Genomic DNA, 113,825 nt, shown 5'->3' with positions numbered 1-113,825 from the left:
TAAATCCTACAAGTATCCATCTAGTGTGGTGTCCTCCTTACAAATACAGCTTTGGCAAACAGTGCAAAAAACTACAGTGATCAGATATGGAATAACTTGTTTTCCAACTTAAACTCTTCCTACTCAGTAATATTTGGATATTTTATTCCAAGGCCAAAGTATACCATTTGTATGTCTCCTGGGAATAATTTAATTCTTAATTTTTCTAGTCCTTTATCTACTCCTATGAAGAAAAAAATGTTTTAAACCTCATTAAGTTATTTGTTCTCATTACGTATTTCTTAGTTCAATCAAATGTTTTATGAAAAGTAGATCTTCCTGTCAGTTCTGCATGTTTCTTAATATAACTCCATGTTCTTTCTTGCTTTGTGAGATATATTGGAAGGTCCTGATTATCTTTCCTATTTTTATAGTTTTAACTATAATACTTTCACTTGAAAATCCCAGTCATATTAGCATGCTTTCCACAACTATTTATAGCTTATCCGTAGTCATCAGAGCTTTTATTTCTACTGGATTTTAACAAGCATGTCACTTTGTATTTTTGTTAATGAAGTACACAATGAACAGTGAGAATTTACATGAGTTTTACTCACACAGCCCAGCTGACAGAGTTAATCTGGACCACAGGAGGTTGAACTAATGGTTTGTTGTCCCTTCCCCTTTTTCACCATCTCCCTCTCAGTTACCTTCAATTTTTAAAATTTAATTTAATCTCTTATCACATCAGTCTGGTATTTCAGAACCATGGACTGTGTTTACAGTCTCCTCACCTTGACTAAGTGGATTGTGTTTCACAAATTTTGTCACTTTCTTTGCTCACTAATTTTTGTCAAGTTACTGAGAAGCAAATTTTAAAAAATTACTAGATAGCACTTCAGCAACCCACTTCTGAATATCTACCTTAGTTTTCATGTTAGGATGATAATTCATTGTTTAATTCCATGATTTGGTTTCTGTCTCTCAGATGGCTTGGTTTTCTGAATAGTGATGCTATTGTTTCACACCTCAGTGGCTCAAGTAATGATATTCTTTTGTTTCACACCTCAGGGGTTCTTACTAAGGTACTTTTTCTAACAGGCCCAGTAAAAAGTCTATAGAAGTCTAAATCCAAGATGCCATCTCTTCTTATGTAACCTTTGTTACCTTAAAGAGGAACAGCACATTTTCTTGGACCATTTGGAATTGGTAGCATTGCTCCTTCAAAGCATATGTAGGCAGTAGCTTCCAGTATCAGTCAATAGAATGTGCCACGGTAACAAGCTACTAGAGAGGCTGTGCACTTTCTCCTAGTGAAGACACAGCAATTTTAATTATGTGTATACAAAATATTTGCTATCTAAAATGTCCAGTGATGGAACTTAGTTAATATTTGCTCTCAATTAAAGAAAAAAAAAAATCAAAAAAATCAGATATTTAACTTATTCCTTGAATAAAAAAAATTAAACACATGCCAGATATAAAACTAAATATATCCGCGCACACACACACACACACACACACACACAAAACCCACTTTCTTGAGCATCATCTGAAATATCAAATGCCAAGATCAACAAATTATTGGTTACTCTACTGTTACCATTAATTTTGAAAAATGATATATGCTTTAAAATACAGTAGATGAATATAAATTTTTTTTTTCCAGAAAATAAAATTATTTTCCACAAGGATGAAAATGATTGTCCAGTCATTGAAGAACAAAACACTTCATACTGCAAAATGAAACTTTTCAACTGCAGGCACTCTTTAAACCAGCTTGGAGATAGGCTGAAGGGTGAAGAACTTATTTTCATGTAAATTAAGTGCCTGCTTTTCAGGTAGAACCGTGCCTTCCTCCTTGCAATAATAATTTTAAAACTAGATTAAGTAGTTAATCAAAATTAACTCATCAAAGTGCTGTTTTCCAAAGCACTTAGCATTCTAAAATGGAAGTGTTGTCTCAAAGCTAGAAACAAGTACACTGTAAAATTTTTGTTTGGTGAACTTGTGAAGTAACAAGGATAGATACACTCTTCCAAATTTCATCAAGTCATTATTTAGAGAGGCTCAGAGTCACAGCCTATATAAAAACTCTCAAGAGACCCTTCATCTCTTAACTGGTTAGTAGAAATACTCTTTATTGTCACAAAACTCCACACGGCCCATGCCCACTATGCAATTTGCTTTCTTGCAGTCTAATTGGGCACAGAGAATGGTAGAGTTACATCCAGATGATGGTTAGTCAAAAGCGGTGTTCTGCAGGGCTCGGTGTTGGGGCTTGACCTGTTTAATATCGTCATTGACAACCCAGGTGATCAAGCCAACCCTCAGTCACTTTGCACCAAGATGTGCAGAAGTGTTGATCTGCTGGAGAGGAAGAAGGCTCTGCAGAGAGGTCTAGACAGGCTGGATTGATGGACTGAGATCAGTGGGCTGAGGCTCAAAAGGACCAAGTGCTGGATCCTGCCCTTGGATCACAACAACTCCATGCAGTGCTATAGGGTTGTGGAAGAGTCACTGGAAAGCTGCCCAGAGGAGAAGGACCTGAGGGGTGCTGGTCGACAGCAGCTGAACATGAGCCAGGGTGTGCCCAAGTGGCCAAGAAGGCCAATGGCATCCTGGCCTGTATCAGCAGTACTGTGGCCAGCAGGACAGTCTATCCTGTACTGGGCACTGGTGACGCCACACCTCAAATCCTGTGTTCCCTTTGGGCCCTTCTAGAAGGACATTAAGTTGCCGGAGCATGTCCAGAGAAGGACAATGGAGCTGGTGAAGGGTTTGACACACAAGTCTTATGAGGAACAGCTGAGGATGCTGGGGGTGTTTAGCCTGGAGAAAAGGAGGCTCAGGGAGGGGGTCTTACCTCTCTCTACAACCACCTGAAAGGAAGCTGTAGCCATGTGGTGGTCAGTCTCTTCTCCCAGGAAACCAGTGTCAGGACAAGAGGATATAGCCTTAAGCTGTGCCAGGAGAGGTTCAGGTTGGACATCATGAAGACTTTCTTCACTGAAGGGGTGGTTAAGCATTGGAAAAAGCTGCCTAGGAAAGCAGTGGAATCCCAGTCCTTGGAATTGTTCAAAAGGCATGTGACAAGATTTTTTTTGTTACTCATTTGTCACCTCTACTGTTTTACAAACCTCCCCTACACACCATCACAATCCTTTCCTCAAAACAAAGACTTCTTCAAACAGAAGCAGCTACACTTTTGTGAGGGTTGGATGAGTGGACAGTGGGGTGGATTGAGAACTGGGTGACTGACAGATCTCAGAAGGTCATGATCAGTGGCACAGGGTCTAGTTGGAGGCCTGTCATTGGTGTTGTCCCTAAAAACCCAACACTGGGCCCAGTACTGTTTAACTTGTCCATCAATGATTTTGATGAAGGGACAGAGTTAACCTCATCAAGTTAACTGATGACACAAAGCTGGGAGGAGGAGCTGATATCCCAAGGGTGGAGAGAGAGATAGAACCTTCCGAAATTCAACCAAGGTATACACAGGTTCTGGCACAGGAAGAACAACCCCCTGCACCAGGACAAACTGGGGGTCCACCTGCTGAGAAGGACCTGGTGGTCCTGGTGGACAACAAACTGTCCAAGAGCCATCAGTGCTCTTGTGGCCAAGAAAGCCAATAGGATCCTGGGGTACATTAGGAAGAGAGCATCACTAACAGGTCAAGGATGCCCCTCATGAGGCCACAATTTGCCTTCTGTGTCCAGTTCTGGGCTCCTCAGTACAAGATATGGAGCTCCTGCAGTGGATGTAGTGGATGGCAAAAAAGATAATTAAGGGATTGGGACACATCTCTTACAAGGACAGGATATTTGGGCCTGTTCAGCCTCAAGAAGAGACAACTGAGAGATGATCCCATCAGTGTATGCACATAGCTAAAGGGGAGTTCCAAGAGGATGCAGCCAGGCTCTCCTGGGTGCTCCCAAGCAATAGGACAGAAGCAATGGGCAGGAAGTGATACACAGGAAGCTCCACCTGAACATGAGGAAGAACTTTACTGTGCTGGTAACTGTGCACTGGAACAGATCATCCAGAGAGGTTGTGGAGTCTCCCCCACTGGAGACACTCCAGAACCATCTGGGCACGATTCTTTGCTCTGGGATGACCCTGCTTGAGCAGAAATTTGACCAGTTGACCCACTGTGGTCCCTTCTGTGAAAAATGAGATTCACATATTTATTTTTTTTTATAGAATTAAAAAGTTTAATAAACAGACAATCAGGAGAGATTAAAAATAAAGTATACAGATACGGCCAGGTGTCTCTGCATTCAGCCAAGAGAGCACACCTTACTAATAAAGGGTTGTTCCTTAAAAACAGAATCCTACTACATATCCATAAATTCTCATACATATTCAGACATTCTTCTTAGGATTTTTGGTCTTCCTGTTTAGTTTTTCCTTGCCCCCTTTCCCAATAGATCAATCTTCTAGGCATCACTAGGTTTTATGTCCTTCGATAATGGGTGCCATAAAATTTTCCTTTGGAGGGCTTGGAGAACTGCTTGTCTTCATCTGGACAAGATAATCTTAGGATGCAGTGAGGTCTCTGACTATTTTCTTTTTTAGTCTCTAACAAAAAAGTAGTTTGTGTTTTAGTATTACACCACTATTTCTAAGTTTCATCAATAACAGAAATAAAGGAAACTATATTAATACAACAAATTTTTCTAATCTTATACGTATAACATTCATTATAATATTTGCGAAAAGCCAATAATACGATATGCATTCATAACACTTCCAACCTGACCGTTTCTGAGATTCTGTGATTTTGTGAAACAACAGTGTAGGGATCTGGGCTGGCCGCTTCGTTTTAAGGCAGAGGAAACGGGATTTCACACCTCTGCTGTCCGTCCCTGGCCGCTCTCGGGCTGTGGCGGGAACGTGCCCGCCGGTCCCGCTCGCGCCTCGCAGCACGCGCTCCCACGGCCCAGCCCGCCTCTGCGCCTCCTGCGGCGACGATGCCGCTCTCGACCCCGATCCGCTCCTGCCCCACCCGCCGGCGGAAGTGGCGCGAGGCGGAGGGCGACAACTCGTTCCGAGGTCGCGCCGGCGAAGCGGCGTTTTAGCTTCTAGGCCCTCCTCACGCGTCTGCCCGGCGCCGCCCCACACCGCCCCGCATCGCCGGCAGCAGAGTCCCCGCCGCCGCCCCCCCTTCTTTCCCTCCCTCCCTCTTCTTCCGGGCCTCCACGGCGCCTCCTTCCTCGGCTTCCGGGCTGGCTCCGCCTTCTCCTTCCCCGGCCGGGACGTATTTTGCCGGGCGGGGGCGCCGGCGGGCCCGGTAGCAGGAGCCGTCGCTGCCGCCATCGCTGTGGGACGGTTTCTTGTCTCCTCAGCTCCCCAACATGGCAGCGGCGGCGGGAGGCGGCCGCGCACCTCGCAGGCCGGCGCTGCTGACCCCCCGCGGCAACGGGGACCGCACCGTGTTCGTCTTCGACCGGCGCCGGGAGCAGGCGGACCCGAACGAGAAAGTGCTCAGCTACAGCAAGGACAGCTACCGCGCTTTCCGCAGCGCCGTCTGCCAGGTACGCGGCAGGGCGGGCGGCGTCGGACGCGGCGGTGGCGGTGCTCAATGAGTGAGGGTCAGTCCCTGCGGTGGCTGCGGGGCGGGGCGGGGATGTCACAGCCTGCCCGGGGCCCGCCGCCCCCGCCGCCTGTCTCCGAACTTTGTTGCCGGGACGGGTGGGCGGCCATGGAGGAAAGACCGCGGCCGACCCGTCGGCGTCGCCTTTCTTCCGCAGCCCGAGAGGCCGGTGCCGGGCGGCAGCGGGAGCAGCCCCTGGCGGCGGGCGGGAAGACAGCGGGCGCCCCCGAGCGCCCCCTCGCGGGGAGCGGCGGCGGCGGGCGCGGTGCCTCGCTCCGGAGGGTGGCTGTAACGGTGGTTGGTGTTCGGTCACAGCGCCGGCTCGGGGGTCTCAGAGGTCTCTTCTGCCCTAAACGGTTCTGTGGCTCTGTTTGCGCTGTCCAGGGTGTAAGCGCCGTTTCCCGTTCGCAGCCGTGGCTGCCGTTTAAATACCGTGTCTGGCGGCGCCTTTGCCCTGCCGCGTGTCCTTTCGGTTCTTTTTCCTTGTCGTAACGCGAAACGACACTCCGTCTTCACAGCTCGGGGAGGTGGAGATTGTTTTCCGCGTACGGGCTGTTTCCTGTAGTTGGCTGGCGCTACCAGTAGGCATCGCCCGTTTCTGTCATGGTTTCGTTTTCTGAGCGAGTGATTAATGCCATAAATCTGCTGCAGGCTAGCTGCCTGCATGTTTTTCCATGTGAAATGCGTAGGGAAATCACCTCTAAGCGTAAGTGTAATATCAAATCAAGACAAAAAATAAGTGAATTTTTTTTGGTGAATATTTGCTTAACAATGCCTAATAAATAAAGTATAATCAAATTATTTGCAATCAGAGAAAGAATATTAGGAACTTCTGCAAGTTTGTATCAGCAAAACATCATTCTAATAAATGATCAATAGAGGTACTTCTATAATGATTAAATCAGTCTGTCTTGCACTAATTGTATTTTTGTATTTTAAACCCTATGTTTGTTCAGCAATTTTAGCAATTCTGCATAACCAGAAACTAAAAATATTTTAAACATGATATGTGTATGCAAAGCAAGTTTCTCCTTGATTTTTAAAGATGCTGTTGGAAGTACTGTAATATCTGTATAAGATGCAGTAATGCTGTTTTTTCCAAAACTATTACTGTATTTCAGACTTTACAGAAATTCTTACTGATGTTTTGGTGGGAAGAAGGATGCAGTTTGCATACCTTTGTGTACTTACGTAAAGCTGTATGGTGTATCAGTTGATTTGGAAAGCTGACTGGCTTGTAGGTTCCTGGTCAAATTCAAGTGTTGGCAACCCAGTCAGATAGTCCTTAGGATTAATTATCCAGGTGCAATTGTTAGACGTGACCAAATATTTTTTGGTTTTGAAGAGTGGTTTCTAAATTCTTGTTCCTTTAACAAGTGGTGCCATACAAAGTATTTTGATAGGAGAAGCTAGCATGAAGCTAACGTTAAAATTTTGGCTGATAGCTGCACTGAGTATTTGTCATTGTGATTTTAGAGACAGTGGTTTATGATGGTCTTGTGGAAGTTACTGTCTTGACTCAGACTAAGTCTAGTAATGACAGCATACTCTTTGTAGAAGTTCTAGGGTCCCAAGCTTCTTTCTGCTTGCTAAAAGCTGCAAATATTGAAAAGGTGTCTGAGTTAAAGCATTGTTCTGGACAAATATGCTTGTGACGTCTGTAGAGATCTTGTGTCATGCAGTTTGCCTCTTCTTTTTCTCTGTTTTTCCATCAAAATTGGGATAAAACTTCAAGAAACCTCAAAAACCTATTTTATCACTGGATCCTTTGATACATAGCAATGTTCTAAGTGTTTCTGTTAAACTCTCAGTTCACTTCTTAATGACTTTTATTGATTACTTTTTGTAAATATTTAGAAGTGTAAATATTAAGAAGTATATCTTTTAAGTATGACAGAGGAAAAGGACCTTCAAGTTCTGCAAATGTTATCCTCTGTAATTTGTTCTTTAGATGGAGATGGTGCTGTCAATAAAGGATGGCTGGAAAAGACTTTAGAATGTTTATTGTGTTTATTGCTAGTTTTTGTCTGTAGATATTCTCTAAAAACCATTTGACCAGAATATATGGGCTCCTGTGTATTCCTGTATTACCGTAATAGATAAAGTTTTGCTTGAACTCCAAGAAATGCTTAGAAATAATTTCTAGCTTTTTTTTTAAGTTTCAGCTACTTTTCTAGAGACTTTTGGATTCCTCTTTCTATTGGTGTCCAAAGATGTTATATCTAAGTTTGTGTTCAGACATTAGGGAAGCTCATTGGGATTATGATTAGAGATGGCTGTTATCATACTTGCCCTGCTATCACGAGTGCTTAGTCCTAGGTCCTCACTAAGACATCCTCAGCAAGTTGTCTTCATGTCGAGAATTGTCCTAACAGTGGATTGGAAGAGTTTATTTAATTAGCATTCTTATGAGTCATATACAGCTGTTCTCATTTACTTCCGGCAAGGTCTCCACTTGATCTTTTTTTATTTTAGGTTTTGTATTTGCTACTTTTATTAATTACCTTAATATTACATGGCTGTATGAATAATTGATAGAGATGATACAAAAAGCAGTTCTTGGCTTGAAAATCTGTGATTTGAGAAGGAAATTGTTTCCCTTAATTGCATACTATGACTTCGTCCATTTGTTGATGTAAGACGTTTTTCTTTATTTGGACTGATAATTCTTCATTAAGTGGAATAGCTAACTGATAAATGCCTGTCTTTCAGATGGTAATTTGGTAAACAGTATGGGATATTCAGTTATTCACATGCAAAATTGCAGAAGTCTAAGGCTTCTCAGTGTTTGGATGTGGCTCTTAGCTACATTTTTTCAGATTCCTGGACAGGTTTTTGCAAGGGAGCTGCTGGATCAATTTGAAATACTGAGAAAGCTATACTGCTTTTTGCCACGTTGGGTAGCTAAGTAAATAAATATGAAGGATAGCATTGAAAATGGCATTATCAGATTTCTTTATGTTTAACTGATTCAGTTCAGGTTCCCCATTAGAGGTTTGCATTGGCAGTACAGTTCTGGTAGTCAGAAAAAATACTTCTTGGCTATGGAAGATGGCTCCATGGATGTTATGTCTCTGTTATCCTTTGGCTGCATCACCAAGCTCTGAGTCCATTTATTCTCATCATTCTCATGCACTGTCTGCTTGGATTGCTTATGGTAGGAGGATACAGCATTTTAAGGGTACAGAAATTGCATATTGTAGGGAATAACTGTTTGTGTTGGAAAGATACAAATTCCAAGGAGTTAAATATCTTTTCTAGAGATATTGGTAGTTTTGGTTTCACTGTTCTACCTTTATCATGTTGAAAAGTGTTCCATTCCTTCAGTTTTAAATCACCACCAGAAGTTCTTATTTTATGGTAATAGACTGACAGACCAGAGGAAGCAGAAAGGACTCTGTCCTTACAGTATGTTATTTCTCCTTCACTTACCACCTCAAACCTATTCATGTGACTGCAAACTGTGGTGGTACACAAAGTTAAATACTTGCTCGTTGAACACCTTTTCCAAGGCAGATAGTAAATCCAGAGGCAAAATCTATGTTGACTTAATGCTGAGTGTCTCAGTAGCCACTGAAGCATAGTTAGCTCAATAGCCAGGTTGGTCTTGCTGTGCGTGTGCAGATCAAGTAGCAGTAAAAGTTTTGAGCTTTTGTGCTGATATGTGGAAGAGAAAAGAAACAGAGGCTTGTTTGAAGGAGTGTAAACTGCTAAGGCCATCTGCTGGGTTTTCTGTGATTTGAGGGGTTGTGTTTTGTTTTGAGGTTTGTGGGGTTTTTTAGGTTATAAAGAAAACCTGTGACTGAAGCTAGTACATAAACTGAACCTTGCTTCTTGATTCAGATTTAAAGGTTGAAGATATTGCAGTTCATTCACACTTTCATGTGTCATACCTGTAAAGTGCTCTGCTAAAAGCTTCTTGGGCATGTGACCATGTCTCAAACTCCTTTAGTATTATATTAATCTCATGTCATAAATACCTACCAGCAAACTGAGGGCTGATAATAATACTAACTTTATTTATCATGAAGCATAGACAGTGCTCCAGTTTCTAACTGATCCTTCAGTTTATAAAGAAGGCATTTCTCTTGTCTGTACAGGCAGCTCTTCTGCTTCTGTATCATTCCATGGGTTTAAGGACTGATACCCTGCTGTGTGCAAAACAGGTTCAACTCAGGATTTTTGTTTTTCTTTATTTAACTTAGTGCCCATTAACACAAACTTCTGATGATTGAGTGGGGGGGAAAGAAATCACTTAGAGAAATGCCTTTCCTTTTTCTAAAATTTCCCTTTTCCAAACTCAACTTCTGTCATACACCATTCTTTCCCAATTCCTAGTCTAATAGATCCTTGTTCTCCCAATGCACATCACATAATAAATCCCAGTTCCTTTGGATAGGCAAGAGGTGGTGTGAGATATCAGGGCATGTACAGGGCTTTATACTGCTGCTCTTACTGTTTTTATACCTGCTATGATGAATTTGCCATAGGTCACAGCTTCATGGGAGTAGGAGGACAGAGAGGGGAAATTCTGTGCCCTGACATGGGTCCTCCATGGAGCTCAGCACCTTTGGGACCGTACCTTCTCTGGTGTGGAGAATGTCCTTTCAGTTTTTCAATGTCCCTGACAATGTCTCCTGATGCATCTCCTCTCTTGGTTCTCATCTGTCTCTTCTATCTCCTTCCTTGTAAGTTTGAGCAGAAGCACCATGTGCCCTTCTAGTGGAAATTTGGGTGAGGAGTGAGTGTTTCCATGGATTTGAGAACTTTCTGGAACTGGCTGTGGCTGTCTCAATCTCAGTTGATTGGCTCTTCTCACACTCATCACCCCTGCAGCTCTCCAGTGTCAAAGCCCGACATGCTTCCAAGTGTGGTTTAGCGATTAATTCAGTTTTCAGCCAACGGCTGTGGTTGTTTTCCTAGAACATTAAAAATTTGGTTTGTTGACATTATCTATACTTTTCAGGCTTTAGGTGTCATTTTTCTATTCTCTATACACATAACTGTCCATCTTTATACCATTTTAAGTCTTGAATATGCATGTAGCAGTAATATGTAACCAACAGTTTAGGGATCCTTGCCTTTTCACATGTCTGCCTTTTCTAGCTTGTGGATTTATTTGAAGCTTGTCTCTGTTTTTTCCCCAACATCTTTTCTTTCATATACAAAAAGATAGAAGCTTTCCACTTAGTTGTTTGAACACAATAACCTCCAAACATGCTTTCACTGTGAATGTGCAGAGGCATTTCTGAGCACACTGGTTGTACTCTTGGAGATTTTGATGACAAGACAAGCTTCATCATGGTTGTGTGTCTGGGTTATCATAGAATAACTCATATTTATCATATGGATGTGCTTCTGGGTTGTCTCATGAATCTCATGAATCTTGACAAATGGAGTTGTATGCATCTTCAGTAGTTATTTGGAAAAGGGCATGGTGCTGGGCTGAAAAAGACATGGCAGTGAAACCTGAATTTCTTACCAACAAAAGGTATCATGGTATCTCTTACATACACAAATCTTATTGAGAAATTAAACATTTGACCAAACATTGTCAGAACTGAATGAAAATCACCAGCTGTATAAATAAATTGTCCTAGTAGGTTCACTTTAATTCAGGAATGATTAGCTGCTGGAAATCACATCCACATACTGGTGCAGCTGTGCAGCCCCATCGCTGCTACCTGGCATAGTGGGAAGAGACAGGGACTAGGATAACCAAGAATGTAGGACAGAGGGAGGGAGGAAGTAAAAGTAAGGCTTATGTAGAAGCGAAGCATTCAAACTGAGTAATCCCCAAAGTTTACAGAGGATATAGCCTGTTAAACCATGGGATGGACAAAAAAGAACAGTTACCAGCAGTTCAGACTGCCACACTTGGTCTGTGTACTTACCTAGTAGCTTGTGAAGTGGAAAGGACCTGCTGCCAGTGAACACAGAAGTGCTGGTTTCACACAGGAAATTAAAGCATAGCATGCCAGGCTGCTTGGGTTGGTTTAGTTGAGGCTCACCTGTGTGATATGGGGGAGAGGACCAGAAGGATGAGGCTGTCCCTGCTCCCATAGCAGGCTGCTGTCTTGTTGCATGCACTAGCTGTTTCTAACTTCTTGCTGTCTTAAAGTAAATACTGCACTCTTCATAAGGGTTTGAGAGCAGAAGAGCCTTTGGCAGATTGAGAAAATAGGGAAGCTGTAATTATAGCTGGAGGGAAGGATGCTTATCTGTGCTTTCAAATGTAAAACTCTGCAGTTACTCTGTATTAACCACTGACCTCAAATGGCACAGTAGGATGTTAGCTTTCTAAAGTCCATGTATTTTAATGCTTGCTTTTCTTGCTCTGAGCAATTTTGTAGTTTTTTTCCTGCACAGATTTGCTATGTGGAAATTGGTGTAATGTGAGGGGTAAAATTGATCTGAATGTAGAAGTTAAAAACGTATCACTCCAGGTTCTTAAGTGTGAATATCAGTCTCTGTGTCATCTGCATATTTTCAGTTGCACCAAGTGCTATGAGAAATGCAACAATTTTTCTAATTTTGCTGATGGATAATAACTGTAATTTTAATGTGGTCACAGGGAGAAAGTAATTGAAATATGGAAAATAGGCTCCTAATGAAACCATTAGTAGTGTTTAAAAATATTTTCATGAATCTGAGTAATAAGGATGAAAAGAGGGATGTGGGAAATCCTGAGGACAAGCTGCTGCAGAGAATGCTAGAGCTTCCTTCAGGGAGGAATCTGGCTAGAAGTGCATAAAACACCTGTCTGAATTGTTATGCAAGACTGAGTGTGTTAATGGAGTTTGATGAGACCATAGTTGACTTTTACTTGAGTTTCAAAGACCTGGAAAGGCAGGAGAAGATACAGATATTTATTTTATTATTTTGAGAAAGAAATTAGTGTTGGACATCAGGGTGCAAAAATGAGGGTAAAAGTAGAAGCATTGAAATGTATGTAGAAAACAGGATTTATTCTGTCTAAAGGTACAGTAAACACATTCAAAAGAAGGTGTCAAAGTGGCAAAGATTGCTTAGATTCAGAAGAATAAACTTCAGTGTTTTAACAGTAAAGATTATTTCTGAAAGAAATCTTTACTATTTTTTTAGATGTATGATATAATTGAAGAGCAAAAATTTTAATATCCAATGTTAAGAAATATTAGGTTGGTTTGGTGTCTCAAGAGTGTAGTTAAATATGGGACACCCTCTAGATCATAGCTATTGCTGTTGTGGTTTCACAGTCAGAAGTAGAGCTGTTCAGTCTTGTTCCTTTGCCCTCAAGGGGATTACCTGTAAGGCAGTTCTTCCTCCTTAAAATTCCTATTGCTCATTAGAGCATATTTTTATTTTATGCAGGTAAAAAATCAGACCACCCTAGGATGGACAGATTGGGCTAAATTGAGAAAACAAGTTGATCCTAAATTCAGCTGTGTTCTGAGAGATTATGTGATTACTCATCAGTGTCTTGTGACAAAGTAAATAGACTGCATTTTTTTGTTTTAATGTTTCTGAATAGGTTTTGGACTACTTAGTTATTGTAACTAAATAATCTTCAATTTTTGTAGGCATTTGGCATACCCTCTGATGAAACCTTTGTTATCACCACAACAAATAGGAAGGAAATTACAGAAGATAACTTCAGTGAGTATCTTAGATGACAAAATAATTACAGCAATTTCTTATACTGATCATAAAGGTCACACAATAATTGTTTTTGCTCTATGACATGCAATTATTAACTGAAAGTACAAATCCTGTAATAGTTTGCCGAAAACAGTTAAAAAAATTGCTTTCACAAACACATTTTTGATGAGTTAGTATGATGACAGTTATACTAAGTATCTTTCATCACAAATTCTGTAAATTGCAATAAAAAATTATATGTACATAGCTGTCACCTGAGAAAACTTGCATCATTATGTTTGGGAATGTGAAAAGATATTAATTGAAATGTTGTTGTTAAATGGTGAACAGGCAATGCTTAGGAAAATACAGAGATTACCTGTGGCTAAACCCGTACGTGTTTTGAGAGCAGAAGTTGCCTGATGCAGTGCTCTTCAATGTACTTTGTATTTCATCTTCACTGCAGGTGCACTTGTTCATGAGGGAGTTACTTTGTATCTGCTACAGTCAGTTGATCAAATGTTGCTTTTGGCAACCAAGGAACGGATCGACTTTCTGCCCCACTATGATACACTTGTCAAAAGTGGTATGTACGAGTACTACGCCAGCGAGGGCCAAAATCCTTTGCGTAAGTACATGCAAAAGTAATCTTGTGTAAATGATGTTTATATGAATATAATGTGGTTATGAACAATTCAACTTATAATTATAGGTGCTAAAAAAATGGTCTTAACTGTAAAAGAAAAATTAACTATGTTTTTCATACAAATTTTTCTTTTAAAAAATTTTAAAAGTAGCCACCTAAGAATTCAGATTTATAGAGGTACATTCTCAAATACTTGTTCAAGAAGTTTGGGTATTTTAGAACTCAAATAACTTCAGCCTGAATAATCTTGTGCATGTCATTCAGACAGGTCAGCATTTGTCTTATCAGGTTTTTGTCTCCTGTAATAACTGTGGACTTTGTGTTTAAGTTTCATGAACACAAAGTCCACAGTTTTGTGTGGGTTGCTATAGAATTTTGTGTGCCCTCCCAACTGGGGTGCTACAAGGCTTAACTTGCCAACAAGAGCAAGTATTTCTTTAAAAAGATGCTGCTTTAATTAGTTTTTATCTAAGTGGTCCATGAAATAAGTAACTAGCATTTTGTCATGTTTTACTTAATAAATTATTTTCTGTTTATGGCTTCTCTGAAAATTCTGTCTGTGGCTGTGATTACCTTCTAAGTACTATGTACTCCTAGGTAAAGCAGGTTCAAAATTGCACAGAAAAAAAATGCCAAAAAAAATCAAGACTCAAGCATGATATCATTCCCGTTGTTTTAAAACAATATCAAAAATGTCTACAAATAGCAGCTGTATTTTTAAGGACCAGGCTTTCCCCTTTCCTCTTTGTGCACATCATTTGTTCTATGCCCCAGCAAAGGCACTTTTTTGGTTTTGGTTTGGTTGTACTGTGCTCAAAGTGCAGTAGTAGTTGAGTCAGTGGTACATCTATCCCTGTGCACAGGAATTGCTGTGTAAAGCCACACAGAGTGTTCTGTGGAGATTTGTGCTTTGTTCTTGCCAGCAGACATTAGTGGACTGGTTCCTCTTCAGCACAGAGAAACTGACTGGAAAGGCCAAGCTGGGCCAGGTCTGTAGTGACCACACCCTGTTGTAATTCGGTTGAATAGACATAGTGTTAAGTATTGTAAGGGCTCTAAACCGTAAGAAAGGACCTTTCAGTTGTTTAAGGGTGTGGTGGATCAGACACCGGGAACCACCCTTGGGAATAAAGGAGTAGAAGAGTGCTTGCAGTTATTTAAATGACTTTTTAGAGCACAAGAACTATTGATTTCTATGTGGAAGAAATCAGGCATGGAAAACAGAAGACTAGCATGGCTAAGTAAAGACCTTCTGGTCAAACTAAAACACAAGAGGAAATTGCATGTGTGGTGGAAGCAGGGGCATGAATACTGAGAATAATATAGTGATATTCCATGGGAATGTACAGATGAGATCAAGAACACTGAAAGTACAGCTGGAGCAAATTTGGCAAGGGATGTGAGGATGAATAATAAGGGTTTCTACAGATACATTAGAAAAGGATGACAAAAGAAGTTGCACTCTAAATGAAATGCAAGGTGAGGGGGTCTAGTGGCAGCTGATAGAGAAGACTGAAGTACTAAACAAAATTTTGCCTAAGTTTTCACTGGCAGCGAATTGCAGTTTTGAGCCTGTGTAAGTGTAATGCAGCTGTTGCTTCCTATATACAACATCTCTAAGGGCAATGCCTAACCAATTTCGAGTGTTAATGAAGGACCATTGTTCTTTGATATGGGTTGTATGGATCACATAACTAATGCTCAACTACTGTTTACAATGAAGAAAGCTGCAAAAAAATGCACTCTTTTTATACTTCGATAACAGCTTGAGGGAAAACGCCAAATGCTTCAGTGTTGCTGTGTTACTCTAATACTCAAGGGTTTTCTTTCACATATCTGAAGTGTGTGGCCAGTGTAACTTGCACTGAAGCATTCTGAAGAACTGCAAATGGTATGAAATAAGGTTTCCTTTTAGAGAGGCTGAATGGAAATGTCTGTTCACTAAGGCTGGCCAGCCAGATTGAATTAATCTGAACTTGATATGATTTTCAGATTAAATGCAATTTTCCAGGAAACTTAGATAATTTTACGTTAATAAGGCTTTAATAAGGGCTCCAAACATTAATGGTTAGAAACAACACATTTTTACAAACAGTTTACTTGACTATTTCTGCTGTGTATTGCTATGGATCTGAGAGAACTTTGCTTGTATTTATCATTCACTGAAATCCTTCAACCATTTCTACAGTTTTATTTGCTTTTATAAACAATTGACATTGTAGTTTTAAATGTTTCATAAAATGTCAAAGTTTCTTCAGTTAATTCATTCTTCCCTCAATATTTTAACACGTCAAAGTCCGTTTTTTACATACTTTTGACTCTCCTATGAATCACAAAACTTAATTCCTAGTCCTGAAAGGGACAAATCTGCCTTTTGGTGAGGAAGCAGTTAATTTATCATTGTTCTTTCCAATAATTGTGTTCTTACCATTAAGAGATGTGAGACATTCAGGGATGAAACAAATCAAATAAACAAATAAAATACATGTACAAAAGCTATTTTGTTTAAACAACGTGTTATGTGATTTTGATTGTTCTGACAGGGCTTAGGTCTTGTCTATGTTTAGGTAATGGGTTATCCTAAGTGCTTGAAAGAAACTGCTATAAGTGGGTGTCTGTTTTTCTTCAATTTCTTTAGCGTTTGCCCTTGCTGAATTGATTGACAATTCTCTGTCAGCTACATCTCAAAATACTGGTATTCGGAGTATACAGATAAAATTGGTAAGATAGAAAAACTTTAATTTTTTCAGACATAGTTTTCATTATCCTTTTTTTTTTCCTGTTGCTCCTTGTTAATTTATGCTATTTGTTTGTCTTTCCCCAAACAGTTGTTTGATGATTCCCAAGGAAAACCAGCTGTTGCTGTGATTGATAATGGAAGTGGAATGACTTCTAAGCAGCTTAACAATTGGGCTGTATATAGATTGTCAAAGTTTACAAGACAAGGTGACTTTGAAAGGTTAGCAAGTTATAAGTATTTCCACAACAATTAGTAAGCTCTGCAAAGGTCCACAAAATATGCTTTTAAGACATAGCTTTATGCCAACACTTAGCTAAACCCTGTCATTTTATGATTACATAAATAGACCCATACTTATTTCTAAGTAGGAAATAGAGAAACTTCATAACATGAAACTGCTCTTCTGTTATTGTGACACACTGAATACTTTTTTTGTTCTTGGGACCTTTTCTAAACTGTCTTTTGCTTGCCTGCATAGAGTTAGGAGCATGCTGTGTCCTATAGAGGATTTTTGTACTGTGTTCATCTGTTACCTGAAAACCTTTCAGTAGTGCATTAAATGATGTATTCAATATATATTAAGCTACTGGAATAACAGATAAACAGATACATGGTTTTAATTCAAGTTTTCTTTTATTTAATCTTAATCCTGTATAATGTATTACAAATTATACCTGAAGATGTCTAGTTTTTGATGCAGGCTACGTAAAATAAATGCTTCGTATTTAAAGAAGAAAGTGGAGGTTTTATGGTGGGTTTTGCTACTTATATGAATTAACTTCATAGGTTTGAATCTGTTCTCAAGAGATGTTCCACCTGCACAACTAGGCTTAATCCTGGTGTATAAAATTCACAGGATTAGCTGCATACAGTTTTGAGCTTCAGTCACATTTTAAATGTGATTTAAGCCTAGGATTGTAAATGTGAAGATGAGGATTACAGTCTCAGTCATACCTAATTTGTCATATGAGCGGGTAGTGTAAAAAGTAATGGGGCTGTAGGAAGTGATAATATGACTGGGGGAAGTTTTTTTGCATTGAAAGCATCTCCAAATAGAAAGTCAATGTTTAAACAAAGTCCAGTTTAAACATCTGGAGATAAGGGCATAAAAAGTGATTTTGGGTCATTTGTAAAAAAATCCTTTTGCATTTGCTGTAGGTGAGTTTAGTAACAGAAATGCGTAGTATTCCTAAAATGCAGGTATCAGCTGTGGTTTACTACCACTTAATGGGAGCATAGGTGTAAATTATAGCAGGATACCATCTGTGCCTTATTTTCATTTGGGACTGCTGTGATTTAAAAATAAATGTTTGTCCTAAAGTAGATGAGACTGTTCAAGGTGACTTAAAAGACATGGAATTTCACTACTGATAGTATATGTCACCTCTCCAAGTCTGCATTTAGTAGTTGGTTGGCATTATTTCCTGCTTTGACTTAGTTTTATGAAAGGATGCTGTCAGAAAGATCAGGCTTCCTTTGTAAGCCATTTTCATTTGAATAAGATCCGGTTTGTGAGAAGGGACAGAAATATTTTATGACTTAGGAAAATACTTACTCTGTCATCCTTTTAAAAAGAGTACATCAAGAATTTCAGGCACATATATTTTAATGTTACAGTTTTAAAAGATATAAAGTGAAGGATTTTTAAAGAAAATGCCAAGAGGAAGAACTTAACATAAGCTTTAGATCAGAAGTATCTTTGGGTTTTTTTAATTACTTCTATCTTGAAAAAAATTATTAAAGACACTTCTATTCTCAGTGATCATTCAGGATACGTACGCCCTTTGCCAGTGCCTCGTAGTTTAAATAGTGATATCTCATATTTTGGAGTTGGAGGCAAGCAAGCAGTGTTCTTCGTGGGACAATCTGCCAGAGTAAGTCAGTGTCAGACTTTAATTCTATTTTAGAACATTTTGGACACAATCAGATTACTAACTTTTAATCACAGCATTAAAGCATTTTATGATGTTAATTTTGAATCTTATTTTGATTTTAAATGCTGTTTCTTTAATTAAATCAGATGATAAGCAAACCTGCAACATCTCAGGATGTTCATGAACTTGTCCTTTCTAAAGAGGATTTTGAAAAGAAGGAGAAAAACAAAGAAGCAATATATACTGGATTCATTCAAAACAGAAAGGTAAATAGCCTTAAGACTCTTGCATTTGTAATTGAAAGCCTTTCCCAGGTTAATATGATTTAACTATGTAATATTCTTGTAATACTTACCTAGAGATATATTCATCTTTTTGAATCATTTGCACCCTGGAGTGTAAAAGGGAGTAACCAAGAACTAGAAGACACTGTATCATAATGCCTTATTTTTATGCCATGCTTTTTCTTCTTTTCAATTAAGGTTAAATAACAGAAATGCTTTACAGCTTTACATGTCAGGTTAAGAAAAATATTTTAAAATACTTTTCTAAGCATAGCAAATTTTTTTGTTGCATATGAAACAAAAACGAATTTTCTTTGAAGCAGTAAGGAATAAATTAGGGAACCAAATTGTACTTGTTTAGAAATATGTAAGACTAATCTGCATGTGGGAGAAAGTTCCAGCCAGACCAATGAAACCCATTGGTTTTACAAATATTCATTAATTTTGTAAAAGAAATTAACTGTTTAGCTGAAAACTGAACTCAACAGTCCTGATGCTTTTCATGAAGAAAAATAGTCTAAGTAAAAAAAGCTGTAAGATAAGGAAGAAGAATGAAAAGAACTGTTCTTTGGACATTTTTAGGCAAGGAGGGAAAGGCAAAGATTCAGCTAAGGGTACAGATGGGAAGAAAAATGGGTGTTGTGTATGACAAGGTAGTCAGATTTTGAGCCTGTATCTGGTGGGTTATATAAATGTTCTTGGTTTTTTTTTTGTATGGATGAGAAAGGAACAAGGAAGTCAATAAGGTTTTTATCATGTCAGTCTTGGGTCAGTGAGTTGCAACAAAAAATGAATTGCCAGAGTTTTGTTTTTATTCTCTGTACAATATTGTTAAGAAGGTAGACTCATGAAAATAGAAACTGAAAATAAAAGCAGACAAAACCTGCTTTATTGTAAAGGGTACAAATGCTTTCCCTCCGTTTGATGTTAAAGAGAAAGGGTGGATGATATAAAGTAGAAGACAAACTAGCAGGCATAAGCTGGAGGAAGTAGCTGAAAGAGATGCATAGATACTACTAAAGAGTTCAAGAAGGTGGTGCAATCAACTGTTAGAAAAACTGTGGGAACAATACAAAATTAAGGTTAAACTGACACAGTTAAAAATGCAAGTAAGTTGTATTAGAGTTAAAAGATAACTTATAACTATCCAAGAGGGAAGAAATGATGTGAAAAACTCAAGGAATAGAAGTGAAGTGTGAGGATAATAGAGAAATAACTTTCTAGGATATTTTTACAAATCATTGAAATACCTAGGCCAGTTCATTATATTGGTGTGAAATAAAATGTGTGAATTCATCTTGTTAATGACTTGAAAATGTCCGCTCTGCACATACATCAGCAAGAGAATACTGTGGCAGAAGTAGAAGTTGTAAATGGATTACTAGTATGAGAAGAATAATTGAGCCTTTAAGCCATTCAAATGGTAAAGTTACTTTTGCCAAGAAATCAAAATGTAATTAATGTGAAACAAAAGAGAGTCTAGAGCAAGGCCATAACACTGGAGAGAAGTGGCATTAATAGTATCTCTGCTGTTATCTTTCCTTGATGGATAATAGGCACCTGTCTCCACTGCGGTCGTATCTCAGGACTGTTTAATATTTCAAAGAAGTAAATAGTAATTTTGTAGATGAGATAGATGCTAGGAATGTAGGGGAAGGTGCCATGGTAGTTTGTCATCTGTAGTGGGAAAGCCACCAGAGAATGTGGGAGTGAAATTTTGGAGGTTCTTTCACTCTGTAAATTTCTTCTACGCTGTACAGTCATCAGTGCACAGCTTCTGGGTTTGTCAGATCACTACTTGATATTTCATCTGGAATTGAGAATTCACCTTTTTTTCTTTTACAGCAAAAATGTGTTTCTTCTGCTTGAGTTTCTGTTATAGAAAGCAGCCTATCTCTTTAAAAGCCAATAACTTTTTTTGGCTTTGTTTTCTTAAAGAGGAAAATGTCTTGCACACTTAATGCTTCCACTTGATGGATGAGAACATGGATATCACATAGTGCTACATTAAGCTTGATTAAATGCATTTCTAGACTGCACACTTCAAGTGCTGTGATGAAAGTGAGTTGAAAATGAACTGGATCAGTGATGTCACATTCTCAGCTTGTTGACTTTAATTTGGAGACTTTTATTTTAAGCTTTAATCCTTTGTGATACTTAGCATCATGTGTTCTGTATTACTTTTCTGTTATGTCTTTTAATCCCTTTCAAGTTGATGGGAATTCAGAAATTCAGTTTACATCCCTGCTCTTATTATTTTACTCTTTTTGTAGCCATCTGATTCTACTCACATCACAAGTGATGATGAAAGATTTCTTCATAATCTAATATTAGAAGAAAGGGATAAAGAGAGTTTCACAGCAGTTGTCATTACAGGTGTACAACCAGATCACATGCAGTACTTGAAAAACTACTTTCATCTTTGGACAAGGCAGCTGGCGTAAGTTGGTGATTTAAAATATTTGATTTAAAAGCAGGCTACTAACAAAGATAATTATGAACTGATTCCTTTTTGTACTTTGACATTTTCCTTCTTCCTCTTAAGGCTGTTGATACTACAATTAGTCTCCCTATTCTAACCAATTTTACAGGAACTAACACAACTGAATGCTCCCCCCCCAACCAAAGATGTAACTTGATGATTATACATAGTTATCTACTGTAATTTTTAGTACCCTACTCAACTTAATGATGTATTACTAATGTAGTAATTAGTTCATCTAATTACTAATAACTTAATTATTAGCTGTGCTCCTAACCTTGGTATATAGCTTTGTATTTATAGTTATAGGGGATCTTTTGGTTGGTTGACTTTTTTAAACAACCATAAAAGAAAGTACTGCTGCTTCATCCCAGTTTAAGAAGGAGAAGTATATATGACATGGTCTGCTATCTACTGTAATAACATCATCAGTGGGCCTGCAGAGCCTGGAGGTATCTGTGATAGCTGTGAATAGTTTGGCCTTACCTGTTAAAATGATGGATCATCTATCTGTACATGTAAACTGAAATACGAAGTCGTAGACCAATTTTGAAATCTGGCAAACTATAGAAATTTGTTTTCAAACTATGATTTTATTTTTGTGATACCTATAATCTAATAATAATATATATGCTTTAGAAAGGATTAATATAAGAATTAAATAATATTTTAGTATGTGAAATATCATTCAGTGTTGCACATAAAACCTTGTTGCTGAAACCAATTTTTATCTTATGAAAATATAGAGTACATTTGTATGCAGAGAGTAACTTAGGTCCCTCATTAGCTTCCAGGTGCTTGTCAAGTGAACACTCATATTTAAGTGTGTGTCAGCTCTTTCCAGTCATCTCTTGAACTGAAAGAGCTGCCTGAGATCTAACCCGGTGCAATTTTTGAAATATATGCCCTGTAACTGTTACAGTAAAATAAATCATTTAGCCTTCCAGTGCTACAGAGTCCTGTGTCACTCTTCCAGCTGTAATGGCCCTTTTCCCCTCGAACAGCTCCCCATTCCCCTCTGCCGTGCATTTTACCACATGTGCATGATACCAGTTTCATTTCGCTTTAATGTGCTGCAGCACAGCCCTCATCATTTTGGATGGTTTGGAGTGGAGATGGACATCTAAAATAACAACGTCTTAAGGCCAGAAGTCTGTCTTTTGAAGTCTGGAAGAAATGCAGACAAAATTCTGAACAATTTGGACATACCATAAAGTTCTGAGCAATGTGAGATCATGAGGAGCTTTTTTCTGGAAACCAAGATTTCTCTTTGAGGAGCAATTAGTGCAATGGATGTCAGAAGCAAAGCAGTTAAAAATTTGAACGTGCATTTGACTTCTGTTGTGCATTCAGTCCCCTTGACTAGTACAATCCCATTTTTCTACAAACCATCCCCCAGAGGTTTAAGGATTCAGTCTTTGAAGTTGGAAGATCTAACTAGCTTGCTGAAAAGTTGAAGTAAATGGAGTTAAGTTCCTCAGTTTTGTCAAATTGCATATCTCTGTGAAATTATTTAACTGATCTCACCATGTGGATTTTTGAAGTTTCTTAAATGAGGAAAAATGCCAGTTAGAAAGCAATGTTTACAACAGAAAAGTTGCTTCTATTGTGCAGATCACATCCATGACTCCTACCAATACTCATATTTTTGTAAATAATGTAAAGATAGTGATTGTTACATGTTTCTGTTACCATGAGATTGATATAAAACTGGTATCAGAGACAAAGTATGGAAAGATTTGTGGTCCTAGTTCTTTCTGATTTCCAGAGTGCAGAACAATTTACAGTAGTTGTTATCCTTTGATGTTAAGGATCTGCAGCCATGTAACAATTGTATTTTTTTGTTTTCAATTATTTTACTCAAAAATTGGTCCTAATGTGACTGTGCATGACAGAGATGAGAGGAATGAAAAGGAGTCACTCCCTTTAGTAAATCTTTTGTACCAAATGTATGTTGTCAAGGAGTTGATTTATAACAGTGCAACAAACCAATTATATTTTAATAAAAACACAGGCTTATTTAGAATTTTTTTTAATTATAATGTGCAATTTTTTTAATTTAACTTGCTGGTTTTTTGGTTTGTTTTTTTTCTGAAATGTGTTTCAGACATATCTATCACTATTATATCCATGGACCAAAAGGAAATGAAACTAATACTGTAACAAAAGAAATAAGCCCTTTCAACAACATCGACATTCAGGTAAGAGATTTTATACATGTTAATCAAAAGTCCTCTTTGATTGCACCTTATTTCATATTGTGCCCATTTCTCTGTAAACATGATTTCTAAAACACAGCATTCAAGATGTGCATGTAGTTTAATTTTTTGAAGTAATTCTATTTAGCACTGCAGTGTAGGAATTACAGTCAATTGTCAAAGTCCTTGTTACTGTAAGTCTTTTGATCTAAGGAAACTCAACTTGTTTTCCTCTTTTTCCAGATTTCAATGTTTGAAAAGGGAAAAGTACCAAAGATTGTCAATCTGAGGGAGATCAAAGATGACATGCAGACATTGTATATAAATACTGCAGCAGATAGTTTTGAATTTAAGGCGCATGTTGAAGAAGAAGGCATAGTCGAAGGCATCATCCGTTACCATCCCTTCTTGTATGATAAAGAAACGTACCCTGATGACCCATGTTTTCCATCAAGTAAGTGAAAAGTTTTGCTGCTTGATATGATGGTCCTATCGTAGACAGTCCTACTACTCTAAATATTTTAATGAAATAAAAATTAGAAAAATTTTAAGTTGAAGTGCAAATTATTTAGGCTGTGTTTGCAGAAAAGTTTGCAGAAAAGTTTGCATTCTTTTGGATGAGCAGATCCTGTGAATAAATTGGCTGTTGTGGTAACTCATTCCTGTAAATCTGATCTTTGGCATAACACTGTCTGATTTCAAATTATAAACTCTTATGGAATGTAGTCCAGTTGAAACTTTGCACTTTCCTGATTGTGTCTTTGCTCCAACAAAGTAATAAAATATGAGCAGTTAGATTCAAGAGATTCTAATATCGAAATACTGCAAAGGACAACATTTAGTCTGAAGTCTTTAATTTAAAATCTGTTTTATTAAATTGTGGTGAGTTTTCAAATTATAGGTGTTTTAAAATACTTTATGCTAGTTTGTTTGTTTTGGGTTTTTTTTGACAAAATAAATCTTAAATTAATTGGGACAAGATTTTATTATACTAGAAGAACATCAGCTGAAAGTATGGAAAAAGTAACACTCAAATTTGAAATTACCGAATTTTGTAGATTTGGCAATATTTAACTTCTGTTTAGAATTTTTCTTTACCTTTCTCAGTTTTTCTGCTTGGTATTCTAAAACAGGAAAAAAACACTAATGTTGTATGTAATGAGCTTGATATAATGTGCATTGTTACTGTGCTGAGCTTAGTAACAATACTTCTTCATTAAGACTGCTATGGGTCTTGATGTTATATTAGTTTTTAAAGGAAATATATTCAAGGATACTTATCTTTTTTTTAATCAAGGATTAAATGATGATGATGATGACGACTGTTTTATAGTAGAAAAAGGTGCCAGAGGAAAAAGGCCTATTTTTGAATGTTTTTGGAATGGAAGATTAATACCATACACGACTGTGGAAGAGTAAGTGGTAATCTGCTTGTACTGTCTCTTTCTGTAATGTAAACTTCTCTTTATAAAAAAAGGCTTTTAATGACTTTCTTCTTTTAAGTTTTGACTGGTGTGCTCCTCCAAAGAAGAGAGGATTGGCACCAATTGAATGCTACAACAGAATTTCTGGTGCATTGTTTACCAATGATAAGTTCCAGGTCAGCACAAACAAACTCACTTTCATGGATCTGGAGCTGAAGCTAAAGGATAAGAATACCCTGTTCACGAGAATCTTCAATGGACAGGTAGTTACTGCATTTTGTTAAGTGTTTCTTCTTGGTGAAGTTCATGTGATACAGAAACTTTTGCTCACTGGTTATTTGTTCATGTCTCTCTGGTTTAGTGAATAGTAAAGCTGAATCTTTAATTTGAAAAATTAAGACTCAGTATTTTTCCTTTTATTTTCTTAACCAACTACTTCACTTGTTAGATGAAAGCTTTTGTGGAAAGACCCTCTTCCTAGAGAAATATGACTGCTGGGGGGAAGCACTTTTTTTTCACTTGAAGTGTAACTTTACTAGAATTTTTAATGTTTTCAAGCTGAAGAATCCTTTTTTTCTTTCTGTCTTTCTTTTCCTTTTCTGTTTGTTCTTTTGTTCTTTTTTTTTTTTGTGCGTGTGTTTTTGGCTTTTGGCTTTTTTATTTGTTTTGTAAGTATCTTTGTACTCTTAAAATTTTTCAGTCTTCTGATGTGGTCAGATTCAAATTTTATAATACATCGTTAGTATTTCCTTATTTTGTAATCTCATTATAGGAGCAGCGAATGAAAATTGACAGAGAATTTGCTCTGTGGCTCAAAGACTGTCATGAAAAATACGACAAACAGATAAAATTCACAGTCTTTAAAGGAATAACTGTACGTTCTGATATATCATCCAAAAGAATGCAGAGCCCTTGGACAATGTATGCTGCAATAGAGTGGGATGGAAAAACTTACAAAACTGGACAGCTAGTAAGTTAGTTGAACCCTATAAAAGGCAGATACTGTGCATTTGATGCAGGAGTAATGTATTATTGGTGTCTTCTGCTTATAGGTGAAAACTGTTAAGACTCATCCAATATTCTATGGAAGCATTGAGAAATTCTACTTGTATGGGGACCATGATGGGGATATATTTGCCACTGGGGGAGAGGTTCAAATTGCTTTGGTAAGATCAAATATGGAAAGTATTCACACAGCTAGTGTGATATTAAATCTTTAAACTTAATCCCTTGTCCAATTTAGTTAAATTCTCTTTAAATAACAGTTGAAAATTATGTAATTTTTTACAATCAGCAGTCTAGAAATACTCAACTTCAGTTTTAATGTAAATATATTAAAATTATTATTCATTATGAACAGTCTGATTTATTAAAATTTGCCTATGAAATAAAGTATCGTAGTTAGCATCACTAGTATGTTACAAATATACATTTGTAATCCTTGTTATTTCAGCAAATTTTAAAACCATGTCTTGTGGTTTCACCAAGTAGTATTTATTAGCATATTGCATTATGTCTATGTTGACTTGTCTAGTCTCTAGATTGGGAGGTCTTTCTTGTCTGACATAATATAAAGTCTGGCCATTTATAACTGCGCTGAATTGTTATTTCAGGAACCACAGGCATTGTATGCTGAAACAAAAATTATTCCAATCTCAAAACTTGACAGAACAGTGTCTGACAAAGTTGTTAAAAAATACATAGAGGATGAAATGGCAAGGTAAGCACTAAGATATAATTACATAATTGTGGCGTTCCTAATTAAACTTTTTGCATTTAATCAGGAATCAAACAATTTTATTCCCAAATGGGAAAGCAGTCAGCTATTTCAGTAAAAACAAAAAGAAAATATAAACCAAGAAGAAATAGCTTGGGATTTGGTTTTTCTTTCCCTGCTGCAAAAATTGCTTCATGTCTATTTAATAAAGATAAATTTCCTTTTATTTTAACTTACTGAAAAAATGTTCACTTTTTTTTTTTTATTAGACTTCCTGACAAGTTATCAGTAACATGGCCTGAAGGAGATGAGTTGTTACCAAATGAAACAAGATTTGCTGGTACACCAATAGGTATATTTTTTCTTCCAAATACTAAAACATTAAAGGCTAATTTATAAATACATTGTGCACCCTTGCTAAAAAGACAAGCATACAGAAATCTCTGATCACTTTTAATCCACAACATATTTTAAAAGTCTGTAATTTTTCATTTTGAATTCAGGAGCATTAAGAATAGAAATTTTAAATAAAAAAGGAGAAGCAATGCAAAAACTTCCAGGTACAAGCCACGGAGGTTCAAAGAAACTTCTTGTTGAACTCAAGGTTATTCTGCATTGTGAGTATTTCATTATGTTTAATTGTATCTTTATTATTTTTAAAGTGCATAATAGATAATAAGGTATTTAATTGTATAATATATGTACATATCTAAAATACGTATTAGAATTTGATAAATGAATGTGGTAGTTAGACAATACTCCATCAGTACATGTAGCATTTCAAAGCCACTTTCCATGAAAGGTCAACTGTCTCAATGCCATATATTTATTGTCTTAATGCTATATTTTGATTACATCTTCTGTCACAAGTAAGGAGGGCCTATCAATTCTAGCCTGTCTACTTAACATGCATAAGAACATGGGTAAAATGGATAATGTTTCTGTAATTAGCGTAGCAGTTTACATGAGCTGCATAAAAGTAGGGATCAGACTTGTTTAGTATCTAACATAAGTTCACTTCAGAATTTTAAAAAAACAAATTTATTTTGATTTACTGTTTTGTGGTTTCCATTTTGTGGGTGCTTCACTTGATGTTCTCATATTGCATTTTAATAATTGCTTCCAAGGCTGCCACAATCACTCAGTTTAGTTTTGAACACAGGGTTAGAACACTACATTCTCTGAACACTCCAATTCTGCAGATGTCAAATGTATTTGAAACTTGTAGAATCCTAAAATCTTGTTTCTTTCCATACACCACAGGAAAATCCAATTCCTTTGTCTGTTAGGAGCTGCAAAAATACCTTTCTGAAGCACTGAGGTTATTGTATTAATACATGCCAAAGAAACCAAATGGAAGATACTTTAGCTACAGTTTAGTAGACATGTCACAAAGACTACACATGGTATTTTAATGGCAGTTGTTTATGGGAGCTGGCTGCTGTGCATGACCAGCATAAAGTGCTGGGGCATAAAGAGGTTGAAATTGAACAAAAGGTGTTCATTTAATATGGATTATCAAATTGTCTCCTATCAGCATGTGTGACAAACCAGTGTTTTGCAAGCTTAATAAGGTACAGCATCCTGGTGTCAGGAAGCATGGACTTGAGAGAGACCTGGCATTTCTATTGTTTCATTTCTATTGCAATCTTCTATTGCCAGGGTTGTTCCTAGGATCACTGAAAAGTCTGCCTTCAGACCTTTCATGTCTCCTGATGCATTCATTGATAGAAATTTGTACTTTTAACTGTGTCTACTGCTTCCTGTGTTAACTTTTTTCCCTGCTGAATTGAAGAATCAGTAGTGTAATCCTTGTGTTCTTCACCAGAACAATAAGTCATATAAGTGATGATTTAGGCATAAGCCCCTAATTGTATAAATGAGAGAAATATAGTTACACCCATACAAAGGCCAAGAGCAAATATAATGTACAAAAAGTCTCACTTCTCTTTTGAAGACTGGAATACTTGGCAGACTGTAATATGGACTACCAAGAGAGCTGAGCCATGAGAAACCTGATCTGTTACTGGGGAGTCTTACTGTACAAGCTTCGATTCAAAATTAGGGTTTGAAATGGGGTTAAGAGAATGATAAAGTCTAGTTTACTTTAGCTCTTACTTTATCTTATGTATGCCATTTGGTGCAAGGACAGGGGCTTAAAACAGTTTTGTGTAGCTACAGAACAATTTGTATTTCTACTACATTTCTTTTTATTCGGCGTAGTCTTATTACAGTCACATTCTATATTCTGAAGTGTATTTTGGGGGGGAAAAGGTATCAATACCTCTTGATACTTCCAACAATCTTACTACTCTCTATCTTAGGTTATAGAACCAGTCACTAAAACTGCCTCAGAGTTTGTGTGTTCTATTTTTATGTGTCTTAACTCTGCAGAGGTTTATAAAGGTAGATAGAACAATCTGGAGCAAAACAGGGGTGTTCTTTTTTTTTTTTTTTTTTTTTTTTTTAGTTATATGTTCTGTCAATTGAACATTTTTATCTTTATCATTGCTCCCATTTAGGCAATTTTGCTGTGGTCATTTGTCAGGTTGATCCATTGCCAGCATGGAATGCACAGTGCTCATACTTAAAAGGGAACATAAACCAAAGAGCTAATAATATTCAACTTTACAAACCTGCTTTCAGTGTTGCACTTTCAGTGCAATGTGCCTGAGGCTACCAAGTTTTAATTGAAATCAGATTAGAGAGGGAACTAATTTTTTTTAGCTGTGATCAATGTGTTTAGTTGTAAAGCTGAACTGATGTTTATTAGATCCAGAAGTGATAGTAATACTTAATAATAAGTGATACCAATGCTTGAAAAAGTTAAGAATTATGGTGTAAAATTTAAATACATGTAGCTAAGTGTTTGTTTTGCAGCACCTACTGAGAATAAAGAAATCATTTCCCATATCAGTCAGCATGGAGGCAAGTGGCCATACTGGTTTAAAAAAATGGGTAAGTTTGCATATTCAATATCTTCAGTTTATTTATATTTTTTTTCTTCCTAATTGTACTTTTATATCTATTTAGAAAATCTTCAGAAACTTGGCAACTACTCCTTGAAACTGCAAGTAGTACTGAATGAAAGTAATGCAGACACTTACGCTGGAAGGCCTCTGCCATCTAAAGTATTTAAATTTACTATTGTAGGTAAGAATTCCAATTTTTTTCCTACTTTTAGTGTTTCTATTTGATTCATAGTATATCAAAATTTGTCATGTTCTAGTTGAGAGGTCGTTTTCAGCACTGAAAAGTAGCATTTGCATGTAAAATTGAAGCACTTCCAGGAAGAAATGTTTTTTTTGTAGTAGGTTTTGATCTCACACGTAATGTTTTGGCTTTGTGGCAGGCAGTTTTACATAAAAAATACAGTTTTGGTGGAATCTAAAGCTTCCTGATGTTAACTTTCCCAAATGTACTTAAAGAAATAAACTTCGTTAGAAACACCCTTTTTCCTCATGCCAATGGCATAAATATTCTATTCATAAAATATATTTTTTAGGCCAACTTTCATGCATAAACCACAGAAACTCATTAAAAAACAGGTTATACATTTAAAATAAACATTGAGATTAAAGTATTTTTTTAAATTAATTAATTAAGGAAGACTCCTATGCAAAACTAAATCATCATTTGGTGGCAATGTATATATCTCTTTGGATTACCAATCATAAAATACCTACTATGATACTTACTAGAATACTCACTTCAGAAAGGATTAGTGTGAAAGGAGAGGTGGTGGGCCAGCCTGGGAGTTGATGATGGTGCTGGAGCTTGATGATGGTGACAATTAATGTTGAGGGTTTGTAGCTAAGAGAGCAGAGAAGGCCAGTGAGGCAGATACAGTGGGAGTCTGTTACAGTCCACCCAGCCAGAATGCAGAGGCAGATTAAATACAGAAACTGGTGAGAGAAGTGTCACAATCACTAGTCTGTGTTCTTGTACCTTACCAGATGTCTGCTGGAAATATAACAGAGCAGAGAGAAAACTGTATTGGAGGTTCCTGAAATGTGTTGAAGAGAACTCATTGACACAACTGGTGAGGGTGCCAGCTAGGAAGGGAGCTCCATCTCCTTTGTGGTTTTCTCTTTGTGAACAGAGAAGGACTGTTGGGTGGTCAGAGACTGTCTTGAGCACGTTGATCATAAAATTAAAGTTTATTGTGTTTACTGTTCTTGAAGAAAGGAGAAGGGTTAGAAGAACTGCCACATTGGACTTCTAGAGGGCAGAATTTGGCCTGTTTAGGTGAGTGGTTGACAGAGTCCCTTGGGAGGTAGTTCTGAAGGGCAGAGGAATCTAGAAAGGCTGCAAGAGGAGCAAAAAGGAAGCTCACAACATGGACTTCAGGAGAAGACTCTGACCTCTTCAAAGATCTGCCTGGTAGAGTTTTATGGAAAGAGACCCTGGACAGACTGGAGGCCCAAGCAAGTTTGTTAGTATTCACAGGTCACCTCCAAGCTCAAGTCTGGTTCATCCCAATGAATAGGAAGTCAAAACAAAATTTCATGGAGGCCTACATGGATGAACAAGACGCTACTGGCAAAACTCAAAACAAAGAAATATACAGAAGGTGGAAATGGGAACAGGTAACCAGGGAGGCATACAGAGACTCTATTCAAACATGCAGAGGTGGGGTTAGGAAAGCCAAAGTCCAATTGGAATTGAAAATGGAGTCACTAGCAAGTGATATCAAAGTCAACAAGACAGACTTCTTTAAATACATAGGTGACAAAAGGATGGCTGAAATAAACACGGGCCTGCTGTTGAATGAGGCAGGGAACACAGGATGTGGAAAAGACTGAGATACTGAAGTAGTCTGCCTTAGTCTTTACTAGTAAGACAGACCTCAGGAATCCCAGGCCCCAAAGACTGGTGGAAGGTCTGGAGTGAGGAAGATACACCCTTGTTATAAGATGATCATCTTATAACATTAGGCCCGGGAATACCTAAGCAAACTGGTGATACATAAATCCATGGATCATGATGGGATGCACTCAAGAGCCAGAGAGAGCTGGCTGATAGCCTTGTAAGGCTGCTCTCTTGAATAATTGAATTATTCAGTTGAATAATTGAATAATCATGGCAATTGAGAGAACTGCCTGATGTTTTGAGTAAAGCATCATTCCCATCTACAGAAAGCAGAAGGACCACACAGAGCTACAGGCCAGTCACCTTCATCTCAATTCATGGGAAGGTGATGGAGCAACTGATCCTGAAAACCATTTCCAGGTATATGAAGGACAAGATGATCATCAGGAGTAGTTAGCTTGGATTCACCTTCTATAGGTAAAAGGACTAGCTTAGTAGATACCTAGACTTCAACAGGGTTCTCATCTGTAAGAACCCATGAGGTCCTCACATAGAAAGTCATGAAGTTTGGATTGGATGTACACACTGAGGTGAATTTATGAACAGCTGAGCCCAGAGTGGTGATCTGTGGCTCTAAGTCTAGTTGCAGGGCAGCAAGTAGTGGTTACCCCAGGGGTCAATACAGGGTTTGATCCTGCTTATTTTATTCAATAATTATCTGGGTAACAAGACAGAATGTACCTTCAGCAAGTTTTCCTGCTAACACAACACTGGGAAGAGTGGCTGATACATCTGAGAATTTGCCACCATCCAGAGGGACCTCAACAGGCTGCAGAAATGAGCTGTCAGGAACCTTAGGAAATTCAGCATGAAGGGCAAAGTACTGCATCTGCAGAAGGACAACCCCCAACCTGCCACCCAAGTATCTGGAAAGCAGCTTTGCAGAAAAGGACCTGGAAGTTGTGGTGGGCAGCAGGTGAACACAAACCAACAATGTGCCCTCAGCAGCAAGCAGTAACAACCTCTTGGGCTGATCCTTTCTCTCCACTCAGAATTGGTGAGGCTAGCTGGAGTTCTGTGCCCAGAACTGGACACATTACATTACAACAGAGACATGGACATACTTGAGAGAGTCCAGCACAGGCCTTTGAAGATGATGAAGAGATGGGAGGGTGGTGAGGCAGTGCAACAGTTTGCCCAGAGAAGTTGTGGTTGCCCTGTCCCTGGAAGTGTTCAAGGCCAGGTAGGATGGGGCTCTGAGCAACTTTATCTAGTGGAAAGTGTCCCTGTCTAAGGCAGGGAGGGGTTCAAAGTGGATGATGTTTAAGGTCCTTTCCAACTCAAATAATTCTATGATTCCATGACCTCTTACCTGAATGAAGTCTGGGGAACTGCTCTGCCTGGAGAAGAGAAGACTCCTGGGGTTCTTACCAGTGTCTATAAACAACTGAAAGGAGTTGAAAGAACGTGGAGCCAGACACTTTCTAGTGGTGTTCAGTGACAGGACCAGAGCCAATGGGCACGCACTGAAACACAGAAGGTTCTCTCCAAACATTCTCAGGGATTCTCTCAGGAAACAGGTTTTTTTCACTTTAAAGGTGACACAGTGCTGGCACAAGTTGCCCAAGAAGTTGTGGGATTTTCTTTCTTGGGGATCTCAGAAGTTGTCTAAACATGTTCCTGGACAACTGATTCTAGGTGGTCCCACTTGAGCCAGGGGCATTGAGTAAGACGACCTCCAGAAAACCCTACTGACCTCAGCCATTCTGTGAACTTTATCTACAAGGGGGATTGCAAGAGGGAAAGTAAAAAACCACAAATTTATTTGCATTTGATATTAAAATGGGTATTTTGTCACAATTTTGGGAGGTACAGCTAACATCTGTTTTCAGAAGATCAAGGGGGGAAGAAAAAGTCATTGTTTTCTGTAGCTTCCTATTTCTTCCACAGAATGAGAGGTTTTGAATGCAAATTCTTGAGGCAGAAAAGAGTTCTTTGTATGTGGCATATTATTCTAAGAGCTTCTGCTTATTGGTAGAGTAGAAAGATGTATTCTTGTATGATAATAAAGGGAAAAAAGGTTGGCATTACTTGAAAAGAGTACTTACTTAAGCATGCCTGAAAACATGCAGTTGAAGAAAAATATTTCTGCAAACTTGCAAGAAAAGAAAAATCTTGTTCTCGGAAAAAAATTGTCTCCTCTTTTATCTCTTTATCAAAGTGAAAAGAGAAATCTTATTACTTTTCAATAGTAGTGTGGCTTCCCCCAGTATGGCAGCATTCAGTTAAAGATTGCTTCAGATACAACAACTGAAATGAATAAATCTTATTGAAAAAGAATAAAAATTTGAAAAATCTGTGTAGCCAATAGTATGGTACTTTTAACACAAGGGATACTAAAATCAACTTTAGCTATCGCTACTTTTTTATTTAATCAGAAGATAATTTAACATTTTTAACATTGTCAGTTTTTAAAGGTAAGTATTTCAAGTCTTTATTTTTGCAATAGTGTCTTGTGTTTTCTCAAAGACAGCCATAAAGCTTCATGCTTGTTATTCCAAAATATTAACATTTGTGTTACCATTTGTGATATAGATTCTAAAAATCCAGAAAAGAACAGTCTAAACTGAAAAAGCATTTTTGGCTGAGGAATAAATTATTCTATTTCTCTAACACCAGGTTGTCACTGAGTGTTTATAGTTCTTGATAAGCTAAAAAAATCACCATAAATGATGGTTAAAACTAAGCTTCCTAAGTCAGTCTACAAGGTTTGTGGTTTTATTTTAGGGATGTTCTTTTGGTAGTTACTCACTTTAATATTGTGGAAGTTATTTTACTGTTACTTTTTCAAATAATTTTACAATTTTGTCATTCACTTGTCATTATAAAGTTGTAGACACTGTAAGGTTGAGGTCTTCCTCTTGTTATAACCAGTAACTAACTTTGGCCAATACAAGTTATCTATGATCTCATGTGCAAAAGAAGCTCCCTGATAACAGACACCTGTAGGCTTTGAAAAGAGTTGTTAATTTGAGTTTGAAATTATTTGGTAGGATATTAATTTACAACTTAGCGTGCATTGCATCTTTTTTCAAAGGCCACTTGACCAAGACATTCTTTCCACAAAATATGATTCTTGATTTACATGCTCCACTTGATACACACTCCATTTGTTACCACTTGTTCGGTCTTGTTTGTTAGTGCCTAATTGGAGGCAGCCTAATGGTGCCAGGTTTCACAGGAAAGGTACACTTGCCTTTCTTTTTCTAATACTCATCTTTACGTATCTTTATCTCTCAGATTTGGGGCAGTTGTGGGACAAAAATGTTGTGTTGCATGAATTATTTATTTTACCAGAACTCAAGCACTTAAATACTTAGGAAAAGCTATCCACACACTACTTGTTCACTTTCAGGTGCTGTATTGGTGTTTTGATTACTTTGGGAATTTTGACTATCCTGTTGTGTTTATTATACTGTAGTCTCCTGCTGTTACGTTTTAACTTTCATTTTTATTTTAGTGTAAGTTTAAAAAAGAACATCAATCAAGAAAGCATAACTTTGGTTATAACAGTATTCTGAACAGCCTGTTATCTTTGTGTCTGAAAACCACTTGACTTAATTGCAGTCCTAATCAAGAAAAAGCTAAGGAGTACACATAATTCTTTCTAAAAATGTATTCTTTTCTTTTAGAGGGCAAACCAGAGAAATTTTTGGTGGGTCTCTTGGAGCTTCCTTTTCGAATTGGAGTGCCTTTTAGTATTCCTTTGGAATTGCAGGATGAATTTGGTCATGCAACACACTTGACAAATCGTATCAGACCAATTCTGGAAGCTAGGTAATTCAGCCTTTTTTTTTTTCTTTTTTTCTTTTTTTTTTCCCCTTTCTTCATGTGACAGTAATGTAATAATATTTAGGGTTTATCTGAATGATATACTGGGAATTTCCCACATAAATTAACTGATATTTTTGCTTTTATTTTCATAAGAATATCTGAAAGTGTCTTGTATATTAAAACACTGTTTGTTTTTAAATTGATTCTCTTGTGTTTTCTATATATTTTTCCAGTGGATTAACACTGAAGCATGAAGACATACCTGTGGCAACAAAGTGTGTCATTAAGGGTGTTATAGCCAAAGGCTGTGTAAATAGTTGCCAGGGAAAGGTAGGCTAATAAATTTAAACTTTAAGTAACATATTTTAAAAAAAGACACGGAGAAAATAATTTTTTGTGTAAAATGAATTGTCTCGTAATGTTAGCTTAAGTTTGGTCTACATTAATGACTACAGATATTTCTTGGGATATTTTCAAATTATCTCCTAGAGCTCTACTTGGAGCAATTTGTATTTCCCGTACCTCTGATCTTTTCAGCTTATGGGACTGGAGCTGGAAGGGCTGAGCAACATATGGGTGGGTGTGTGGTAGAGTGTACCCAGCACGCCAAATCAGCTGCCTTAGCTTGAACTGGTGCTGAAATTGATTTAAGCCAAATCATCCTGGTGACGTCTGCACCGAAAGATGGTAGGGAGCTAAAGAAGATGAAATCTTCCAGTCTTAGTTGAGATGATGAGTAGTTATAGCTAATATGCAGAGTGTCTGCTCAAACATCTTTAAATGTCTCCACTAGTCTGGTTGCACTTTGACAGTGAATGTATTATCCAAATCCAGCCTTATGGATTCTGAGCACCTTACCAAGCTTCTACTTCACAGTAAAACCCAAAACATACATTTCATGCTAAAAAGATTTTTTTTCATAAAACAAGTTTTAATGCTTTTGATAAATATAGATTTAAAGGTTTTCTTAAATAATGTAAAAATTATTTCTAAGGTATATTTACACAGCATTTTAGACAGGTCTTCATCCTTTCATTTAGTCTCATAGTCTAGCATAATAAAGACGGAGCTAGGAGATGAGGTACACCAGTATGCTGTTGATATTGTTGCTTAGAAAATAGGAAACAATGTTGCTGGTGGAAAGATGTGTGAAGAGGAGAAAGAGCATGTTTACAGAAAGACCTACTTACTGCAGATTAAAGGGTGTTCAGTGGACAAAGTTCAGAATTTAAGGTGAAGGGCAAGAAAAATGACAGAAGATGGAGTGGATTACGCGAAATAATTTGTATAGGAGCAAATGTGCCAGACTTTAGCAAGAGATAAATTGGGTAAGGGGCAAAACAAAATCATTCAAGGAACTTGCAGTACAGAAATAATATTGTTCCATAATAATTAAAAAAGAAAGAGTTGTTAGTTTCTTATTTTTATTTTGCATTCTCTGGTTTTAATGTGAAAATTTGTTTTAGTGATACAGTTTACAGCAGTTATTTTTTTTACATCTGAATTAAAGCTGAGATGGATGGTGGTAGTGGTACATTGCTAAGGAATAACAAACACAGAATTTGCAGGCCCTTTCTTAAAAACTACATGTTTTTTTGAGCTGCTATATTTTTCCACATTAAAACAACCTCTGAGCAGGAAACTAAAAGTTATGATACATGTTTTTCATAGTTTCAGAATCAGGTAGTTTAACATATAAATCCTGAATTGAACGTCTCTTGTTATAGTACCATGGAAAAGTCAGATTTCATTACAGGGGAAAAAAACCAATATTTTATTGCAGCACTTCAAGACAATTTCTAGGGACTTCTGAAATTAACATATATACAAATTGATATGATTATGTGAGACTATTAAATTGTTTTGTTTAAGGTTAATAATTAAAATATTTTCTTCATTAGAACTTTAATCTGAAGATTACTCTTCCTGGTTTGAAAGAAGATACACAAGTCATTAAAATAAGATTGCAGCCTGGTAAGTATCCTTAAAATATTTAGGGGAAATTCTCTTAAATTTTATTCTGACACTATTAATGAAAGCTTCTCTCAAGAAGGTAAAATATTTAGTGATACATAAAAAAGGATCCAGGTTATGACTAGAGAGGAAATAAAGCCAAGAGCATATAATTCTTGGCAAGAATATCATTGTACTCACAATTCAATCTTATTTACTGTTCTGGAATTTTTGTCTGTTTATTTGAGACACATTTTTTCTTTTAATTACTTTAAATCTTTTTCTAATCTAGCACCACTGAACAGATTAATTTCCTATATTGTTTTTCTTTGGCATTAAGACATTTAACCTGTACTAATCTGCATTGACCTGTTCTCCCTGCATAAAACACCTTATGAATGAATAAGTGCTCATTCAGTTTCTTACCTCAGCAAAGAGAGACGCTTTGGCAATTGATTTGTGTCTGAAATTTTAATGTTACATGTTGAATTTATCATAATGCAAGACCAGAACATAGAGGATTGTAAGGACACTGCCCTTACCAGAATTTTGTTTTGTGGATGTCTTGATTCTGAGGATTCCCTTGTTACCTGTGTTTTTCTGAATTTGGGATGTAAGGTGTAGTATAAAAATTGAGTGTTGGCCTCCCAGATTACCAAACTTCAGTCTTGTCCATGTAATTTTGCATAGATTTTGTCTACAAGTTTAATACCAACAATGCACAGTTTAGTCCATTATTCTTTATCTTTTGAGGAGTTAAGGGTTTATATAGAAAACATTAAAATGATTGGACTTGAGACAGACTGTGTTGTGTGTTACTGTTATTTACCTTGGACTGAAGGCAGCTTCATCCTTCGTTTTGCTTCTGACAATGTAGAGATGCTTCACTATCTCTTTCTTCTCACTTCAGTTATATCCTTGGCTTTGTAAGCTGTTTTTTGAGGAAGGAATAATAAAAGCTATTTCAGTCTTATTCTTTAACCAGTGAGTTTGAAATAGAAGTTTTAATAAATCATGCATAAAGGATGCTTCTGAAAAACTGCCATCTGTGTTTCTTCAGAGACTGTCTTTTAATAGTAATATATTACTTCCTTCTCTTTTTAAAAACTGATAAAATAATTGTGTTCCAGGAGATAGACTTACTTGAATAGCTTCACTTTATTAGCTAAGTAATGACAACAGAATTTTCTTTTGCATTTGTTTGCATGCAGATTGTAGCTGTGATAGCTTTGGCAATTAATTGGATATCTCCACATTAATATTTTTGTGTTTATCATGTCAGAAGAAAGCTCCAAGTTTCTTTTTGATGAACTTGAATACATATAGTCTGTAAACAGAACTATATCATGTGTTTACACCTTGCATATTATGAATTTCATCATGTTTGTCTAAGTGTTCTCTACTAAAATAATTCGACAGATTGGCAGATGATATATATTGAAGCACAGAAATTGTCTAGAACTTTTCAGTACAAAGCAGTATATATACCTGAATTGTTTGAAATGGGTTGTTACCACAAATATCTTGGTAGTTTGGCTTTAAAAACTCCTTGAGATAGCAAAAACTGAAATTTGGCATCTCACAAGTTATCTAAAATGTAACTATTGTTCTGTAATTGTGCATTTTTTACAGGCCCTCCTCGTCAATTGAAAGTAAAACCAGATTCAGAAATTCTAAAGATAGAAAATGGTACAGCTTTTCCCTTTCAGGTTGAAGTACTGGATGAATCAGGAAATATAACAGTGCAGCCAGAGTTAATTGTTCACTGTAAGGTAAACTGCATTTCATAGTGTGCCATAAAGATTTTGATTCTTGCTTTTTAAAGGGCTGGAAAAAGAATCTGTTTTGGGATCCATGTGGAATTTATTATCTTTAGCAAAGCTTTTGAATTTTCTACAGCCATAACTATGACTTCTTATCTCTTATCTATTATATGCCATTCAGGAAGTTTTAGAATGAGTGGAACCTGGCCATACAAACAGAAGAGAAAATTATGTGAGGATATATAGGTTCGATTTTAAGGTCTTTTAGGCCATATTTATCATCTAGAATGCTAAAATTTATTCAGAAAAATAACTTCAGCTTATTTCTGATATTTTTTAAGTTGAAAATTCAAATCTAGTACCTAAAAATAATATTAGATAAGACTATTATCATAAGTACCAATTTAAGCTCAGAAGGGAACGCATATCTCGCTCTGACTTTAGGAAGTAAAAAAACTTCCCCTTTTAGCCTTCTTTTTTGACTCAAGAAAGTGGCTTTCCCAATTCTAGTGAAATCCAGCAGTGATATATATAGAAAATATATATCAATATATTTTGCAAATATATTTGCTGCAAAATAGTCAGCATTCCATTTGCACTTCATACGTGTACATGTTCTTTCTGTAGACTGGGTCTGCAGTGATATGATGACGTTTCGAACATGACGTTTAAATTCCTTTAATGTATGATGTTTAGTAAATTAATGAAAAGGAAGTTTATTTCACAAGTTAATTGAATTTATTGCATAATGACAGAAGATTTTAATAATTATGTGTCATCAAAGCAGGGGAATAGATAGTATATTTTATTTCTGTAATTTACTCCTTTCTTCCACACATCTCTTATCACCTGCAGAAAAATACAGGTGTTGGTCTTACAGTTGTTGGAAAACTTGGATATATTAATTTTTTCTGTAAATAGTTATATGTATATTTGGACTTGTGCAAATAATAATTTCTAAAATAATAATGATAGTTCTGTAAAAGAAAGTTGTTTTTTAATCTTACATTTTAAATAGTTTTTAGGTGCTTCAGACCTTCCTGTGTATTCTGTGGACTGCAGTAATGGAGGAACAAACATTTTGACTGGTCCAGTTATACATGTACAGAATATCAAGAAAGACCAGATACTGAAAGCAAGGTTTGAAGTACTTGTAAGTATTGGTTGGAAGTTTATTAAACAGTCTTGCCAGCATTTTTTATGAATAAGCTTAGCTCCCCAGAGTTACAGGTTTAGGTATCAAAAACTTCATAATCAGGGGGCTATGCTTTTTTATCACTAGAAAATCATAAAAAGGCAAAGAGTTTTACTCCATTTTTTTCTTCACTTCTTACTCTATTTGTTTAATCCCTGAGGTGTTTCAGAAATATGCATGTTGTATGGGATTTTTCTTCCCCTTTTTAATTCCTGGATTGTTTTGAAAAATTGCCCTCATTACATAAACATTTAGTGTGATGGCAATCAATAGTTTTTTTGTAGAATTTCAGATTCAAAGCTCCCAAAGTATGAATTTTTTTAAGTGCTACTGAACATTCTAGTTCTCTGGTAGTCAGGAGAGTCACACTGCTCATAAAAATAAGACCCATGTGTATTTTACCCTGGAAAAATGTGTGAATAAGTACTAATATAGCAAGATGAATTATATGAAAGGATACTTAGGATTACGCTTTAAAAGTATTTTGTAAATTTTATGAACTACTACTTCTGGAATAGAAAAAACTCTAAATAACTTAGCATTGATTCTAGTGTCTGTTAAAAGTTGTAAGAATACTGGTAGGCCTTTTTGATTTACTTTTGACAAGTCAAGCTGATTTCATGTTTGGACACCTGGTCATAACTGGTGATCCTGTAGATCAGAGTAGAGCCATAGGCTATTACGGTGTTATGTGTATGCATATCTAAATTTAATATCTTAATTAAATGCCATTTTTTTCATCTATTAATAGAATTGCAGAGATGTGCCACCAGTGGAGAAGATTATAAAACTTCTTCCTAGCAGTCATGTTGCAAGACTACAAGTCTTAAGTATGAATGGACAAAAAGCTCTTCAGGTTAAACATCAGGATGAAATCAGCTGTGTTGCTGGCCAAGTCATGAACAAACTTATATTTCAGATGTATGATGAAGCAGAAAGGGAAATACCCATAACTGCAGCTGCTGCAGAAAAAATTAAGGTAAGTACTTTTGAGTAAACAGCAGCATAATATGGGGGAGAGACACAAAGCTGATACCCTTAAAATCCATAAATGTCAGACTATGAAATAATATTCCTCAAAACTGTATTAATATACATGAAAACTTAACTCTCCTTTTAATTATTTTGTAAAAATATTTCATTAATTAAATGTTAAGTAATGCTTCAGGGTAATATTATGAAAAGCAGGTTACTATTTCCAGTTAGTATCTCCTAAATGCATAAAATAATTATGACATAGCTGTGAGTTCTCAGATCCGGGGCCTTCCCAACATTTAGGAACTTTGAATAGGCCTGTTCCTATGAAGGCTTGCTTGCCTATCTTACCTCCCTGTCAGTGGAGCCTAAGAGAAACATAAAGATTCACCAAATACATCACACTTGTATCTTTCCTAACTCAAGTTCAGTGAGGGAAACCTAATGTATGTTTTGATCTGCTTGGGGTTATTTCCAAGTGATTGACTGTTTTTCAGCAGATAGCATTGGTTACTGCTGGGAAATATCCAGGTTTTCCATTGAAAGCTGCTGTTGCCTGTATGTAATATCAGCCTATTTAGAATGACTACAAGATATATTATGTAGCTAGTAATTTATAATTTAGCTTTTGATTAATTTATAAAATTTTAATTTTAGGTTAACTGGACACCTAAAATTGACAGAGAGCTGTTGATGCAGGGATTATTACCTGATGTAAAAGTACCAACTTCAGTAAAAGATGTACGTTACTGTCTAATTACGTACCTTGATGAGCACGTGTCTTTGGAGAGTGCATTCACAGTCAGGTTTGTTCATTTGATATATTTCTTTATTAATCATATTATTAGCATAGCATTGTAAATCTCATTACTTTGGGGTAGAAGTCTTTCTACAGAAGCTGAAATAATGAAAGCAGTTCGCAGATTAGCAGGAGAATTTAAGCTCGGGAAGTGGGTAGGGTTTGTGTAAATTTATTACATGTTAGAGCATTACCTATGTGAAAGATTCCATTGTGATGTGCTTGCATCCAGCACTGTAGTCACTTGTGTATGTATACATAGACTGAAGAAGATGATTGATGTTTTTGTAAACTTGCAGTAATAGAATAACTCAGAATAACTAGTTTTACTGAAGAGTTAGCTGACTGTTGACTGAGAAGAAAGAATATCACTGCATAGTTCTCATATGGTTTCTCATCAGTTAAAACTGACAGGCTGTAAATTGAACTTTAAAATTACCTGTTTATCACTCTTAGTGATTTTAAGACTTGTATTTTATAAAGTTTATTAAGAGGAATCTGATTGTATATTGTAATTTTAATAGGTTAAAATTAACAAATTAATTCACAGCACTCTGATACCGGGGTAAATTTGCAGCAATTAGTAATTTCATAGATTTGCAGTAGGAAAATAAAATATATATGATAAAACATTATGATTGCTATTATGTTATATTCACCTTGATGAGATAAATAAGTCAATTTTCATGTACTCAGACCAGTTCCTGATGAACCCAAACACATTAAATGTAAACTAAAGGGCTCAAACACATTGCAGATGGGTGAAGAACTGCAGAGTGAAATTGGTGAGTGTTCACATATTCTTAATTTTCTTCTAAGATACATTTATTTTTCTTGGTAGTTTGTTAAGACTATTATATATATAGATGTCATCAAGAGTAAATTACCTTCAATTACTTTAATATAAAAAACAGGTTTACATTCTCTTTCACAGAGATTATAAGACTTCTGAATTGCCATTTTACAATTCTGGAGTTACTTTCTGATAAAATTTGTCTCACTTTGTACGTCAAGACATTCATCGTGCCTAGTTCAAGTTGTTCATAAATTTCTGTTTAGTTAATGTATTCTGAAATCTGAAAGGCCATAACAGCATTCAGACTATTGCTAAAGCATGGACTTCAAAGTGACACGTTTTAAGGTTAACTTACCCTAAGAGGAAGAGATAGTAGAGATTAGTCTTCTCATTCTCCTTTGGTTTCTGTTTGCAGTTGCACATGACATAGTGAGAAATTAAAAATTCTTACAGTATTTTGGGACATTGAAAGCTTGTGTGTGAATGAAGAAAGCACATAGAACAAATGAAGAGGTTGAAAACCAGCTTTCAGTTTTAACATTTCTTTTTCTTTTAACTTCTTCATAAGAAATAATATTTTTACTCAAAGAAGTGGGAAGCACAAGTATGGGATATGACTGTATAGATATATTTGGTTTTTATCCACAAGACTGGGGGTTCTTATCAATGTATATAAAACCTGAAGAGTGTTGGAGAGCAAAGAAATTGAAGCTGGGCTTTTCCTAGGTGTGTTTGGAGACAGTAAATAGAGGCAGTGGGCACCAAGTGGAACATGGGATGTGCCCCCTGAACATCAGAAAACACTTTTTCACTTTGAGGGTGACTGAACACTGGCACAGATTGCCCAGAGTTTGTGGAGTCTCCCTTCTTGAAGATAGTCAAAAGCTGCCTGTCTGCAACTGCTCAAGGTCACCCTACTTGGGTAGGGGGTTTGAACCAAATGACATCCAGAAGTACTTTCCAACCTCAGCCTGTCTGTGATTTAGTGACAGTTATTTAAATTTTCTCTATATTGAGTCTATGCTGTGTATGTTTATATTCCATATGTTGTATAATGTTTCATTAAAGCAGCTCCTGAGGTAATCATCCTAATAATCGTTTTAATCATCATCATCTTTTTTAACAGATGTAATGATTACAGATCAGTTTGGAAATCAGGTTCAGACAGTGACATCTGCATGTGTAAATTCCCTAGGAGTTTCTGGGCCTGGACTTGATAAATCAAATTTGAAAGTAACTTGGCAGGTATTTATAAGATGTCATGTGGTTTATTACATTGTGGTATTTGTGTGGTAATTGTCTTAATTCTGTTACACAGAATTGAACCAAAATTGTGGAATGGTAGTCAAATTACACACTAGTTGGTTGCTCAAAGCATTAAAATTGTATTATCCTGTTCTAAGGAACACAGCTGCATCTGTTAAAAATCTTATCACTGCTGCAGCTATACAATGTAGAGGCCAGTTCATTTTGTGCTTGAGTCAGGTTTGCTTTTTCTGGTTCATTGTTCTATATGTTTTCTTCTATCTTGCTTTTAGTATTTTCTTCTGTATCATTTTATGTTGGTACAGTTAATTTTAAGATCTTTCGAAGAACCTTGTAGAACAGACTGTTATCTGTACCTTTTAAAATATGCTGTATATTACCTGAAAAACAGGTTTCTGAGAAATTCTTGGGTTTGAAATGGGTCACTTCTTACTCATGAAGTTTATTTAAATTAAGCAGAAGGAATAGAACTTGCAGCTTAATTTTTAGTCCACTGGTCCAGTATCTCACAGTAAAAACACCAAATAGTATTTATAAAATAAATGCTATATGCTATATTGAAAAAATACTAATACATTTTACTTTGATTTATTTGTTCTTTATAAAATCTTATCTTTGTTTCTCAATAGGAAAGTACTCAAACAATGAAAGTAAAAGGTATTCGATATAAACCCTGTTTACTTGGAAGCAAAGAACTGTGCTTTGCTTGGCGTGAATTTTCTGACTTTATCAGAGTGAATTTAGTAGCAGGATCCCCAGCTAAACTGCAGCTTGTGGATTGGCCAGAGTTAGAAAAGGTAAGTTGAACAACTGTGGTTTGAAGAAAAAGCGACGTGGTCTCTTGTCAGGTATTTTAATTCCATTTTTTGTGCAATAGCTAACTATATTAGACTTTTAAAAATAAACTTATTTTGGAGTGATCTAACTCATATGTGTACATTTACAACCTTAAATATTGTAAACTTTATTCTTCCCCATTTGTCTTTCTACAGATTGTGTAACTTTTCTTTGGTGCAGTAATTTTACTGTGGGCTGGATCCTGACCCCCATCTTTCACTGCTGTAATCCTTAGTGGTAGTAACGGCTGGCAGCCTATCTCTCCATCTCTTACTGGGGTTTTTTGATGTTCAGGATGTATGATAGCAGCCCCAAATTTACTTCAGTTTACAAGTGTTTACTGTCAGAAAGTAAACACTTAGTGGAGTACAGGGCTTAAGGGAAATGGGTGGAGATTTTTGGTGCTGTACATCTATTTGCCTTGGATTTTTCAAATTATTTTTCAATGTTTGTCATGGGGTAGCTATTTGGCTACTTTGGCTATTCAAATAATAGTGTTTAACCTGCTGCAGAAACCAGAATAGAAAATTGAAAGTAGAAAAAACAAAATTGTAACTCTGAATAGAGGACAGCAATCATGATTGGTATTGTGGGAAAATTGAGAAGGAAGTTACTGAAGAAAATGAAACAAAAGGTTCAGGGGGTTGTATAACTATTTTTGTTCTCTAGGCAGCTGTTTAAGTATATCAGAAAATAAAAGTTTTAGGCCATAGCTCTTCCTACGACAAAGACACTGCTAAGGCCCTTGAGAATCATGTCCTTCCTTATAGTCACATTAACAGGAGTAACCCAGGTCATTTAATTCAAGCAGTGCATTTCATTTTAACAAGAGAATATAAACAAACTAGAAATACATTCCTGCATACCCTTCAGTCATGGTCTAGCCGTTCTGGAAGACAAATAGTATGGAAAAGTTGAACACCATTGCTCTGGGGATTCCTGAACTGCCCTGAATGTCCAAGATATGTAGAATTTAATAGTATCATGCATTTGTATCTCTTCCAGCCTGTTGCAGTGATTAATGGTAGAGAATTGCAGAGGCCCCTTATTGTTCAGTTGTGTGACCAGTGGGGAAATCCAGCTTCTGAACCTAATGTCAAAATCAGCCTTACAAAGAGCAACAACTTAAAGGTAAGCATTGGCCTTATTAGCTGACCTTTGTTTAATACAAGTTTTTTTGTCACGCTCATGGTATGTTAATTTTCAGGACATTTTTGAAAATGCTAATAAAATATTGTAAGAGCACAACAGAATAATTAATGTAGCATAAGAATAGTGGCAACAAATAACATAAACAGGTCCCAGGACAACAGCCACACATATAACTAAATTCCTGTAGGGACAGTATCTGAGTATAATTTGAATACATTCCAGATCTTCTACAGAACCTTTTTCCAAGTTTTGCATGCATATCACACCACCACAGCCCCCATGTTATCAGAGGTAATTTACTGAATGACCATGATGATACAGTCTCAACTAGTAACCAAATAATTTTTATCTGGTTGTTCTTTGGTCTCTTTGGTTTTGATTCCTGAATGTATGACTTACTGGTCTGTATATAAAGGTGGTCAGCAGGTTTGGGCCCCACTTGATTATCCTGTGAAAAGCATTGGCAGGATAAATGAATTAAAACAATGAGGATGCAAATCTAGCTCAAATTTAAGTGGTTACTGTCAGTTCCATGAATCAGGTATGAGTATCAGATGGTTTTCACATTGGTCTGTACAAAGGACTTTGACAGAATACTTTGACATACCATTCATTAAAATTTTTATTCCTGTTTTTGAACAGAAAAAGGTAAGTCAGGCTGTCAAATAGTCCTGCCTATCAGTAAAGAGACTGTTAAATTGACTATATTTATTATCAGGATATATTCATCCACCTCTGGACATAACGCTTTTTCATTTGGGGCTGGTCCTGTTCTGTTTTTGTTCCTCCTTGCCGTGCATTTGTGTTCCTCAGTTTTCTCATAACACAACAACCAAGAACCTTCTTCTCTAGAGCTGTTCCACAACCTTAGATTTTGCCCAACTTAACTATGCTATTATTACTTTTTTTTATTGGATATTTTGAAGTAGATTTCTTGATATCTTGAACATTCTTCTTCTGTATTTTTTTTACTGTCTTGCCTTAGAAGCCAGCCTCACAGTTTGGGGATTTTTTCTTTTCCCCAACTACTACCTTTATGGTGTCAGCTGAAGTTCACTGTGGGTTCTAGTTATGTTCTCGAGAGAAGACGCAAACTTGGCAGTAGCACTGTGTGGTTATGCTGCCTGGTCAAATAGATGTTGTGGTGGCATGCTGCATCTTTTCAGATTTTATGCCTTCTCCCAGGGAGCACCAGCAGCATGTCTTAGAGTCCACAGGTTCTTTATCTTAGTGGGATGTGGCCAGGAGAAAGTGTTCTGAAAGCCAAGGTGGATCATTGTTGTAAAGTGTTTATCACAGCATGCTCTGTCTTGCCATTTCCAACAGGTTGTATGCAGAGTCTCCTAAAAGAAATAAGAAGATTTTGGGAACTGAAATTCTCAAATAAGCTGTTCTCTATATTTCATATTCCACCCTCGAAGTCTCCAAAGCTTGATACAATGTAGCGTGCATTTCCTGTACTCCTTTATCTTACAGATCTAAAGCTAAATGAGAACTGGAGGTGTGCTGTAACAGGCACTAAATAGTTTGTAGAAGATTCTTGGATCTGAAAATACATTCAGATTAACATCTGCTATGGATGATCTGATAGCATCAGTAGCAATTTAAAAAATAACACTTATCAAATATTAGAACATATTAATGAAGAAAAATATGCTAATTCAGATGAAGTGATTGCTTTTAAAAACTGGCAGAGAATTTGAAACCTCTTCCTTAATATTGTCTTCATAACAGTATCTTTCCATAATTTACAGTGCAAAAATTTAACTATAGCTCAAATCAACAGACAGTATGTAGGCAAATGAGATAAACTTTTTATCCTAAGACTTAATACTGATTCTGTATCATTGAAAGAATTTATCTTTTTTTTTTGACAGCTTGTTCCTTCAAACCAGCAACATAAAACGGATGACACTGGTAGGGCTAACCTGGGAATTTTTAGTATTCACGCACCTAGGTAAGTTGTGAAAACCAGATGCATTTCATAAAGTAGTACCAAATATTAATCTAGAGCTAAGATCAAACATTGGTTATTCATATGCAGATGGATGGGCAGATAGTAAGTTCTAGAAAATTAAGTGCTTAACTAAATAAAATTCAGTAGCTGCTTCTTCGATCTACTGAGAAGTTGCTGCTGTAATTTTCTGAATCCTGTTTTTTCTGGTGATGGTAAACCTCATCTTATTACTGTCAACCTGCACTCAGTGCAAGTGGTATTTTAAACCACTTTAAAGTTTTGAAATGTAAGGTCTTTAGGTGGCCAGTTGCAGACACTATGCTTTTAAAGTAGGAACACATTCTAAGAGGGTTTAAATCCCACTTCCTCTGTGCTAGACATTGTTTTAAAGGATTAGGTAGAGAGTCCAAAGGAATTTTAAATACATATATATTTAATTTTTCCTATCTGCAACTGAAATGCTGAAGTCTCATTTCCAGCAGATGTGTGTCCTGTGGCTCCTGCTTCTTCATGTTGTGCTTCTTCATGCTCACTTCATGTGTACGTTCCTTTACACATTTATGTTCCATATGGCGTTTCAAATTCATCATTTCTGTATCCTCCTCATAGTCACAGTTCTGCAATCTACTCCCCATATCCCTGAGTTTTCTGAGCAAGACAGGACAGGGTTTGCTCTAGGTTATTTTGGAGCTAGCAATAAGTGCTTGTTCTTTGCATTCAAATATGGAGGATTTGACCCATAATACTCTTGGAAGAAAATTGTTTTAAATGCTGTTGATGGTGCTCAGTAGTGTGTTTATAATGCCTGTGACTTGGTAGAAGGATGATTAATATTAATTATCAGATTGTTACTGGAGGTTAGAAACAGGTGTGACATCATACTATTTACAGCATAATCAAAACTGACAGGAGAATGCAGTCTCTATACAGTTAAATACTGTACTCCCAGTTACATTTGAAAACTTGAAATTTAAGTTCTTAATACTGTAAAAAAAATCAGTTATTTGATAGCATTGAAGACATTATATACTTCCAGTGTACTTTACTAGCTGTGAATGGTACTCAGATTCACTCTTTGGAAACTTTTATCAAAGCAGAATGCTCCTCACCATTTTAATTGCTTCCTGCTTTACTGTCTTCTGCTATTTGAAGCTGTAGTTGCTAGTGTCTTACAGGCAATGAAACATGATCAAAATAATGAAGTATTAACACAAACTTAATTAAGTTAATATCTTAAGAATAAATTAAACTCATGACTTTACTTGTCTAACATTGCATTAACAGTTCCGTTTTTTTCTTCTCTTTACTGCTACATTACTAGATATGGTTTAGCATGCTTTCATGTACATTATTCAGACTTGAAGCCTGTTGAAAATTGTCTTTTCAGACGAGATCTTACATCTGTTTTTATGATTTCTGTATATTGCAGGGGAGAGCACATTATACAGCTTAAAGCCTCATACAACAAGACAGTATTGGATTGTCTTGTAATCACAATAAATGTCCTGCCTGATCCTGAGAAACCTGTCTGCTTAAATGTTAAATATGACAAAAGTCCTTCTTTTCCAGCAGGAAGTACCTTCCCTGGTAAGTATATGGATCTTTGGTGGAAACCAATGACTCAAGCTTTTAGTGAATTGCCTACTGTATTTTTTTGCTTTTTCTACTCTGTTTTCTTAGTTCTTTCTAACAGCTGTGTCTGAGATGTAACACTTGGACAGAAGAGATCTGTAGATTATCTTTGGAAAGCATTTCAAAAGACCACTTATTTATTTGTTCCAAATTTCTCCTCTTATCCATCTAAAAATGGTAAAACTACAGAATCTCTTTTCTGTCTTATGAAAATGCGATCTGAGCTCATTCATGTATGTTTTCCCTGATCTCTTTCAGTGGAATATTAACAAAGGAAGTAGCTATGAAATTCTAGGCCAACTGTGAGCCAAGACAAACCAAAAAGTAATCAGTAATCAAAATATTCTTTTCTCTTACTGTATTCTCTCACAAAGGGGTTTGTTTTTTGACTGTCCTAACTTATCAGCCAACATTTTTATGGTGGGAGGTTGCTGTTTTTTAAAAAACTCCATACAGTGTTATGACCTTGATTAAATTCACAAGGTATTTTAGTTTTGCCTAAAGGAATCATAGAATGACAGACTGTTTTGGGTAGGAAGGGGCCTGTAAAGATCATCTACCTCCCCCTGCTAAACAGACATTTTTCAAATGTGGTGTGCAGTGTAAATCAACCAGGTTTTGATTTAAGAAGATAATTAAACAGCTTCTTCCAGGCAATATAATCTACATAGTATATATAACAATAATTTTTAAATTAAAATTAGATAATAAATTTGGTATTAGCAGGCTCCTAAATAAATAAAATACTGACATCCTAATTATTTGATTTACTGGTAATCTCAGGTATGCCCAAGGGCAGGCACTGTAATCTTGGAGGGGGTCATGCCTGAATTTTTCATGCACATCAAAGCTTCCTTCCTTAAAGTACAAAATTCAGTCCTGCATGAGCAGTGCAAGTTCATTTACATGCATTAAATCCATGCACTTTGTTCACATTTTGAACTTGAAGAAGGGTAACTTTGTTCTAGTTTGGATTGTATTTCCTTCAGATTACTGCACTTTCTATATGATATACGCGTAAAGTGAAACTTTTCATATTGGGATATAAAGTGGTAGGTATTTTGGCTGCAGAACCAGTCAACAGTGAAATATCTCCCTATAGCCTATTTCTAAGAGATAGAACTGTGTCATCCTAGTCCATAAGAAGTTGCCAAACTCAGCTTCAGATTCAGAGTCTGATTGCTTGGGAAAATGCTTGTGATGTTGGTACAGTCTTTTTACAGCTTCCGTACCTTTCTATCTAAAGTTCAATGGCTAAAGTGCTTGTGAAGGAGGAGGGGGATTTGGATTTCCTGTCCTTGAAGGAAGAAAACACCTATTTAACTACCTAATGTTACTCATCCTGAAAGCAAGAAACAGCCTGGCATGAGGTTTTGATAAGAAAGATAAACTGAGAAAGGCAGGCTTGAAATTTTAGGATTTTTTTTTTTTTAAGCTGTCATTGGATAACGTAGGTGTTTGTTTTTTCCCTAAGGATTATTACCTGGTCTAATTACAGTGATAAGGAGAGAAGGTTTCTCATATCTGGTTTGAAATTCTAAGTGGGTTTGGCTCTTTTTTATATGCATGTTTTGTAAATTTATTTTCTCTTAAGTATGAGGGAGACAGAGAAATTCATGAAGTTTGAGCTTCTTAATTCTGAATAAAAAATAATCTTCAAAACCATGTTTTTCATCCTACAGATTTTATGGTTAGTGTTCTTTCTGAAGATGACACCATTATTAAAAATATTAATCCAGCACGGATTTCTATGAAAATGTGGGAAGCACAGAGCAGCCGGGTTAGGACACCAATTGATGTAAGTCACCAAAATGTATTTTCAAAATGCGTATAAAAATTCCAGCATAGGACAAACATAGTAGAAGCTGTGTTTCATTTGACTTAGATCCATAAGTAACAAATATTACAGATCAACCCTGTGTGTTTATCAGCATCTGTCCTGTTACAAATTATCAGACTGGTCAAGCATCAATACTACAGTAGTGACAAAAATGTTACTATTCTGCAGAAGTTAACTCATAAGCACGGAGAGTACTAGACGTAACCATGTTAAATTTTGCAAAGAAAAGACTGTGAGAATTAAGATCATGAAATTCATATCTAAAATATAGACAGTCTCACTGTGGGCTATCAGTACTGCAAATCATCAAGTCTTGGTAGCATGTTACAAGTACTTTCAGTACATTGTATTAAATTTTTTGCATCATTCTTTACAGGTTACAACGTTCAGCTGTAGTAAAGTGAAGGATGACAAGGAAGATGGCTTCTTCTACTTCAGGTATAATAGCATTTATTCTATAATTACTCATGGAACTTACTATGCAAAATGCATAGTTTGAAATAGAAAGAAGTTTATGTTTTGATAATAACAGTCCATCAGAATTAGAATGATATGGAAAAGGTGAAAGATACTAGCAAGATGCATTGAGATGAAGACTGAATTCTTTCCTAGATACTTTTGACATTTGTATAATCTGAGAGTAGAGAAGAAAAGAGTCTTAAGATGATGTATTAGAATACATTCTGAGAAATGCTAGCAATAACTACATGGAACTACATTATCAGCTTGTAACTTATATGGTAACATTCTTTAATTCTTTTCAATATTGCTTCAACTACTGTAGAATTGCAGGTTGGACAAAGCAGACTGAATTCTCTTTTTACTACCTTCTCTATCTGTGCATCATGACCTTGGTCCTGTCAGTTTAGTAGTTGTTCCTTGGGCTACTTATTCAGAAATAGCGTCTTAGATGAACAGTGGCAGAACTAGAGCTCGTCATAAGATGGTGCCTAACTGCCACATTCTTTCTACATCTATTTCTAGAAGACAATCTATAGGATTAGTTAAATAGTTATGGTACTAGCTGTTGATACAAGCTTTTGCCTCCTGGGGGTGGGCTTTTCTTGACATAAATGCCTGTAGTTTACTAGTAGTCCACAAACGTCCAAAATTAAAACTCCCATCCTTATTGAAAAATTTGAAAGGAGAGTAGACACTACCCATTAGCAGACTTTGTAGTAAAGTATGTTTTACTTGTTGCTACCAGTGTCTGTGGCATCACTGTCTACCAAGTGACTTTCTCTTAGGTTTTTGTGTTTGTGGCACAGTCTCAGATGGTTTTCATCTGTTTATTGCCAGTCTATAAATTCCATAGCAATTGTGTAATTTCTTTTTCTAAAGCCTATGTCTGTCCAGACATGAGATTCTTAGCTGATTATTTACTAATTAGTGTTTTAATGTATCCTGACAAGGCAGATGCTACTGTCAATCTTAAAGTAGATAAAATGCAGAAAAGAATTGTTACTTCTTTATCTGAAATCTAAAAAAGGAAAAGTCATGGCCTGTTCTAGAAAAATATTAAAGCTTTGGGATTTTGATTTTTCCAAATTAGGCATTCCAGGGAATCTTGAATATTACTCCTTCCCAAACAAAATCAGAAGAAATAAATTACTTAATATTGACAAAACAGTTAAAATGGTGTACATTGAAAACAAGAATTTCATTAATCCATTCAAAAGTGCCACATGTCATCCTTCAAGAAAAACCTGAATTTTGGCTGTTTGCATCTCCTCAAAAGTTTGTAAGCATTTGTAAGTTCCTGCTATCCCTTGCTAAACTCTGCAAAGATCCCCTGGATGCCATGGTGGGTGAAATTATAGCAGCAGAACTTCAGGTGTCTGGGCTTTTCTTTGTATTTTGATGGTAAGGGTCCTTTGCTAGTAGTCTACACTCTGGAATGCTGTTAGGTAGAATAAAAACTTTTTTTCTCTCTCACTATACTCAGTCTTGACCAGTGGTCCAGGTTACCCAACTTTGTACAATCTAAGGAAGGAATTGACTACTCTGATTTTATGAAAATTTTATTAAATTTGGAGAGAAATGGTTGTTCCAGATCTAGACATGTCTATGTTTTGTTCTGGTAGCTTTATGAAAATTCTGAATAAGAAATGAAATGATGTAGACTTGCTGATTTCTGAACAATAGGGCCATGACAAACTTTCTGTCATATAGAAGAAACAAACTCTTGGAGGAGACTTTGCTCATTCAAGCTTCCAGAAGCCTTACTCTAATTTTCAAGGAACTTTGATGGCCTTCTTGGTGAAGGAGGAGTATTATGCCTTAGTAGGGCTTTCTAACTAGTTTGAAGGATTACTCAGAGGTTGCTTGCATACTTACACACTTGTGACTTCAATATTTACTCATGTTTGCATGGGTTTTACTTTTGTTTTTTTTAGAGATAAAGTGGTTCCAGAGAGAGTGGGCACTTACATTATCCAATTTTCCTTTGCAATGGATAAGACAAATATGCTCAACAGCGAACAGGTTTGAATCTATAATTAATTGTAGGTAGCAAGGAACACATATACAGAATCATCTGGGTGAAATGTTACGATACTTTGTAGGTTTAGAATGCAAATAGTTTCACAAGTTTTGAAGAAAATTATATTTTTATTTTCTATAGTTACTGATTTCAAACTGTTGGTTATCAAAATTTATTTTCATTAATTTCTCTAAACAATTTGATGGTATTACAGAGGTGCATAATTTGAAACCTAGCAGAACTGCTTTATGGTTGTGCTAATTTATTTCAGGCCTGTCCTGAAATAAAGAAATGTCACGTACATTTGTTTCAGTGTTTTTTTTGAGAAACTCTAGTGTGCATGTGATTTGCAGTTAATTATATCAATCTTTATTTTATTTTGTTTTATTTTATTCTTCCTCCTTTTTCTGCTAGATTATAGTTGAAGTTGTACCTAATGACCCTGTACGCTTGTTACCTGATTCTTTACCAGCTACTCCAGCAGTTTCCAATGTTCGAGCTCTTACCAGCCGTACACTGGTCAAGGATTTATACCTCCATTTAATGGTAACTATACTTGCATATAAAATCATAATTAGGGAAATACAGAAGACTGCTGAAACTATGTTGAATTTTGCTGTAAGGCATTGCTACTGTTCCTTTGCAGATTCGCTTCATTAAAAAAATATGTTAATCAGTGATTTTTCAGCATATGACAGGTCCATATTGTTTCATTTACATACAGATGACCAAAACTGAAATGTTTGGTTCTTGCTGTCAGGTATCTCAGTTGAAATCCATGTCTTGTTGCCACACAAAAAAATTGCTTCAATAATAGATTCTAGTGGAAAAATACTTATGTGTACAGCAGATGTTTTTCTCTGTGATTCTTCTTCCTAGGACAGTTTCTCTTAGAAATCTTATCTTACAAAAATTAAGGTCTCTTGAACTTTGAGTGTTCACAGGGTTAAAAGGAAATCACTTACCAGCTACCACAATAGCAAAGCAGACTCAGCTTGTGGAAAAGTAATTTAATTTAATCACCTGTTAAAAAAGATTCATGTAATAAGAAACAAAGAGCAAAAAACTAAACAACACCACCTTCCCCACCCTGTCCTAGGTTCAGCTTTGTTCCAGATCCCTATGTCCTTCCCCAGGGAGTACAGGGGGATGGGAAATGGGGGTCACAGTCAACCCATAACAGCTCCTCAACTCTTTCCTTCCAGTGCTTTTTCCTCACAGTTTCCCTGTTCTGGTGTGGGTCCCTTCATGGGCCACAGTCCTTAATGAACTGCTCCCGTGTGAGCCCTTGCCACAGGCTGCAGTCCAGGAATTATTAACCTGGTTTAGCACGGGGTCCTCCATGGGCTTTTAATGTGGGTGTCTGCTCCACCATGGTCCTTCACGGGCTGCAGGGAAGTACCTGCTCCAGTGTAGTTTCTCTGTGAGCTGCAGGGGTATTTCTGCTCTGGTCCCTGGAACACCCCCTTGCACTGTTCCTTCTCTCACCCTCTGCTGTTTTCTTTTCCACACGCCCCACCCCCCCTTCTCACCTGCCTGTGCATTTTTGCCCATTCTTAAATACAAAGAAACACCATTTTGGCTGTGGGGTTCAGCTGTCCCTGCAGTTGATCAGTTGGAGCACTGGCCATGCAGAGACTCTCAGCAGAGACTGCTAGCACCTTGCCATGTAAATTCAGTGCAGTACAGAAATGGATTATTTAGTTCAGTCCCAAACGAACTTTGATTTCTTTTTTTACTTACAGGATGAATACAACAACCACACTGGACTTGATCTAGATGGCAGAATAATAGCAAAAATTAAAAGCCCCAATGAAGAAGATAAAGAGATCCCGCAGTTTCAGGGAAAAGTCAGTACAGTAGAGTTTCCATTGGAGAGTGGATCAGCTGAAATTGTAAGTATGACTGAAATACACAGCTCCATGGACAGTGTGTCTAATGAGGCTTATTTTCCTGCAGTTCTAAAGTTATCTTACACCTCATTGTATTCTGTGGAGATTTAGTTTATACTGTAGCTTTACCTTAGAAATAAGTAGATAAATAAGTTCTTCTCTGTTTGGTTGCTGATTTTCAGAAAACCTGAAGGAAGAACATTCTTTAAACTGTTTATCCTTGCCAAGTGAGGGAAGTGTACAGGTACTTTCAGCTAGGGACCAGGACATTGAAGAAGGTCCAGGAAAATATTTTCTTCATTTGAATTTCACATGAAAATTAACCAATTTGTAGTTAAAGCATTAATATTACTGGTATTTTACATTTTTATTTATAATACACTCACACTGAAATATCTGAAGATCATTTAGACTGACTTCTTCATATATTTATAACTAAATTTTGCCAGGCTCTCTTTACGTTTTGTCTAAGTAGTGGGCCTATATATACTTTGTAGAAAGACATCCTACACTCATTTGAAGAAGATGAAATTATCATTTCTCTTTATACTTTGTTTCACTCATTAATGCACTTGGCTTTTAAAAATGCTTTATTTTGTTTTGAATCTCTGGCATCATGCATACTCTGAAAGTACTGTATCACATCACTGCAGTCACTTTTTCTTCAAGAAATACAGATTGAATTTGAAAATCTGTAAGTTGTATCAGTCACAGTTGCTATTAAATATGATACAAAGACACAATGTAAAATGTGCACATGCACAAAACCAGGAACTGTTTAAAACACACCAAAGAAAATCCAGCTGAATGTGGAGTTTCTTCTGAGTGGAACTGTCACAGTCTCCCTCTTAAAAGCCTACACAGAATGTCAGTCAATAGTATTTCTGTTGTGAAACAGTTGATTTTTATTTTCAACTTGAAATATCATATAAGAATGGCAGAGCAAAATTATATCCCTACTTCATTTGGTTAAGATATATTTTAAAAGTGTGACATCTACAGAATTCTTCTAGTTAGAAGATGTACTAAAGGAGTATCCAACTTTTTAAGGACATTTTCTCAGCCTCCTTTTCTAACTTGCTCTTTGGAATCAGCTTTATGACAGACCAGCATCTGTGTGTGCCAAGTGGAGACAGACACTGCATAGCAATCAAAACAAATTCTCCAAATACATCTTGGAAATCGCCAGGAGACTCCAGTAGAATCCTAAAATCTACAGATCCTACATAGAAACTTCTTAATACATTTTATTCAGTACATGACTGCTTTTATGGAGCTACATATGTGAAGCTGAATGACACAGCATAAGCTATTCTCTGTCAATAATAGTCAAGGACAGAAACATCTAGTTAACATGGCCAGGTGTTATTAATCTGCCGAATTCTGATCTACTCTAATCCATACAGAAAAGTGACAAAATATGTATGAGAAACAAGCTAGTAAAATAAAATGCAGAGACTTGAATAGAGGTATCACATAAAACTAATATACTGATTGATTTAAAGTACACTCTTGGGTTTCTCTGGTTTCCCTACCATGTTTCAGGAGTAATAAATTAACTGGTTTGTGAACACATTTTTCCCCAGTCAGGTGTGTTTAAGAAAATATGCAATAGTATAGTGAAAGGATCAGCTAAAAGCACTGGTCTAACAAAACATTCTGCAAACATTGCATTTACACCTGTGGTAACAAAGTGTAAATTGAACACCTTTATATGGCTAATAATAACCCCATATATAGCCTGTGACAGTTCAGATAAAATTACTGGATAATTTCTAAGACTCCTTGCTAATGCAGAAATAATTTTTTGTTGTTGTTTATCTCCACATAGTAGTAACCTGCTGTTGCATAATTGTTGCCTAAATTCTCCAGTCTTCCATCAGTGACCAAACTAACCTGTGTAATGGAAAGGGGAGTGTGTGGAGTTTTGTGGTGTTTGGGGAGGTTGTTTGTTTGGCTTGTTTTGTCCTTCCCCCCCACTCCATTTCTTTTCCTTTTTTGTAAGCAGATGGGAATTTTTTTCTACTTAGATATTCCTGGTTTGGTGGGAGGTGGGGGGTTTTGCATGCTTCTTCCTTTTTATTACTATGATCTAAAGAGATCCTGCTGCTTTTGACAGTAACTTGTGTTCCCTAGTCATTCATGGGGACTAATTGCATTTCAGTGAACCCAGTATTTCTTCCCCTCTTCAGGCAGTTTTCAGGCATCTGGCTTATACTGATTTCACTGATTTCAGACTATTCGCAAAACCTATGTAGAAAGGATTTGTTGATTGTGATGTACTGTTCTTTTCATGTGACTTGTAATGGGGAGGGGAAGGGACATTCTTGTGTTCTTCAAGTATTTTAAAATTGTTCCATCTTGTTTATAAAGACAGTTGTGTGCAATTACCACAAATAATGAAAGTGATAATCTGACATGTTTACACTTAATCACAAGTACAGGAATACTAAACTTGTTTAATGAAGAAAAATGTTTAGATTTTGGTTAGCATATATTTTCTAAGGAAAAGATATTTCCACTACAGACTTCTCCTGATAAAATGTAGCTGCAATATTTTTGAAAGCCATGAAGACTATCTTTGAAGGTTATATATCTATCTCTTCTTTTAGGCTGCAACCACCTCTCTCTTGATTTGGCCAGTTGAGTAGCAATTTCTACATGTTAAAGGTGGAAACAGTATGAGTTTTATTATAAGCATTATTCATTTTATGCATGATACCTTTCCCAAAGTAACAGCACATTTAGATATTACCTTTACTAATTTTATTTCTGTTTACCTTTATGGTTTTATAGTATTTCTCAAGTTTATAAAGAAAAGTGAAGGATTTTGTATGTCTTTTCAATAAGGAACTGATTAGAAATTAAATGTTTATGGTAATGTTTGGACATATAATGTTCATTCATTTGGGATCTGCTGTCTACTTCCATAGTAACAGCAGTAATTTTAACTAAGCACTGGGAATAGCTTGTTTTCCCTTCTCTGTGTTTGTGCATTGGGTCTTCCTTTTTAATGATCTGTTTACATTTCACATACTGAATGAAGTATACCTGAGGATATCTTGCTTATGAGACAGTGCAGAAGATATTTTTTCTGAGCATATGTCTCTGAAATAAAATACATAGCAAAAATAATAAGACTTTTTAAACAGGTAAAGTTACCATCTTAATTCTAAAATAATAAAAGAGCTTCATCTTTGTATTTTACTTTTGTTTAATTGTTATAAAAGGCATTTCCAAGCCAATACTTAAAATTGTAGTAATTCGTAAAATGTAGTAATCATGTGTTATGTAACTTAAAAGATTTAGTATTTGAAGAATGTTTGTTTTGTGTGTAATCTTAAGCATGGGCATAAATTTACATTTGTTTGTTTATTTTCATAGAATTTAGTGCTGGCTGAAGACAGTCCTGGAAGAGATAGCACTGAATATATTCTTATCTTTGAGCCACATCTGCCAGCTTTGAAAAAACGTTTGGAACCATACTGTCTCTCATTTATGTTTTACAATGGTATGTTTCACTGCTCTAAAATACTTGCTTTTCTGTAGAATCAGCTATTTTTAGATGCATAATAAGTTTTCAGAACTACATAATAATTAAATAGATTTTTGCTAATGCTTAAACCAATTAAGTATGTTACTGTATTTTCTTCTGAAGGTGTATGTGCTTATTCCTGTAGATTCCAAGAAGCAGCAGCTGATGGCAACACTGACCAGGGAGAAAGACCAGTTATCTAAGTCCATAGATCTTTACAGAAAGATGTTTGATACTACAAATCAGCTCATAGCTGAAATTAAATGTAAGTTCAATCAAATATGTAAATAATTTTTCTGTGAATTAAACTTCTGTCATAATGATTTTGAGAATATTGCGTAGGGGAGAAAAATCAAGATTGAAATCATGAGATAGTAATTAGAGGGTAGCAGAAAGGGGTGTATATCTGGCAGGGAAGCATCTAATTACTTGCATGTAGGTACATGCAGACCTATAAAGGGTCTTGATTAGAGGTAGAATGTCTTATGCCAGAATTATCAAAAGGAGATAAGAAATATTGAAGTTGGTGTTCTTTTTATCCATGACTGCCTTTTACACCCACCTTTGCATGCTCATACATCTGGAAATTCAACAATTGCCTAAAAACAATTTGAGGACAATGAGCTATAGATCATCCTCTTGTAAAAAGTTAGTCTTATGTTTTCAGAATGTTACTTTTCCCCCTCATGTTTGACCCTGTGTACATTATTCAGAAGTGTTGTGTTATTGTTTATGTTCTTTAGCAAATGTAATCTTTTATGAAGTTCTGTTAAACTACAGAGTAGTGTGAGGGCACTGATTTATGGGAATGTGAGAAATGAAGGAAATGTTTCCTTTGTTTTTTTTTCCCTGTTTGAGTCATCCTGCCTGCTGATTAAAAGGTTTGTTTTAATAATTGCATTTTGAATTTTTATTTTAAACAATCACCAAGTGTAAATTAAGCAGACTGACATAGAAAATGCTGCTGTTTCTTGTAATTTTAATACTGCATATTTCCATTATGAGTGGGAAATCCTGAATTCCAGTGTGAAAGGGATAAAATTTTTGTTTCACAGTGCAGCATTTATGTACTCTATGTGCTTACTTTATGCTTAAGTAAAATTTTCAGATATAAACACATTTTGAATAGAGGGTAGAAAGCAACTTACCTGTTTGTTTTTGAAATTAGTTCAGATATTAGAGCTGAGGAAATAGTGTCCAGAAATTGGTGTCCCATAACAGGCAAAGAAAGTACTGCTAACCACTGCTCTTCTCTTCTGTCTTGTCATTTCTCCTGCTGGAGAACCATTTACAATGATAATTGAGGTTGAAAACTAAAACCAGCTGATGTTTTCAGACTGATATAAGGTCTAGGCCCCTTTGCTTCTTGAAGCTAAAGTCGTGGCATCTGCTGAAGTTGTTTAGAAACTAGACAAAAGATGTTTGTGGAAAAATTCTGATATTCTGTGCTGAAATTAAGTAGATAGGGTCAGTTGCAGCTAGCATAATTCTGAAAAGTTGTAAGAAATTCTGTAAGTGTTCCATTGCTTTCTATCATTTCTTCACTTTCTTCTGATTTTGATTCAGGTCAGGTTAAAGAAGCTGAAACAAGAGAAGCTTTCCTGAAGAATGAACTGAAAAAGCACCAAATTGAATTACCACAGGCAAACACAGTATGACTTATTTCTTACTAAACTCCATTAACATCTCTAAAATTGATATCAATAATATATCAATACTAATATTGCCGAATCACACCTGTTACCAAAACAATGAAAATTTAAACTGTAGGAAAATTTGTGGATTGATGTCAAACTTAGGATTTTTTTATTTTTTTTTTTATTTTTCTGTTACTGTGAAGTTCTTTTAAAAAAACTGCTAAAGAACTAATAAAAACCTTCTCTTTTATATCCTGGTCATGTTTCTGCTAAGGTTACCAGTGTTACTGGTACTGCTAGATGTTACAGCAGGTTTTTGGAGGCTGGTCAATATATGTTGGATGTATTCTGGCATAAGTAAGCCAAAGAAAAAGACTTTTTTTTCAGAGAATCAGAGAATTGCATATTTTACTGCCAAAGTTCATGTAAAAATAAGTTTGGAAGTATTCAGAGCAATGTACCCAATGCTAATTTCCCTTAAAGATCCAATTATATTTAAAAGAAACTGTTTAAAGGCTTTTGAACTACCAACATTTGGGGGGGAAAACCTACTATATAAACAATTATCTATGTAAACAATTACCATTAGATCAAATAAGACCAAGTTATAGTCATTAATCACAAATCAGTGGAATTAAATTGCAGTCACAGTACTGAAGTTCCCGCTGCTGGCTAAATTTTTCAAACTTGGACCTTTTCTCCTTCTGAAATGGTTTCTTTTTGTATATTCATGATTGTCCTTTCCTGCTGTTTTAAACTTCCTTCACTTTTGTTTCTAATTAAGCTCTGATAGTTTTTTGTGAAATGCTCCTTGAAGTCCTTAAAGGAAAAAAAGGAGTAATTAAAAAGTTTGGTCACAATTGCTGTGAGGATTCCCTTTGCTCTTCTCTGGTATTGTGCACAGTAGTCCCTTATACATTAAAAGTCTGTTTCAGGTCATTGAATATTTATTTTTAGAAAGTTGATTGATGACAAATAACTACTTCTGCTGCTCAATACATGCTGAGCATGTACATGCTTGGTACATGCCTGCTAATTTTAAATTTTCATTCTCAGATTCAGTATGTGGATTCTCTTCTTAAAAAAAAGATGTTAGAACAAGAAGGAGTAATGAAGCAGCCAAGGAGAACTTGTACCCTCCCAAACTATCCAAAAGGCAACCAGGATATTCTAGGCAAGGTGAGTTTTCTCTCAGGGAGCCTTCTAATGAGTTCTGCTGGTTCCAGAAAACTGTAGCGATGAAAAATTATCCAATGACCAGCTCCCCTAACAGAGGCATCAACAGAGGTATTAAATGTCAGTCTGAAGTTGCAGGATTATTGTGATTGCTATGAAAAGGGGATGTGGTCTTGGTTTCTGTTTTGACTGCGGTAATTTCTGTGGTACAGATCGCGCATTTAGCTCAAATAGAGGATAATGAAGCAGCAAAAGTTATCTCTTGGCACCTGGCAAGTGACATGGACTGTGTAGTCACATTGACCACGGAAGCTGCTCGTTCTATCTTCGATGAAACTCAAGGTCGACAACAAGTGTTACCTCTTGATTCGATTTACAAGAAGACGCTTCCAGATTGGAGCAGGTAGAGAAAAAACAATGGAAGTTCTGCATTTGTATTAAATACTTCTTCAACTCTTTTTCCTTGTCTAATTTGATTTTTAAACTTCAATTAAAGATTCGAAGTATAAAATTTCTAGGTTCATTATTATAGCAACAGTAATGTCACTTAGAAGTGTTAGCTGAAATCTCAGCTTTATTCTGTGTGATGTTCTGTATTAAATAAGGTGTTTCTACTAAAAAATAATCTTTTTTTTTTTCTTCCATGTCTACATGTTTTCTAAAGCAGGAATTTATTCTAAAGAATTATAGTGCTTCTAATCAGAATATAACTTTCAAAAACCCAGTTTCAAAATACATTCCTAAAATCATCTGTAGTAATAGGAATTCATTTTGTATTTCAGTTGCCTGAAAAATAAAGAAAAACACAGCATTTCTGCTCTTGAAAATAATTTGCTTATGAAGATGACTTCTGATATAATAAGAATGCACTTTAGAAAAGATCTGATGTATAAATGTATTTATAATATTCAAATTCTCAGTTTTCATAATACAGTCCATTAAAACTTTTCCATAAAAGTTTTTGGCATATGAATTTGTTGGAAATAATGTTTTATAACAAATCAGTGTTTTACTAAAACATCTTAAATATAACTGGCATTTCAGATAATGGTGGGATCATTTACCTAATGTGGAAGTGTTAAAATGCATTCAATTCAGTTGGAGATTCCTGACTAGAATAAGGACAAATTGCTTTCTTCTTTTCTTCTCCCTCACCCTCCCCTTTCTTTTACCAGACCTTTACCTCACTTGAGAAATGGAAGAACCTTCTTCAGACCTATTGGAAATCCTGTATTTGCCAGAGATCTGTTAACATTTCCAGATAACATAGAGCATTGTCAAACAGGTAAATGTTAAGACTGGAATCATTAATAACTTCTTTATTTTAAATAATGAAATATGGAAACATCACAAATTATAATCCCTTCAATAATCTTCACTGATACATTTGCAAATACCAGTGTACATTCCTCCTGAGCTCTACTGTAAAAATAAGAGGACGTTAGCATTAATTATTTTTAAACAAAAGTTGTGAAAATTTCAACAATGACCACTTTCTTCTGCTTGTTGTCTTACTTCCATTTTCTCTACTTAGATGTATGGCAGGTTTTTTCTTTTTTAAATTCCTGCAGCATTATCTTATTCCCAAGCTCTTTAGAGCAGGAACTGACCATTACAAGATTAATTTTATAATCTAACATTACAGAAGTTACTCCTTTTGTTGTTAGGCTTTGTTTCCAGTTCTGTTCCTCTCAGAAATGTGTAATTCATGGATTTAAGTACATGCCGACTGAACTGTACATGACTGTGTATGTTATGCTTAAAGAGTTGTAAGAAATCTTTCAATTTTTATATAGATTTCAGTTTAGAAAACTATCATCCTCTCGCTCTATCTGCTCCTTGGAGTCTATAGTTACTTCAGGAAGTTTTGCAGTTTATTTCATGACTTCCCACTATTGAAGTATTCCTCTCTACTGTTAATAAAGAACAATTTTTAATCCTGTGCATTTTCAGAAAGTTACATATTGACAGACTTTTAACTATAAATTCTTCTTCATGTCCATTGTGGAAATTGAAAAACCCCATTGCTTGACATATCTCATGCATGACTACATTGTTAGATTTTGGATGGAACAGACTTTTATTGGCAGGAAAGTCTTAAGCTCAGTTGGCTCATTGGCTTGTGAATGTTTTTTTCTTTGATAAACCATTGAATATGAAGAAACATATTAAGAAACTGAGAATAAAATTCAACTTTCCAGGAAGATTTTTTAAAAGTTATCATTTATATAATTGCATGAGATTTGGGATTTTATTATGTGTATCTTGATAAATATAAAGTATCAAGAAAGTGTTTTATTGGAAAATACACTCAATTATGCCAAAAGGCAATTAAACATACTATTTTTTTCTTTATGGATTTTCTGATGAAAGCAGAAGATTGCGTATCCATCTCAACCACAGAAGAATTTTGTGGAAACAAAAATTATTTACATGCTATTTCCCTTGCACTTATCTTAGAAAAATGTAATAATGATGCCTCAGAATTGACTTTTCAAGTTATTTTGCTCCAGAGAAATTTCATAGTTCAAAAATTTATATTTTTCAGTGTTTGGTATGCTCTTGGGTGATACTATCATAATAGATAACTTGGATGCTGCCAACCACTACAGAAAAGAGGTATGTTTCAATTTTTCTTTAAATTTTATGATACAGATATATTTCAGAGCTACATATTTAATACATTAAAAACAGAGTAATTGCCAAGTTTAGTGCTGTGTTAGCTGTGTGTTTACTTGTCTGTGGGTCTCAAAGCACTTAACAGTGAATGAAATCTCTATTATTGGCACTGACAAAATTACCTCCATGCAACAAATTCCATTATGTGAATGTTGCCATGGCACATGGGACTGTGTTTCTAAAGATAAGCGTCTTCAGTTTTGCTGTTATTGTTAAACACAAGTTCTTCTGTACTTTCCTAGTCACTCTATGTGTAATAAAACACAGGAGCCTAAGACACATGATGAAATTTCAGATCCACTTGACTGACAACTTGATGTGAAACTTAACTACATCTCTTTGGGACCTGTTTTATATAGGTTTAATGGTACATGTTCTAGCAGGCAAGAGTCTCTGAGGAAGTCCTGATGCTGAGCACTTTTCCTTTCAGTTTATGAGTTTGCTAGAATCAAAATTATGATTGAGAATAAGAGCGTAGAACTGTACTGATTGTCACTGCTTCCTAATACATGTTGATAATCAGCTTTTTCTAGGTATAGATCTAAGTTTTGCCTTCAGAATTGTGGTAATATGTGAGAACACACACCCAAAAATACTGGTCTTTGTAATTATTGACAACACTCCTTAATTTTAATATATGTATTCTATTGCATGAAAGCAAACTTACGACATAATTTCATAAAATACGTTTTCATTAGGGAACAAACTTGCATTGCAATTGAAAAATGTAAAGATTCACAACAGCATTGCTGAAAACTTAGATTTTCTGTGGAGTTACTAATTTATTATCAATTTTTATATGTATGCAGGTTGTAAAAATTACACACTGCCCTACCTTGCTGACTAGGGAAGGAGACAGGATTCGCAGCAATGGAAAATTTGGAGGCCTGCAGAATAAAGCTCCTCCAATGGACAAACTCAGAGGAATGGTATTTGGAGCACCAATGCCTAAACTTTACTCTACTTTCTCTGGACAGATAGGTGGGTTAATGAAGTCATAAAATTACAAAACTTAGAAAATTACATTGCTTGTCTATGTTTTTTGTTCTCTGATGTAATACAGAAAGGAAAACTTCAATTATTTTAAAGTTATTTTAAGAAGTAGAAGCTGTACAGTGTTCTGTTTATAAATTTGCCTTTTCTTGAAAGCTTTATAGCTATTACATTTCCTAAAAAAAAAAGTAATAATGAGATAATCCTCTTTTTTCTTAGTCTTATGAAAGAAGGAGTATAAGCAGCAATAATCATTTGAACAGCAGCATGATAAGCTTGAGCTGGTTGAATCCCAGTGTCACTGAAAAACAAGTTATAGGTTTTTACAAGTTATAGGTTTTTCTACTCTGGAAACACCATAATCAAAGTAATCACCATCTTATGTGCAAGTGAGCTCTATGAAACAGTAGCAGAAAAGTTCCTGTTCTCAAGAGAGACTATCTCATAAGCTGCCCTATTTCCTGTGGGATCACTTCTGTTTCTTTATATGCTTGGATTTTCATTTCAGAATAAAGGTTAGAAATTAAACTAGAAGATGCAGTTTCTGACATGTAACAACTGACCTGACTGATGGGTAAAACACTAAAAAGTCTTACAAGTAAGATTGTTCTTAAATACTTAATTTTAACAAAAAGGACATGAATGCTATCCATGACAGTGCAATGAAGAGGTGTGGGGAGAGAGCACATGTACCTACCAAAGTAGCCATATATATGAGCAAACTACTTAGCACTGACCAATTGAGTAAGGAAAAAAAAAATAGGGACTAAAAAGACCTTTTCTCAACATTTTAGTAAAAATATATTATGTGTAGGAAAAACACAGTAAGCATGTCAATCAGACTAAAATACACTGGATTTAGCACACTTTCTGTCTATCAGAAATTCAATTTTCAATTTTCAACAATTTTCAGTTGTTGAACTCAATTATTACCCAATACAAATTACATTGGAATTTTCTATAATTTAGTACTGGAGCAATGATGTAGAAGAAAAGAGCATGTTTTAATTTCACTTTAGATACTAGACATTTAAAGGAAAATCATAGTAAAATTCCATTTAAAGGACAGCATCTCATTACACAGGGCTTGTTTTGAACTTAATTTTACACTTAGCATTACTTCTGACATGCTCTTTTTCAATGTTTGTAGGATAAAAGTTTCTTAATGTGTTGTTACACTGGCAAGGTACTTGTAAAATAAGCTGTACTAAGAATTTGCAGTGCCTTTTGTCAGTCTGCAACAGCTCTCTGAGAGCTTTCAGCCCATGGCAAACTTAAGGTCATTTAGTGTTAGTTAAGTTTTGTGCAAGATGCCTCATACTCACCTCAAAGTAAAATGAATGAATCCAGGCTAACGTGCTTGAACCCCTCCTTTATTACTTGACATATTTATTCAATGCCTGGATGTGGAAAAAATTTTTGTCTCATATGTTTAAAGAGGAAAAAGATTGTCAACAAAAAACCCTTTATTTGTCTGAGTCTGCTTGATTAGATTTCCATAGTGGGACACAGTGAAGCTCAGTAAATGTTCACTTGGTCCACAAGGTGGAATACAATTCAAGTCAGTAATACAAGCTTCTGCTTTGTAGCACTGGAAACACAATATGCTACAAGCACCTAATGAATGTCATTAGAGGTAGAGAATTTCACTTGGAGCACACAGGTAACAAGATGTGTACAGTGATACCAGTTTCCCACATAATTTTCAGAGCTTGCAGGTCATCTAAGATACGGACTCAAAAAGAGGAGTCAAAATATTGGATATGTTTTGATTTTTTTTTTATAGTCATTTTAGGAACAGCCATAAATCCACTATAAGGTTGGATTGTTCTTGAGTAGTGTTTTTGAAAGATATGTTTTCTTGTGGATTTATACATTGCCTAGGTTGTATTGGTAGCATTTCAAATCAAAATGGTCACTTACTTATTGTTTTGTGGCTTATCATTCTATTCCTCAATTAGATCTTCTTCAGCAATACCGTGCAGCAGTGATTAAACTTGATAATGTGAATAAGGACCTTGATTTGCATTTGCAGTCACTGAACACTCCAGAAATGCAAAAGAAAAAACAGGAACTTGCTGAACAAGAGAAAAGCCTCAAGCTAGTAAAACAAAAATTGGGTATGTTATTGTATTACAATTTTGGTGTCCTATAAGAGGAGAACAGTTAACTGCAACCAGATGTATTCTGCTCTTACAAAATAAGAAGTTCCAACTATGAATGAAAATTGTTCACATTAATTAATAGCTTAGAGATGTCACATATTAAGGAAAGAATAGAAAAACTGTATGTAGTAGTATGATGCTGTGGGTATTGCCTAGAGCAGCACTGTCCTCTATTATGTTCAGATAATAAGAATGTGGTCAGTCTGTTTTGTGAACATGAAACTATAATCTCACTAATAAGGGATTATATAACTATTAGTGTGGCTGGCCCCGTGCTACAGAACATTGGCATGCTTTTTGAAATAACTGTGTACTAAAGAGCTGAATTGCTTTTGCTAAGGAAACGCAATCAAAACATTGTGCTATAAAAAGAAACACCCCGAAGTCTGCAAGGATTGCCTGAGTTAAAAATTTTTTATATCAATATCAAATAATATTTAAAAAATCAACATTTACTCTGCAACAGTTATAAAAAAAGCAAATAGTTTTAACTGTCATCTTTGAACTCTGTTTCAGAGATAAGTTAACCATAAAATTTATGACATTTCCAAAGTCTTACTTCAAAGGTTTAACTCTATTGTTATTGAGCCCATTTATAACCAGCAGGTTTAATTTTTCCGTTATTGATTCTTACTTGCAACTTTTTCATAGGTATGACTCCTGCTTTATCAGATAAAGGTGCTGAATCATTACTTCAGCCTATGATGTTAGATATAACTGACACTCCCATTCCTCCCAAAAGAATGCGAAGAGACACAGCAAAAAAATTGTATAGGTAAGTATTTTCTGAATCTAGTCATTATTTTCCCAGAATCTGAATTTAAAACAAAAACTAGTTTATTCTGGATTTTTTTTTTAAATTCATATTTGTATCCAATAAACAACAATTAATAGAGTTTGCATAAAGCTGATTTTCAAGATAATTTTTAATTTCTTTAAAGTTTCTGCTTCTATTTAAGCCTCATATAAAGATTTGCTTACTAATTCTAATTCTGCTTCTCTTTATGAACTGATTGATTGGCATCTTTGTGCATCACATTCCCCATATTTTGTGATATATTCCACACTGTTACATGCAGAACTATTTGAGATGGCTTGGTCTGTAAACTCTTTTAAGGTCTGCTGTCAAATACTGGATAGGTGAACACAGAAATATTTATTCTTATGGAATAGAATCATTCTTACGTATTTTTTCTAAGTAGCTGTCTGAGGTGAGCTGGTGGAAAAGTGTTTAACACAGTTATCTCTTTACCCATGTATCTGTTCTCAGTCCCTTTGTGTTGCTGAGAGTTTGAACACACATACACAAAAATTTAGGAAATCTGTATCTTTAAGGTGACATGTAACTGACTGCCATTTTTCATGTCTCTCCTCATGACTATAAACTATCATTGTCTTTGCTGAACTATGGTCATTTTTCTAAGATTATTTAAATCTTACACAGTAGTATCCTGTGAATCTCAGAACAAGTGTTCACTGTATTACTATGTCTCTATTTTTTATACTTGTTAGTTTTTTAATTCTTATCTACATATAGAACTAAAGTGGTTATGTAGTTAAACTATCTAATATTAGCCTGATGATGTTCTTCATTTTAACAAAATAAATACAATACTAAGAAGCTGCGTACAAATATGGGGTTTATATTGTTGATACTTGCAGGAGCTCTATGCTACATACTATATATATATATAAAGGAAAAGCTTTGTTTATAAGCCACTGTGCTATGTTTTGTTTAGCTCAGAAGAATGGATCTTCTCTTCTGCACACCAGCAGCAACAGCAAGTACTGCACATGGCCCCTTCAGAACTTAATGGAACTCCACGAAAAAGAAAGGCATAGACTGATCAGATTTGCTGGGAAAAGCTGTGTATTGAAAATGTGAATACATTCAGTTAAAGGAAATACTCATGTGGTATTACCATTACTCTGAAGATTTTTATACTGATAGAAGATATAAATGTATTTCAGTTAGTAGGAACAAAAGTTTAAGTATTTAACATTGATAGCCCAATTTTTGTATAGTTAATTTTCATTTCTAAAAGCTTTCAGAGTTTTTATGTTCGTGTGTGAAAAAGAAGTTTAAAATATATTCTTTTTTATTTATGAAAAAAATGATCTTTTCAATAAAACTGCTTCTGTACAAAGTACTGACATTACAACCACTTGTGTTGAATAGACTGTGTCATGAAATGAGATTTTAATTTTAAAAGCATCCCAAGCTGTCTTGAGGAAGATAGTCCAAGGTCACCTTTAGTGATCTGCATCGCAAAGTTTTTAGTGACGAACAGAGCAGAAAAAGAACACGCATGATTAAAGGTGAAATTTCAGCCAGGGTCAGAGCAAGCAGCTGGAAACAGAGTTGATTGAAAGAAAGGGGAGGGCAAGAGTAGGAAGCTAACTGGGAAAGTATAAAACTATTAGTTGAAGCCCTGTGAATAACGTAGGAGTGTTCAGGGGTGTGGATGTCACATCTGCCTCAAAGAATTTCTGCCTAGGGGTGAGTGTTGACACCAAATCTGCTGATCTGTACTCTCAGCAACATGCATTTTATATATAAACTCCTTTTTTTGAAAAAGGACTTTAAACTTAAAAAGACATGGTAGCCTTCTGCTAGAAGTTTTAAAATGCAGATCACTGGTGCACATCTCTTTAACAGTTCTAAAAAAATTAAATTTCTCCAAATAACGAGAAATAAAGCAGTGCAACTTGTGCTTGAAAGCTTTCCAGAGCTTCTTGTTTTAAAGATGGGTTAAACATGAAATAGTCCTACTCTAAAGAAAAGTAATATATATTTAAGTATAACATGTTAAACACCAGCAAGAAACTAAGCTAGTCCTATCTCAGCCCTTTTTCCTGTTCTTTCTCTCTAAATTTAGACACCAAGACTTGAATCAGGCAGCCATCATGAAGGGTTTGCTATGTAATAATTTGTCCCACCAAACCAAATTACTCCATAGTACTTCTTTTAAATGCATTTATTTTAATTCTGATATCTGGCTAGCGTCAGCCTCCACCCTCTGGATAACCTTGAATCTTACTGGATTAAATATATATTTGAGCAGAAATGTTTCCTTTTGGAATTCATCTCTTGCCTTTGGTAGTCAGTGTAGGCACTACTAGCGTCATGTGATGTATCTCCCTGGTGGAAGAGGCAAACAGAAAATTAAAGATGGTTTCCAGTGTTGTGCAATAGCTATCAGATATTCCAGGAAATTTCACCAGGGAGCTTTCAGTATTTTCCAGCAGAGTGATGGCAAGTTATTACAATGCAAGTTACTGCTTTGAAAAGCTGTTGAGGGCAGCTGATTTGGTCATGACAACAAATTGGAGCTCTGAAGGTAAGTGTCAATTTTTTTCCTTTATCCACTCTTTACACTCTAACACAGCAGGGACCTCAGCCGTGCTGGGCAGTGTGTGTTGTCCTCACTGATTTAGTGAGGGGCTGGTGGAAATCCAAGCAGAAAACTGGGGGAAAGTGGTTGTGGTTTTGGTCTGGGCCTTCTCTTTGACTAGCACTTAGGGATGCTCAGACTGCCTGTCAGGTGAGTGGGAATGGATACTCCATGGAACCCAGTGAGGTGGGTTGGATGACAAGTTCTTTCTGCTAAACCACACTTGCAGTGTTACAGCCCTGCCATCAGTATCGTGGCCCTGACTCTACATCACCAGTACTTCTCTAGCCATGTATCTCATCTGGGACTTCCTTGGCCTCCTCCAGGGCCAAAGTCCCTTGTCAGCCAGAGCTGCAGTTCAGGGAAAGAGAAGTGAGAGAGAAGGAGGAAAGGATGATGCCATGGGGAGCAAAAGGGAGGCAGGAAATTGCTGCAGGATACTGCTGTGTTATTGCTACAGCAGTAGCCTGGATGAAAAACACATGCATTCCAAATATCCATTGAGACATTGTGAGACTGTTGCAGTGTAATTACTGGAAGTTTTCTGCTGAAGCCTCCAGAGTAGGTGCATATTTGATTGAGTTAGCTTTATATTGCTATCCTGAACTCCATTTCTTCTAAGCCTTTGAAGAGATACGCAGTCACAATTGGTGAATGGTTCATACTTCAGTTGGTCACAATGGGAAAAGAGAGAGGTGAGTTGCTTGCTTTTTAACAGCAAAGGTCTCAGCTGTTCTGTTGGATGATGATCGTACATTGGTGGGGTTGCAGTAGTGTCATTTTGTGGATATTTAATAAAGCATTATTAAGGAACTGTCATTAAAACATTATCTGCCTTTATGCACCAACATTTTCTCCCAATAAATTCTACTCCCAAATTGTTCAGTTCAGGTTTTGTTTTTTTAATATTTAGGAAACAAAGCCCATAAAGTTGCATTTCATGATCACACAGCAAGGATAGGCAACCATCACAGCAAATGATCTGCAGCAAATTCCTTTTCATTTGCCAGAATGCAGTACACCATAGGAGAAGCCCAAATCACTTTTAATATTTTCTTTTCTAAAAGTCAATTTGCTTATTATCTCGGAACTAGAACATGTCTTACTGATGGTAGCAGTACCAGTATCAGTAAAAAGCAGCTGTTTCTCCTTTCTGCCTGTGACTGGACAGTGTGTATCCAGGGATTTTGGCATTCCTGCCACACCAGATCATCTCCCCACAGGAGCACGCATCATTTCAGGTTCGTAAACAATATGGACATGTGTATGTGCATGCACATGCCAAGTTATATATGTACATGTGCACATATAGTTCCTCTAGTCTGTATTTCCATAGACAAGCTCTTCCACACCTACTGTGACTGTGAAAAAATTCCGAGAGCTACTGTGTTGACTGGATATGCTTTAGCTGCTCCTATCCCCTCTCTCTGTGGCATGTCTTCTCCACTGTGAAATGGTTCTAAGAGCAGAGCAGCCCTGGCTTTAGCAAAGAATACTGCCTTTGAAAAAAGGTGTGCATGTAAATTAATTGAATTCAATTTCATTTTAAGCCAGCCTATATATAAAACTAAGGAAAAATTTCAGTTATTAGAGGCAAAAAAAAATGAAATAGCACTTTCAATTTGTAAATACATAAATTGCACAAATTTCACAATATATGTTAATGGATTCTTAAAACTCTCACTAGCTTTGATAGGACTCAGAATTTATGAGGGCTTTCAAGAAATGCCCACTCATTATTTTGAGGAGTGAGAATTAGTAGTTAAATAATATAGTTGCTCTTTATGACTACACTATTTAGGCCTTGTTTCAAAAAACTGAAAATATTTTATACAATAGCAGAACTCTTTGTTTCACAGTCTTACCTAGGAACAAATGATGAAAGATTTTTTTTTTTTTCTTCTTGAAACACAGCCCAAGAATCTTTATCTAAATCATATAGTATTCACTATTCTTAGAAAATGAGTGTTACTTTCTAGTTACTCAAAAGATATTTAGTGGGCTCTCATTTCTTATTATTCACTCCCTCTTTATCCTTCATCCTCTAACTGTGGTAAATCAATTAAACCATATCATTTCAGTCAAGGCTAATTTCAATAACAGAAAAATTACTTTATTTTCCCCCAGTGTAGTTAAGAGCCATATTTGAAAAATACAGCTAACTGCAGCAACTTCTGATTCATCATATTTCAACAACAACAACAAAAAAGTAGATTAAAAAGTAACTGAATAAAAACTGAGCTATTGAATTGAAAGTTGCTGCTGCTTTGTTAAATGGAAAATGGGAAAGATCCCAAAAAATGAAAAGTTAACTTTCCCCAGTAAACTGCTAGTGAAAACAAATGTTTCATATTAAATACAGCTCCTGCTTTTAGCATGTTCTTCTAAATAAAATATAGTAGAAAAATGAAACGTCAATGTCATAAGTAGCTAAAGGGAGATAAAGTAAGTAAGTTAAAAAGTAAGAAAAGGGAAAGATTGACTGTCATGTTTCTGCCCTGTCTTACTTTCAAGAGCCTGTATTTGTAACTAAGGGTCTCTTAGCATGTGCATGCTCCTGTGTGGAGGTATGCTATTAACCTAAACTGACTCTGAAGATACAGATCAAAGGTTCAGCTCTGCTCAAACTGGAAGAGCTGGTTGAGCAAGAGGAAGATTCATGACAGCCTGAGGAATGCAGTGAAAATAATTCTTCTGAAACAATGGAGGAGTCCATGCTACAAGTTGCTCAAGAGTTTCTTTTCTTTAGCTGAGTGCTGGGGCAATTCTAGGACAGAGACTGTCCTATGAAAAGTAAGAAGGGATGGTTATAAGTCCTCTTAATACTAAGGACTTCTGGCAGAAGCAGTCATGAGAGTAGATGCATGCCAGAGCTAACTCAGCAGTGATGGGAAATCAAAGCAGAACTGCTGAGGTGGAAGCACACTGAGGGCTGGGTCACACATGAGAGGCCTCACATGCTGAAATTGAGCCTGCTTCTGTTGCCAGTGGTAATTTTGGCAAATAAATAGCTTATAGAGAGCTGCCTTCAGCATAGCAACTTTATTTTGCATCATTCTTACCTGAACTGACCTGAGGCATACAACACAGCTGGTGGAGTCAAACTGCTGCAGCAGCACAGTAAAAATGGGACCAGTGAGATCAGCTAGTGAGTTATGGTGTGTTGCAATGTGGTGTTATATAGACATGTGCAAGCTTGCAACTAATGTCCTTCACTGGCATTTTAACCACTGTTTCAAAGTTTGTAAGTACATTCTGAGTGGAGAGCCTTTGGATGCCAAAGGCAGTTTGTTGTCATGCAGAGCTTGAAAGGAAAAAGTCCCTCTGAAAGTGGGTGGTTAGACCAAGACTGACTTATCCAGTTGGTCCCTGGGTGGAGATTATATCTACCTCCAGAACTGAGCCCCTTTAGGAGTCCATGTCAGAGTATCTGAACTGCACGAGATCTGATCATTCTTGTCCTCCTTTCCCTGGAAACAAACATTGGGAGGTCAGCCACAGTGCTGGCAGAGCGTTGTACACTGCTCAAAGCCAAAACAGTCTTTACTTCTTCCTCTTAACCATTCCTGGAATAAGCTTGTGATGCTCCTAGAGTCTCTCTACCCTACTACTCTTTGATAACCCTCCTGCCAAGATAAAGAAGATTCAAAGATAATCAAGAGTCCCCAGAAAAGTCCAAATGGAGGAGCGTGGGGTAGGGAAGGGGGAAGTGTGGAAGCAATAGGAGCACAAGGAATCAGACACCTTTGGCTTTGAAATTTGGGTCTGAAGTTTCACATCTCCCAAAAGGACACCTGATCATTTCCTTGGCCTCTGTTTTTGGATGCTTCCAAGACTGAAGCAGCTTGGGATTAGACATGAAGGAGCCATGGAGGCTACTGGTGCATGACTTGAGAGCCCCCAAAAGACTCAGAAGCGTGGTAAGAGTTCCCTACAGTTGGATGCTGATTACACAGGGAAGATGAGCAGAAAAATGGAAACTTAAAATAGAATACCAGGTAAGTATGCAAGGAGTAGCAGGATTGCTGACCCATCTATCAGGAGAGATGGACACATCTATCAAAATAAGAGGGAGAGATTTATGGCAGATTTATGGATGGTCTCACCAGTGTGACTCCTAAAGTCTATTTATTTTCACACTGATAGGTAGGCATGGATTCAGGATTCTGGTGAATATGCATTACAAAACACCTTTGCAGTGGACTTGAAACTTATGCCAAATACCCTGTTCCAAAAGATTTTATGGGTCACTTTTTCTCACCATTATGATCAGGTAACTTCCCTGGGTTGGCAAAAGGTCACATAAACAGAATAAACTTTATAAAAAAAGCTTTGGTGGTAAAATAAACTTTTTCTTGTGGGAAAGAAAGCACTCTGAATGTTTTAGATTTTGTATCATCCTTGTGAGGTATTCTGTGGTTCCCAGAGCCCTCTAATTCCCAATTACTCAACCACCCACCAAATCACAGCGTGGGAACATGTGTTCTAGGCTATGTTAGGCCTGACTCATTTTTTTATGTTAATATTTCTAAAGTATTAATGTTTTCTAGAAAAATAAGTTGGATATACACAGATACACTTCATAAGCTTTACATATAAAATGCCAAAATTCTGGAGAATAGTTGCTCCTTATGTACACTGATTCTTAAATGCCATAAATGCATTTTAAATGTTTGTGTTGATTTTTTTTTTCCCTGAACTGCTCTAGTTTCTCTTATCTTAGAATTGTAATATATACCACTTCTGGTGTTAAGAAAGATTGGAAACATTATTTTAACCAAATGTGTTGAAGTGCAAATAACACGTGAACTTTTGAACTCTCCTGCATTCTCTGAGGATCTGGAGGGGTCTCTGCCAGGCTTGGAGAAAGAGCTGAACATGGATGCTTTTGTTTGAATTTTGGCAAATAGAATTATCTGGAATTAGCATTGTTTATTCAGATTCCAGCTTATCACTTCAAACTAGACTTCTCTTTAATAAGAGTTAGTCATTTTCTCTTATGAAGGTTTCCTGTATGTAAGAAGGTAACAGTGACCCTGTGTCAAATGCATGATAGCATTATCAAAATAGAGGAATTTGGGGTCAAAGAGTTTGCTGGTTAGCTCTGTTGCCAAGACTGACTGTTCCAGATCCTTATAAAGACATGCTGACACATCTGTGTGATGTGTCAAGGACCTGATGATATGGAACTTTTTCCATAACACCACTTCAAATGCGAGCCTTTCCTTTGTTGAAAAACTCTACTGTGTGTGCAGAGATTGTATGCAAAAAATAATGACAAATATGCCACCTTGGGGGGGGGCGGGGGTGTGGTGGAAAGGAGAGGGGACAAGAACTGGAAAGAAATTCAGGCTCTTTTTCCTGAGTTGGAGAAGCACAAAGCATTCAGTGCTCTCCATAAAAATGTAAATTTTTGCACTACATTTATAATACAGTTAGAACTACGGGAATCAGAAAGTATATTAATTGTCATCTGATTCTCTTGTTCTCAGTTTTCAGATGTTTCAAAATCAGCTTTTAAGTCTGCTCTGTCTTTGGAATGTATTTGCCACAGTTTTTGTGGACACTAACTGTATATCTGTCTCCAGTCTTTCCAGCTCTTCTGATTCCTGGGAAAGAGGGAAATTTTTTGAGAATATTCCTCAGGTTTTAGGCAATGCCAGTTATTGCTCTTGGAATACTTAGACAAAGCGACTACACAGAGACATACAGAAGTAGTCAAATCCTGTTCAAATTTTCACTTAGGTGAAAAATAAATAATGCCATCTCAGAATCCATAACATATAGAACTTTCATCTGTATTATTTCCCATCAGCTTACCTTTTCAAAAACAACTGTCTTCTCTATATATTACATATGTTTAGTAAAGATTAAGAAAGATTTGTGAGTAGTAAATGTAGGCTTCTTCTCAAAAGAAAAAGGAAAAACAGACTATCTAGTATGAAAAAGAGAGCTATCAGATTATCTTTGCTAAAGGATCTGAAACTCTTTGAAGATGAAATGTTGGATGTCACTTCATAAGGTTTTTTTTTTCCTTCCTAACATTCAGGTTAAGTCAGCTGGTATAAATTTCTCTAGGATGTAAAATGAAGATGATTAAATCAGATTCACTGCTGTAGGCAGAGAAGCAGTAGACTTCTGTGCAAGGTGCTGGCTATTTCGTACTGCTGGAAATGAAGCCACTGAATTTCCACCCTCCTAACACAACATTGTGGCTCTTTCAGTATCCATTTGTGTACATGATGGTGACGGCAAGTAAATTTGATCTGCTTATGACTGACTGTTAGAGCAGCAAAATCTAACTGCTTTGGCTGGTATAACTCTCATTTAATAACCCACACTGAAAGTTAAGTTTTGATAACCAAATGCTTTCCCCCTTTGTTTAATATACCAGAAAAAGATCCAAGGTTCCAATAATGACTAGAGAGCAGCTGCATATGGGTCTTATCTTTTTTAACAGTCTGATCCTCTACTACACTGGATAAAAGTCTTACTCATAGGCAGAAGCCATCATTCATTTAAATGTGTATGACTCTGGCTGCTTCAAACATCTGTGTTTGTAGCAGCAGTGGGAACCTGCAGAGGTTCCCACTTCAAAAGGCCCAAGCCAACCTTGTCCTTAACAGCAGTGAGGTTTTGCTTTTGCTGTCACAGTATAAAATGTTTTGTAACCACTTTTTGCCAATTGAAAAACAGGACCGGACTCTAGAGACAGTCTGTAGAAAAGGATTGTCTTGTTCCCACCCCTGGATGTGTGTCCAACCTATGTTGCAATGTTTGGCTGTGGACTTCTGCTTTTTTTTTTTCCTTTTTTTTTCCCTTTTTTTGTTTTTTTTTTTGTTTTTTTGTTTTTTTTGTTTACCGCCTGAGAACAAAAGAGTATATCCATGCAAAGGATCTAGGCTTGACTTTTAAGCTAGCTCCTCACATTTAATCACCAAAGCCTGGAAAAAAATTATCAACACTTACATGTTTCAGAAGAGTTTTGCAAGTCACCAAGAAATGAGTCAGGCATGAAGTGCTGTCTGTAGGTTCAGGGGGTGACTGAAATACAAATACCCAGTTACCACAGACAGAATTGAGGGGAAAGAGGGAGTTTCACACCAGTAACTCAGTCCAGATACATGACCCTCACCAGAGAAAGCTTGCATGGAAAATGAAATAAAGTAACTGTAAAGCAAGGTTGATGAAAAAGTGAGGAACTCTGATTCCATAACTGGATAAAGAATCTAAAAAATAAATAAATAAATTAAAGTAATTTTGCCTTCTGATATGCCACATAGCAAATAGTGCTTTAAGGTAATCAGTGCTGTCAATTCCAGAAGACTGCTGAAAGTCAGAAGCAGTTGGACAAAGACAGTGAATTACTGCAAATCTCTAACAATAAAAAAATAAATCAGGAGACTGGCTTATAAGTCAGATTTGAAAAAGATACCATTATATGTGCTTTCCTTTTTGTTTCTGAGTCTGTAGGATGTGTTTGAGTCATATTTTCAAATTGCTCTCTGCAAAGGAATGCCAGAACTAACTTGCTCTTGCAATACAATCTGAAGTGCTCAAATCACTCTGGAATTCCAGGAACTGGAACTTAAATGAAAAAGCAAAATGTAGATACTGCAATACTAAAAAAAATGTAAGGACAAATGAAGCAGAGTAGATAGAGAAATTATTTTTTCTGCCTCAGTTTTTAAAGAGAACACTGATGTAACAAAATATATCCCGTAATCTAACAATGATAAGTCATTCCTTCTCCATCGAGATTTCACTGTTGTAACTTGTAAAGTCCATTGAACTGAGCAGACCTCTCCAGGAATAAAGGTCTTGGGAGCATTCCCATTTTTTCAAGGGAAAAAGGACAACTCATGCATGAGGCAGTGAAGTTTTGGCTGTCTCAGGATACACTCAGTGAAGTGGCTCTTTGTGAGTTTTCTAAATCTCTCCAGTTATGCACAGCTGATATTTCTAGACATTTGGCTTAATGTTTCTGCTCTGGATATGGATGTCTTCTCTGTGAAGGAGAACTGTCCCCATAATTTGTGTTAATCCTCAACAGTACACTATTTGCAGTGAAATTAGAGAATAATTTGCTGTGGCTTCCCTGATCTCCAATTAGGAAATGTCCTACTGTGCTTCAGGCAATTTATTTTCCCCTAACACAGTTTAAAAATATGTCTACAGTCACAGCTTCTGTGATATTATTTCTCTATCAATGACAAACTTCAGGGAACAGTAGGAATGAACTGGTGAGATTTACTAATTGAATGTTTGCCTTGAAGTGGCCTGCTGCTGGTAACGCTGGAAAACTGTTCAAACTGAATGTGTAGACTGACAAGAAGCAAGGCAGCTTCTTAAAGATTGTCCTGTTTCCCCAAAATCAAAACTAAAAGGAGCAAAATAGTAGCCAATGTATTTCTAAACAACAATGACAAATATAAGCTCTTCATTTCTTTCAGAAAGAGAAACACAAACATAAGAAAAGGCCAAAAAACCCCTTGCTCCTTTTCTGCTTTCTTCCCACTCCCTCCCCCTCCATCCTAACCTCAGTTTACTGTGGGTGCTGTTATTACTGGAATACAGGGATTTTCATGTGTCACAGTGTAACCACTTCCCAAATTAAAATAGGCTATCTCAGCACATGCATAATAACCTGTATCTACAGACCTTTTTCTGGCTTTAACACTGTTGATGTAACTGGAGTGGCAAAATTCCCTGTAGAGATGAGGCCTCAGCACAAAGCTTGAGACTGTAACACTGAAGACAAAGGAGCTCTGATTTTGTTCATGTTCCCTAGCATCACTGACAGGTACCTATAAAACAGCAGGATTCTTTCCTTAGTAATTTCTCATCCCTGAGCAGTAATGACTCCACTATGTTCTTCTGTAAATGGCTAAAGGGAAGAAAGAGAAAAGCCCAGCACCAACAGGAGCAGAGAGTACCAGCAATTCCTGACAGAGTTCATCCTAAAGTTTAGATATAATTTTAACTCATAAAAAAATATTTTAAATAACATTCTACAAACCTGAAATTCTGCGCTTGTTAAAGCCAATGCTGTAAATAATGCCAGATGCCCTGAACTGAGTCCATGACTGAGTTCATTCTTGAACATATGTTCCTATATATATAAATTCTTCATATCTTATGTTCAAAACCATGAGTTCATTTTACCACTACTGCATACAGACTTGTCCAGTGGAAGCATTACTGTCATTTGATCCACCAGTTCTGAGTCCCCCACACAGGGAGCACACCAGCAACGTTCATCTTTTAACTTCTCCCTCAACCATCATCCCTGTAGCCACTGCTCTTCCAAGACAATATAAAACCACACCCTCTTTTGGCAACAGATACTTCCTTTTAGCAATAAAAGACAAATGAAAGAGGATACAAGTCCATGGTTGATCAAGAACACTCATCTGTACAGCCTGCAGCAGGAAGGATGCTGAAGTGTAAGATGTGTCTAAAAGAATCAGAGGAAATGGTGTCACCATCCTCACTAGGAGGTTTTGATCTCAGGTGGGAAAAAGGAAATTCAAGACTAATCTGGACTCATTTCATAGACAACTTAAGGATACTGCTGAAACCTCTGAGATGTTCTAAATCCTAAATATTTACCAATTTACATGAACACTCAGTTAACTGAAGGATATTATGATAAAGAATGGAAATATCACGGTGAGTGAATTTAAATACATATTTAAATACTCCTCACTGTGTACCAATTGTAACTAATTACATGGCTACTGCTCATTTGGAGGCATGTATTTAAACCTACCCAGTTTCTCCCAGTACTGGAAAGAAAAAATTAACAAGACTGTGGAAAACATTTCTGTACTTTCCTGTACTCCAAGGACTTTAAACCAGCACATCTGAAAACAGAATATTTGATGTTTTTAAATAAACTATTGATTCTTGCCTGAGATTTTCCAGATGAGGTGACAGAATGAGGCAGAAAATTCACAGGGATGGTATGCAGTGATATTATCCAGACTGAAACTAATCTTGGGTGCTCAATTCCTAGAGATGAAGGCTGTTGATTCCCATAGACATTGGTGGGAGTGAAGTACTTAGAGTATGTTGCCCTCATTTAGATTTCTTAACTGATCAAACCAGAGCACTGCTATCACCAGTTTATTTATTTGCAGCCTTGAGAAATCCAACACACATGGTTTGCAGTCTGACTAATACACAGTGGGACACACAATTAGGATACAATGCAAAACATTTATCAAGAATAATTTCTTGGAAAATCTGTAGAATAAACAAAGGTAATTATTAAGCAAATTTTTTGAATGTAAAATAGATAAGAATCAGAAGAAATGTAGAGAAGGTTTCCTTCATTTTTTTCATTGGGAAATAATTAAGCAAGGAGTTATTTTTTCCAAGGAAGCAAGATTGATGTTGTGAATCACAGTATTAGGTCTTACCAACAAATAATTTCCGCCTCCTGTTTTCAGGAAGACCTTCTTATTTTAAGTGCACTGGCTGCATTTTTAATCAACTCCTTTAGATAAACCAACATCTATTATGCCTAAAATGAGATTATATTGTCTGCATAGAAACTTGCCCCTGTTGTAGTTAGACTCACATAACTTTCTTGCTTGGTTCAAACTCCAGGAACTTCAGTAAGAGACTGAATGGATTAACTGATAAACAAGGAATTCAAGCTTCAGAATCATGTGAATTTCTACCAAGAGCAATGTAAGTGTTTAAAAATCTGCTGACAACTTTGTCCCAAACACTGCAAAGCCATGTGCCACTCCCTTGCTCTCCATTCCAGCTCATCTTTTAAAGTATCATGAAAGATGAAATCTGTCACTTTCAATCAGAAAGCAGCATGTTGAGAAGGGCAGTGCATGCTGTGAAACTCTGGAAGCTTCTCTGTATTGCACAGTAATTAATGCCCTCAGTTTTATTCTTTATTCTGAAAAGTTGCACTACCATCAAAAGTGAAATACCAAAATAAGTATGACAACTCTTCATTTAATAAGAGGCAAGATTCAAATAAACTCTACAGTGGTAGTAAACAGTGCATAGTTTAAGGCTCAGCCTTTTAAATACGTTTTAGCAATTTGCCTGCAGGTTTTTGAAAGGCCTGTGCACAGGTAGCAAGTGTGGTTTTGTACAAACCAGCTTTGTCCTACTGTATGTGCTGGTTAGAGAAGCAGTAGCTGTGGAAAGAAAAAAAGAACATTGTTCATCATCTCCCTTGAAGTCACCTGGCAATTTCACCAAATCAAAGATAACCTGGCACAAAAGAGTCTCTTCCCCCTTACTCTACCCTCCCACCAAGCATGTTTCTCCCATCTGCCAAGAAATGCCAATCTCCTCTGATTTTATTCCAGTACTCATTAACTTCTTGACCCCTTACACATGTGTCAGCAAGCCTCAGGCTCTTCATTGAAATATCTTGTGGGGCAATAAAATGTTTTCTTCTGTTTGCTATCCCATATTGGATGTCCAGACTTGCTGTGCTCAGAAAATCATGGTAACAGTGGATGATATGTCAGTCGGTCCTCTCATCTTATATAATAAGTAATATAAGACAGCACTTATCTTTTGTATGGGAGGAGTGTAGACCTTAATCCCACTCTTCAGGTGTCACAACCATTCAGTATAAAGTAGATTGGCTGTTCCACAAGTGTGGCTTACTTGGTAAACCAAACTCCAGTACTCAGATCATTCTTCCAGGTGAATAATGTAGTTTGATCTCTTCTGTCCCACCCTGAGGCCTTGAACTGATGCGATGCTGTGCTGAGAGCTGCTCTCAGGGAATAGCCTTTGTTTCTTCTGTTCTCCAGCCAAAACCATAGCTGTGACAATAAAGAGCATCAGTTTCAACACAAATCATCAAATTCAACACTTGATGCATGCTGTAATCAGGCAATGTTTGGGCTCTTTGCAATACACCGATTTGTTTTTTCTGTTTCAATAAATAAAATTAGCACAAACGTTTTTCCCCAAAAAGGAAATAACACTAGGGAAGAAAGGCTGGGGTTTCCAGGTTGCCCACCCTGAAACATCCCCAACAGCACAGTGCCAGTGCCTAGATATGGCACTTCAGTAAGGAGATGTGGCTGAGCACTGGTTGGAAGCACATGAGCTATTTCTCTGCGTGCTCCAGAGCTTCCACAATGGTCTCTGCTACTGATCTTTTGTTGTGGAATGAACAAAATCCTTGTGGTTCTATAACTGTTATGGCTTTCCAAAGTGGCTCTCCAGTTAAGAGAAAACCAAAATACTCTGCTCTCCCTTCTCTTATTTATTCGTTGATTTATCCCTGACTAGTGCTGCTTGATTTTAACTTAAGATAAGTGTTTATAAATAATAATTTTATTAACATCTGTTATTTACTTTTATTCAGTCATTAATTTTCATTAAACATTCATAGCTAAATATGTGTCTGGTAGACTTTAGCAAGATGATTATACATACAAATTTAAAAATTGAAACCAGTTGCTTCTTATGATAGGGAACAATTTTTTTAAAGAAATTGCAAACAAAGCTTATGCTCTGATCTGAGAGTGGAAAAGCTGCAAAACACCCATCCTAGGTTCAAGTTAGAATTTTTATGTTCATGTTAAGATTACTATCTAATGACATATAGGCCAAGTGAATGGGACAGGGCTATATCATGTCTCTGCAAAACAGTATTCAAACCCCTCTTTCCCCATAGAGTACTTGTCCTGGTATATCCAGGCCAGCATGCGTCATACTCCTCTATCCAAGCTTTCCTCTTTTAGTCTGGAGTTTCTTACAGCTTCCTTTCAAACTTTTCTTTGTTCCTAATACCAGTTTCCTCTTTTCAGAGGGACACTGTGACCTGCTTTGACTCATGGACCAAGTTAACACAGCATCAAAGGTAAACCCAGACTACTCACAGCTGTAGGCTGGCTCCTCACGTCTGATGGCTGGTGAGAAGTACCTGGAAGACCTTCTGCACCACAGACAATATTCTTTTTTATTAAATAGAAGCATCAAGGCAGTACCAACACCTCTCTGAAAACCATTTGCCTCAGGTTATTTTGGCAATGTTGTGAGGCAGTGAACCTGAAGAAATGGGACTCAGAATTCACAAAGCAATTTGTTGTTAAAATCTACAGGAAACAAAAGCTGATGGATAGGGAGAACATTTCCACCCCATGTACCGCACCACTACAGACACATTTCTCTCTTGAAGTTCTGCAGTAAATACTCTGGAAATGTTTTTGCAAATTATTCTGCCCACTTGCTCTGTGCACTTTTCTCTCTCTGCCCTTGCACATGGCCCTTGTTTCCTCATCATTATCCTGTTATGAAGTATGAAAGTATGGTTGATCTTGGTGCTAGAAGCACAGCCAGACTGCTTAGTAAAGAAACAAGAACTTTAAAACATTTCAAAGGATTTATGGACTCACGCTGCTGAGCTTTGTCTCCCAAGGATGTGTGTACTGAGCTCACCAGCCACTGAAGCTCTCCTCAGTGCACTCACAGACTGCATGCTCCATTTGTAGGGAGGGGCAGAGGGATGCTTTCCATGTACTGTAAGAATCATCTGCCTTGGGATTACTGTGAATTTTAGAGATGAGAGGACATAGCACAGAAATACAAAATGTGAACATTTCTGTCTCCTTGAGAACACTATTAACCCTCATACTTACACTGTGAAATAAAACTAGTTACACCCACAGAAAAAATGCAGCCATGCACAGAGCTTGGACCACATATTCAGCATGCACCTGAGCTGAAGATTCTCCAGGCAAAGCCCAGTTTCTGTCCTGGTTACTGTTGAATCAACTGATATCACACTGATAGGCCCAGTGTGAATATCAGAGGAGCTGAGGTCAGCTCCATGCACCCACCCAAGTTCATCCCTTCCTATTCAGCTCAACACTTCTAGCACAAGTCACCCTCTGCTGATGCTCCTTACTGAGCCATCATGCAGCCACACTAAAACTTCACTCTCTGCAGCAGCACTTGTATTCAAACACTTGTATTCACAGACTCTAGTTTCAGAGAGAAGATGGGACTGGTCCTGCAGGATTTTATTTTCCATTGTTATGGTTTATTTTAAATGAAACAATCTCCAAAATGCACTTTGCTTTGCAGTGGAAGAAGTCTTACATAGCCTTTTAAAGAAATGGCAGCAAATGCTGTCAAAGCCTTGTTTCATAATATTTACAAAGTAGTTGATCCAGACAGTAAAGGGACAACTACATATCAGAAATCAGGAGGGATTTTCTTGCATAGATCTTGAATGAACAAACATTGACAGAGTCCTGAAGTTGTAGGAATCTCCTGACTTATTATCTGTCATATCCATGGGGTACGCAGGGGCTCTAACAATTCTCCTTCTAAAAGTGTCCCCATGTTTTGTTTGGTCAGGCAATTGACTCTGGGGTTCACAGGTAAACTGGGTGCCCTCATGGCAAATCAGGTAACATCTGCTTTGTCTTCCTTCACCAAAATATAAACTCAGTGTTTAGCATATGGAAATACACTGTTGCTTCATGCTCATTTTGTTTAAATCAGTCTATTAATTTTTGTACTATGCAGTCATTCTCAAGACAGGCATGACCTCAGTCTTTCATTATTTAATGACTTTCCCTTTGTGGGATAATGTACAGCTCTTCTATGTTGCTCATCACTTTTGGAAAAGGACCAATTTCATGAGTTCCTTGGCTGAGTGAGGAGTAGGGAAAGAAAGAAAAAGCCTTCCTCATTGCTTTTTAGGGACTGAACTCTAGTCTTGCTCTCTAGAGGCTTGGGAAACTCCAGATAATTTCTGCCAGCACAAATAATGAAACCTGAATTACATGCTTCTGGGAATGCAATGGGGCACAGGAAACTGTTCAACTCTTGAGAAGATTAAAGCATCATTTCTTAAGACAGTGAGGTGTTATCCTCTTCAAAGCATCTACAGAGCATTAGAAGGGTTTCAAGTGAAATGAGACAGATTGAAGCAACATTTCATCTTTTTCCATTGCTACTTATCACCAATGAAATGTTCCTATGCATCTGTAATGGCACACATTTCTCTAGGGGACAGGAAGCTTTAGTGTCTATTTCCAATGAAACAGTTTCTAAAAACCAGTCTGAATGCATCATTTTGACCTCAGCATTTAAAGCTTATTTCCCTGCAGACTTGGAGGCAGAGTGAAGCTGTTGGTTGAGACTCACAGTGAGACTGGCAGATGAAATTTGCCTGTTTTAGCAGGTCGGGGCAAACGATGAGGTCAGCAGGCTGCTGCCTAGAGCAGAAGGAAAAGCCCTGCCCTGCTGCTGGCTCTGCCTGCATGTGAGAAGAAGGAAAGCCTGAGCAGCTGCTGCTGGCCATGGAAGGCCTCGGAGCGCGTGAGCAGGGCTGGGGCTGGTCAGGCTCAGCAGGAGCAGCCTGCGCTGTTCCCAAATCTCCCACCCAAAGTATTCTCCACCCAAACATCGCTCTCTCACTTCCCCTCCTTCCCACTGGTGGGAGCAGCCTGCCCTGGCCCAGCCTCGATGCTTTGTTCAGTGTCGCTTCAACCCAAAAATCCAACTCACAAAAGAGCTGGAGCTGAGGAGGATAAAGGACCACATCTCTGTGGTCCTGCCCTCGGCTGGATCCATAACTGAAAAAGAGCTGGAGCTGAGGAGAGTAGAGGGACTTCCCTGTGGTCCTGCTCTCGGTGGGATGGCCTCACATGGGCAGGCCACTCAGTCAAGGTGCTTGAGTTGGATTTTAACAGCCAGGTGAAGCTGAATGCCCATTTCTTTCTCTGCCCAGTGAACATCTCTCCTTACAAATAAAGGCTTATTGTACATCCCTCGCTGAAAGAGCAGCCAGCACCCTTCCCATGACAGTGGGAGAAGTCAGCCGTCATCGGGCCACAAAGGGAACACCGACCGCCTCATGGCACTGGTGTCGGCAGGACCACAGGGCTGCAACAAAGCAGCAAAGCAGCCTCAGCCTCCCCCGCGGACACCGGGACATCACCACGTCGGCAGCGGCCCCACCTGAAGAACGCAGTGCCCCCTTCCCCGCCGTTCTCTGCCCCAGCAACCCGGCTCCCTGGGAGCGAGGGGATCTTCCCCAGCGGCCCGGCCCTCTCCTCCCATCAGCTTTCCAGGGGGAAAAACTGGTTCGGGGGCTGTGGCAGGCCAGCTGGGGCAGGGGCCGGGGAGCGGGGGCTGCCCCGAGGGGGCCCCATGGGGCCGGGGGCTGGCGCGGCGCTCCTGCCGGCCGGGGGGCTGGAGCGGGGCGGGGGCCGGGGCCGGGACCGGCCGGGCGGGTGGAGGGGAGAGGCGGCTTGGCCGGAGGGGGGTGCGGAGCCGCCGTGGAGGGCGGAAACGGGGTGGGGGATTTGCGTCAGTGAGGGAGCTGAGAGCGGGCGGGCGGACGGAGGGACAGACGGACGGAGGGAGCCTGCGGAGAGGCACCGGCCCGCTGCGCTAGCCCGCCGCCGCTGCCCGTCGCCCCATGGAGCTGTGCCTGGGGCCCTCGCCGCCCTCGGGGTGGGCGCTGCCGCTGCTCCTCGCCCTGGGCGCCGCCGGGCTCAGCCACGGCACCCCGCACCTGCCGTACTCCCGGCCGGGCTCCCGCAGCAAGTGAGTACCGCCCGCCGCGCCGCGGGAGCGGCCGGGCCGGGAGGGCTGCGGAGCCTCACCGACATTGTCCTTCTCCCCCAGGAACTGGTGCGCCTACATCGTGAACAAGAACGTGAGCTGCTCGGTGCTGGACGGGACGGAGAGCTACGTCCAGGCCCAGTACAAGTGCGCCTGGAACCAGTTCCCCTGCGAGCCCACCCTGGTGTAAGTAGCGCAGGGGAGGGCTCAGCAGGGAGAGCGCTTGGGCACCCATCGCCAAACCCAGGCGGGGAAGCGGCCGCGGCGCCCGGGTGGTTCCCGGCACCCCGAAAGGCGGAGGGCCGGGGCAGGGGGGTGCGGAGCGCCCCGGGTCCCCAGCCCACCCCGGACAAAACGCTCGCTCATTGCGGACATCAGGCTGCCGCGGCTAATTAGAGCCAGACTGAGTCGCTGCTCCGTGCCTCCGAGAGGGAGCTGCGCTGGCACACCTCGTCGGCTTGGAGAGGCGTGCAGGCGGGCGCAAAGCACGCGGGCTGCTTTCCATGGGCGCCGGCAGCAGGACCGCACCTATGCGCTGCTGGGAGCGCACCTGGGCCGGAGCTGCCAGCGCACAGCCGCGCTCAGACCGGTTTTGTCAGTGCTCTGTGTTGCTGGATCGGCACGTAAAGGGAGAGCCAGGAGCGTGTGCTAGCACCTTTACGGTCTGTGTATCCTTGTCTGTTATCCATCAAGTGCCAGTGCAGATTTTACAGGGGGTAATGTAAAGTTGCTTGTTTGATTTTAATCTTCGTGCGTGTGACCGCGTGGTAATCTGTGGTGTGGCCACCTGCGGCAAGGTGTGCTGCGGCAGGTACAGCTGGCATCAGGGAACAGATGTATCTTGCTCACCTGCTGGCTAATTGTAGGCAAATCTTTCCACATTTTTCCACTTGTCAAGCAGTAGTATTTACACATTTCTGTTTGAAAGCTCTAGGCAATGTGCACTCTGAAACCGTTTCAGCATCCCCAGGAAGTCACTGGGAAGACACCCACAGATTTTTGTAGGCTCAGACTTGGGGTGAGGTGATGATGAAGTGTATTTTACAATAAAGCTACAGTAACTAACTTTTATTTTGACATGAAACAGTGATGATGAGACAGACACTACTAGATCTTGGGTATTACTGAAATGGAACTTAAGCTGCTGATGACGCTGCCACCCTGGGGCCTGTGACAATAGGTGCTGGGTGTTTGGCATTCAAATGTGCTGCTTTCTGTTTGTTTGGGTTGTTATTTTCGTTAAAAACCTATTTTTTCTCTATATAAACACTAGAAGTTGAGGGGGAAAAAACAAAGACAGCAGACAGCTGAGTAACACCATCTTGTGTAACTTCCCTTGTTTCTCTTTGGCATCTTGAACTGGCCATTTTGGACTTCTGACTGAGTTTATGGATGTGTAATGGGGTGTGCCCTCTATCCTGAGAAGTCTCTATAGTGGAGCTATAGAGGCATGAGGAGGGGTTGAAACTGAGCTCTTTAAACATATAAATCACCAAGCATTAAGATAAGGAATTTCAGAGGCAGTAAATTAGGACTTTCGTGGACTATCTGCTAGTAGATAGTGAAGAAAGTGTAAAGGCATTGCTTCTAGCTCAGGAAATTCCTGCCCTGAGAGTGTGAGATTGTTGGCAGGAGAAACAAGGGGAAGCCCATCTTGATCAGGGGGCTGGACTGCACGACCTTCTGAAGTCCCATCCCTTCCAGATTTCTCTGTGGTTCTCTGAAATGGCATTGTCTGTCCTTGTGCTTCTAAACATCTGGAGTTGGCTGCTGTCAGAGAGGGAATATGGGGCTGAACAGACATTTGGTCTCACCAGCTGTGTCCAGTCTCACGGGGTTCTTTTGTTCTTTTGAGAATGGAATTAGATGCTTATCATAAGACTTTGTTTCCTCTGTTTGACTTTCTTTGGTGAACATCACTGTTGTTTTCTTTATTACTGTAATGGCAACTGCAAAACAATTCCTTGTTCTTAACCTAAAATATTCTATACTCTTACCATTCTTACCTGTCACAGCACCAGCTGATTAACACCAAGAGAAGCTGGAATATCAAAATCTTGAAATTTTATTGTGTTCAAAAATGTTTATAGGTTGTCATTTTATATTTGTGTTTGTTGCATATACATTCTCTTGGTGGCAGAGTAAGAAAGATGTTAATCCAAAAAGTTTGAAATACATGCCTCAAATCCTGCAAACTCCTAACTTGATTCATATGAAAAATATTGTTTAATTCAGAAGGAGTAGAGGTCTGAATAACAGAATGTGTTTATATATGTTTGCTAGCTAATGTTCACAAAAATAGGACAGGAAAGAGCTATAAAACAACAAAGAAATGACTGTGAGGACTTTGTGGAAATTATTCTCTTTTTTCTTCCTTTATACACTTGAACAGAGAACTTAAAATGAACTAAATAGCAGATATTCATGGGAATAAAGTACAGTCCCTGTGTAGTCTCCTCTCGATACCCATGGTTTATCTAAGAGCTCATTCAGCTGCAGACAGTGGGGACAGTGAGATCCAAACAAAACAAAGAGTTCCTTAACTGTATCATGGATGTGTATGTTTTATTAGTACTTAAGTACTATTAGGTCTGTTTTTTAATCAGGCAGTGGATTTACTGTTGGTTTATATTAGTTTAAAACTAGATTTAAAGAGCCCTTCTAGTGTTTAGGTACAGTCTAGGTTATGCATTACAATTACTTAGATTGCAGTGTATCCTGCTTTAAACTTGCAGTGTACTCCTGAATTCCATGTGTTCTTTACAGACAAGAGAGTGTGTGTTGCAGATATGGATTATAGTCAGCCCTGATTTGCCTTTTAATTATCTGTTTAATTATGAAATATCTTTTTTTTAGAAATAGAAAGATTAAGCCTAAAATCATATGCATGCATGAACCCTTTCTATCTACACTTTAAGCCCGTTAAAATATAATTTGTCTGAAGACAAAAACCCAAAAGCCCCCTGTTGGAATTACTGCACTTTCATGATTGTTAACTGTAACTTCACTTTGGCTGCTGGTTGTATTTCCTGAAAGGTTAAGTTGAAATTCAGGAAATTATTACACTTCATTGTTTAACTGTTTTATAGGTACTTGGGCTTGATAGTGCATTTCCTTGCTGAGAAGTTGGTGAATACTTTGGCTGATTAAGGTGTCAGGGATGAATGAGATGAAGTGTGGCTACTTAGGAGATAGGAGGGGAGAGAGTAGAAAGAAAGAGCAGAAATGCCCTTTGAAGTATGTTCCCTTTGAAGTGTGGGGGGCTCCTGATTTATTTTTCTTAAAACTGTGACCAGCAAAGAAAGGAGAAACTTTGTTATTAATGGGTCATTGGGCTGAATGGTACAAAAATATTAGTGTTTATACTCACTAAAAAGAACTTGGATGTTTTGAAATTTAATATTACTTCAGAAAAAACTGACCCCTCACCGCTTCTTTTGCCATGAATTTCCATTCGTAGCTTTTTTATGAATGGTTTGGTAACTTAATTAGCAATAATAGCCATTTGTAACTAGTAGCATTATCAATTTCTAAAAAAAAACAACATACTGCCTTTCTGGTTAGGTCCTACACATTCCTTAGGACTGTGGCTTGGTTGGGGCATCCTCTGGTCACTACAGCTGGTTCAGGGTAGGATGTTGTTGTAGCAGCTGTTTGTTTTGCCTCTTGTGTAGAGTGTGTGGGTACACCTGGCTATACCAGAGGTGCACTGGTTCATGGCCCAGTGCTTTTGGGAAAAGCTGCTTTCACTAGTAAGGTTTTCATTTTAAAGTCTGAAGTGAACTGAAGTGGCTGAATATTTTCTGGGATGTTTTCTGGGTTTCTGTCTTTGATATAGAGCTGCAAACAGGACTTCCCACTATGAGATAGTAAATTGAGTAGAAAAAAATATAACTTGGTAAGAACCTCTGGAGGTGCTGCAATCCCCTCATAGCCCCCAATTAACAGCAGAACCAGTTTCAAACTTAGATAAGGTTGCTCAGGGACTTGAAGAATGGATGTTTTATCTGATCTTCTAATTCATGTACCAGCCCCCATTAATTATGCTTGTGTGAGTAAAGGTATTTGTGTGCTCAGGTCATCTATCTCTCTTTGGCTTTTGAGGAGTGAATTTCATGATTTAATGTAAGCTTCTCATTTTAAAACTAATGATACGTGTATATGAAGCAAGCCCATTATTTAATTTAGAAAAATTAACAAGAAAATGATGAATGGATCAATAGCTAAGTTCAAGCCTCTCCAAATCTCTCATTGAGCAATATTTTCCAACTTTTTGTCATTTAATACTTTCAAATGATCATAAATAAGCCCAGTGCCAAACTAATCATGATTTTATTCATGGCCCAGAAGAAGATTCAAAGCAAAAGATTGATAGGACCGTAGAGAATGTTACTATGAGTTTTCTGCATTCATAAACATCAGAAGAGATTACTACTTGTCATTAAAACACTGCTTTTAATAAGCAGTATTCTGCATTTATTAACATTATATTACTGGGTAAAAGTGGAAATTTTATAGCTGAAAACCCTCACATGAGACATCCAGTTGAAGCTGAATGGCTTCATCCATCTGGCAACCCCAGAACGACCTGGGTGGAGCACATCAGCCCCAGTCTAGGAAACCCCCATGTAGTTTTCAACCTTCTAACAATGTCATCTTCTCTGAGACTGTTCTGTTGCTAGAAATCAAGCCTGCAGATGAGTGTCAGAGTGCTCAGCACCAGGCAGGATCAAACCTCAGATATGCAAGTCAGTACAGATCGAACCTGTGTTTGCCGCTGGCCTCCAGCAATACATATCTCATAAGAAAAACTTTCAGGATGAACAAAAACTTGAAGGGAAAGCGAGAGCTGTTTCATGTTTCCCCTCCAAGTATCTATAAAGGTCTTCAGGACTTTCTTTCCAATTTTGTGTATTTTGTATGGAGCAGAATTTCTTTGTACAGGCTCCAGCTAGCTGACTACATAGGGAGGTTAGCCTAGGGGCTTGTGCATTGAAAACAGTAAGGAAACTTAAAAAACTTCAGTCTCCTGGAGTGCTTGTTTGAAAATCTTTGAGATCCTGCTGGGTGTGGTAAGTTTTCCTGGCTGTCTCCCCAAGCCTGAAATTGTGCATCTCTGTCTTCATGCGCTGAATGCAGCAGAGTCTTTATTCTCTGTGAACTGGACAGGGAATTTTCATTTCACACATCATTTGAGTTTGTTGCAATAATCTAAAAAAAAAAAAAAAAGAAAAAAACCCTCACGCTGCTCCTCACTTCACATTAATGTAAATACTTAAAGTTTCATGCTTTTTTGGTTTGAGAAATATGTGACCTGGAGGTCTGGGGCCTCTTCTGTTAAGCACCAAAGAGTTGCCAAAGCCATAATTTTTTATTTTCAGGGAGCTGCTGACCCATTTAGGTGTATTTCATCATAAATCACCCAAATAGTCAAGGGACATTTTGTACCATTAGACACTGAGCAGTGCCAGTTTAACACATTGGGGATATGATGACTCCCATCTGACTTAATTTTTGTGTTCGTGTCTCATCTTTCCTTTCCAGCTCACTTTTCACTTGGTGTCTTAAAAAAATAACAGCTCTCAACACAGTGCTCCATTTTATTCTCAAAGTTGGGATCCCACTTAATCCCATGGGTTAGCTCTTGTCTTTCTGAAAGTATTGGTTATTTGTTTAATCTGGGTATATTTTCAAATAATCTCTCTGCAACAGCTCTTTCTAGAGCATTCTAGAAAACAGCTTATTTCATGGGCAGAGAAGCAGAAGTGATACTATTGGAGCTCAGTTTTTCAGGCAGCTTTATCAGCAGCAGTGCTCTGCATCCTCGCTTCATCTTTCCACTTGTGTAAGGTGAGAGACTCAGTCCCTGCTGCTGGGAGAGGCAGGTGGTGATGTTGTAAACATATAACCTGCGGAAAAGTGTTCCTGTTCCATCACTGAGTACATCACGCTGCTGCTCTACAAAACCTTCCTGAAATCCTTTTGAAGGGACTGTGTTTTCATGATTCTCCTATCCCGTTCTATTTAAGTGGGATTTTAGTAGCTTACTGTTGGTCTGTTACCATGTGTTTGACTGGCATTTCAACATTGTAAATCTCAAGAATGAAGCTCTGCTTGGAGCTTTTCCAAAGGCTGCCTGTGGCTCTGAGTTACTTAGCTGCATCCTGTGTCTGTGTTTTGCTGCTCGTAAGAAGAGGATACCTACCTGGTGGTAATTTATGAACATTAAGAGTATTAACATTTTAAACTTCCGGGCATTTCCTACTGGACTTTAGTGGTCAGTTTTTTGAAAATAAAATCCTTGGCAGATGAGAGTTAGATGGGTAGGTATTTGTGTACATGTGTGTGAAGATATATGCACAACAAGAGGGCATCACTAGTATGAGACATGAGGTCATATTTCAGAGTGTGCAGTCCCTTGATTCTTTCTTCTCACAAAGAAACGTTTCTCTCCCAAGAGAGAAAATTGCAGTTTGAATCTCATCTTTTTTTGATAGAAGAATTCCAGCCGAGTGGCATAAAATCCATTGTATAAGTAATGAACAATGGCACTTTTGGAGACTTTGAAATGAAACCATGTGGTGTTGACTGAGAATAGTTGAATGTTTTTGTCTTCTACCAGTTCCTGTAATCTTCTTTTCTTCTTACTGAAGAAAACATGAACTCTGCAATAAAATTCAGATTCAGATGCATTGAAGTAGTGTTCAGTATTGAAGACAACAAAGTACCAGAAGTCAGGCTGTAGTGAGCTGACTGGGGCATCATGGTTCTCTGCTTCTTCCCTGGTACCACTAGATGAGATGAGGTTTTATTTAGGGATAAACAAAAGTTTATAAAGTTTTATTTAGGGATAGACAAAAACAAGTTTTTCCTTCCTTGTATGAAGGAGTAATACAATCACCTGTGCCAGGTCTCTGCCCACTTAGCAATTTCTTCCAGCTGGAAGGCCATCTTCTCCCATCATGCTTTCCAGGTAACGTGAAGAGACCAAGTAAAAATAACCAATGGAAAAAAGTACTGAGTCTCCAAATGCTCATTCCTATTTTATGAAACATTCAGTAAAATTACAGTGCTTTCATAGTCAGCTACTAAAGCACTTTTTGCAGTGACCTGGATGGGTGATTTCTTGGGTGCGTACACAGCAGGCAATTGTGTTCCTGTGGATGCAGAGTGCTTTGACTCATTCCCTTGCTTTCCTTCAGTTTCTTCCCTGTTAATCCTCTCAGCCAGTTGCAGTTTTTTTGTTCAGGATTTAGCTCAGAACAGATCTGGTGCAAATGTTGGCCATGCTATACATGAGTGCAGACTTGATTAAGAACTCCCCTCTGTGCCAGTGCAAGCCTGGAGAAGCTGAGTCTCCTTGGTCATATGCACTAGTGATGCTTGTCATAACTTTATATTTTCCACAGGAGTGCCTCAAAACTTTGTTTCTCCCAGGACAAAAAGAATTGAAACACTCTCTTCTTGCTTTTCATTATATATATTTTGATTTGATTATTGTGTTATCCAAAAGCCTCTGAGGAACTTCACTCTAGATGACTGTGAGTGGGCCAGGCACTGGACTAGTGTCTAAGACATTTTTTTCAAGAAAATCTAATTGCCCACGCCCCAATGCTTGTAAAGACATTTACTGAGCTACTTCATATAAATTTTGGGAAGAAAAAATTCCAGGTAAAGGAAGAACAGCAATGTAAAAACAAGACTTGCTTAAGTCCATCTGTAAGAAGCAGCCTAGTGTCTCTAATGCCAGATAGAAATGGAAGATTATTTTGGGGTGCGATAGGATTCTTTTTTGCAGCATTGTTTACTTGGGATTTATTCTGGCTTTGGTGGCTTGCTTGCACCTAGACTTCTTTCTGTAGGCTCATCTCTTCCTCTCAAAACATCTTTTCACTGCTTGCTATAAATGCCTTAGTATAAATTCTTAATAAAGACACATTTTTCTCAATTTAAGCTCATCTGTGGGCTGGAGTACAAGCTAGCTGCTGGTGCTGCTGCATAGTGGCAAGGTAATAAAAGAAAAAAGCAAGGGTGGGATTTGATTCACCCTGACCTAAATTGTCTGCCCTGTATGCAGAGGGATGAATCTGAGCGTGGGAGCTTAGATGTGCAGTGATGGTGACACAGGTGCAAGTCAGCAGTGTCCAGCACACTCTGTAGGTTATAGGGTGTAAATAATGACTTTAGAGTGAGATGCAGCCCTGTTTTGACTCTGCTGGCTCTGTGCACTAATCCTGTTAGCCTTCATGGAAATACAGGAAGCTAAAACCTGTCATTACCTACACACAAGGCACCTGAAATCCAGGTGTGCTGGAACTCACTGTGACAGACAACTGCTAAAATCTCCAAGATTTCAGTTGAACTAGGATTTCTGCCACCATTTGTAGGGCATACAATTAGGCCTGCATGCTTGGGAAGCAGAAAACATAGGCTCAACTGGGTCTAGTTCAGTGTTTGTGTAGTATAAGCAACCAATAAGGTATATTTTCAGCAGAAGTATTTTCAGCCTACAAAATAAAAAATGCTTGGTCAAAATATGATTGCATTTAATTGCATCTTCTAGGTAGTGTTTTTGGGTGGTGTCTATATGCCTGTGCTCCCCTTGCAATGTATTGGAGATTTGGATGACTATGTTAACTATAGTATAACTGTATAAATATAACTACCAGACGATGCAATTTACAAAGAATGTGTCTACATGCAATAGAAATGTTAAATAGTGTAGATTTTATATCTTCTGTTTTACAGAGACAGAAATTTGCAGGCTTCTGAAGTAATGGGACTTGTTCCAATCACTACAGAATTTTGGACCAACCTTGAAGCTTTGTGCTCAGAGTAAACATTTTATACTCTGCTTATGTAGAAACATGCTGATTCTGTGGTCCCTTCCTCGCCATGAGGATGTGGTGGCACTTATCTCATTGCATTTCCCAAAAGGTTGAATGTTAATATCCAGTTACAGAGCTAAGCCATATGTTTTCCCACCAATTTCATCCAAATGTTTCTGATTTGTTTTATCGCTATTAGGTGACATTCCAAATATCAGTGTTAACTGTTTCCTTCTGTGGTTTAGCACCATGAGAATATTATAGCTCGTTCCCTGGTCAAAATGTTCAGCATTTGCAGCAAGCATGAATTTTTAATTGTTTTTCCTGTGGAAGTACTTCTCTCGCAAAGAAGAAGAATATTTGAGTTCTATTGTTACCCTGTACGACTTCAGCTGTGAAACACTAAAGATATTAAAAGTGAAGGCTTGTATTAGTGCTCTGGGTGTGTTTTCTCATTTGATCACCATGTTATGGTGAAGGTAGTAGGTGTGGTTAGTTACAAGTCTGTTGTGGAAAAACTCCTAAAAACCAGCTGTTCCTATGTTCCCTCTTGCAGTGAGAGATTACAGACAGTTGATATTAACCTTTATTCATGCTTTATAAAAGAATTATTTCAGCATTTAGCTCAGTTCATCAAGAGATTATGATCATCTTGGACTTGAAGTTCACAGAAGAATGGAATGACTAGGCACAGTAAATGCTGGTGTGTTATATTCAACTTCTAACCACATAAGAAATTACTATTTTTAAAAATAATTTTGAAGTATACTTGTCAAAATAATTGTGTTTATTAACACTTACTTGAATAGCAAAAGTCCAAATCAGCCAGAGGAAGAATTGGTGTTTCACTGTTTCAAAATTGCATTGCAGCATATACAGGTAGGAGCCGCAATTTTTAAGAGACTTGGGAAACTTTTGTGGACCCCTTTGACAAAATTGCCTCACTAGATAACTCTGTAAAGATTCACACCTGCCAGATAAACAATATGAAACTTGATGTTCATTTGAACCATGTATCTTTATTCAGCTTCATAAAGAAGGAACATTTTGTCTCTCTGGCTACCCTGAGTGTATTCTGTGTGTTTTGTATGTTTGTGATTGCATGTTTGAAGTTTGCTGTGACTCTGAGTGAGTAGTTTGATTCAGAATACTGCAGATTTAAATAAAGACATGTATAACTTGTATAGTTTGGTAATTCACAGTCCTATGTCTTTCACATACATAGAATCACAAATCATTCTCAGGATGCAATCCCCAGCAGAAATTTATGGTTTGTTTTGTTTTGTTAGAACTGTAACCAGCAACATAATTGTGTTCAGTGCTGTTAGATTGCTATTTCCTAGCAAAATCTTGGAAGCCTCCAGCTCCTCCACTGAAGTTCAACAAGTGGGCAAAATTCTGACTTTCAAAAGCATCTTGTATGATTGAGAATCTCCCTGGGGCTGGGTGCATGACTCATTTGTCAGTGCAGCTGGATGGTGCTGTCACAGTGACACTGTTCCTCACATGGGCAACTGGTACAGCAGTTGTGCTCGAAGAATGTCATTGGAAGAGAAGCTGTAGCAATGAAGCTGTGATTTTAAAGAAATTTTTATGTGACTGATTCAAATTAGAGAAATGCTGCTGTAAGTTCCTGTTTCCCAGCCTTACATGACTAGCCTTCCTGGAGAAAATGGGAGTAGCTGTGTGATTCATTCAGCTGGACTGGCAGCATAGAAAAGTAGTTCTTGGTAAGTAAATCCCAGCTGAATTTTTCAGCCATCCGTGAGTATAGCTGTCACCACAGTTCGAAGTGTGAATATGAAAGCTGTTCTAGAGCCAGATTTTGAAATGTTCTAATTCTGGCTTATTTTACAAATAGGAGGATTGTGATTTAGGGTTCAGGTTAATCTGTATTTGATGTACCATATCTGAAAACAAAGCAGTTCAAATTTGTGTTGTTTCAAACTTGAAAGAATTTTTAAGAAGTAGACCGCTTTTCAAATATTTTTTTAATTAAATTGTATTTAAGCATTTTATGCCTATTAGGTCAGGAAACTATCAAACAGTGAGAATGTCAAACATGCTTGATTTTTATTTTTAAGATGGAGTTTGGAAAATTTTTAAATTTTTGACCTTGGAAAAATATTAAGGTTGTTAGCTTTTTTTTTTTTTCCTATTCTTTTGTATTTGGTTGTGTCTTATGAGTGTTGAAGTCATCTGAAAGTGTCTGTGTTGATGAATACGACTACAGACAAGGTGTTCAAAGAGAAAATTGTCAGAAATATGACGGAAAATCCTCATTTGAGGATTTGAACAAAGAAACACACAATTTGCATATAAGTAGTTTTTACTCATTTTATAAAATTAGTTTCATCTGTATTCTTTGAAACTGTTGGGAAAGAAGAGAGATTTGGCATTTGAAAATAACTGAAATACTGTATTTTTCAGGAAAGGGTTTGGCCCTGAAAGTAAAAAGAGGAACACACACAAAGTTAGGAGCAGTTAAGTGTTTTATGGAAATCATACAGAAGTATGTACAACCATTTCCGGCATGGGAAAACTGATCTGGAAGTTCAAAGTTTGCACTGCAGTAATGTGGTGATAGTGAGAGAGGTTGTAGTGACTCTCAAAACCACTTCAAAACACTAAAGCATCTAGCTAATCCTGTTGCTCCTGACTCTGGCAGCTAGCTGGAAGGAAAGGATTCAAACCCAAATTATCTACACAAGATGTGGTTTAATACTTTAGATAAGGGAGAAAAAAAAGGAAGTTCCTGGGTGGCCGGGATATTGTTCTTCCCAGCGGTGCCCTTTACATTGCACTCCTCTATTTAATTTTTAAAGCACTTGACCATGGGGATTTCTGTACTTTGTAAACAGGATTCAGCAGATGTTTAAGTGAAAACTGTAGAAGACATGATGAGCTGGAGTGCAGTCTACAGCTGTTTCATATATGGTGTTCAGAAGGTATAAAAGAATTGGAAAACCTCTCCGAGTTTACGTGCTCCAAGTCAGAGTCTGAAAAGCTGACAGCCACAGCAAACCACTGCAGTTAGGAGCAGCTCACAGTCAGAGATACAGCACAGCCTGACCCTGCCTTCCCATGCAGATCCACAGAAGAACAGAATCCAGAGAGACTTATTAATATAAACTACTCTTGGCCCAGAAACAGTTGGAAAAACTATGATTGTCTCTAGTGAAAGTAGGTTTTTCCCCTTAAATGAGAAGTCATAGACCAAGTAATAATGCAAAACAACACTGAGTATTTCCCAAGTGCACAAATTAGACTATATTGTGGCAGAATTGGAAAAGATACATTTGGAAGATAAGCAAATTCATAATTAGTAATTTAAACATACCACTGCAAGTTTGTTGACCAGCTTACCAAAAAGGTACAGCAAATGGCTGTCAGATGGAGGACCTTATATTAAAATTGTGTATCTGAAATATGCTAAATAAAATTGTTAGGGTTCTTTCAGCAACTATTTGCTCATATGGCAGGAGAAGCTTTGAAAGATAACAGTAAACTAACTCCTGCTCTGTGGCTTTCAGTAGGAAATGTTTCAGAGTCTGTAAGATTTACTTCTTTCCATTTGGTAGCTGATAACTGATTCTTTATTTTTTTTGACCAGTGAGGAATTTTGCATGTTAATAGTAGGCCATATTCAGTGAAATAGATGCCTTTTGTGTGATAGCTTGGTTGCTTCTGGTGCTGTTCTGTACTGTGTTCTCTCTGTCCCAGGATACACTCCCGGTGAGCCCAGCCAGGCTACAGAGCTCCTGTAGATTCCTTTGCTGCTGTCCTGCATTTATTCTTCTGGTGGTCCCTTATTGCTGTTTAGGGACATCTCAGCAGGGAAATGAGCCTGAAATTGTTCTAATCTGAAAGAATCTTAAGGAAAAAAAATCTGAAAAAGCCTTAGGGAAATTAGTAGAAGATGCTGGTTTAACTGAGAGAAAGGAATTCATGTGAGAAATTGGGATGACTTTTTTGTTTCTTTGTGTTCCAGGAATACAATTCTGTAGAGCTCAGGTATAAAATCCCTGTTTTACTCATTTTCCTCATCTCTCAATGCAAAATGAACTGTACCTTAAATTGATTTAGTTTCTATCCAGTAGCGTAGGCTCTGCTTATGCTCTTGTGGGATACCACAGTGTCTGGCCACAGCTGAACATGTGGGATGTGTTTGAAGGGAAGCTATGGAAGAAGTCTATGGTTAAACAAAATTGCACAACCAGAATCAGTTTGTCATTTATTAACTTTTGAGTGGTTAATCAGAGAAGTTCAAGGTTGTATGTACATAATGTGTGCATAGGTTTTTCTGTCAGACCCTCTTCAACTTAACTGATGAAGCAGGAAAGAGCTGATTTCTTCATTGGTTGTAGTGTTTCATCTGATTCCTTCTTTCATGTCCTTGTCTGACTCCCACTTCCAGCATTTTGTCCTTCTCTGGAATATCCCTCCCGGCTTTGACTGTGCCATACATATGGGTTCTGAGGAATGCTTTAAAGGGAGACTGTGGAAAGACAAGTGGGACAAAATAGGCAGAAGCATTTTTTGATGTTCAGAAGAGCCCTGGGGGGAGGGTTGCAAAGACAAGTTAGAGGAAAAAGATTTTGAATTTACAGAGTAAGACACTAGTGGTCCCTGTTACTCTCAGTGCTGTCTGATGGGTTGTACCTTCACTTGCCACAACATTTTATCTCTCTGCTCACACATGAAAGCCCCTATTCCACAGCTCCCTGTCATGACTCTGTTGAGTGGTGGCAGCTTTCAAACCTAGACTAGGAAACCTAGGAAAATTTGTTTGTTTGATGTTTAAAGCAGAAAATTAATAATAGCTGCAAGTATTTGATTTTCATTATAAAAACCCCAAACCCCCGAAACCTATTTTAATTTTAACTTTAATCTAAATAGCAACATAGGTTACGGAATGTTTAAAATGCTTTCTGTTTTGGCAGATACCGAACGAGTTTCAGACCTCGGTACACGGTTGCATATAAGACAGTGACAGAGCTGGAATGGAGATGTTGTCCTGGCTACAAAGGGGAGGACTGCAGGGAAGGACCTGCAGAAAAGCCAAACACTGCTCGTCGTCCCACAACGCCAGCCAAAGCTGTCATGAAGAAAGGCACAGGTAACTTTCTGTTGGAATTTTGGTGTGCACAATCATGTCTGGTTCCTTGTTTTGTCTTCTAAAGATAAAAATCATTATGGTTTCTATTGAACTCAGCTGCTGGCAGGTACAAAAGACATGTGAAAAACTCTGTGTGGTGGGAAAATAATAGCCAGGCAGTAGCAGTCCTGATACAGAGAATTTCCTGAAGAAGAACAGAGGAATGGGCTGTAGAGCATTGGCTGTAAATGCCAGCTGTCTACTCATGGTTTCAGAAAATCTTTGGGTAAAGACAGTGGGTTTTGTAAGAATTTACAGTGTGTTTTTTTGGTGATTTTTTCAATGTTCAGGAAAAAAAGAACATTACTAAAACAAAAAAAACCCCAAAAAACCAAAAAAAACCCCAACAAACCTCAGATACTAACTTCAGTGATATTACAAGGTTTCCTAGCAGTTTCACAATGTTTTGTTTGAGATTGTGAAGATTTTACAGTTTCATGTTAGACTACGTGCCTTAATAATGGGGAGTAAGGGCATGAGTACGGATAAGCCTCAACTTCTGAAAAAATATCTTAAAGAATGAACGATGTTTGTTTGTGTAAGATACTGTCCTCTGAAAGGGCAAGAAGGAATGCTGTTACTGCCATATTATGCCTTTTCTCCATTAAGAAAAAAATGATAAACAGATGTTTCCTTCAGAAGGACTTTTCCAACATAATTGGAGATTAGTGTCACATATAGCACTTAGTCAGATTTCCACATGTGTTTTCTGTGTGGTGGAACATACTGAATGACTGAATAGATGGTTTCAAGCTAGTCCCATAGGTTATATACCTGCTTTATAAACAAGTTTTTAAGTATTTTGTCAGCTGACCTAAAATATTAATTCCAAAAGATAACAAAACATGGTGATACCTGTGTCCTTCTCTCTTCTAGGCAAAATTAAAAATTACTTTTGACTTTTCCTGCAGTTTATCCTTTCTTCACCGCTGATAATATTTGCTTTCTGGGTTTTGTTCTGGATTTTCTGCAATTGTTGCATGTTTTGTGTGAAACTGAACATCCAGATTTGTACATGACTTTTGTAAATGAGGTCCTACTAATGACAGGATTCAGATTCATTAGTTGATTTATGATAGGCAAAAAGTAGATTGCAGATAAAAGTATTTCCAATTTTCATTCAGTGAGGGTAAGTTATTTTTCTCTAACTGTTTTGAATGTGTAAATTTTATGTTTTTATACATGTTTTTATTGCCTACTTAAATATATGCCAAATAATTAGGTATTTGTGAAGCAAGTGTTATAACTGGAGTATCTTGCAGAACCTCATGTCATAATATGGGATGCATATTTGGACCCCAATTCAGTAAAATACGGAAGCACAACTCACTTCAGGCACATAAATGAACTGCCACTGAAGTTTTCAGTGGGAATTCAGGGTCAAATTATTGTTATAGGAGATGCAGTGGTTCTAAGGTGATTGTGCTGTGATGTGTATGGGTCTGTATTGGTCTGTTATGTATGCTGTAGCTTAGATCATTGCTGGACAGGAGAGGTGATTGCCAGTTTCTTTATGGCCACTGCATCTTGTCAGGAATTGGTCACTGTGCTCAAACTTTTAGTTCTGAGGGTTTTGATAACGTATTAATTGTAAGTGACTGAAAATAAGAACAGAAAAGGCAACAAGCATTGTTCAGTTTAAGTCATTATTTCATTTTAAAGAAAAGTGAAGTTAACTGCAGCTGATTAAAACAGATACCACTGGGAATATTTACATCCACATTTTGTTATTTCTGGGAAACAGATGCAGAACCAACAGAAGCACCGGAGCCTCCACCATATGAGAAGAGAATGCAGTTTCTTGAGGACGAATTGTTCAGACTCACACGGTCTGTGATTGAACTTCAGTCCTCCGTGGCGGGTGTGAATGAAAACCTGAAGCTGACTGTACAGGAAGATGCTAGCAAGATGTTGGTCACGTGGCTGAACAACCTTTACGACCGCCCGGAGCCTGACAGTGCAGTTGGTGCTGAAACAGACACTATTCAGCTGCCAGGACTCCTCAGCAATAAAGATCAAAAAGACCCTTTTATTGATTTTGAAATGGAAGATATAAAAGCTGAGCTAGCTGAGGTCAAAGAAGCCTTGAAGATGAGGAATGATGAGCTGGAGGAACTGAATGGAAAAGTAAAAGGCTATGAAGGACAGTTAAAGCAACTGCAGGAGGCAGCACGAGGACCTACAATAACAATGCCCCGTGACAATATATATCAGGACTATATAGACTCAAAATTTGAGTCCCTCAGGCAAGAAATAATGGAAGGATTTGAAAAGAAAATGGCAGATCTGAAGAAGTCCTGTGAATATCAGCAGCAGTATGATGACAGTGAAAATAACTGTGTAGGGATAATTGATGTTATAAGAGGAAAAGAGAATGACTTGAGGAAAGAAATAAATGCTCTCCGCACTCAGATTCCATCAAACAACTCCAGTTGTTGCAAGAAGGGTGAGGGAAATTACTTTGACCAACAGATGAAAGATTTAGATACGAAGATTGACAGAATTGTGGAAGCACAGAGGATCTTGAATGTCAGAATAGATAACGAAATCATTCGATTGTCGACTCCAGATCTGGAAGACGTGTTTGTTGAGAGGCTGGAGGAGCTAGATGCAAGGATGAATATTACAGAACGAAATGCTGAAGAACATTGTTTTTATGTTGAGGAGACTCTCCGCAGTGCTATCGCTGCTGAGGTGGATGAACTGAGAGACTTGTTTGACCAAAAGCTGCGGGCACTGGAGGTGAGGCTGGGTGGGACTATTTTGGAGATTGCCAACACCACAGACCCGGATGGAATGTTTGTTAATCCTGGGCCTGTCTTGCCCAGCGATGCAGGATTTGCAAATGAGCAGATTACGGCAGAGATGAATTTTGTGAAGGACAAACTGCTGTCGCTTGAACAGCTCTGTGGGCAGAAATGTCAGTCTGCACCGCGAGGTACGGAGGACCTTCAGAAACAGCTAGAAAGTTGTAACGACAGGTACAATCACTTGCTTTTGAAAGCAGAGAATAATTCTGGTCTCCTGCAGTCTCTAAATAGCTCTCTTAATGAGAAACTCAACTTAATTAAGGGTAACCAACGTGACATCCAGAGAATGCAGAGAGACATACGTGTATTCCGATACAATCTAAATGCCGTTGATAAAGATATGAAAAATCTTCAAGACGGCCTGAGTAGCTGCAGGGAGCAGCTTCTGGGTGTCAATTCCACATGCAGAAAAACGCAACGAGGTGTCTTCCGAAAAATTGATCAAATGCAGAGGACATTTGCAAATCAAACTGCTCATTCCAGTGAGAATTGTTGTGGTGAAGTGAAAGAGAGACTAGAACAATTGAATGACCATATCCTGAATGATCTTAGCAAGTGCAAAGAAAAGACCCAAGATGTCCAGGAGGGTGTTTCAGATGTTGAGAGCAGAGTTTCACATGTTGAAAAAGTCTGTGTTAAGTTGGACTCTGTTTCAGATAGCTTGCAGAATATAAAAGAAGGTCTGAATAAGCACGTGAGCAGCTTATGGAACTGCATCCGTGAAATGAATGGAACCATAGCATCTCATTCCACTGATATTTCTGGCCTCAAAAACTCTGTCCAACAGTTTCATAGTCAGGTTTCCAAAATCACCACAGACATTGAAGGCGTGCTGAAATCTCAGCCTGACACAAGTAAGTTTTTTGCTTATTTTTTTTTTTTTACTTTTTGTTTATTTGTGTGTTTCTTCAACTGGCTTTCCTTTCTGAAACTCTTAGAAAAGAACTAAACAAGGGAGGAAAAACTTAATATTACACAATTCCTGCTTTGTTTTTGCAGTGACTCTAATTTTGGCTCTTTGCTCCAGAACACCACAGAGTACTTTGAGTGCTTTGAAAAGTATTCTCCAAAAAAATAAAAAAGAAGCCTTGCATGGTTTTCATGTTTACTTTGAGCTAGAATAGAGTGGGAAAAGTAGTGTCTTTTGAATAGTGATTTTAAAATCACTATTAAAGTGAATTTTAAGTAATAATTGTCTGTATAATTCCAGTTCATTTGATTTTTTGCTTTATTTTGTTGTTGAAGATTATTCTGTATTCCTCAGGGAAAACTGAGAAGCAAATAGAGAAAACTGAAGTCAAATGAATTCAAATTTATGATAAGAAAGATTTCCTCTAAACTGTGATCTTAGCATGAGTTAATGATTATAATTCAGCACCAGCTCTTTGGTACAGAAGTTTCACAAATGAGCTCTGGCATATCTTGGCATGGCAATATAAGACTTCTGCTTCATAGCTCTCCCAGAGGCTTGCATTCCCACAAGATCATTGGCACTACTCGGCACATTCATGTGGCAGTGTTTTAACACCTCAGCCTGTTCTGTTAATAGTCTAACATGTTGGTGCAAATCTACCTCCACTTTGTTTAAAGCTTGCATTCGAGCAGCTGAGAAGCTGGGGCACATTCCCTTTGGCTCAGAATGCTTGGAAGTGGGAACCTCAGCATGTTGGTGAGCCTTGCCCTGAACGTTTAGAGGCCTTGCCAAGTGCCACTCAGTTCTCTCTGCAGTTCTTGCTCCAAGTTTCAGCAATGGGTTGTTTTTCTGAGAGCTGAAGTTTACAGAAGGAAGCCGAGTTCCTGTTTTCCTGTTTCTGTTAGCATGACAAAAAAATCACAGGAATTGGAGACTGTTTTGAAACTTCACTCTTCAGCTGGTTGATGCTTCTGGTTTTAATTCTGTGCATGTGTGAGATAAATAAGAGGCCAATTTCTCTGAACTGGCCTAAAATTAGAAGAGGTGCTGAGGGAAGAGCCTGTGCACTGTTGCAGCTAATGGTGCTTGGGAGATCAGATGTGAGACCCTTGAGTCATCTTTCTTGAATGGACAAGCTGTGCCCCATGAAGGGCAGAATGTCCTTCTCACACCAAGGCAGAGATTTAAAAACCTGTAATAGATGTGTTTATTTTGTTCAGTTGTTTAAAACCAAATGTTTTTAATTTTTTTTTTTTTTAAAAAAAAAGCAGTACTTGACATAAAACTCCTCAGGTGAGAAGCTTTTGTGTGAGATTAAAAAAAAATGTTTCTCTTAACTTTAAGGGAGAAAATGGAGTGAAGAGGGACTGTAAATTTCAGATAATTCTTTTGCTGTAATTTTGACTTAAATTCAACAGGGTTAGGACCTTTATCCCTCGATCTTGCAGAAGTATCCCAGTCTCCATTAAAATGGAACATGATGTACCTGTGTCATCCTGTTTCTCATCCATCTTGACCCAGATGAACTAGCACTAGGGACCAATATTGGAGGAAGGTCCAAGATACATACAAGTGGTAATCTCTCTTCTGCTATTTGAAGCAGGTGTTCAAGTGACCTCATGGGTTGCATTTATCAGCCCCCATTACAATGTATTAAAGCATTAAAAAGCCTCTGCACACCTGGGTTTCCAAAAACTTTCAGGGCAGACCCCTCCATCCACCACTGATGTTAAACGCCTGTGGAAGGACGCTGCTGCTGTGTCTGGGGTGCAGGAGCTCTGAGCATCCCTTGCTGCTCTGGGGTGCCTCTGGCCTCTGAAGGATTCGTGAAGCACACACTGCAGCCCCCAAATGTTTCAAATTACAATAACAACTGTCTGGCACAGCAGCCTAAGTAAGTTTTGATGGCAGGAGTTGCAGAGAGATTTTGGCAGAAGAGCCTTTTTTGGAAGTGATTTTGGGAACCCTGCTACGTGAGTTGGGGTATGTCTTTAACTGTTTTTACATCTGTGATCTGCAGCATTGTCTCCTGTACCAATGTTATTTGACAGGAAGACCTGGACTTGGATCAGTGGAGAGTTTCTTATGCTCAGTCTGCCAGCATATCGTAGCATTCAAATGATGTCATTTAACTTCAGAGGGGCCGAAACAGAAACAAGTTGTTACTAATAAAGTTGTTGAGGGCAGTAAGGCAAGGATGCATTGCAAGAAATAAAACATATAATCTTACCAAGCAGTGTAAGCCCAGCAAAGTCAAATGACTCACATCTTAAAAATATGTCTGTATTTTCTTCCATATTTTTTATTCAGGGGTTTCAAATGTCTCAATCCAAACTAACAAGCTAACTTAGCAAATGACTGTGCATCAGATATGAACCCAGAGACCAGAAATGTATTTAATTTGTTGTAATTTCTGGGGAAGGTAGTAAAATGTCCTGCAGTACACAAGGCAGTGGTGACAGCAGGAAGTGGTCTGCTCTAAGCATTTAGGGAACCATGCATGATGTGCTCTCCAAGGTGAAATGATCCAGCAGCTTTCCATCTGCATGAAATGCTGCCTTCCCTCCGTTCCATCTCTCGTAGTGTGAGATGTTCTCATTGCACTCTTCCTCTCTGCGAGTGTGTTTGCTTTTCACATGGCATGAAACTGAAACCCATGTTAAAGTTGGAGGTCTCTTTTAATGTACTGCCCTTCTGTATATATATCCACAAAGTTTTCCAGGACTCAAAAGTGTGGTCTTGCAGCCAGATACTGTGCTGGGAGTGCAGTTTGCTTTGGTTACAGTTATTTTTGACCTGACCTGCAGTTCCTGTGGTAGCTGTCTGTGTAGCAGGGTTTTGAAACCAACAGCAAAATGTTGTCTGATGAAGTTGTAGCCTAATAAACCAAATGTGTGTGCTCTGCATTACGGTATGGGTAAAATGCAACATAAAATTTTTAATGCTGTAGTGTGAATAGTCATATAGTCAATTCCTCTGGGCTCCCTGTGAGCTTGTGCACAATGCTGCTTTCTAACATAATTGTAAAATCCTCTTGGTGTCTATAACAAAACTCAAGTGAGGTCTTTTCAGCTTCTTGTGAGACCAGTCACAAATTCCTATACTCTCTACTTAGCTTTAAGCATTTTGTTTCTGTGTGTTTTGCGGGCTGAGGAGAGCATGAGAAGATGCTGGTATATGATGTGGTGACCACATTGTCACTCACAACAGTGAAGACAAGCAGAGCAGCAAGGATGCTGCTGCTGAGGAGTGTTACTGTTCCTAGCTGTGTAATGATCTCAGCTCTATTCTCTGCCTTCCCAGCTAGGTGGGAAGATTGTGTTCATGGCCTGCTCAGCAAAGTTAAAGCAGATCTCTACTCATACGTATCTGATTACTTCCACTTGAAGTTGAGCTTCAGGCGAGTGATTCTAGATTTAGTTTTATGGATATGGGTCAGTTCTGAATATTGCAGTATTGATGTTGCATGCAAGGAAGCAGTTCACTCAGGATACGGGATTTCAGCAGTTGATAGCTGTTTAAAGGTCTAGAAAAGCAAGCAGAGAAATGCATTAATTTTCATTTATGCTTAGCATAATTGACTCAATAAATGACAAGTACATGCATCCCAAGGTAAAGTATTACAAATTGACTTTGTAAATTTGTTGTTTCAGTGAGGTTAATCTGAAGATTTTACTTGAAGGTCTGAATCGATGCCTCTGTGGAAAGAAGTTGTCTTACAAAGTCAATAATTCTGTTAAAGAATTCACAGATACATCGTATTCCATTTTGATACTTTCAGGTTTTTTTGAAAATTTTTATAAGATTTTTTTTAATTTTAAGGCTTTTATGAAAATAGTTTAAGTCTGTATAAAGCAAACATTTCACTGTTTAGGCCTCTGCCTTTTGGACAAAGTTACTGAGTGAGTTTCAGCCCAGCTTTGTGATACGTCACTTGTATGAGTTTCAATTCTCCTGGTGGTTAAAAGTCAGCCAACAAGGCTCAGGGAGGATTTTTTTCTAGCAGCCATATCTAGCAAATGAATGCAGGTGGTGTGACATATGACTTCAGACAGCATCCCAGTATTCCTGAAGGCTTATGTGGGCTTTTTAAGGCTTTTACGAGACTGAAAACAAGAAATGCACCAGGGTAAAGTGCAGGTGTTGAGTAGTCACAAAACCAGTACGTGGGTTGTTGGTGACGCTGTCTGGACCTCAGCCATGTGTTAAGGACAATAGCTGCACAACTTTGTTGTAAGCTTTTCCCCAAAGGTGCAGAGTCAGGCTCTCCTGGGGTCCCCAGACGCACAGCAGAGCCAGGGGAGGTCTCACACCATATCTGCCTCTTGGCACAGCCAGATGGCTTAGCCCTAGCCACTGGTGAATTTGCTAGGCTGAATTTGGACTGTACTGAATTGAAGTGCTTCATTGTGAGCACCACTCAGAGAGGTGGTCTCCACTGGGGACCTTGGCAAGCATCTCTGGTGTGTGACGAGCTGTAGCAGATAAATTTGCAACAGGATGTTTGCCCATTTCCACAGAAACTCACATCCATCCCTGCACCTAAAGACATGTTTTGTTCTCAAAATGCAACCAAAGTAACCTATGCTGAACCTATGTTGAATTTAGCATGAAATGCTGCTGATTCTGTGTAAAAGCTGTCATTGCATCTGATAAAATCTACACACTTGTAAATTTCTGCTCTTAGTGTAAATGTAATTCAGCTTTACTCTTGGGAGGGCACTGCATCCTTAAGTGTCATCTAGGACTTCATTTTTATGAATAAACCAGAATTCCTATAAAAGGCTTAGAACTTGACCAATACACAAATGGAACCATGTCAGCGCTGCTCAACCCTGATGTCATATGGGTTGGCTGCCCCAATGGAAAAGTTTTTTAATGGTATCTCTTCTATTTAAACAATAAAGAATTTAGTGGTAGATTATATCCTTGAGTTCTGCCTTCATCAGAAAATATTAGTAATGGAAGTACTTGGACATTTACATCTGTTCCTTTTTAAAGAAAGGGAAAAAAACCTCTGAAGTCGTGTACATTTACTGATTTTTTTTTTGTGGATTATTTTCTTTGTGATTGTGCTAAAGGGACAGCCTTGTGCTAAGAGTTGTGTGAGTGCAGAGTTGAAAGGAAGTGCAGTGGGTGTGAGGGGTTGAGGAGAACTGAATTGAAAGAGGGGAGAGTGATAGCACACTCTGGAATGAAGATACCAGTGGGAATAAGGGTGATACTCAGCCTGCTTGGTGCAGAAAGGCCAAGCTGGAGTAGCAATTGAATGAATGTTCATGGGCTATTTGATTGCTGCTTGTCCTGTCTCCAGGCTGACTTCATTTCTTTCCCTGTGTCACACAGGCTGTGAAGAGTGGAGTCTGTAGTACTTCAGGAGTGGAACAGTGTTTAGCCAGTGCAGTCTTGGGTCTGAGGGAACAGGTGGCCTCCAACAGAGTCCTGTTTTATTTTGAAGTATTTATTGTGCAAAACTATGCGATCTTGTGTTCTATTTTAGGCAAATAATTTTGTATTTTTCTTCCTCTTTCATCATGCCAAAGGGCGACCAGGAGTACCACAGCAGCTGTTGCCACCGAGGCCACCCGTGCAGCCCCAGCCTGGCATATCCCTGCTGCCCTCGAGGCCCAGGATGCAACCCCCACGACAGAGGGTCCCCCTCCTGCCACCACAGCTGAGACCTCCTCCACGCCCAGCTCTGCCAGGCTCAGCAGTTGTGCCACTTCTGCCTGGAACAACCGGCATCATCTTGGAGACTGGGGAGGCAGGGCCTCCTGGCACAGTTTTGATGTCTGGGAGAGGGCGTCTCAGGAGTGCGGATGGCCAGGCTGGCCAAAGTACCATGCCCATTGCTGAAGGGTATGCTGGAGCACCAGGTGAGAGAACCAACTCCTGACTGAGTGCAATGGACATGTCAGGCATTGCTGGAGAGGTGACTCTGAGATCTGCTGTGCTTTACCAGCCCCTTTTTGTCCTTTGATGGGCACTGAGGCTGTTGGGAATGGGTTTACAGCAGATTTGTGAATGGGCCTCTGCAGCCTCCAGCTGGCTGCAGAAGTAGGGGAAACACATTCAGTGCCAGTTTTGCTGCCTTTCCAAGGATGCAGAAAGCATGAGGTCAGCAGAGATGATGTAAAATTCTTGGTAACCACAGCAGTCTTTGCCACCAGGGAAACTTTTTTTTTTTTTTCCATTATGTTTGCAGTGGATTTAGTACATTGGAGTAATAACTTGGTTCTCTTTGCCATGACCACCCCAGTTTAACAATAATTGAGAATTTCATTGGAGACACTATTTAACAGCTGTTTTGGTAGGTTGCTGTTCAGAAACCAGAGAGGCTTTTTAAAGGACTGCAGTGATAATTGGTCATAATGTACTCTGCTGTCTACTGAGTCACACATACTACTTTTCCTTTGTAGGATATCCAAAGCCATCTCATTCTACCACGGATTCACAAGGTAAGGCAGTTTTTTCCTAGAAATTTTTCACATGGGTTCCTAACATTTATTTCAGGCCCTGGAAGGTCATGGTTGAGAGAAAAAAAAGTGTTAATTTTTATTATTTTAGTATTAATTTATTATTAATATTTTAGTATTTAGAATTGTTTAGCATTGAGGAAAATCAGACTTATTTTTGCTATACCTAAGCATTAAAACATACATAATCTGTATCTTTTGAAAATATGGAGGTGGGGAGAGGAGTTAGGTTTCGAAAAATCATTTTGGTTTCTTGCTACTTACTTCACTGTGTTTTTTTTAAATACAGAGAGTTTGTATTTTCTAGCTAATGTCAGTATGGACCTTTCTGTTTGCCTTCTTAATGAGTAAATAAATAGATATTTATGATGTTTTTATTATTTCTTTAATAAAACATGTATAACGCCAAGACTAAGATCTTGAATAACTGCTGTGTCTTAGCCTAGTGCATGAAGTAGTATCTTCTTGGGAGAGTTTCTGGCTTTGTCATAGTCACCAGGGCTTGAGTTCCTGACTTCAGTGAAAGCAGAAGTGCTACCACTGACAGCTAATTATTAAAAAGATTCAAAATGAAGTTTTCTTGGTTTGCTGGGGTGCTTTTTAAAATAATTGTTAATATCACAATTTATTTATGAATTTGTATGATGAACAGGTATAAAATGAATGTGGGACATGCTGGTTGGCCTAGATATGTATGTTGATAGGGTGCTGCCAGCCCTGCAGCCTCATACTCAGGATATTATCAAACCATGGGGAATGTTATCCTTGATCAAAGAATTTCCACATCCTCCTCAAAAAAAGGTATTTCATCTAAATTTGTTTGAGGAAATATGGGTGATAGATGGAAGTAAAATATTAGGGCTTTATGGAATCCAAAAACCTACTGCCCCAGGACTTAGTTTGATGGCCATAACAAAATCACAAATACATTTCATGAAGAATGGTCTGGGGACTGACAAAAAAAGAATTGCAAAGAGTTCATGCTCTCATTGTGATATTTATACCTGCTAATTAAAATTCCATCATAGCCTTAAAGCAATCTTTTTGCATTTTGAGGATTGTGGTAGTAAGAACAGGCAGCAATAGATGAGGTTTCTGGAAGAGGATAAGAAGTAAAGAAACATTCATTTATCTTGATGCCAGCAAAGCCAATATAGGTGTCTAGATTTCTGTGATAAATGGATTTCCTGGGGGTTTTTCTTCCCATTGCAATTTATAGATGGTAGTATTTTAATAAGTTTATGCTAAAACTGTGTGAAACAGTAGGTGGATGTTAGAAGTGTTGAAAAGGCAGGGTGAGGCAGGAGTGCGCCCATCTGCTGCTTGGTGGAACACGCTGGTGGAACAGTTACCAACCTGAGATCCACAGGGAGCTGGGCTTGACCAAAGAGTTCATTTTCCTGATCCATGTCACTGGATACCTATCTAAATACAAGATATTCCTGCTGATCTGTCCTTAAAATTCCTACATGTGCCTTACAGACTTCAATGGCAGATAGTCAGAAAACAGAGAGATAAGGGTGGTACCAAAAGCTGTAAAGACTTCTGTGGAGTTGGAGCATTTACATCCACTGTCCCTAATCTGGACTGGCTGAATTGATGGGCTGAGGACAACTGGATGAGGTTCAACGTGGCCAAGTACCAGGTCCTGCACTTTGGCCTCAGTAAGCTCCTGCAGTGCTACAAGCTTGGGGCAGAGTGGCTGGAAAGCTTCACAGAGGAAAAGGACCTTG

At 37.7% G+C, this 113,825-nt stretch overlaps 2 protein-coding genes across 4 annotated transcripts in view; both read left to right on the top strand.

Moving 5' to 3' along the window:
* Nucleotides 1–5,239: 5,239 nt before the first annotated feature.
* SMCHD1 (structural maintenance of chromosomes flexible hinge domain containing 1) lies at nucleotides 5,240–70,107 on the top strand. Of its 3 annotated transcripts, XM_015619133.2 has the most exons (48): nucleotides 5,240–5,517; nucleotides 13,139–13,214; nucleotides 13,663–13,824; nucleotides 16,481–16,563; nucleotides 16,671–16,801; nucleotides 18,342–18,456; nucleotides 18,603–18,722; nucleotides 21,014–21,180; nucleotides 23,330–23,423; nucleotides 23,664–23,874; nucleotides 24,718–24,835; nucleotides 24,924–25,107; nucleotides 25,617–25,814; nucleotides 25,897–26,010; nucleotides 26,458–26,564; nucleotides 26,831–26,913; nucleotides 27,065–27,178; nucleotides 29,442–29,519; nucleotides 29,595–29,714; nucleotides 35,066–35,210; nucleotides 35,441–35,537; nucleotides 37,109–37,181; nucleotides 38,793–38,932; nucleotides 39,942–40,076; nucleotides 40,870–41,097; nucleotides 41,751–41,899; nucleotides 42,589–42,677; nucleotides 43,815–43,933; nucleotides 44,584–44,751; nucleotides 45,797–45,922; nucleotides 47,821–47,900; nucleotides 49,330–49,487; nucleotides 51,215–51,330; nucleotides 51,749–51,810; nucleotides 53,769–53,856; nucleotides 54,269–54,400; nucleotides 55,600–55,749; nucleotides 59,131–59,257; nucleotides 59,427–59,546; nucleotides 60,848–60,933; nucleotides 61,975–62,097; nucleotides 62,307–62,497; nucleotides 63,270–63,379; nucleotides 64,643–64,713; nucleotides 65,583–65,754; nucleotides 67,728–67,886; nucleotides 68,583–68,706; nucleotides 69,671–70,107. In XM_015619133.2, the coding sequence occupies exons 1-48, from the start codon at nucleotides 5,338–5,340 to the stop codon at nucleotides 69,771–69,773; spliced, it is 6,096 nt and encodes a 2,031-aa protein (XP_015474619.1). In that variant the 5' UTR covers nucleotides 5,240–5,337; the 3' UTR covers nucleotides 69,774–70,107. The 3 variants fall into 3 exon arrangements, 2 of the variants coding, with proteins under 2 accessions (XP_015474619.1, XP_015474620.1); XM_015619134.3 differs by lacking the exons at nucleotides 5,240–5,517; nucleotides 13,139–13,214; nucleotides 13,663–13,824; ... (1 more) ...; nucleotides 16,671–16,801; nucleotides 18,342–18,456 and having other exon boundaries at nucleotides 18,644–18,722; nucleotides 21,117–21,180; XR_004496065.1 differs by lacking the exons at nucleotides 61,975–62,097; nucleotides 62,307–62,497; nucleotides 63,270–63,379; ... (3 more) ...; nucleotides 68,583–68,706; nucleotides 69,671–70,107 and having other exon boundaries at nucleotides 59,405–59,546; nucleotides 60,848–60,903.
* A 17,580-nt stretch (nucleotides 70,108–87,687) lies between these two features.
* EMILIN2 (elastin microfibril interfacer 2) overlaps nucleotides 87,688–113,825 on the top strand; it is a 31,647-nt gene continuing 5,509 nt past the window's right edge. Inside the window, exons 1-6 of the mRNA XM_015617482.3 lie at nucleotides 87,688–87,889; nucleotides 87,971–88,093; nucleotides 101,679–101,854; nucleotides 103,638–105,557; nucleotides 111,160–111,492; nucleotides 112,036–112,074. Of these exons, the coding sequence (XP_015472968.1) occupies nucleotides 87,762–87,889; nucleotides 87,971–88,093; nucleotides 101,679–101,854; nucleotides 103,638–105,557; nucleotides 111,160–111,492; nucleotides 112,036–112,074 (2,719 nt within the window). The 5' untranslated portion in view covers nucleotides 87,688–87,761. The remainder of the gene's footprint in view (nucleotides 87,890–87,970; nucleotides 88,094–101,678; nucleotides 101,855–103,637; nucleotides 105,558–111,159; nucleotides 111,493–112,035; nucleotides 112,075–113,825) is intronic.

Source organism: Parus major, chromosome 2 (assembly GCF_001522545.3).
Source record: "Parus major isolate Abel chromosome 2, Parus_major1.1, whole genome shotgun sequence".
Lineage (NCBI taxonomy): Eukaryota > Metazoa > Chordata > Aves > Passeriformes > Paridae > Parus > Parus major.
This window is presented reverse-complemented; position numbering and strand designations above follow the sequence as displayed.

Coding starts and splice junctions, on each gene's coding strand:
- SMCHD1 (XM_015619133.2), top strand. CDS start 5,338: ATGGCAGCGGCGGCGGGAGGCGGCCGCGCACCTCGCAGGCCGGCGCTG. Junction 38,933..39,941: donor AGTTAATTGTTCACTGTAAG/GTAAACTGCATT, acceptor CATTTTAAATAG/TTTTTAGGTGCTTCAGACCT. Junction 62,098..62,306: donor ACCAGGATATTCTAGGCAAG/GTGAGTTTTCTC, acceptor TCTGTGGTACAG/ATCGCGCATTTAGCTCAAAT.